At 36.4% G+C, this 138,498-nt stretch overlaps 3 protein-coding genes across 3 annotated transcripts; 2 read left to right on the top strand and 1 right to left on the bottom strand.

Moving 5' to 3' along the window:
• Positions 1-25,543: 25,543 nt before the first annotated feature.
• On the top strand, positions 25,544-30,267 carry LOC129267128 (uncharacterized). Its single transcript, XM_064104130.1, has 3 exons — positions 25,544-25,775; positions 26,762-26,837; positions 27,853-30,267. The coding sequence occupies exons 1-3, from the start codon at positions 25,544-25,546 to the stop codon at positions 28,556-28,558; spliced, it is 1,014 nt and encodes a 337-aa protein (XP_063960200.1). The 3' UTR covers positions 28,559-30,267.
• An 8,255-nt stretch (positions 30,268-38,522) lies between these two features.
• On the top strand, positions 38,523-74,578 carry LOC129266289 (uncharacterized). Its single transcript, XM_064104129.1, has 15 exons — positions 38,523-38,645; positions 39,475-39,604; positions 45,713-45,817; positions 46,459-46,629; positions 48,404-48,709; positions 49,229-49,345; positions 51,819-51,932; positions 55,116-55,256; positions 56,496-56,624; positions 60,925-61,023; positions 61,557-61,586; positions 62,191-62,226; positions 70,113-70,175; positions 70,488-70,569; positions 71,046-74,578. Exons 1-15 carry the CDS (start codon positions 38,523-38,525, stop codon positions 71,776-71,778), a joined length of 2,379 nt encoding a protein of 792 aa, XP_063960199.1. The 3' UTR covers positions 71,779-74,578.
• Positions 74,579-77,507: 2,929 nt separating this feature from the next.
• Positions 77,508-124,666, bottom strand: LOC129267129 (roundabout homolog 1-like). The gene is made up of 30 exons (XM_064104128.1): positions 124,496-124,666; positions 120,953-121,139; positions 108,400-108,590; positions 105,207-105,297; positions 104,687-104,825; positions 103,617-103,744; positions 100,807-100,931; positions 98,723-98,885; positions 97,975-97,998; positions 95,563-95,722; positions 94,977-95,107; positions 94,264-94,449; positions 93,450-93,599; positions 92,698-92,819; positions 92,051-92,267; positions 91,263-91,384; positions 90,548-90,773; positions 89,770-90,075; positions 89,204-89,368; positions 88,480-88,510; positions 87,888-88,156; positions 84,621-84,696; positions 84,033-84,222; positions 83,204-83,372; positions 82,379-82,441; positions 81,399-82,001; positions 80,657-80,731; positions 80,038-80,226; positions 79,599-79,682; positions 77,508-79,163 (listed from the first exon to the last, which is right to left on the bottom strand). Exons 1-30 carry the CDS (start codon positions 124,664-124,666, stop codon positions 78,856-78,858), a joined length of 5,061 nt encoding a protein of 1,686 aa, XP_063960198.1. The 3' UTR covers positions 77,508-78,855.
• Between the last annotated feature and the right edge of the window lie 13,832 nt (positions 124,667-138,498).

The following is a 138,498-nucleotide window of genomic DNA, read 5'->3' as shown; positions in this document are numbered from 1 at the left end:
TAATTAACTCACTTAATGTTAATGCTTTACATGATAAATTGTCAAAGAAACCTTTTTGAATACACATGATAAAACTACAATTTATCTTGTATATAGGAACTCATTTAAAGGAGAAGTCTTACCTCACTTTCTTGTTTATTGAGATAAAAAAATTCTATATTTTTATACAATTTTTATCCTTTAGCTATTTACAGAGAACCTTCCCGGGCGATTATGGTATTTCACCAAAAGACAAAATTGAGTCCAATATTGGGGAAGTTTTTACAAAAGTCCATCCAAGAATAAGAGAGCTAACATGGGTTTAATTTGTGATGTCATATGTGAGCAGCTGCACCATAGGGCATGTGATATAAAATAAAACAAAAATTTAACTTTTTTAAATGTTTTATGACTGAAAATATTTTAGTTCTATTAGGAAGTATGAAAATGAATGGACTGATGTTTATAATGCATGTACACATGAAATTTATGTCGCTTGTTATAATACAGTGTATTGATAGGCCTACAATATAATGAACTATCAACCAAATATTCCACATTCAACTCATATATTGATCATTATATAAATGTAATTGTACTTATCTCATAAAGCTGCATAAAACTACCAATAATATATATCTGAGAATAAATATGTTTATTTCATACTGTGTATGACTGCCCCATAGTGCATGTGATATAAAAGCCCTAAATTCAACTTTTTAAATGTTTTAAGACTGAAAATATTTTAGTTCTAGTAGGAAGTATGAAAATGAATAGCCTGATGATATAATGCATGCACACGTGAAATTATTTTAGATTTTCTCAGGAAATTGCATGTTTTGTCACTTAAAGGTCAAGTCCATCTCCGGAAAATGCTGATTTGTATCAAAAGAGAAAAATCAGACAAGCATAATGCTGAAAATTTCATCAAAGTCGGATGTAAAATAAGAAAGTTATGACGTTTTGATATTTCACTTATTTTTCACAACATAGTTATATGTTCAATTTAGTCACATGCACATGAGAGAATCGATGATGTCCCTCACTTACTACTTCTTTTGTATTTTATTATTTGAATTTATTTCAATTTTTACAAATTTGACAATAAGGACCAACTTGACTGAACCACAAAATGTTAAACAATGGTAATTCCACATGTTCAGGGAGAAATAAAACTTTGTTTCACAGGACAATGGGGAGAAAATGTGAATATTTTACATAATAAAATACAAAAGAAATGGTGATTGAGTGATGTCATCAATTCCCTCATTTGCATACGAACTGGTATGTGCATGTTACTGCTTTGTGAAATTAAGCAAAACTTAAAATGTCATAACTTTCTTATTTCACATCCGATTTTGATGAAATTTTCAGCATTATGCTTGTTGGATTTTTTTCTTTTTATTCAAATCAACTTTTTGTTGAGGTGGACTTGTCCTTTACTATTGATATATTAATAATATACAATATACTATAACATGATATACGATACAATATGATAAACTATCAACCAAATATTCCACATTCAACTCATATATTGATCATTATATAAATGTAATTGTACTTATCTCATAAAGCTGCATGAAACTACCAATAATATATATCCGAGAATAATTGTTTATTTCATACTGTATATTGGTGTATATGTACATGTGTGAGACGCTAAGTGCATTATTTTTATCGTCATTGTTATTAAAGGGGAATGAAACCTTTGGAACAAGTGGGCTTGTGTGGAAAGAGAAAAATCAAAGAATAATATCAAAGAAAGTTTGAGAAAAATCGGACATATAATGAGAAAGTCATGAGCATTTGAATATTGCAATCACTAATGCTCTGGAGATCCTCCTGTTGGCAATGCGACAAAGATGTGTGATGTCACATGTGAGCAACTTTCCCTGTAAGGGACTATAAAATACCCCTCAAATGTCCCTTTTTGCTCTTATAGTGATACAAACTCTTTATCCATAATGTATTCTTTAAAAATCCATATTACACGCCCTCTTATTAAAAGAATACATGATCTACTGATAGATGTGATAAAAGAGGCAGTTTAAGTGAAATATATAGAAAAATAATGGGAAAGTTCTTCACAAGTGACATCACACATCTTTGTCGCATTGCCAACTGGAGGATCTACATTATGATAATGATCTAAACTGCAAATGCTCATAACTTTCTTATTATTCATTCAATTTTTCTCAAACTTTTGTTGATCTGTTTCTTTGATTCTTCTGTTTTAACACAGGCTATCGTGTTTCACAGGTTTCATTTTCCTTTAATATTAATTTTCATCAACCACAAATTCATCATTTAATGGTATTTTAATCCTATGAAAATTCAAGAGGTCTAAATAATTTTTATTGTGTATGTATGCCACAAATCTATATCTTTGTAATGAATAAAAGTCACTTTTTAACTTTAACAAGAATTGCCTTTTTGTTTATCTTTGTAGTGATTTGTGTTTTGTTGATACCAAAGATTCTTACGAAATGTCCTTGTGTGAGTGTGTGCCTGTGTGTGAGAGGGTGGATCCGAATGTGTGTGCCAATAAAAAAAATACTTTTCAATACATCATTTGGTCAAATCTGTAGAATATTTAGGCCTAAGTGAATGCTTAAGTTCGGCCCGTAAGTGGGACCTTATTGAAATGACCCGACTCTATTTTATAGTTTATATGATACTAGTAAGGTTGTACACTACTTCTAAATTATTATCGCTGAGATTGAATGAAGACAGAATGTAGATAATTGAGACAGATGCATCCAGTCTATCGCCCCCCCCCCCCCCATGAACATATCGATTTCCTCCCTCCACTAATTTTGGCATCTCGAAAATTTATATCATGCAATGTAAATGGGTCATTCCGTGCCGTATCACCCCCCCCCCAAAAAAAAAAAAAAAAAAAAAAAAAAAAAAAAGATATAATGATAATAAATGAAATAAATAAATAAAATAAAAGTTACATCGTGCCGACTTCAATATGCTCATATTTGGTTAATGGGTAATTGACAAAATCTGTTAAAAATTAGATTATTCTTTTAAGAAGATCAATGTTTTCTGGCTCGCTTTGCTCTCTCGCAGCTTTTTTCTATCAAGAAATGCTGCTCGATCATGCCTGTACTCCCTTTCTGGCCCCATCAAAATTTGTGGTTCATTACATTATTGCGCCGTAGGCCTATACATATCAGAAGGGTTGTCTAGATTATCTTAAAATATGAAAGTTTGAAACTTCATTTATGAACGAGATAGAAATATTTTTTTCTAAATTTAAATTTTCAGCAAATTGGTAGTCTCTGAAGTCTCATTGGCCCGTAGGTCTTGTTATTACAGCAGTGAAAAGATATATTATGATATAATTTTTAGGCGGATATATTTCATGAATATTATGGACAAATATAAATATTTTGCATCACTGATATTTCAGGGTAAGGAATTAAAAGTTAAATTTTTTCTTACAATTTAAGCGTAACGAATCTGCTTCTATTCCATTATAGCGTGTGTGTGTGTGTTTTTAGATAAGACAAATTGATTCTATAATTTATTTCTGTATTTTTTTCAAAAACATAAATGATCATATCACACATTGAATTGGATGGGGGATGTTGTCTTTAGGTAGAGATAAGCATAAATCACGAAATGCTAGAAAATGTTATGGAAGACCGAGACCAATATATGCATGTTATTTGATGAAAATAAGCCAAGATGTCGGATGAATCGATGTTCATTATGGTTCATAAAACGCTAAGAGTGGAAGGCAAACACTAACGCTTCACAATTTCCTCATTTTTGACAGCTTACATTTCCAGTTTCCAATTAAACAGAATGCGGATTAGTTTGAATGAGATATTGTTTGTCAAAAAGAAGACTAATTATGGGTGATTCGTAGATCGCAATATTCTTCGCCTAGTTCTCTGGGTGATACATTGAGGCTAACATGTGATATTTCGGCGATTCTTCATATTTTTGTTCGTTTGAATCTGGTTAGATTTTGGACCATTTTAGACCATTCTCCGAAAGTAAAGGATATCATCAGATGAATAAATACATCATGCCTTTCCCATGCAGAATGAGCACTGCCATCTTATTTCTTTTGTCTGTTTCTGGAAGTAAGTATTTTAGATGATTATCCATTCTTGATTGGACATTTCTGCATAATAATGCTCTACGTAAGTTCAGGGATTGGTTTTATCGATAATATTATAATCCCGGTTGATCATTCTCAACAAGAAAGTAACTCAATTTTCTAGTGTGCTTTTAATTGTTACTTTATTCAACAATAATAATTTATGACTAATTGGATATTGTTGCATTATATTCCACGATGGGCTTTCAAGTAGGCCTACGTTATCGAAAGCTCGTCATTTCATAAAGTGTATTTCGTCATCTTTAGACAGCCACCACGCCCCCCCCCAAAAAAAAAAAATAATAATAATAATAATAATAAAAATAAATTGAGGGAATAATCAATAAAATGAATGCAATGTCATGTTGTAGGTTGTACTATACCCCTTGACGTAAACCCTTTGAGAATGTGGTGTTCCTTCATCGTAAAAAAAAAACAATTCAGTATGTATTTTATTTCTTATTCATTCCAGTTTCTCATCCAAGAATGATTTTTTTTTAATGAATACTGATAAAATTCGTGAGATAAAGATAATAATAGCTGGATTTATGAAGCGCGTTTTGCCTGATGATACAAAGTGCTTGCTATTATTACCCCGGTTTTAGCTCGAGCTACCATCACCGGCGCTCAGTGCATGCAAGGAATTAATCCTGCCGGGTACCCATTCACCTCACCTGCGTCGAGTGCAGTACAGTGTGGATAAATTTCTTGCTGAAGGAAAACACGCCATGGCTAGGATTCGAACCCACGACCCTCTGTTTGAAAGGCGAGGGGCACATGTATGAAAATATTAAATGATTATTACTTCATGTAATAGCATAAATGAGGAACGTGGAGACATGACGTCATCAGCCCACCTACTGAATATTTATGACTGCTATATCTGTTTTCACAAAAGTATTGCGAAACTTTAAAATTTAATAACTTCGTTATTTTTTCATCAGATTTTGATAGGATTTTCAGCGTTTTGATCGGTGAGTTCTACTCTATATTTTTAATTTCATCATTTTTAGGCTAGAGTTTTGCTATTATCTCATACGGCATGATGAAAAACCCTAACCCCGATTTCTTTCATACCTAATAGATACTGTAGAATCAGGAATTTGTTCCATTATAGGAACATTGGTGGTAGAGGTAAAATATGTCTTTACAATCCAAGGCGTCTATAAACCAGCCTGCGAGCCGATAATCGGTGGTAAGATTTATGTTACATAATGGCCTTGGCAGATAATCATAGTATTTTCTTCCAAATGAAGATTCGCCTTGATATTTTTCTCTAGCAAGGGCCGCGGAAACGGGGGGGGGGTTGGTGTTCTTCAGCCCCCCCCCCCAACTTTTTTTCCAAAACCGTATACATAAACGTACAAATGACCATCTGATTGTGATTTTTTTACATGGTTAGCCCCCCCCACACACACACACACACACACACGCACACACACTTTAAAACTGTTCCGCGGCCCCTGTCTAGGATATAATTCATCTTATAAACATCAAAATGCAAACACAACGAAAGAAATAAGTAGAGTGGATGATGTTGGTGGATTCCCTCATTCGCATACCAACTTCGATTTGTGTGTGGGTGTGTGTGAGAGGGTGTAATGGTGTGTGTTGTGTGTGTGTGAAATTGAGAGAGAATCTAAAATGTCACAATTTTCCAATTCTCATCCGACTCTGATGAAATTTTCTGCATCAAGCTTCTTTCAAAATTAGTTTTCCCTTTCTAGTTATATCGTGTTTTGATAGATTTGAGTCATAAACAAATATCAATGATAATGTTGTTTTAATTGTCTGCTAAAGTTTTGGGGTTCTAAAAAAGGAATTCTTCATCCATATATGCTTCAGAGGAGCTAAACGTGCATTGATTTTTTTTTTAATAAGATGCAAAAAAATATCTAATTTTGTTTTTGCGTCATTTCACAGACCTGTGTTTCCAATCTTACCACATCAATTACTCAAGTATCATGGAAGGCCTCTGCCGTGATGGTAATCTCAACAATATTTGCTTTTAATTTTGAATCGTCTCGTGTTCCCGGTAGGCCTATTTGGTTTTGATGCATGTTTGTGCGTATATTACTTATCTCCTTTTTTGGACATTGATTTTTGCTTTCACCGCCTTTATGTCATTAATATTATTATAATTCTCATTATCTATCGTCATTATTCTCATCATTATCCTTATTGCGTCACAATTTATTATATTATTATACCTTGGTCACATTTGCTCTACGGCGGCCGTACGGCGAGTCGAAAACAGCCGTTTTATTGATTTTAATTCAAACCACCTATATGAAGTTGGACAAAAAATGTTAAAACGGCTGTTTTCGACTCGCCGTACGGCCGCCGTAGAGCAAATGTGACCAAGGTATTAGCAGTACCCTGGCCGTAGGCATGATTTTTTTTTCGGGAGGGGGGGGGGGCAAGACTCACAACAATGAGACGCTTTTGCATTTTATAAAGTGAAAATAAAAGATCCGTGCAGCTTTGGGTGCATTTTGTGAAAATGTTCAGTAATCAATTAAAGTTATCAGTTTTTTTTCGGGGGATAGGCGGAGTAAGAGTATATGCTCATCACGATCGTCAACAATAAAATTAGACATTTGAATGCTGAGTTGAATATCACTATTACATTAATCTCTATCTCCCCCTCTCTCTCGCTTCTCTCACTCTTTCTCTCTGAAGTCACACAAAACATGACGAACATCAACCTTAAACCAGATATGTTTCTCTACATCTCTTGGAACATAACGTTTAGCGAGCCGGTAGCACCCTTTTTTCGCTCCTGCAATATTTCCCTTCCTCAGCATACTTGGGAGCTGAAAGGTAAGGCATATTATACGAATTATGATCAAACAAAAATTATAGAATAATTATTGTTCCGTTTATCCTATTAGATTGTCTCCTATGCATGCAGAGGGAAGTTTCTCCAAAATAAGAAAGATAGACCTTCTCTGTAAAATTATTCTTATCCTTGGAGTCAGATATGGCCAGAGCTTAAAGACCAATGCTGGTGTCCAATGATAGTTTTATACACTTTGTTCACAGGGAACCCTTGCATAGTTTGTGCCAATTTCTCCCAAAAATATTAGCGAATGATGCAAAATATAAGCGTTGGAAATGCAAGTATTCCAATAAAAATTCGTTATTCGTTAATCATTTTTCCTTGATTGAAGTATTATATCAAAGAAGAGAATGATGTAGATTTTTTGCTTGTCGTTCTCATTTATTAGTAGGCGTTTTTGTATCTTTTCTTCAATGGTACGCACCGGGGTACCGTACGCACCATATAATGTGAGCTTTGAATTTATGTGTCATTTTGCAATTATATTTGTAACAGGGGCGGTGGAACTTTGAAAAAGTACGTTTCGCGGTCCCTGAATAAACTTCTGATAATTATTTCATACATCTAAAATTCTCAGTTTCATGTTTTCTTGGGTGAAGTGCATTATTGTTTGTCACTGACCAATTTGCCTCATAAAGAAGACAATAGGTTTGGTGGTATATACACCCATTTTCATAATAAGCCAGTTCGTAGTTCCTTTCTGCGCATGATCAGAGGAAGGTCATTGGTACAAAGGTGACATGGTGGTTTAAAATTTAATGAGACAAGCACCAACTTTGATGTCTTGATTATTCATATATTCTTTTGAATTGTGTTTTTCATTTACATCCACACAAAAAAACAATGCGTCCACGAACGACTGGTATTTCATGCTCTATTATGCATTCGAAGTAGAAATGCAACAAATACTTTCATAAAGTGTTAATTGAAGTGCTATTCTTGTCACCAGGGGAGCGTTTCATCAATATTTTCATCCGACAAGTCGTCAGATCTTACATCTTTCCATGATTTTGATTGGCTGAGAGGCACTGTTCCTATGGTAACTGTCGGATAAAATGGGACTTGTCGGATAAAACGTCCGACAAGTCCTTTCATGAAACGCTCCCCTGGTCTATTCAATTTCTTCATCCTGCTATGTAAGGCATGCTTACGTAATATCTTGCTTTGAAATCTGCCTATCATAATGAAAGAAATGAAAGGTCATTTGACCAAAATTGTCCTTGAAGTAACTACGAATACGAACTGGTCTAATGAAAAAAGGGAAAACAAGCACACATACTTATAACAAGACATATATTTAATCCTGATACCAATACAGATATATGTGGTTTTGATACCGAAGTGACCGCGAATTTAAGCCTACTGGAGTCGAATAGCCAATGTTCCATATACTTCAAGGAGCAGTATTGCACAGAAGGTACGTCGTCATTTTTGCTCTCTTTCCATCATTTTGTGTTTTGAATAAGTTTTGTTTGGTATGCAGGTGAAGAGGCAGAATTTGAACAGTAGCGTTTTGCAAGATCTATGTGCTGAGCCCTGACTCTTGCAAGATCGAATATAGCTGCGACGTGATATTCAAGATTAAAATGAGCTGTGGCATGTGCAAGATCATACTGAGCCATGACGTGTCCAAGATCAAACTGAGCCATGACGTGTGCAAGATCAAACTGAACCATGACGTGTCCAAGATCAAACTGAGCCATGACGTGTGCAAGGTCAAACTGAGTCGTAACGTGTGCAAAATCAAATAGAGCTGTGACTTGTTCAAGATTATATTGAGCCGTGACGTGTGCAAGATCAAACTGAGCCGTGACGTGTGCAAGATCAAACTGAACCATGACGTGTGCAAATTCAAACTGAGCCATGACGTGTGCAAGATCAAACTGAGCCATGACGTGTGCAAGATCAAACTGAGCCATGACGTGTGCAAGATCAAAACGAGCCATGACGTGTGCAAGATCAAACTGAGCCATGACGTGTGCAAGATCAAACTGAACCATGACGTGTGCAAGATCAAACTGAGACATGACGTGTGCAAGATCAAACTGAGCCATGACGTGTGCAAGATCAAACTGAACTATGACGTGTACAAGATCAAATTGAGCCATGAGGTGTACGTGTGCAAGATCGAACCATATACGTACAAGATCAAACGGAGCCGAGACGTGTACAAGATCAATCATCTAACCCGATTCGTGCCGTGTACAAGATCAATTAGATTTAAAAAGGAATTCGGGCTTGTTAGAAACGATCCTTTAAAATCATGACAACGAGCTCAACTGAAAACGGAAACTGGATTACACTATACAGAATAATGTAAACAAGTCTAGGAAGAAAATTAGAACATGTATTTTTTCTAATGTTATTTCACTTGGAATTACAAGATGTTGCGTACATTGTCATTTAAACTATAGGTTAAATATTTCATTAGATTTGGAATGATATTGAAGGATCTGTTTGCAAGAAGTAGTTATTTGCATCTAGATCAAATAAAATTTAAGTTTCATCCCATTAATGTTAATAAATTACGTTACGATGTCGATGAACTACAATTCATTTTGAGAAAGGTTTGAAAAGGAGACAATGAAGTGCAAGTGTAACCTTGGTAACTGTCTATTGTTCGAATAATCTGGGATTATATTATTTGGGTTACTCTGATTCCTCTCACTCAATGAGTTTTCGGACGCACGTATCATATGTACAAAATCATTATTTGTAACATGTACAAACAACAATTAACAAAACTTCGTTATGATGAGCCTTATAAATCTATTTAATCTAGGCCTATGCCTATGTAATTTCAATATCTTGATAATGAAGTCATATATTTTTTATTCATTTCTCTAAATTTTTATGAAATTATTATATTATTATCATTATTATTACAATTTTTATTATTATCATCATCATTATCATTTTATCAATGTAATTATTGTTTCTTTTATTTATTCATTATATATCATTACTTATCTATATATATCTCTTTGATTTGGTGTCTTAATGACAGCTCGTTCCACGCTAAAACTGTACCTTCTTTAATTCTCTTACAGCCAATCAATCGATCAGTCCACAAGCATGCTACAGTGCACCTTGTCAAAATGGAGGTATCTGCTCATCGGTCGACACAAATACTGCCATGTGTGCTTGTCCGACTGGTTACTACGGACCATACTGCGGTGAGCATAATTTCCCTCATTTACATTTGCTACGATCATTCAAGATCATCATAGATTGATTGGTATACGATCTTTCTGGTGGAGCCGTCGGTGGCTACGGGCTAAATTTTTTAAAGAAAATATGTGTGACTCCGCGCTTGATAAAATCGTAGAGTCGTAGGTCCTACGATGATCATAAATCTTTACGAAAATCGTATCAATGAATCAAATAAATCGTATCACTCTTAGGAGATCAAACCATTCACACATTACGATACGATACTCCTTACTACCGCCCTTTGTTGATCGAAGACCGAATCAATGTAAACTGGGCAACTGTTGTGTGTCCACCTTACAACCGGGGGTAGGGAGTGCAACCCCGGCTGCCTCAGACCAAAAGGCGTTGAAAGATGGAAGTTGCTGTGGTAAATTGCCAGTTCATCAACTGCCAACTCGTCAACTCATCATATGGTCTGCCATCATTTAGTCCAATGCCATTCCGTCCATTGACATTTCGTCTAACAACCATTGGGTCCAATCATCACTTAAATCGTCTTATCACCAGCTCGTCTACGACCATTCTCATAACCAGTTTGTCTAATATCCGATGTATTTTCATTCATTTTGCTCTATTAACACTTCGTCTAATTAGACCAAAATAATGGTACATGGACTAAATGGCTATCGGACCAACTGGTTATTAGACGAAATTGTGAGTGGACGAAATGGCAATTAGACCATGTGGATATTGGACGAACTGATGGTAGATCAAATGACAGTAGACGATATGGCATTAGACCAAATGAAAATAAATCGTTGCTGTTACCCCGTTTGGTATTTATGGATTTAAGGAAGAGAGCAACGCCGATTCGGTACTACTCAGTGACTGCCGGGCCCACAATCAGTAGGTCAAAATGAATTTTCGGAGGATTTCTATTACGAAGTATAAAACATTGATTCGGGTTATTTATTGATGAAAATAATAATATGCATAATAATTATTGCTACCATAACGGATGTACGGAGTGCTCCATTGTTGATGCCATTTTTTATGTACCGTTGCTCATGTAAGCAAGTCTCTATTTAATTTAAAGCCAATTCTTTTTTATGTTAATGCAAATTCGCTATGTACATTTCAACCTGCCTTGAACCAGTATAGGTTCATGGACCTGGTTTTGCTTGTTACTTTTTCATTGTTTCACTTTGTTCATTTGTATACTGCTTTTGATTACAATCAAAATTTCAGTTTTCTTTTACCAGGATAACCTCTTCAGTTACGTAAACAGATTTACAAGAGGGCTCTGGAAATGATTAACGACATTAAAACATACATATATACTTATCAATGTTAAAAGTAAAAACTAAAATAGTTTTGTCACATACTGAATATATTGAAAGGAGAAGGAAGGAGAGTAGAGAGAAAGCAGATGACTAAAAAATTGAAAAGTTTTATTGGCAGCATTGGCAGATACGCTCAATTGTTTTGGTGCAAAGATGCGCTCATGCATATCTTTCACTGTGATTTTGCAAGGTCAAAAGAATGAACAAATTCGAGTGTCATTGCAAATTTTAATTAACATATTACAATAATTATGGGGATATATTACCTTTGTTTCAATTATGCCTTCACTCCATAATCCATACACTCTTTATTTGCTTAGCTTGGTATTAAATTATACACTACGATACTCATTTCGAGTTTGCATTCACGTTTAACACCTAACATTGGGGAGTTTTCAAACTATTGCGTAGACGCTTTCTAGAATGTTCAGGATCTATTGTCTTGGCAAACGAAATATTTCCAATGTTTCGTCAGCTCCGAAGACGATGTGCTGTCCGGGCTCATCACTTTTCGACAATGACCTCCAATCTGTTCATTGTGGTTTGAAGGGCATTTTATATAGATTTTCATCGTGCCAAAATGAGCCTGCGTAGTGGTTGCGAAAGCTTGCCAATTTTAAAGGCTGACGAAAATATAGATTATAACTAACAATTTATATCCGTGTCCCGATTTTCTCCGTTAAAATGTAGAAATCACCGTTGCAACAAGTGGAATTTCACGTCGCACAACTACTCAGCAACCATTAACTACATCTTGGCCAGATATCATCGTGTCTTCAGCTGTAACGTCGACTTTAAAGTCAGTCAAGACGTCAGCAGGTTCGTAGCATCAATATTTAAAGGGATGGTCCGGGCTGAAAGTATTTATAGCTTAAAGTATTTATATCTTAATAAATAGAGTAGAATTCACTGAGCAAAAATGCCGAAAATTTCATCAAAATCGGATAACAAATAACAAAGATATTGAATTTTTAAATTTAGCAATATTTTGTGAAAACAGTCGTCATGAATATTCATTAGGTGGGCTGATGATGTCACATCCCCACTTGCTCTTTTGTATTTTCTTATATGAAAGTAGGTTTATTCAAATTTTTCCTCCAAGAACTAGAAAAATTGGATTGACAACTGATTTAGTGCATTAGATATTTATTGCTGCAACTTATTTCATTATAAGAGAGACATATTATTCAGACAAGTATGAAATAATGAAAAAAATATGATTTTATGTAATAACATAAGAAAACGATAAGGGGAGATGTGACATCATCAGCCCACCTAATGAATATTCATGACGACTGTTTTCACAAAATATTGCTAAACTTTAAACTCCAATAACTTTGTTATTTGTTATCCGATTTTGATGAAATTTTCGGCATTTTGCTTAGTGAATTCTACTCTATGTATTAAGATATAAATATTTTCAGCCCGGACCATCCCTTTAAAACAAAATGGATAGAGCTCGTTGTATTCTGTCACATACACGACCTTGAAGCTACAAGAAATCTAGGACCTACTCCATGACACAATTAACAGTATATTGGACAATACCTACGAAATAACACGCATGCATGCAAGAGGAAAAAAAGTGTGGAACTTTGTGCGCGCTTGACCATTTGGAATACATTTGGAATTCAGTGTTTCGATGTCCTCAAAGGAGCACGTAGTTGCTTTATCCATTTTTTATGGTTCGTAAGCCATTATTTTCAAATCTGATAACAAAAATCATTGGAGTGGTACTACTTTTTAATCTCGGAAATGTCTGCTTGCGATAAATTAATTTATTTTAATAACCATTCAAGATCTGAAATACATGCCTTTGACTTTTTGATAAAAAAAATAAGGAAGTTGTTTTTCTTCTGTCAGTAATTTGAATGTATTGTTGTGCAATGAAGATTACTTTTAGTTTTCACTCATTTCGGCCACTTCTGGGCAAAATTCTTGGATATAAATTACACACAAGAGGGGTCCATGCATATATTAAAGGAGAATGAAACCCTTGAAACCAGCTGAATCCATATCAACGAGAAAAATCTAAGAAACATATTGTTGAAAGTTTGAGGAAGATTGAATGAATAATAAGAAAGTAATGAGCATTTGAATATTGAGATCACTAATGCCATGTAGATCCTCCAATAGTCAATGCGACCAAGATCTGTGATGTCACACACGTACAACTCCCTCATTGCTTTAGTACTTATTTCACTTATATTCTCACTTTTATAGAATCTATCACAAGGTGAGGTGTTCTCTTTATGAGAGGACAAGTACAGAGGTTTCACAACATTATATCATTGATGAATCGTTTGTCATATGATTAGAATGAGCAAAAAGAGATGTTTTGGGGTATATTTTCAGTGTCCAAAAGGGGAGAGTTGTTCATCTGTGATATCATAGATCTTGGTTGCGTTGCCAATGGGAGGATCTCCATAGCATTAGTGATCTCGACATTCAAATGCTCATAACTCTTCTATTGCTAGTCCTATTTTACTCAAACTTTTGTTGATCTTATTCTTTGATTTTTCTGCTTTCACAAAAGCTAACTTGCTCCAAGAGTTTCATTCTCCTTTAAGCAACAATATCCCACATTTAACTTAATTTAGCCGTGAAGAGATGGGCGTTGGTCTTTCTTAAATTCATTTGCAATCAAGCTGTATACATTCTACGACAGAAACAGACGAATTAGCATTAAGCATCAAATGTTTTTCCATGTTTCCAACTAAGCTGTAGACATTGTCAACCAGACATGGGGAATACTAACTCAAACTGAGACGACTGAGCAAGCATTATCCACGCATGGCCAAGATACCGAATCGTCTTCAATTGCAATGTCGACAATAGAATCTACAGTGGTGTCAACTGAAATACAAGGTATGTAGATAAAAAGATATCCCCCTTATTTCGGCCTCAAGTATGACGTTTTTATGATCGTGGACTAGAACACTCAGAAACTGACGTGAAATATCATAGAAATACTAACAGCCTAGTATAAAATTGATAAAACAAATGAACAGCACCTTCTACATGACAACGCATAAAAGTCGTATTTGTATTACATAATTATTATGTATAAAAATGACACGAAGGCACCAATATGTTAATAAATTTTATCAATATCATAAGATTGCAATTCACTCAGATACAATCGCTTTACATTAGGGGATTTGTGATCGATATAACTGCCCTTTCACACGGTAAAAAAAATCGTAATTTGAATGATGATTCCAGTGAAAAATAAGGCTAATGACGAATTTTTAGCACATGTGAAACCAAACCAGACTCGCGAACGCTAATCACAATCACGAATTCAAATTCTACTCCAGATGTGAATTCCAGTTAAGTTTCACTCAAATTACGGTACGAATTTTCCGTGTGAAAGATCCGATGATTCTAAAGACGAATTGCAATCATCAGTACAATGATGATTCAAGATTCACGTGTGAAAAAGGCCCTAAGGAATGATGTCATCATTTATGCATCGTTTTCATTTGCTGTAATCACCGAATAATGGATTAGTCTACGATGTTTGGTGCTGGCGTCGTAGGGATCGAGCTGTAGGATACGATTTTTATACTCACATATTTACGGCCATCTTACGATTTATTCCAAGATTTATTCATACAGAGGCCGTATTGAGATAGTGTAAGATGTCCCTGCGCTGATGCCTTTTTTATGAATGGCTACACCACACCCTTGCGCAAATGGTACAATGTCCATTCTGTTGTACAATGTCTCTGCGTCGATTGTACGATGGCGCTGCGATGATCGTACGATGACCCTACGATGTATTTCTGGGCTACTTTTTACGAATTCGAAAAGTGTGTATAACTCCACTTTTTATCAAAATCATCGTCGATATGACCCTACTGGAAAGATCAGTAAACCACAGTGAGTGCCACGGTGTGTTCACAGTGTGGAACACAATGTGAAATCACCGTCACACTGTTAGATTTTAGCATTTCAACAGTGTGAATTACATATTCGCATATTTGACCATGTGAACACGCTGTGAACAGTCACACTGTCGAGGTGTTCACAGTGTGGAAATATCCTCACACTATTTATTGAATTTGATTGAATATGAGTATTTTAGCAGTGTGAATGGTAATTAATATCACTGGCGGATCCAGGGGGCACAGCTGGCCCCGTGCCCCCCCCCCCCTTGAGAGGCACAATTTTTTTCCTTGGGAAAATGTGCCCCCCCCCCCCTTTGGAAAATCCTGCATGGATCCGCCCGTGTTTATTATAGTCTACTATGTGAACACACTGTGATCACACTGAGTGACACTGTGTTCTTTCCAACAGGAGATGATCGTGTATTCGAACTAAAATTGTACTATTGTCGTACGGAACCCTAAAGAGATCGTACGTACGATTACCAGGATACAAATCACCCCCACAGACATCCTACGATGATCGTATAGTTATAAACGTGGCAATAATTATCGTTTAATTCCACGTTCTTGTATTTTTGCTCAAAATAATCATTCAGATTTTAATGAGATGAATGCCATCACTTCAGCTCCAGATAACACAACTTCGGAAGACCTTTCCAGTCAATGCGAACGTACGTATCGTCTTACTGAATATATCTTGCATTTTCTAATCTTGGTAATAGGTTTGTGAAATAAAAATAAATGAAAATGGAAAACGATATCCTCCTCAGCATGACAACAATACTAGTAATGCTAGTTAGTTTGAAGAGCATTAAATTGATGCTGTACTTGTAACTCTTACGCTCATGAATCAACGAATAATGATGTTGAAGACAACAGGGGAGCGCTCCCACACATAATTGCCCTCGTGCTGGTTCAAATTTTACCCAAAATTTTTTTTTTATAGTGTACGCACTAAATATGATAAGACAGGGTGTCGATTCATAAAGTTATCCGTATCGTAAGTTAGGAATGACTTTACGCACGACCGGTGACACCCTTTTTGTGTTAAATGTGTATCCGGGGGGGGGGGCACTTACATTGACGCGTTGATACCATGTGCGACCAAAAAACACGTAAAAATGATGTCTTTTTCAAGATAGGGCACGTGACGTACGTAACGTAATGGTGTCAAAAACACAAATAAAAATTTTGCTAGGAAAGCTACGTGTTTAGGGCCAAATTTGCGAGGGTTCCAAATTTTTTTTTTATAAAGGATATACTTTTTGTCCCAGCAGTCGACACTACGCGTGTTCAGAGTACGATTTGTGCGAGGTGTGAGAGATGGGGCCGTACTAAACCCCCAATGACGTAGGTAAAGGTAAAAACCGACAACCGACGTCCGTGAGATAACAATCAAAATATCGCTGTACTTGTTTAGGGGTTCAATTCAGGGAATACTTGCCAGGAGTATCGTTTTGTTTCCAATACTTGTTAAAGGTAGGGTTTCACACGCCAATACTTGTAAAGGGGTGCATTTTCTTTTCAGAAGATGGAAAATACTTGTTTAGGGTGCTTTTCGAGACCCCATGGTCGCGCATTGTATCCACTCGTCAATGGAAGTGCCCCCCCCCCCCGGATGTGTATATTCCTATGTAGCTGCTAGTAGGGGAGAGAGATAGGGTTCCCATGCACCCGAATGATATATTTTTTTAACCTACATTTTTGTAATCCGTAAGATGTGTAGTGAATGAATTTTGATGTTCCCAAAACGAAATATTGTCCCATGGGGTTCAAATTCAAGATGGCGTCCAAAATGGCCGCCATATTCATGGGATTTGGTTTTTCGTACATAGATTCCGACGCAAACATTCATTTGCCACAAAATTTGTGTCATATGAAAGATAAATAAATTTTCTACAAGTTGATACTATTCATGGGTGATGAAAAGCTAATTCGGCTGAGATTTTGATAAGAAAAGTGCAATTTTGAGAATTTTTTCCAAAAAATTGAAAATTTGCGAAATACATGATCTACCATAAAGCTAAAGAAAATAAAGGAATCGCCTCAAAAATTTCTAGAAAACTTTCCTAATATACAACTATTAAGTGGACGAAATTCCAAATTGATATCGTTTTTAGTCGCAAACTTATAATGTCTCAAACTTGAAAATTCAATTTTCAGAAATTTAGCTTTTTTACTGCATATCGGAGACTTGGATACACTAATGTATATTGTCACATTTTCAACCCAGAAAATGGAGATAGGCCTTAATAAAATGCAAAATTATCTATTATTTTGTTGGTAGAATTAACCACAATCCCTTTATTCTTCGATTTAGAGTCGGTTGATATAGTTTTTGAAAGAATTAAGACTTTTGGCCAAAATTTGTATGTTTTTGGTAAAAAAAATGCACATGCACTGTTATTGATCAGATTTATCATGAATGTTAGTAATAAATTCACAATCTCAACATTCGATATGAAAGAGGATGTATCAACGAGAATATTGGCAGGCTTCATGCCACCATAAGTATCTTTATTTGCTTCAGATAAAAGGAAAATATGCTGTATGTATTAAGCGATTTTGCGCTAAAGTGATGCCAAAAAGCAACCTCAGTGTGGCAGTCACACCCATGAAAACGATTGCAAAGTGATGAATGGTATGTCATTCAAATAATACAATAGCTTGGATCAGCCTCTCGCATCGATTGTGTTGGTATGACTAACACACCGTAATGTACAGTATGTAATGTGAATGGTAATAGAAATGTGATTCAGAAGGATCATGTAAAGGCAAAAAAGGTGTTTAGGCAAAAAAGGTGTTTCTGTTACATTATATATAAATTTATTTAATGAAGTCTCTCGGAAACAGTTATAGGATACACTTGCACTGCAGGTAATAGAGATGAAGTTCTTACACATCAATACACAACTCAAAGGAATATGTCGAAGCTACCCCCACTTTATCTGTATTTTGAATCTATGGCCTGTATTCCTAAATCAGGTTTATCTTCGAACACAAAATTAGTGTATATGAAAGATGAATAAATTTTCTACAAGTTGATATTATTCATAGGTGATGAAAAGGTAATTCGGCTGAGATCTTAATAAGAAAAGTGCATTTTGAAATTGTTTCCCCCAAAAATGAAAATGTGCAAAATACTTGATTTACATAATTATATCTAAGGAAAATAAAGGAATTGTCTTGAAACTTTCTAGAAAACTTTCCTATATAATAATATACAATTATTAAGAAATTGAGTTGTTTTTTTTACTGAATTTTACAGACTTAAATGTACTATATTGTCATTATCTTGACCACCATTTTCAACATATTGATTAGTTTTTCTAACCTACACCTTTTCAATCCTGGAGTCGTATACTGAATGAATTTATTTTGATCTTCTGAAAACTTGAATATTGTCCCTTGGCCGCCACCTTGACGGCTATCTTGGATTCTGACAAAAAACTCTTAACAGAACTTTTCAATTCGACGTCATAGGAAAACAAATTACAAATGTTTTGAGGGTATTCTGATTATGATAAATTAATTGAGTGGGTTATCTTTGTTCTTTACGATTTGAATTAAACATTTCTGGTACATTAAAGTGCCAAAAATGACAAAAACCTCTGTTGACCAATGCAAAGAAGGGGAAGGTCTTTTTGGAACATTGAGATGTGTATGGTTGTGTTATTAATCTATTTAATATTTTCAAAAGTAGAAAATGTGGTGACGAATCAGTACCACGGAAAAGGCCTCCTGTAAATTGCATTTTACAACTTGCAACAATTAACTTATATCATGTCAAAATGTAAGCTTTATGGTTCTTAGGGAGGACTTTGACAGACAGGCAGTCAATCTTAGAAGTCATTGGCAGGCTCATGTGCTAGATTTGGGCGATCTTTTTTAACTAAAACTTTGTGCCAATGTGATCTTGGAAGATATATTCCTGATCCAGAAGTTGTAAACTTTGGACTGGAAAAGCAATTTTGCTTGCTGCAAAATTCAAGAGATTTTTATTCTCTTTGAGGAAAAAAACCACGGAATTTTCTTGGTTGCCATCCGGACAACCATGATGGCAGTTTTTGTTGCCAACGTCACCCCGGCAACCGCTAATTTCGAGCCCTGCTTTGGAGTGGGGATGGTGGATGGAATTTCCCTCACGTGTGATCTGTTCCTTCTCAAGATTCGTAAGACCTGGGTTCCTCACAGACTTTGGATGCTTTAGCTGGTATCCAAGTGTGTTATCTTGGATGTATAACTCTCACTGGCTGTCCTGCATGCAGAGGTAGTAGATTAGAACTTGCATGTCGATAATGCACTTCCTTCACCTTGTCTTGCCTATTCAAGAGAAAATCAGTGGTAGTAGAATCTCTCGAGAAATAGTGACTTGTTAATGTGGTTCTGATGGGTCTACCAAATAACATTTCTGCTGGTGATCTCAAGTTACTTTCGACTGGTGTTGCTCTCAGGTTCATCATTGCTAGTTGACTGTCTTGGCCAGTCTGAGAACATTTTGTCAAATGATTCTTGACTGTACGAATCATCCTCTGAGCTAATCCGTTTGATCTTGGATAGTGTGGAGAAGAAGTAATGTGCTTGATATTCCACTTCTTTTCTTCTGCTGCCTTGCTTGATGTTTCTGGCATGTTTCACTCTGCTTTATCAACTGGTCGAAGTCCTCGTTGATGTTTGACAAGAACTCTGTCTCACGAGCAAGTCGTCTGGTACTTTCGATTCCCATGTGTCATAGGTGAAGCTGTCCAAGGATATCATTCATCAGTGACTTCGGTACGATGACTTGACTTCCCGTGAAGAGTACTCCATGTGATAATCCGATGTTATCTCTATACGACCAATACTGCCTAAGGGATTTCAATAAATCTTGGATTGTTTCAGGCCAACTCAGGCCAAATCTGCCATAATGATCTGGGAATTGGATCACTAGCCGTTTCTCTCTGAAGTTCTGTCCTCTTGTGTTTTCCGAAGAGTAATAACTCGATCGCATATGCGAATATTTTTCCTCAGAGCAGATGGATTTAACTCTGACACCTGACGGTACATCGCATGCTTCCTTGGGATTAGGAAGTCGACTCAACGAATCGGAAAGAATCACGTCGTTTCCAGGTCGGTAATTGATTTGACACCTGTTTCCTTGGACTTTGATTATAAGCGATCGCTGTAGATGCGGCGTTGCACTTGTAAGAGTTTTTTCCATATAATTTCCAGTGGTCTGTGATTGATTATGACTGTGAATTCTTTCGCGAACAGATATTATAGCAGCGTTTGATACCAAACATTAGGACTAAGATTTCCCTCTATGTTTGAGTAGTTGGAATGTGCAGTGGAAAGACTTTGGATGCAAACGCAACAGGTTACCTTCCTGAAGCAGGCATGCTCCTAGATCTTTCATTGATGTATCTATCTCGACAGTTCTCTCTCTCTCTGGGTCATAGAACTGTAGACATGCACCTGATGATACTGCACATTTCAGGCTGTTCAAGGAATGTTCATGATCATTGTCCCAGATAAACGGTACTTCCTTGTGGAGAAGTTATCGAAGTGGTGCTGACTTTTCCCACAAATTAGGAACATATGCTGCTAGGTATTTGAACAATACTAGGCATTTCTGAACATCCTCTTTGTCCTTGGGTAATAGTACTTGGGTATAATGTGTTGGCTTCTACCTTGCTAGGATCTGGGTAGATATCTGATCTAGTACACTTGGAGCCAAAGAAGTTGATAGCTTCTTTCTTGATTGTGCACTTGGAGCTGTTGAACACCGAGTCTTCTTGCTTTGCCGTCTCCATGAAAAAGTACATATTCTTGTTGTGTTCCACGTTGATCTTGATCTTGTCCTTCAATTAGTGTGCTGCACTTGCGTGTTGCGTCTATGGTAGGTTTAGCGATGTCCTTGACATGAAGCATCGCTTTTCCTTTGAAACTACCAATAGCATCGAAGTGCTCTGGAAATGCTTGTTCGAGATCCTTATTACTCGTGATAGGTGTTTGTTTAGGTTTAGGGTTAGGTGTAGGTGTGTCATAATTGTACATTGAGTGAATTGTGATAATTACAAGGTCAGTGCAACCTAACAACCCAAGGATAGCTGAAACCTTGACATCTGGTACATAGAATGTCTGTGTTGACCATTTCGGACTGTAAAATTTTATGTCAAGTGTACCTTTACATTTAATTGGAATCTCACCATAAGCTTCAAGTTTTACTGGTGTTTGTTTCACTAATGATTCCCACTTTGAACTTTATATTTCCCTGGCGTACGTACTATGATAGTCTTAGTACTTGCACGTGAGTCAACTCTTAGGTAGAGCTTATGTTGACCGACTCTGTGGGCATATGTAAATGTTAGCAAATGCTACTGTACCTTCTGAATTTACAACTGTGTGTGGCCCATTGGTGTGTATTGTGTCAATTTATGCAAAGTTGGATAGACTGTCTTTAGACTGATAATGATCATGATCTGTGATAGTGTCGTGTGCTGTGTCCATTACGCTGATTGGTTAGTTCTTTCGACATTTTGATTTTGATCGTGATTTCTTTTGTTTTGGTAAACGATCATCAGATATCATGTCAGATCTTCGGTCATCTGAACTAAGTTATGGTTTTCTAATTATGATCACTTTTTGACTGGCGACAGAATTACCCCCAATGACTTTTACTGACGTGGAGAGCCAATTTCATTAATATTGACCCCCAAACGGTTCATAGTTGTCTGAGAATGATAATTGAGGTTTTTTCCTTCATTATGAAAGCAAACGGAACAGAGTTGTAAACATAAGAGATATAAAATAAACATAATTTCGGCTCTTCATAAATTTAGAAAAGAGTTAGAACGTGTTGGAAAATAAACCTGATTTTGGAATACTGGCCATAAATTCAAAATACAGATAAGGTGGAGGTAGCTTTGACATGTTCCTTTCAGTTGTGTATTGATGTGTCAGAACTTCACCTTTATTACCTGCAGTGCAAGTGTATCTTATAACTGTTTCCAAGAGACTTCATTAAATAAATATATATATAATGTAACAGAAACACCTTTTTTTGCCTTTACATCCTTCTGAATCACATTTCTATTACCATTCACATTACATACTGTACATTACGGTGTGTTAGTCATACCAACACAATCGATGCGAGAGGCTGATCCAAGCTATTGTATTATTTGAATGACATACCATTCATCACTTTGCAATCGTTTTCATGGGTGTGACTGCCACACCGAGGTTGCTTTTTGGCCTCACTTTAGCGCAAAATCTCTTAATACATTCAGCATATTTTCCTTCTTTCTAAAGCAAATGAAGATACTCATGGTGGCATGAAGCCTGCCAATATTCTCGTTGATACATCCTCTTTCATATCGAATGTTGAGATTGTGCATTTATTACTGATATTCATAATAAATCTGATTGATAACAGTATACATGTGCATTTTTTTACCAAAAACATACAAATTTTGGTCAAAAGTCTTAATTCTTTCAAAAACTAAATCAACCGACTTTATATTGTAGAATAAAGGGATTGTAGTAAATTCTAACAACAAAATAATAGATAATTTTGCATTTTATTAAGGCCTATCTCCATTTTCCGGGTTGAAAATATGACAATATACATTAGTGTATCCAAGTCTCCGATATGCAGTAAAAAAGCTAAATTTCTGAAAATTGAATTTTCAAGTTTGAGACATTATAAGTTTGTGACTAAAAACGATATCGATTTGGAATTTTGTCCACTTAATAGTTGTATATTAGGAAAGTTTTCTAGAAATTTTTGAGGCGATTCCTTTATTTTCTTTAGCTTTATGGTAAATCATGTATTTCGCAAATTTTCAATTTTTTGGAAAAAATTCTCAAAATTGCACTTTTCTTATCAAAATCTCAGCCGAATTAGCTTTTCATCACCCATGAATAGTATCAACTTGTAGAAAATTTATTTATCTTTCATATGACACAAATTTTGTGGCAAATGAATGTTTGTGTCAGAATCTATGTACGAAAAACCAAATCCCATGAATATGGCGGCCATTTTGGACGCCATCTTGAATTTGAACCCCATGGGACAATATTTCGTTTTGGGAACATCAACATTCATTCACTGCACATCTTACGGATTACAAAAATGTAGGTTAAAAAAATATATCATTCGGGTGCATGGGAACCCTATCCCCCTACCAGACTATGCCTTGCACCTAAGAGAAGTTCCAGTCGTGCGTAAAGTCATGCGTAACTTGACGAACAGTTTTATGAACACCCACCAGGTGCGCAATATAGAGGCATGTATGTGACGTCATAATCTCATAGTGCCCTCCCTCAGAGGCTCTGCATGCGTAAACGGACATGTCAGAGATGCAATAGCTGCACATACCAACGCACGCAAAGCAATGGAACTGACCTCTAAGATGGCGGTGCGATGACGTCAACGCGTAAGGGTTTCTTACATACAATTTAATAATTACCTGCATGAATCGTGTGCATTGTTGTCTTTTACCTTACCTTACCGCTGTTCCTTCTCTTTGAAGATGTTGGATGTCATGGTTTTCCATCTGTCTCTACCCAGTGCTATCTTGCAGCATTCGTTTATCTTTCTGCCTGTTGTCTTTATCAGCCATTAAAGCCACGTCATGCCATTACAATCGATGTCGCACTGAGCAGGATGGAAGAGTCGACTGTAAAATAAACAGCAACTCGACATTCAATTGCACATGTAAACCTGGGTACATCGGTGTCAACTGCTCTTGCGGTATGTATAATGTGCTTCTTGTTGACATAGGTTCAAGTACTTTGATTAATTAAACATAATTACCGGAATACGTTTAATATGACTCCATAGAGTTTAAACTGAACTCTTCATAATATCTAAGCAGTTGGCCTATTAGGCAATGATTATTTTATGTGTGTAATAAACGTCTACAAAGACGTGAAATGACATAAAACTGTGATTTTATTCTTGCTCAGCCCCCCCCCCCCCCGTCCACACTTTCCAAAATCGTTCCACAGCCTCTGTGATATGAATTTGATGTTCTTGTGTATAATAATCTTGTATAAACTGATTCAATGTTGCTGTCATGCTAAAGTAGAGATGTGATCAAAATCAATCGATTAATCAATAACTTAACCTTTGTTTTTCAGTCTATTTTTCTGTCAGGAGAAAGCAAATAAGAATCTAACCTTCATTAACACCCTCGATTTAGTACCAATACCACGACTCTTTCCCTAATTCCTTTAACAGAAATTGACGAATGTGCGAGCAGCCCTTGTGGGGAAGGGCAGATCTGTATTGACATAGAGAATGCCTACTACTGCGGTATCAACCTGAACTAATGTGGTCTTTTCGCAATCGCATCAGGGACAGATTCTAGAACATAGAAAATCTATTGAAAATGCCCGTCATATCACAATGGAGAGCTGAGAGGTTTTTGTCAAACATTGGTGAACCAGGACAAGAGATCTTCCTAAGATTCAAAGCTGACAAAAATCCAAAAACATGTCCAGATCCAGTCACGGACGTAACTGCTGTTTTGATTAATCGATTTTCGACAAAGACGATTTTGCCAGGGCTTTTGACAATAGATTCTCTACGTTCCAGAAAGCGTCTATGTAGTGGTTGCGAATACTCTATTTTCATATATTGATATAATTATGCTTTAATTGTAAACGTCTACGTCAACTTAAACTTGTTATTCTGGGAACAGCTCGTTTAGTTCAAGTAAGAAAGTAACTTTATTGCGGTGTTGACAGAAGAGTCTTTCGACACGAACCAAACTGATGCCCTGTTTCGTAGCTCTGTTGACTATAATTCCCGAGTTGAACATACGCTTTGTTATATTTAATATATTATATGTAGGTACTTGCTGTAAATATTTTTATTTTGTTTAAATGTGTTACCCAGCTAAATTTTTATGAGCTCTTCTCTTTATTAGACAAGCGATTTCAAACTGAAATTCCCTCACAAAATGTCTTAATTCCCTAACAAAAACAATAAAGGGGCAGTGAAGAATGCCTTTTTTAAACAAAGATTTGTGGATAATTTGTACTCCCTCACCTTCTCTTCCCCTCAAACTTTCTTCTCTCCCATATCTATCTTTCTTTCTCTCTCCCTCTCTCTCTCTCTCTTCCCCCTCTCCCCGTCCCTCTCCTCTTTTCCTCTGTCTCTCCCTCTCTCTCCATCGGACTCTCTTGCTATGCCTATCCACTCTTCGCTTTATATATGATAATGATTTCCCGGCCATCTCCTACAGCTGCATCCGGTACAGCCAACCAATCATCAGCATCTGCTTCCGTCACAACACAACGCTCGTCTCCTACACCTACTGCTTCTGGTACAGCCACATCTGCTTCTCCTAGTAGAGCCATTCAGTCATCTTCTCCATCAGCTGCTGATGGTACAAGCCCACTTTATCCCCACTCTCCACCTCCAGAATCAGGACATGTAATGAGAGATATATGTAAGCTTACAAAACTTTACTCACCCAAAATCACACTCCATCCTGCCAGGGCCTAGGGCTTGTCGGTAGGATTTAAAGGCGTCTTGCCTCCGTGAAAGATCGAGAATTCATCGAGGTTGATGTTTACATCAACGGGACAGACGTATCTCATACTCCGATACGGGCCTAAGATTGGAGCTATAATTTTCCTTATTCCTTTCTCTATTGATCACCTCCCTGCTAAAGTTTCGAGGTATATGTCCCGCAAAATCCCTGGATTATTGAGAAATAGAGCTTCATATTGACTTTAAACCCAAGTACCGTAATTTAAGAAAAAGAAATGGAAGAGGAAAATTTATTTTTACAAGAAAACAACAAAATTGCAGACCATTTATGATGGCGAAAATAACAAAATTAACTTGTTTCCAAATAATAATAACAATAATAATAATAAGAAGAAAACAACCCCCACCCCTATAACTTGCCTTTAAAGCAGCGCTGATCAATTTATGCATCAAATTTTATAATCACAAAATAAGAGAAATTAATCACAGGCGTAAAATATTCATATCTGAATGGTACACGCCTTAAAACCCAAGATAACAACAGCAACATGATTAGGCAGGGTTTCACAAAAAACTATCAAATATTGTTATTGCCTTTAATCATGAGTATCAGTAAGTAATAACCGGGCAAGGTGGCTCAGTGGTAGAGGGTCTACCTCATGAACGGGAGGTCATGGGTTCAATCCTCGACTGAGTCATACCAAAGACTTACAAAAATGGGACCTTCTGCCTTCTTGCTAGGCGCTCAGCATTTAGATTGGAGAAGGATAATAATAACATTATGTTATGCAGGGCCCGATGGTAAAGCAGTTTCCTAACTGAAGTTGCTACCCTGGATAAATAAAACGCTACTATTATTATTTCATTATTATCAATCATTCACGTTGGGAGTGTGACCATGGCGATCTAGTTAGTCCCTTTCATTTGTTTGTTTTATTGCAGTGATCGCCATTGGAGTCATTCTGTTTGCAGCCTGTATCCCATTGGCTCTTGTTCTTCGTAGGTACTACAAAGCAAAGTAAGAACAACTGTGTCTTCCATTGACAACATTACTTACAAGCTCAAGTTCAGGGTCCCGTAACACGAAGGTTGGCGATTAATCGGTATTTTGAAAGAGCAATTCTGATTGGTTCCAATTCAGTCGACTGAGCAAATTGCGCATGCAACGATGATCTTGATAGGCTATTTCATTCAGCTATTAATCGCTAACTTTGTGTTACGGGGCCCTGGTGTTATTTCAAACATCGCATGCGACATAATTAGGGATTCCCCTCTTTTAAAAACGGAAATATCGTAAAGAAGCACCTCACAGCATTTGTACTTTTCCCAAAAAATAAAAATAAGTTAATTTCTGCTTGACATTTCATTATTTAAAAAGGGGAATTAATATTGGGAACAGAGGTCCACAAAAGGTTGCAGAGGAAAGCTGTTTTTTTTTTCAGAGCAGTTGGTATTGCACTTGCAAGTTTAGTCAGTGAGGACTCCGCCGTGATAATTCGGTTTGCACTGCAAAAACTCCGGTGTTGATTAAACACCAGCCCGGAATCTATATACGTCCACACCAGAGAAGTGTTGAAACAACACCAGTTTGGAATCAAACCGATGCTGTTTTGATACTAATTGGTGTTGTATAATCACCTATCTGGTGTTAGACCAAAACGAAACTGGTGTTGTTTAACACTTCTCTGGTGTGGACATATCTAGATTCCGGGCTGGTGTTAAATCAACACCAGAGATTTTGCAGTGTGCATTTGAAATAAGTCTGAAACGGAAAGAACAATGAGCAAGGTAAACACACAAGAAAAGACAAAAGGATAAGACAGGAAAGGCAGAAAATAATAAGGACAAGGAAGTGAAGAGATTATTAACCAATATGCCAAGGATAACTTCAAGGATTGACTTCTTATCATAACTTATGATAAGAAGTTTATGTTCACATTGGCAAAATGGCGCAAGATATTTCTTCTTCTTCGTTTTGGATTATTGTATGAATATAATCATACTCCTATATTCCCTTTCTTTCATTTGTCAAGGAACAAGTTACGAGCATCAAGACGCGCTTACCAAACTGAACACGAGCTCGTGGAGAGAATGTCTTCGGCGCATTTTACGAACCCAGCTTCCAGATCTGAGAAAGGAGTACCTGTGAAACTCCACGGTGGAGGAACTGCCCCTCCCCCTATCAGCCCGCGTCCTATCATATCATTACCCACTGGAACTGGACCTGAAAACGATATCTATGCAGAATATGTCTATATAGATGGTCCTAGAGCAAACCGCCCATCTGTCGGTAACCGTCCTGCTGCTGGCAAGGGAACAACCGGAAGTACCGATTACGGAGAATACATTTACGTTGTAGATGCATTCGGCAACGGCGGAAATGGAATCGGCGGCGGTCCACCTGTACCGATGGCAGTTGGTCCGCTTCCATCTGCCCCACCACCAACCGCAGGGGAATACATCTACTTTGACCAATCCTTGTCCGCTGGGGTTACAGTGAACCCTGGTCAGTACGTGGAACAACCAACGAAGCCGGTGCCACCTGTAGCAAGCGTTCGGCCGCTTCCTCTCGAGCCACCGTCTTCGCATCTTGATACCATCGACAAGGAGAATGAAAATGTGTATGAAGAATTACCAGAAGGTGGCCAAGGTGATCTTTCAAAGCCAAAGTTGGTTAATGACACTGATATCGAACTCGACAATGACTTGTACTTGAAACCTCAAAACACTGTTTATTAATTTACAGCTAATCCTAAATATTTAAATAAGAACTCTATTTTTTCTTCATTTACTAGATTTTAATATGTCATATACGATCCACCCAATTAGGAAATCTAAATATTCTTCGTTTTCTGGAAACACATACAGATGTAATTTATTACATCTTTATTGACGGCCCGTCTTTGATATTACGACATCTTAATGCTCATCGTTATAAATAATTACTAGAAACACATAAAAATGTAATTTATTATATTTTAATTGACGACCCATCCTTGATAATAGGAGACCTTAATTTTTTTCGTCATAATTGCTTACTAGAATCACGTAGAGACAAATGTAATTCAATGAAATCTAAATTCTGATCTGTCCTAGACAATAGGAAATCTGAATTCTCTTGACTAGATACACATACAAACTTGTGATTTAAGGCCATCCTCGTTAAAGGAGAATGAAACCTTTGGAACAAGAAAGCTTGTGTGAAAAGAGATAAATCAAAGAAACAGATCAACGAAAGTTTGAGCAAAATCGGAAAAATAATGAGAAAATTATGAGCATTTGAATACTGCGATCACTAATGTTATGGATATCCTCACATTGGCAATGCGACAAAGATGTGTGATGTCACTTGTTAACAACTCTCCCCATTACTTTAGTATATATTTCACTTAAACTGCCTCTTTTATCACATCTATCAGTAGATCATGCGTTCTTTTTATAGGAGAGCATGAAAAACAGATTTTTAAAGAATACATCATGGATAAAGAGTTTGTATCACCATAAGAAAAAGCAAAAAGTTACATTTTGGGGGTATTTTATAGTCCATCAAAGGGAAAGTTGTTCACCTGTGACATCACACATCCTTGTCGCATTACCAATGGGAGGATCTCCATGGCATTAGTGATTGCAATATTCAAATGCTCATAACTTTCTTACTATTTGTCCGATTTTTCTCAAACTTTCTTTGTTCTTATTCTTTGATTTTTCTGTTTTGACACAAGCCTACTTGTTCCAAAGGTTTCATTCCCCTTTAATAAGAAATGTAAATTTTCTTCGCTATAATTACTTACTAGAAGTACATACAAATGTAATTTAATTTGACATGTTTGATGTAATGTACGGCCGCTTCAATGTATTAGGAACTCGTCAAAATTAGGTGTTTTTTTTCGTTGTAAATACTTACTACAAGTACAAACAAATGTTATTTATTGTAAATGTAATATGATAATGAATCTAAATTTTCATCGTAATCATTACTTTCTAACTTTCTAGAAACATATATGTATAAATCTAGTCACAATCACATGTGATTCAAGAGTATATGAAATAATTATCTTTGTTAGGTGAACTTGAATATTCTGAACCAACTGTAGGTTATTTTAACAACACAAACAACAAATATAATCAACTTTTAATCGGACGTCAGTATAAACACTTTCGATAATTAAAATGAAACAGTTTAGCTTCATTAGTTTTAAACGTTTAAGCATAAATCATTTCTTTAGATTACATGAGCAGAAACCATGGCAAAGGAGATGAAAATATATTTCCATGTTTTATTTTACTGTCAATTATCAAATGCTTTCTCTTGTTGAGTATATATAATATCTTATCTATTCTGTTTATATTCTAAGGATTTAAACTGATAACACATATTAGTTATTTATAATATTAATAATGTTATATTAGTAGTAGTATCATCTTGTTTGCTCAATATACGATTTACAAAGCGAATGTTTTTTTATACTTATTTATCGCCTAAAGATCATTCTTTGGTCACATTTCTGTAATTTGTTCTGTAGATATTTTGGAAAATGTTGAATACGTCATAACTAAAAGATACTGAAGCCTTAAAAGGAACAGTATTCAAACATTGTGAAGAATATTGAATAAGTCGACATGGTTGTATTACTGACAATGAATATGAATTCATTTAGTTATGTCAAGTGTGTACATAAGTTGTTTTCAGTAATTACATTTCTTGTCCGCGCTGGCGGTATAATAATGTAATATACCTTCCGCATGGGAATGTTGCAAAATTGCAAATTAAACGATTATGAAAATGAATTTGTTTCTTATTCACATGTGTACATGCGAGGTTTAGTAATAAATATAATTCTTTTTTAATACATATAAATAAATATATATATATATATATATATATATATACATATATTTACTAAACCTTTTGTGATTATATATATACATATATATATTAAATATCAGTTTCAATATTGCAATAAGCAAAGCAAAGCTAAAAGAAAGAAAAAATAACAACAGTCATCTTTATCCTTTTTTAGATATAATTCAGCATGCAAATAGTTAAAGGAAGCAAACATTGAAAGGGATCTCAAAAAGGAGGATACCCAACCCCCCCCCCCCCTTAATTTGCTAGTTTCAGCCCCCCCCCAAAAAAAAAAAAAAAAAAAAAAAAAAAAAGGGAATATACAATTATAAATGATGAACTGTTAAAAAAATATTTTTACGAGTACGATAAGAATTGTATTAAATTGAAAAAAATTAATATTCAGCCAAAAAGCTGAATTGTGTACAATTTACAGGTTAACATCCATAGTGTATCCTTTTTTAAAACATCAAACATGAAATAATAACAGTAATATATTGCGACTCAACATGCTCAATATAGAGAGTGAGCATGCGTACTAAAAGGAAAATGTAAAGTAAACGGGGGAAAAATAATTAAATTGAAAAGTGGTGGTGGTAGCTAGCCTGGTAGGATTGTAGTGCTTCTTCACTTATCATTTTCCCTGAAACATTAACTTCCAGTGTGAACATGCCTGGGTTCACCTGAATGCACCTATTATAATGTGTATAATCCAACCCAGTGTTACAGCATGTATATAGTCATCGCTTAGCAGTGTGAATGACCCTCAGCCCATGAAAAGGTATTGTTGTTGCTATGTCACGTTAACTACATTCCTCAGGTGCAATGCCTGAGTGAACGCCCATTAAGCATATCAGCTAGGGAATAGTTGAGAGTTGTACTTTGCCTGAAGAGGACCGATCAAAATTAGTTGTCTCTATGGCTTGGGAGCGCCAACAGGACTGTTCGAGATTACTCCCGCTGTCTGAGACCCATGCCCGCATACCAGCCCTCTCCCTCCTTCACCTGATAGGATGCACCCTTCGAGATCTACTAGCCAAGGTCTTCTGTGAATAAGGCAGCATCACTGCAGCAGTAGTTCCACAGGAAACCTCCTACCTGTCCTCGTGGAAGGCATGTAGTTACGTAAGGTAGAACCGTTCGTCTTTAGTCACCCCCTTTCCTTTTCCAGTAATAGTAGTTAGTCTGTAAGTTACTATCCCCTCAGTTTAATTCCCTGACCTCACTAACCGCCCTTTCACACGGTCCCAAAATCGTAATTTGAATTATGATTCCAGTGAAAAATGATTCTAATAAATTTTCAGCACGTGTGAAACCAAACAAGAATCACGAACGCTAATCACAATCACGAATTCAAATACTACTCCGGAGGTGAATTCCAGTTACGTTTCACTCAAATTACGGTACGAATTTTACGTCTGAAAGGGTTGACCTCCGAAACATCTTTTGAGGTGCGGAGCTTACGTGACATTTCAAGCACTCCGGTAGATAATACAATTGTCATGCACTCATCGTAGTTTCGTTTTTGCGATGCAGTGCTTTGATTGGGTTTGATTGACAAGTCACCAAGGACACAATACCACCTTCGCTCAGGAATTCGAATTCAAATCACAGTTTTCGAGTGAAAGTGTGAATGGTACAATGATTCTAAAGACGAATCGCAATCATCACAATGATTATTTAAGATGCTCGTGTGAAAAGGCCCTAAGCCACCTAAAGAGTGAAAACATTTAAAGGGGAATCCAGCCTTGGCCATATAATGTTGTGTTGGGAAGGAGAAAAATAAATTAAACAGAATGGTGAAAGTTTGAAAGAAATCGGACAAGCAATAAGAAAGTTATAGCTGCTTTAAAATTGAGATACTAATAGTATGTAGATTTCAAATTTAATGTACAGCTCCAGTCAGGGATCATCGAACCCACCACCAAACCATTTGAACAGAACAATGGCATTGATTATTCAAATCCACTGCTCTCGCAGAACAAAGAATAGGCAGGATCGGTTAACAACGACTGAAACTATGCATTAGGCCTATTTAGGCCAATGAACAACCACTTTCACACTCACTAACATTCATACCACACCCCTCATACATGAACACTCATGCTTTATGCTTGGGCAATGGACCCTGAAAATGCATGCATTTAAATAACTTACTTAAACCCTTTCATTCAGCAGCCTCAGGGGAGCGTTTCATGAAAGGACTTGTCAGACGTTTTATCCGACAAGTCTCATTTTATCCGACAGTTACCATAGTAACAGTGCTTCTTAGCCAATCAATATCAAGGAAGATTGTCAGACCTGACAACTTGTCGAACAAAAATGTTGATGAAACACTCCCCCGATCTTGAAATTCTCCCACCTTTATCCCGTAGCAAAATATATATTTATATTCATTTATATCATGTGTGTTTAGGGGTGCCCTTGCATAATTGTGTGTGTGTATAAAAGAACAATGGAAAAACTCAATAGTGCCCCCCCCCCCCTTTGAGGAGAGATTTCAGCCCATGTCAGCACCCCCACTGGAAAAAAAATCGTTCCCAGGGCACTGGCATGCACGAATAATGATATATGAAAAGAAGTTTTATTAAGCCAAAAGGTATGATTCGATTCATTGAATTGTTATTTACTTAGTGCCATCACATATTGAAAAATTAGACCGAGACATAGCACGAGAGAGCACCTAGAACCCTGAAGCTTCCAGGGCCATTAAGCGGGCCCTGGGCCCCAGCCACAAGGGACTACGCGCTTTGCGCACATCAAGTTGGAGTCTCCATATGACAGTCACTTCTTAGCTTTATTCTTATAAAAGAACAGACATTAAATAGTGCGCGCGAGAAGCGCGAGCTAAAATTTTTGAAAATTGAACATTTTGAGCAATGTTTGTGATCCTGAACAATTATGCGTATGTAACAAACAATATTTTTAATATACGTTCTGGCCTGATCGAAAAGAGACCTGTTATAAGGACTGTTTCCAGTTACCCATTAAGACGATACATATTTCCATAATCAAATAATGCGAGCGCGATCTGAAAATATTGACATTCCGACCTAAAAAACTGGACATTCTAAACTCTTTTTGAAATCATTATCAGGATAGGTATATAACTATGCAATTGATGCGAGCCCGAAGCGCGAGTGGAAACAAAATTGAGATTTCAGACCTGAAAACGGGACATTATAACCACTTTTCTAATCATAAATAGGATAGGTATATAACTATACGATTGATGCGAGCGGAAGCAAAATTGAGATTTTAGACCTAAAAATGGGACATTCTAAGCACTTTTCTAATCATGAACAGGATAGGTGGCCTATATAACTATACTGATGCGAGCGCGAAGCGCGAGCGGAAACAAAATTGAGATTTCATACCTGAATACTGGACATTATAACCACTTTTCTAATCATAAACACGATATGTATATAACTATACGATTGGTGCGAGCGGAAACAAAATTGAGATTTCATACCTGAAAACGGGACATTATAACCACTTTTCTAATCATAAACACGATATGTATATAACTATACGATTGATGCGAGCGGAAGCAAAATTGAGATTTCATACCTGAAAACGGGACATTATAACCACTTTTCTAATCATAAACACGATATGTATATAACTATACGATTGGTGCGAGCGGAAACAAAATTGAGATTTCAGACCTGAAAACGGGACATTATAACCACTTTTCTAATCATAAACACGATATGTATATAACTATACGATTGGTGCGAGCGGAAACAAAATTGAGATTTCATACCTGAAAACGGGACATTATAACCACTTTTCTAATCATAAACACGATATGTATATAACTATACGATTGGTGCGAGCGGAAACAAAATTGAGATTTCAGACCTGAAAACGGGACATTATAACCACTTTTCTAATCATAAACACGATAGGTATATAACTATACGATTGGTGCGAGCGGAAGCAAAATTGAGATTTCATACCTGAAAACGGGACATTATAACCACTTTTCTAATCATAAACACGATAGGTATATAACTATACGATTGGTGCGAGCGGAAGCAAAATTGAGATTTCATACCTGAAAACGGGACATTATAACCACTTTTCTAATCATAAACACGATAGGTATATAACTATACGCCGGTGCGAGCGGAAGCAAAATTGAGATTTCATACCTGAAAACGGGACATTATAACCACTTTTCTAATCATAAACACGATAGGTATATAACTATACGATTGGTGCGAGCGGAAACAAAATTGAGATTTCATACCTGAAAACGGGACATTATAACCACTTTTCTAATCATAAACACGATAGGTATATAACTATACGATTGGTGCGAGCGGAAGCAAAATTGAGATTTCATACCTGAAAACGGGACATTATAACCACTTTTCTAATCATAAACATGATAGGTATATAACTATACGATTGGTGCGAGCGGAAACAAAATTGAGATTTCATACCTGAAAACGGGACATTATAACCACTTTTCTAATCATAAACACGATAGGTATATAACTATACGATTGGTGCGAGCGGAAGCAAAATTGAGATTTCATACCTGAAAACGGGACATTATAACCACTTTTCTAATCATAAATAGGATAGGTATATAACTATACGATTGATGCGAGCGGAAGCAAAATTGAGATTTCAGACCTAAAAATGGGACATTCTAAGCACATTTCATATAATGAACAGGATAGGTAGCCTATATAACTATACTGATGCGAGCGGGAAAAAATTGAGATTTCAGACCTAAAACGGGACACTCTATTCATGTTTTGTAAATCAAGAATAGGATTGGTAATTGGGTATCTTCTTACATTAATAATGTGAGCGCGAAGCGGGAGCACAAAATTTTTGATATTCTGATCTGAAACATTGTAATTAGAGCACTATTTCAAGTACTGTGCATGAACATTCTGAAGTCGGGGGGGGGGGTTCCTATGTACAAAAAGTCGTTCATTTTCATTACATTTCTGTCATTCGTCATATACCTACCAGATTTTCAGGGGTGCTGCCTATGCCAATCACACACGCAGCACCCCCAATGAAAATTTTGGGGGTGCTTCAGCACCCCCGCTTCCCAGGGCCATGGTGCATGCATATGAAATTGATAAGCATCTACGAAACCATCATACTTTCTTTCTACCTCCATGGTATCAACGAGCTAATACATATTAAATACTACCTCACCAAGTTAAAATTGACATTCCCATATCCATCTTGTCTCATCTGTTACTTGATGATAATCTCTGTAGTAGGATGCTCCAAGTTGGTTATCAGAAATTTAACTGCTTTCTCATATTATTTTACATAATTATTCACAGAAAGTACAAAATAACGAAATTTCCTCATTTTGATTTATAGTAGTTATCATTTAAATTCAATCATAAAATGCAACAGTGTCGTGTGTAGTCTCTTTATCGTGCACGCTTTACATGTCCTTCTCCTCGTTTTCTTCAAAAGCAGTATTAGTCTGGTAGGGAGGTAGGGTTCCCATGCACCCGAATGATATATTTTTTTAACCTACATTTTTGTAATCCTTAAGATGTTTATTGATTGAATTTTGATGTTCCCAAAACGAAATATTGTCCCATGGGGTTCAAATTCAAGATGGCGTCCAAAATGGCCGCCATATTCATGGGATTTGGATTTTCGTACATAGATTCCGACACAAACATTCATTTGCCACAAAATTTGTGTTATATGAAAGATAAATAAATTTTCTACAAGTTGATACTATTCATGGGTGATGAAATGGTAATTCGACTTAGATTTTAATAAGAAAAGTACAATTTTGAGAATTTTTTCCAAAAAATTGAAAATTTGTGAAATACATGATTTACCATAAATCTAAGGAAAATAAAGAAATCGCCTCGAAAATTTCTAGAAAACTTTCCTAATATACAATTATTAGGTGGACGAAATTCCAAATTGATATCAATATTAGTCACAAACTTATTATGTCTCAAACTTGAAAATTCAATTTTCAGAAATTTAGCTTTTTTTTACTGCATATCGGAGACTTCGGATATATTAGTGTATATTGTTACATTTTCAACCCAGAAAATGGAAAAAGGCCTTCATAAAATGCGAAATTATCGATTATTTTGTTGGTAGAATTTACTACAATCCCTTTATTCTTCGATTTCAAGTCGGTTGATATAGTTTTTAAAAGAATTAAGACTTTTGGCCAAAATTTGTATGTTTTTGGTAAAAAAAATTGCACATGCACTGTTATTGATCAGATTTATTATGAATATCAGTAATAAATGCACAATCTCAACATTCGATATGAAAGATGATGTATCAACGAGAATATTGGCAGGCTTCATGCCACCATGAGTATCTTCATTTGCTTCAGATAGAAGGAAAATATGCTGAATGTATTAAGCGATTTTGCGCTAAAGTGAGGCCAAAAAGCAACGTCGGTGTGGCAGTCACACCTATGAAAACGATTGCAAAGTGATGAATGGTATGCCATTCAAATAATACAATAGCTCTGATCAGCCTTTCGCTTCGATTGTGTTGGTATGACTAACACACCGTAATGTACAGTATAGAATGTGCATGGTAATAGAAATGTATCTGATTCAGAAGGATGTAAAGGACAAAAAGGTGTTTCTGTTACATCATAAAGAAATTTATTTATTGAAGTCGTTTGGAAACATTTATAAGATACACTAGCACTGCAGGTAATAGAGATGAAGTTCTGACATATCAATACATAACTGAAAGGAACATGTCAAAGCTACCCCAACCTTATCTGTATTTTGAATCTGTGCCCTGTATTCCAAAATCAGGTTTATTTTCCAACACGTTCTAACTCTTTTCTAAATTTATGAAGAGCCAATATTCTGTTTATTGTATATCTCTTATGTTTACAACTCTGTTCCGTTTGCTTTCATAATGAAGGAAAAAACCTCAATTATCAATCTCAGACAACTATGAACCATTTGGGGGTCAATATTAATGGAATTTGCTCTCCACAGTAAAAATCATTGGGGGTAATTCTGTCGTCAGTCAAAAAGTGATCATAGTTAAAAACCATAACGTAGTTCAGATGACCGAAGATCTGACATGGTATGTGATGGTCGTTTACCAAAACAAAAGAAATCACGATCAAAATCAAAACGTCGAAAGAACTAACCAATCAGCGAAATGGACACAGCACACGATACTATCACAGATCCTGATCATTATCAGTCTAAAGGCAGTCTATCCAACTTTGCATAATTTGACATAATACATACCAATGGACCATACACAGTTGTAAATTCAGAAGGCACAGTAGCATTTGCTAACATTTACATATGCCCACAGAGCCGGTCAACATAAGCTCTACCTAAGAGTTGACTCAAGTGCAAGTACTAACACTATCATAGTCCGTACGCCGATGAAATATAGAGTTCAAAGTGGGAATCATTAGTGAAACAAACACCAGTAAAACTTGAAGCTTATGGTGAGATTCCAATCAAATGTAAAGGTACACTAATTTGACATAAAATGTTACAGTCCAAAATGTTCAACATAGACATTCTATGTACCAGATGTCAAGGTTTCAGCTATCCTTGGGTTGTTAGGTTGCACTGACCTTGGAATTATCACAATTTACTCAATGTACAATTATGACACACCAACACCTAACCCTAAACCTGAACAAATACTTATCACAAGTGATGAGGATCTCGAACAAGCATTTCCAGAGCAGTTCGATGCTATTGGTAGTTTTAAAGGAAAAAACGATGTTTCATGTCAAGGACATCGCTAAACCTACCATAGACGCACCACGCAAGTGCAGCACATTAATTGTAGGACAAGATCAACGTGGAGGAACACGACAAGAATCGGTACTTGTTCATGGAGACGGCAAAGCAAGAAGGCTCAGTGTTCAACAGCTCCAAGTGCACAATCAAGAAAGAAGCTATCAACTTCTTTGGCTCCAAGTGCACTAGATCAGATATCTACTCAGATCCTAGCAAGGTAGAAGCCAACACATTACCCAAGTACTATTACCCAAGGACGAAGAGGATGATGTTCAGAAATGCCTAATATTGTTCAAATACCTAGCAGCATATATTCCTAATTTGTGGGAAAAGTCAGCACCACTTCGATAACTTCTCCACAAGGAAGTACCGTTCATCTGGGAAGATGATCATGAGCATTCCTTGAACAGCCTGAAATGTGCAGTATCATCAGGTGCATGCCTACAGTTCTATGACCCAGAGAGAGAGGCCTGTCGAGATGGATACATCAATGAAAGATCTAGGAGCATGCCTTGCTTCAGGATGGTAACCTGCTGCGTTTGCATCCAAAGTCTTTCCACTGCACAGTCCAACTACTCAAACATAGAGGGAAATCTTAGTCCTAATGTTTGGTACCAAACGCTTCTATAATATCAGTTCGAGAAGGAATTCACAGTCATAATCAATCACAGACCACTGGAAATTATATGGGGAAAAATTCTTACAAGTGCACTGCCGCATCTACAGCGATCGCTTATAATCAAAGTCCAAGGAAACAGGTTTCAAGTCAATTACCGACCTGGAAACAACATGATTCTTTCCGATTCATTGAGTTGACTTTGTAATCCCAAGGAAGCATGCGATGTACCGTTAGGTGTCAGAGTTAAATCCGTCTGCTCTTAGGAAAAAGATTCGCATATGCGATCGACTTATTACTCTTCAGAAATCACAAGAGAACAGAACTTCAGAGAGAAACAGCTAATGATCCAATACCTAGATCGTTATGGCAGATAGTTACTAAGAGTTGGCCTGAAACAATCCAAGAGTTATTGAAATCCCTTATGCAGTATTGGTCGTATAGAGATAACATCGGATTATCACATGGAATACTCTTCACGGGAAGTCAAGTCATCGTACCGAAGTCACTGAGGAATGATATTCTTGGACAGCTTCACCTAGGACACATGGGAATCGAAAGTACCAGCTGACTTGCTCGCGAGACGGTGTTCTTGTCAAACATCAACGAGGACATCGACCAGTTAATAAAGTAGAGTGAAACATGCCAGAAACATCAAGCAAGGCAGCAGAAAAAAAGAAGTGGAATATCAAGCACATTACTTCTTCTCCACACTATCCAAGATCAAACGGATTAGCTCAGAGGATGGTTCGTACAGTCAAGAATCTGTTGACAAAATGTTCTCAGACTGGCCAAGACAGTCAACTAGCAATGATGAACCTGAGAGCAACAGCAGAAATGTTATTTGGTAGACCCATCAGAACCACATTATCAAGTCACTATTTCTCGAGAGATTCTACTGCCACTGATTTTCTCTTGAATAGGCAAGGCAAGGTGAAGGAAGGGCATTATCGACATGCAAGTTCTGATCTACCACCTCTACATGTAGGACAGCCAGTGAGAGTTATACATCCAAGATAACACACTTGGATACCAGCTAAAGCATCCAAAGTCTGTGAGGAACCCAGGTCTTACGAAGTATCAAAGCCAAACGGAGGAATCTTGAAAAGGAACGGATCACACGTGAGGGAAATTCCATCCACCATCCCCACTCCAAAGCAGGAATCGAAATTAGCGGTCGCCCGGGTGACGTTGGCAACCAAAACTGCCATCATGGTTGCCCGGATGGCAACCAAGAAAATTCCATGTTTTTTTTCTCAAAGAGAATGAAATTCTCTTGAATTTTGCAGCAAGCAAAATTGCTTTTCCAGTCCAAAGTTTACAACTTCTGGATCAGGAATATATCTTTCAAGATCACATTGGCACAAAGTTTTAGCTAAAAAAGATCGCCCAAATGTAGCACATGAGCCTGCCAATGACTTCTAAGATTGACTGCCTGTTTGTCAAAGTCCTCCCTAAGAACCATAAAGCTTGCATTTTGACATGATATAAGTTAATTGTTGGAAGTTGTAAAATGCAATTTACAGGAGGCCTTTTTCCGTGGTACTGATTCGTCACCACATTTTCTACTTTTGAAAATATTAAATAGATTAATAACACAGCCATACACATCTCAATGTTCCAAAAATGCCTTCCCCTTCTTTACATTGGTCAACAGAAAGAGGTTTTTGTCATTTTTGGCACTTTAATGTATCAGAATTGTTTGATTTAAATTGTAAAGAATAAAGATAACCCACTCAATTAATTTCTCATACTCAGAATACCCTCAAAATATTTGTAAGAGTTCTTTTGTCAGAATCCAAGATGGCCGTCAAAGTGGCGGCCAAGGGACAATATTCAAGTTTTCAGAACATCAAAATAAATTCATTCAGTATACGACTCCAGGATTGAAAAGGTGAAGGTTAGAAAAACTTATCAATGTGGTGAAAAGGGGTGGTAAAGATAATGACAATATAGTAATTTAAGTCTGTAAAATGCAGTAAAATAATCAATTTCTTAATAATTGTATATTAGGAAAGTTTTCTAGAAAGTTTCAAGGCAATTCCTTTATTTTTCTTAGATATATGGTAAATCAAGTATTTTGCAAATTTTCATTTTTGGGGAAAACAATTTCAAAATGCACTTATCTTATTAAGATCAGCCGAATTACCTTTTCATCACCTATGATTAATACCAACTTGTAGATAATTTATTCATATTTCATATGACACTAATTTTGTGTTCGAAGATAAACCTGATTTAGGAATACAGGCCATAGATTCAAAATACAGATAAAGTGGGGGTAGCTTCGACATATTCCTTTGAGCTGTGTATTGATGTGTAAGAACTTCATCTCTTTTACCTGCAGTGCTAGTGTATCTTATAACTGTTTCCAATAGACAATATTTAATAAATTTCTTTATAATGTAACAGAAACACCTTTTTTTGTCTTTGCATCCTTCTGAATCAGATACATTTCTTTTACCATGCACATTACATACTGGACATTACGATGTGTTAGTCATACCTACACAATCGATGCGAGAGGCTGATCCAAGCTATTGTATTATTTGAATGACATACCATTCATCCCTTTGCAATCGTTTTCATGGATGTGACTGCCACACTAAGGTTGCTTTTTGGCCTCACTTTAGCGCAAAATCGCTCAATGCATTCAGCATATTTTCCTTCTATTTGAAGCAAATGAAGTTACTTATGGTGGCATGAAGCCTGCCAATATTCTCGTTGATACATCATCTGTCATATCGAATGTTGAGATTGTGCATTTAATACTGATATTCATAATAAATCTGATCAATAACAGTGCATGTGCAATTTTTTTTTACAAAAAACACACAAATTTTTGCCAAATTCTTTTAAAAACTATATCAACCGACTTGAAATCGAAGAATAAAGGGATTGTAGTAAATTCTACCAACAAAATAATAGATAATTTCGCATTTTATGAAGGCCTATTTCCATTTTCTGGGTTGAAAATGTGACAATATACATTAATATATCCAAGTCTCCGATATGCAGTAAAAAAAGCTAAATTTCTGAAAATTGAATTTTCAAGTTTGAGACATAATAAGTTTGTGACTAATATTGATATCAATTTGGAATTTCGTCCACTTAATAATTGTATATAAGGAAAGTTTTCTAGAAATTTTCGAGGCGATTTCTTTATTTTCTTTAGATTTATGGTAAATCATGTATTTTGCAATTTTTCAATTTTTGGAAAAAAAATCTCAAAATTGCACTTTTCGTACTAAAATCTCAGCCGAATTACCATTTTATCACCCATGAATAGTATCAACTTGTAGAAAATTTATTTATCTTTCATATGACACTAATTTTGTGGCAAATAAATGTTTGTGTCGGAATCTATGTACGAAAATCCAAATCCCATGAATATGGCGGCCATTTTGGACGCCATCTTGAATTTGAACCCCATGGGACAATATTTCGTTTTGGGAACATCAAAATTCATTCACTACACATCTTACAGATTACAAAAATGTAGGTTAAAAAAATATATCATTCGGGTGCATGGGAACCCTATCTCTCTCCCCTACTATATGTTCTGTGCGTTTTATTACCAAAGTAGCTCGCAGCGCGCGCTGTCTTTGATATGCAAGGTAGGAGGGGTGATTTACTAGACCGAATATATTATAACGTCTTTGGGTGATGCTATCTATCCTAGCATGCTCGCGCCCGTTAAATTTGCGAGGTCGCATGCAGCGTTGACGCTCTACCTTACTTGAATATCGACTTGCGGGATATGGAAATTTAATTCAAGTTTTTTTTTTTTAAAGTGTTTGGGCGGGAGAAATATCAAGTAAGCGGGAGAAAATACATTTTACACTGGAGACACAGGGCCTATGCTAGTCTGCTGGGCAAACCCTTCACTCAAGTTAAGGGTCTGAATGTGCAGCCTACTCATGCCTTGTGTACTGAAGGCTCTCTCGCCTGTATTGGAACAGCAAGTTTTGTATGTGCTAGTCTTTGCGTAGAGGCACACTTATTGATCAAAGTTCCAATCAGGGTCTGTGCCCGCAGACTAGCCTAGGCGGGAAATATTAATCTCCAGCGGGAGAACGGAATATTTTGCGAAAATACGCTTTCGGCGGGAGAGTTGGAGTCTCTGCCTTTCACACATTAAAATAGGGATTCAAATGGGATGGGGTGAATACTCGCGGTGACGAAATTTGCTCCGGCGACAATTGCTCTGGACTTAATTTCGTATAGAAGTAGGGTTCGGGTTGCAATATGGTTTTAGGTTTAGGGTAGGGTATAGTGTTAAACCCTTTGTTGAAGTCGGTCATTTGATTAGTGCGTGGAATTTAGAAATTTTGCCCCTTACGCCATGTCTGACCCCCCCCCCTCAATTTTTTTGACTCATTACACTACTGACTGCATTATTATAGAGCCCACGAAACAAATGAATCTCACATTATTTTGATAATTCCCCCAGCGTTATCTGTTATCGTCTTTCATTTTTTTTCTTATTCTTCGATCATCTCTTTTTTTTTAAATAACTTCAGTGTCATTATCGACAGATATGTGCGCTATATAAATCTTAAATATAATTGTTATATATTTTTTTGTTTTACTTCGGCCGATAAAAGACCATCACTAAAATTGAGAGTGAAGAGGCGTATTGTCGCCCCCCCCCCCCCGTCCAATTGATATACAAATACTTCTGTATCGAACACTATGATTTGAAATAAACTTGATTAAGTAGAACATTATTTTGAAAGAGTAAGAGTTTTACTTAATATTTGTCGAGGCAGGCCTGCCAAAAGTGACAGGAAATGAAATACGAAATTAGCTCGTCTCATTGATCAATTACCATCGAAAGATTATTGCATATCTAATGACATGAGTGTAATGTTAACAGAGAGTCGATATAGAATATGCAATTTAAGGAAGAACAAACAATGATCACGATCACCATGCCAATTAAAGATATTATTCTCGACCATCATACTGATTACACAGATTTCGACAAGAGAAAATAATACGCACCTTAATTGTAATTAAGAAACGATTTTCAAATGTTTGCCAATAATAAACCAAAACTGATGACAAGTACTATGATTGCATGACCATTAATAGAAAGAAAATGACAAGCTAAGAGAGAAGACCACTTCGCGACTGAAGTGCGATTATTTTTATATAATGTTCATAACGGCCTGCCTCAGAGTTTAGGATTTCATTCATCCTCGATCTGTCATCAGAGTTTGTGCTCCTCGGAGATTTGTCTCCTCCGTTATCAATAATGAAGTACATAGCACTTGCTTTCTTTGTCCTTGCGTTCCAAACGGGCAACACATTTGCAGGCGTGCAGGGTGAGTGTAATCTACACGACAAAATATGGTGTTGATTGGTGTACATAAAGGACCGCATCAGTAATTTTACTTCGGTGTTAAGTTAATTGTGTTATTATAACACCCATGAGTGTTATTACGACATCTTTGGTCGTTGTACTCTCTTTGGTCTTATATTCTGTCTCTATATAGGGTGTAATTCTAAACACCTCAGGATGTGGTCCTCTAGGTACACCAACATGGTGTCAGGTTGAACACCCGGTCTTTACAATATACACATTTTAGCACAATGCTTCATTTCCTCTTTCTATTTCGTGCGCATCATTATTCCAATTCTTACTCTTCCTATTTCGTGCGCATCATTATTCCAATTCTTACTCTTTTCCTCAGATGCATTATTTCAATCAATTGCCATCTTGCTTCTTATTATCATAATTTCTTGAGACTTCACTGTAGTGTAAATACTGGGGTGTTAATAATGACACCCGCTGTTTCCCTGTTGGACCCGGGGGGGGGGGGGGCAGTCAAATATATTGCTGCACACATACGTGACAAAAAAAAACGCGTTTAAAGGGGTGTTTTTCTCAGTTTTGGGCGCGGGCCGCGCGTGCACTCGTAAAGGGTATCAAAAACACCGATTTTCAAAAAAAAAAGAGTTGGTTTTGAAAGACTGGTCAATGGTCAATCGCGGGGTAAAACGTATTCAGTGTATTCTTTTCCAAAGCTTTTTATTATTAAGACTAGCCAAGCGTGTTTAGGGTATGTTTTTTCCCCAAAGCTTTCTCCCCGGGGCCTTTTCCTCCTCGTTTCTGAAAAGTGTTCGGGTTATTCCCAATTGTAAGCAACGGCCCTTGGAACGGGCCCCGGATTTAAACTTATTCTCGTTAGCAAATAGACAAAACTTGTTTAGGGGTCATATTCTGGCGACAACTTGGGGCCAAAATGTGTAAATGAAGCCTGCGAAAAAAACTTGTTTAGGGGGTTATTTTGCACACAGAGAAAAACTCGTTTAGGGGGTGTTTGGAAATAATTTGGTCAAGCATGTGTACAGCCCCCCACCCCTGGGTTGGTGGACCACACCTTAAGGTGTTAAACTGCACCTTAGAGTTTGAACATTACACCAATGGTGGTTACTTTAGCAAGCACAATTGTTGTAATAACCTCATGGTGTGTGAATAAACACCAATTTAGCACCGGTGTGAACTGACAGGTGTGGTCATCTTTGCACACCGGTCAACACAACGGGTCTTTTATTAGGGGGGGGGGCTGAATCACTTGCTTTCCGAGCCCTTTTGAAGCATATCGCATATTAATCTATATAGTATATCCTTTTTGTTTTCGTTCGAATTTCTTATCTAGTTTATCTATGTGATAGCAACCCTTGTCGCAACGGAGCAACCTGTAAGGAGGAACGTAGTGGCTTTACTTGCCAATGCCCTTTTGGATTTACAGGTGTTATTTGTGGTAAGGGAAATTCAAATTTTCCTTCAGTATGTATACTTTCAATTATCTCAAAGGCAAAATTCTATTTTCACATGAAAATATATTTGAAGCGTGTCCAACTGCGATAAATTTTTACAATAAATAACGATAGATAACAGACTGAGGTACGGAGAAAAAAAATCGGAATCCAGTGATCTGTAGCTGGTTTTCATCTACTGTATTACAAGCATGTATATATTTGGGCAATCAAAATAATAAACATTTTTGGACATCCGACCCCCTTTTTCTCAAGTTTTACTTCACTTCATAAACTGACCAAGTCATGACCACTTAAGAGCAATTCAGACTGTTCAAAGAATCGGAAATAATCAGAGATAGAAAATGTCATGAAGGTCCCACATACATGGGGTCGGACGTACATATTTTCATATTTTATAAAATCGCCCCCATATACAGGATATATATATATATATATATATATTAATGAGGCAAAGTGGTAATGCATTGTACTTTGTTCCAACAGTTTATTTTGAATTCCAAATTTTCGACGTTAAACATACGTATATATATATATACATGCATACATTCATACATAAAACATTTTTTTTTTCATTGAAGGGTAGAGAACATTGCCTAACTCCGAATTTGTCTTCATTACACAGAAGGAAGAGTACCCATCGCTCCCCCTGCTGCTCCTACCACTAATACCACATCTACCACTACTCTTGTCACTTCTCCTTATAACTCGGCTACCACTTATAGTGAAAATCAGAGTGACTCAAGTGAAGACACGACACGAGTGAGCTCTACAAGCAAATTACGTACAAGAATGGGTAAAGTTTTATGCTATCTGACAAGCCGATAATAGTTGTATATCGCGCAATGTTATACACTCTAAATTACAAGGATTTAATATAAATCTATCGCGTCGATGAAGAGTGACCAGTCGATGTTGCGATTTAAGATTAATCCATGAAGATTTAAGTGCTAAAAAATTTGGAGTTAAAAATCAATTTTTAAGATTTACATTTTAATCTCTTAAGGACTGATTTCAAATCATAATATCGACTATTCATCAGTATTCACAGCCGTAATGGATTTATTTTAAATCCCTGTCTTTTTTGTGTACAACTGTTCTATAAGATTGAGAATTCATTCAGTACCGTTCTAATTGAAAAAGAGGAAAGGTCATTGGAAAGTTAAATCCGAAATTGTGTATTAAAAAATGTCTTGTGTCGTCATTACACATAACATAAATCAATTTTTGCTGTAGATCATACAGCTATAAGCCTGTTCACGGTTGTAAACTGCGCACGAGCAGAAAAAGGTCATTGGAGACAACCATGAAGGTGGCTTTCAAATTCACTGACATAGGCATTTGTGATTTGATGATTATTCATGTATTCCTTTCAAAATATTTATCACATCGAAGCTGAAGAGTAATAAATAGAGCCTTCATAATCACTGGTATTTTACAGTAGCCTAGACAATAGTCAAATGTGCCAAGGGCAGACAATAAAACAGATTTCCAAACTCTATCCCTGATGTACTATTCTAGTCACCTGGTCTATACAATGCCTTTTGTTCTTAGAATTTGAATACTCTACCGGTAAAGCTTACGCAACATCTACATTTGAAAATGATAGTGCTTATCCTAATGAAAAATCACATAGGTCATTTGAGAAAAGTTGATCATGAGCTAACCGTGAACTGGCTTATTGGTCCTACTGCTGCTGCTGCTGCTGCTGCTGCTGCTGCTACTATTAGTACCAATAACTATATTTAGTGCGGTTGTAAATATATACTGTATATATGACGGCACCAAAAAGGTGTTGTTACAACCGTTGTTTGGTCATGATAAAAAACAGGCGATTTTCTTTTTCATTGAAGGATAGAGAATACTCTCAACTTTGATATCGTCTTAATCAAACAAATCATAGAGTACCTTCTTATGTGGATCATGCTGCCATTGTCATTCCTGCTGCTACAATACTACACAGTAAAAACGCTGTTTAAGATTTTATACAACGCTGTATACTATATGAACCTTACAGTATTTGTTTAACCGCTTAAACAATCATGTTTAATTTATTGACAATTAGATATTGAAAATTAAACTTTGTTGCTTAAGATTTAAACAGTTGTTTAAACTGTTTAAACAATTACTGTAAGGTTCATATAGTAAACAGCGTTGTATAATTTTATTTTACTGTGTACGTCTACTACATCTACCACTACTCTTGTCACTTCTCCTTTTACCTCAACTACCATTGTTAATGATAATGACGATCAGAATGACAAAAGGGAAAGGACAACACTAATAACTTCTACGTCCAAACCACTACACGAAAGGATAAAGTATTATGATATCTGACGGGCTAATTAGTGCTGGACATCGGAGAATGCCATACCAGACAAGCCTATAATTCTAACATTTTCTTTCTAAAATTTACTGAGTATATATTTAATTGAAAAAGAGAGGTCGTTAACACAAAAAAGTTGTAAAGAGTTAATTTGAAATTGTGATCAAAATAGAACAGTATTTATCTTCCTTGCACTATTAGAGAACATTTCTTCATTTCTAAAGTTTTTGTCTCCATTACACAGAACATAATTCAACTTTTGCTGGAGAACATACAGCTATTACTCCTACTGCTGCTACTAATAACACCACAACAACTACTTCCACTGGTGTCACCTCTCCTAATACCTCGGCTCCAATTGTTAGTGATAATGATGATCAGAGTGATGTAAGGGAGGACACAACTTTAATGAGCTCTACAGCGAACATGGGTGGTTTGTATTTGGAATGGAACGTCTCTGTAATGACTCCATCAGCAGTCCAGTTTGAATGCGTGTGCACAGCTAATTACTCGAGACAAGATGGAAGCAACTATCCAAACTTTGTTCGAGGTGAGTGAGGAAAAAAAAAATGAAATAACAATGAGATATTATTCGTTTCTACAAAGGATCTTGACCTAATGAACCAGCAAATATCAGTCGCTGAAGTATTATAATCACGCTTCCGTGTTAAATTTACAAGGCATTGACTTTTGTGCTTTTATTATAGTTGTACTTTTCTTCATGTCCCATTAATATTGTCCAAAATGAAATAAAATTACCAAATCTTACACATCTACCAGAATTCCAGGAGGTGCTGCCTATGGAAAATAATACACGCAGCACCCCCCCCCCCCGCTTCCCAGGGTCATTGGTTGAGTCTTCATCCCACCCTAGTGACCCCATCCCCTCCACACACACATTCTTTTCAGTAAAGGTGCACAAAACATGAACATAACTCGGAAATTGCGATTTTTCAATGCATGTTACCGCCCCCTCCTCATCTCCACACGCACACTTTCAAAATTGCTTTGCGGTCCTTGTCTATTGCATTCATTACTATTTCAATCTACCTTTGAATAATTATTGCAGATGTACATCTATGTTCGGGAGACCAAATCAACTTTGGATCCGCTTTCGACTCTTTGATCCTTCAATCTGGATGTGTGTGTCCTGATGCATTGTTTATAGAATCACACTGCGACCCAGGTATTCCAATTACTCAATTAAATTAATGCTAACAATGGCCGTTACTGGATAGTTTTGAGGCAAAGAATAGTTTGCTGTCCCATTTTTAACAGGAATTTATAATGGTAGGAACAATCACAGCGTACACGGCGTAACCAGTAACGGTAGACCCAGTAATTTTTATCGTACTAAACGGTAGGTTTGGAGGTTTGCACGACAGGCGGCCCGGGTTATCATCAAAACATGCTTTATGGAACATGAATTCCCTGTAGGTCTATCCTCAGATAAAAGATAAACACTTGATGAAAAAAGTAAAATATGACATCATGTGTATTTCTCACTGAAGCCTTGTTAATTTTACCCCTTATCAATCTGAATTGAACTAATTTTAAATGTGTTCTTAATTTTTCTTAAATGAGAAGTCCAACCTAAAAAAAATTGGTTTAAATAGAGCTGAAAAAATGAAATAAGAATATTTAGTGGAGGGTTGACGAATGTTATGATTTTGTCTTTTTCTTTGCCGCCTTATGTGAGCAGCCGCCCAATATGTCTGGTAATATTAGTCCCATAATTTCATTTTCATTTCGAAAGGTTAATGAATACTTTCAAAAAAGTGTTCATGAGAAGTGTATGTGAAATAATGTATGGAGATGTATACAGAGCTTAATTTCATATATGTTATGATACATGTTATTCAGTAATACTATAGATTCGTTGCCTCTTGATATTTGTATTGAAGATATTCAGCTGGAAAGTGTCTCGTCAATCAAATTCTTGGGTGTCCATGTAGATAACAAACTCTCCTGGAAATGTCACATTGATAATATTTGCAAAACCATCTCTCGTAATATAGGCATAATAAATAAGTTAAAAACATTTATTCCTGTTACCTCTCTCCTAACTCTATATTCTTCTCTTATACTACCATATCTCAACTATGGAATCCTGGTTTGGGGTAATACACACCAAAATTTACTAAACAGAATATTACTACTACAAAAGAAAGTCCTTCGTATTATTTCATTTTCACATCCCTGTTCTCACACTGATCCGCTATTCCTCGAATATAATTTGTTTAAAATCCAAGACTTGTACTTATTCCAACTAGGACAGTTTATGTACAACTATAAAAACGACATGGTTCCCTCCGCATTCCACGATATGTTTCCTCAAAATAATATCCTACCAGACATGGCGATCACTTTCATCTGCCAATGCCAAGAACTATTTTTGCTCAAAGTACTTTCAAGCCCCCAAATTTTGGAACTCTCTCCACAAAGATATTCAACAGGCCCCCTCCATCAACTCCTTCAAGAGAAAATTAAAAGTATTTTTGTTACTATCTTACCAACGAAATTGATTTGTTTGTAGGTCCTGAATATCTTGTATCTCACACTAAATTTTCCATATCACCCGGGTATCAATCCCACATCTGTGCTTTCATGACCATTTATGTAGCGCTCTCGTTGATCCATGTTAGTACGAACTTTGTTCCCTCTCGCTCTCTCTCTCTCTCTCTCCATCTCCCCACTCTGGTTGTCCCCCTCCCTCTCTCCCTATGTGTGTCTGCCTGTTCATCTATCTCTATCTGTCTGCCTCCCTCCCAGTCACACACTCTCTCTCCCTCGATCTCTATCGGTCAGCCTATTTCTTCACTCTCTCCTCCATCCTCTAATATGTCACTGTATTTTTTTTTTCTTTTTTTTTTCTTTCTTTGTTTCGTGTGTGTGTGTGTCCTTGATAATGCATGTCGTCCCGTACTTCTGTCACCTTATTTCCATTTTTTGCTATCATTTTTTCCTATTATATTTATCACATTTTACTTTCCCATTTTATAATATTGTATATTTGTACATTTGTACAATCGAATGAATTTCCACATTTATTCAACTGTTATTACTTTGCCTTTTCTCAATTGCTTAATATAAATTATTTCTTCAACTCGCTATAAGGGATCCACGCTCTACAAGCAATGCTTTTTAGTGGATCCCCTAATTTCCATACTAATTTTAACAAGCTTTTGTTATATAATTATGCTAAGGTAAAATTGATCTTGTACTCGTACTTTGAATTGTATCTGTATTTGATTTATATTTGTCATGGAAATGAAATAAACTTCTTGAATCTTGAAAAAAAAAATATGCACAGTAATGCAATTTTATGAAAGGTTATGTATATCCTTTGACATCATTCAAGTTTTTGTAATTTTCAGATTATTCAACCCCGTCCCCCTAAGAAATATTTACGTTTGTGTCCAATTGCTGTTTATTATTTAATGACGTCATTAGAGATTTAACAAAATGTACTACAATTCGAATTATATCAGTGATAGTTACAGAAGTTTCAGCTCGGACAGCAACGTTGTCATGGCGACAGGTCGAAGAGGAGAGATTGGGGTATATGATATATTACACTGGTTCAGATGGTACGGAAATGACCAAATATATTCATGATAGTTTGGCTACTTCTACCTATCTTGACTATCTTGAACCAGCTTCTGCATACCAGATAAAAGTGAAGGCAATCACCACAGATCATCATTTTATACTAGTCGGTACGACTAACTTCACCACCATGGATACTGATGAAATGATGACACTCACAGAAGGTAATCATCATCGCCACTGCCATTATAGTTCCTTTGTTAGCATAAATATCATCATTATCATTATCATTTTATGGTGTACGTCCTATAGAACACAGGCCTGGGTTCCGTAAGACAAAGCTTAGCAATGAATATATAGAACATATGGAAGAACACTTCTGATTGGTTCCTGGTCAGTATTTTGAACTAAATGTGCATGTAACATTGAACTTGATTGGTCAGTCCATTTAGCTGTTGATCTCAGATCTTTGTGTATTAAGGAGCCCTGGTTTTAGCGGGACCAACACAGCAGAGTCGATACAGTAATCACTAAAGATCAATTCCATCCAAATTAAAAGCTGATTTTAATATAAAGATAAAAATCAAACGGGTCAGCGAACCTCATGTTAAGCGGGGCGATCTATCGTATCGACCCCCATCGAATTGCATGTTTTACTGCAGTGATGATCATATAACATTAAAAGAAATAGTATCCCCACTAGTGGTTTTTACCGGATGAATAAAACAGTTATACAATTTCTTTTCTTTGTTTGATTAATTTTAAATGCAATTCAATTTTACCTTCCTACTTTTGACTTTCTCCATTCATTCTTTTCAACATAAAAAACAATAAATTTGAACAAGATCCTACAAAGGATATACGGTATATAACATTTCATGCATATTGTGTTATTCATTCAATTGAAATGACACATTATTGAGAGGGTGGACACGGGGGAAGTCGCAAGCTATGGACATCATATTCATCCCTTATATTGCCTTATTTAAATTATGGAATTTTAGCGTGGGGTAATACACAACAAACACTCTTAGACAAATGACTCCTATTACAAAAGAAATCTCTACGTATTATATGTCACACGGCATATTTGTCTCATACTGACCCATTATTTTTTTGAAAATAAAATATTGAAAATTAAAGACTTATATTTGTTTAATCTCGGTCAGTTTATGTATAAATATAACAACAACAACCTCCCAAATGTATTTAATTCAATTTTTCAAAAAAATCAATCCATTCACAACTATCCAACAAGGCGATTGGGTGAATTTCATTTACCACTTTTAAGAACTTTGCGGGCTCAGAACACATTTATATATGATGGACCGAAGTTATGGAACTCACTTCATAATGATATAACAAATGCAACATCTTTGAACTCTTTTAAGACTAAATTCAAATTATCTCTATTAAAACCTTATAATGTACTCCCAAATTAAGTTTAATTCATCATCTCTGTCAAGTCATCATTATTACTTTAAAGACTACAATTAAAACATAAAATAATTATTATCCTTTAAAAAAAAAAAAAAAATCTGACACAAGTCCTTCTCCGATGTGCTCATTATTGAACCTCATACATTATTGTGTCTATCCTCTCCTCTATTTTCTCCTCTCCTGTCCGCTTATCCGCCTTCCTACCGGTTATTTGTTTACGGCATCAATCACATTTTTCGTGCATTATATTCTTTCCAGGTTATTTTATATACTTTTTCTCCTTTTATACACATCATTGAATCCAGTTTGCTTGAGTCCACGACGGCATGTGTTCTATCTACATACAACAACACCCATCCATCTTCTCAGGGCATTCTCCCCTTTTTTTTTTTTTTTTTTTTTTTTTTTTTTTTTTTTTTTTTTTTTTCCTTCTCTTTTTCTGGGGGGGGGGGTGGGGTGGGGAAGGGTGGATATTTTTAGGACGGGTTGTTTTGTCCTTTATCTAACTGTATATTTTTGATAACTTTGTATTTATTTTGTGAGTATTTCCCTCTCAGTTATTGATTTTTTTCTCATTTGATTATCTGTATTTATACTTTGCTATTTTGTTATTTGTTATCTATTTTTTGAGGGGCCCACATTGTACAAGCATTGCTTTTTAGTGGGTCCCTCCATTTCCATCTTAATTTAATTTCTATTGAAAAATAGTATACTTATTTAAAACCTACAATGTGTTGCCCAAATTGTCTAAGTGTTTTTTTTTTTGTTTTTTTTTCACAACATATGTATCATTATTTTCTTTTTTGCAACGTATACAAATATTTATGTTTATATATGGTATACAATTCATGTATGTACAATTGATGGAAGTGAAATAAATAAATTTGAATTTGAAATTTGAATCATACGAAGAGTTTACTTGCAAAAGGGGTTAGGTCCACTTTGGACCATTTCGAGAAAAACCATGTTTTTTATTCTCACTTATTGCAATATTCTTATGAGAAACTAAATTGTCATGATGTACTACCTTATCATGTGAACATAAAATTGGGTATTAAAGAAATCTACCTGTCTTCAATTTTTTTCTATATATTAAAAAAAATATATATCATTGTGGACCTAACACCTTTTGCAAATAAATAAATGAATCCAATCTCTTTTGATTAAATAAGTGTTTTTTCTTTGCCACTTTCATTCACGTTTTCATTTGAATTTCAAATTGTCTCTGGTATCATCAGAGTGACTAAAAACCTAGAGGTTTAGAGACAGAAAACAATAAAATTTATGAAAAATGGACCTAACCCCTTTTGACAAATGAGTTCTTCAGAAGAGTTTAGTTGCAAAAGGGGTTAGGTCCACTCCAAGAAAATCATTTTTTAATTCTCCCATATTGCAATATTCTTATGCGAAACTGAATTTTCATGATACCCTATATACCATGAGAACATAAAATTGGGTATAAGAGAAATCTACCTGTCTTCATATTTTTTAAGATATTCTTTTCCAAAAAAAAATTCTGTGTGGACCTAACCCCTTTTGCAACTAAACTGAAATGGACCTAACCTCTTTTGAAAAAAAAAAGTGATTTTTCTTTGCCATTTTAGTTCACTTTTTAATAGGATTTTTCAACTTTTCTTTAGTATCATCTTATAGAGCTACTAACAATCTATACATCAAGACATAAAATTCAAATTTGATGAAAAATGGACCTAACCCCTTTTGCAAGTGAGCTCTTCAATTACGCAGATGAGGAAAATGAATTCGACAAAAGTGTGTTGAAAAATAATCCTCTTGAGAGAAAAAATAAATCATGCCGAAGGCCGATATAGTAAAGTATACAAACATTAATCATTCTAATTCTAGAATACGGGAAGTTTTTTTTCTTTAGATCGTTACAATTAAACTATGAAGATTACCATGGTGATCATATAATTTTAGTCCAAAATGTTTTATTTTATAATTTCTAGGTACACACGCTCATGATGGACAAGGCGACCTTTGTGTAATGAATGTTTCATCGAGTATAAAAGTGATTACAAGCAATAATATATCTGAATGTGAATGCCGTCAAGTCACTCATCAATACTCATGTGGAAATATAATACAAAGTAAGCATTTGTAATGTCTAAGATCTTAAAAATCGATATCGGATTATATAAATGCAGTGGACATTTAAAGGAGGTGGGGGGGGGGGGTTATCCGTCAGAATTTAAATTTGCAGCTAGCGCCCCCTCTCAGTGATGTTTTTTATGTATTAAGATATATCCCCGTGAGCATTTAGGCCTAATTTTTCTTTCTCTCTCATATAATTCAATATCACATAGACGTGTGTGCCGAGAGTCTTCACTATGATCATGAATATTAAAATATCCGAATATTACAAACTTCCAGTGGTCATTGGATGTTTGTGTCGGGCATTAATATTCAAATTTTGTATGTAGCGCCCTCTCTCGGTAACATTTTTTTAAAATTATTGATAGGCGCAGCTATTAGCACTAATTTCGTTCTCACTCGTATCATTCAATTTTATTATAGACGATCAAGCGCATTCCAATATCAGAATATTACAAAAGTGTAGTGGTCATTGGATATTAATTTAAACGTTAGAATAAAGAAATTTGCATCTAGCGCTCTCACTCGATAATACATACTTTATTATATCTGCCATTTTTATGTACAAATTCTCAACCAATGCTATACCTACATCCTTTTAAAACATTTTTTACTTACAAAAATGACATTCATTCATATCCTACACGTCACTCCTTAGACTTTCATTTGACAAACCCGAAAATAATTTTAGCACATATAACAATTAGACACCACGGCCTAGATATATGGAACGACATACCAAATCTTATCAAACTTTGTCTTTTCATTAAAAGTTTCATTGAAAAATACCTTTTATCCAGATATTCATAAATCTCTCACCTGCTCTTGCACCCACTAACACACACTTCATTTATCAATTTCTACTTTTTCCCTTTCTTTGATGATTCGTGACATTAATTTTTTCTTACAGACACAATTAATTGTATAGGTTTCCATGTAGCCCTTCCCTTTTTTGGCTGCTATGATTCAATCATATATTTGATTATATAGTTTGCCTCTGCATTTCCCCATTAAGTTTTTTTTCTATAATGTATTTATGGCTTTCTCCAGTCACTACATATGAGATTGTCACTTGGTTATATGTACTTTATGCCATACTATGATTATGTCTCACGCATTGTAAATTTGTTTTGTATGATATTCCAATAAATGCAGAAAATCCTGCAAAAAATATATCTGTATAATATTCCTTTGACCGCTTACTTTTTCTTTCTCTTAATATCATTCAATTATAGACGTGTGCGCAGATGGTCCTCAAAATGGTTATCATGTTGAAAGTATTCGGTCCGAAACTACCTACCTCTTGAATCATATCGTGTGTGAATGCAGGTCTCCGATCGTAGAATACTGCAACGTGCTAGAAGGTATCAATAACAATACACCATATTATCTATGTTTAACACTACACTCTAAAAATTGGGTGTTAAATCTGACACCAGTAACAGGGGCGGATCCAGCCTTCGCCAATAGGGGGGGGGGCGGATTTTTTTCCAGCCATATTTTCCCCGATCGGCCACTCGAAGATGATTTTGGGTTTCTTTGAAGGGGAAGTCCGAATAGTCACTTCTTAGCTTTATTCTTATGAATAAACATTAATATATAATATCATAATATTCTTATCTATATAATGCGAGCGCGAAGCGCGAGCTAAATTTTTTTGGAAATCTTATGTATTTTTTCCAAAATTTTTGAACATTCTGGGCAATGTTTGTTATCCTGAAAAAAAATGCAAATGAATAACAACTACGAACGTGAAGCGCGAGCAGAAATGAGCTGATGGAAAAGGTACATGTTAAAGACTGCTTGCAGTTAGCCATGAAGACGTTACATATTTCAAAAATCCAATAATGCGAGCGCGAAGCGCGAGCTGAAATTTTTTGACATTTTTACATAAGGAATGGAAATTCTAAGCACTTTGTAACTCAAACAGGATAGGTATATAACTAAACAATTGATAAGAGCGGAAAATTTCGAGATTTAGACCTAACTAACGAGACACTCTATTCAAGTTTTGTAAATCATGAAAAGGATGAGTAAGTGGGGATCTTCCTTACATTAATAATGTGAGCGCAGAGCGCGAGCAGAAAGTTTTTATATACGTTTTGAACTCATTATCGAAAAGGTACCTGTTAAGGACTGCTATTGCACTTAGTCATGAAGACGTTACATATTTCAACAATCAATAATGCGAGCGCAAACCGCGAGCTGAAAAATTTTCACATTTCTACATAAATGTAAAATTTTAATCAATTTTTGTAATCGTGAACAGGATAGGTATATTACTAAACAATTTATTGATGCGAGTGCGAAGCGCGAGCGGAAAAAAAATCGAGATTTAGACCTAAAAACGGGACACTATATTCATGTTTTGTAAATCATGAAAAGGAAGAGTAATTGGAAATCTTCCTACATTAATATTGCGAGCGCAAAGCGCAAGCTAAAAATTTTGACATTTCTACCTGAAGAATGGAAATTCTAAGCACTTTTTGTAATAGTAAAAAGGATAAGTATGTAACTAAACAATTGATGCGAGCGCGAAGCGCGAGTGGAAAAAATTCTAGATTTACACCTAAAAATGGGACACTATTCATTTTTTGTAAATCATGAAAAGGATGAGTAATTGGAAATCTTCCTACATTAATATTGCGAGCGCAAAGCGCGAGCAGAAAATTTTTGATATTTTGAAATGAAACTGAATAATGATTTAAACAGAGAACAAGCTGCATATCTGAATAAACATGCGCGCGCGTGATTCAGATTTAGACCCAAAAAAAATCTGAGTGGGCATTCTAAATACCTTTTTTTTATCATGAAAATCGATGAAGTGAGCTTAAGATAATTGATATTCCGATCTGAAAAGGGTCAATTTAAGCTCTGTATTTCAAGCACCTTGTAGGAAAATTGTGAGGTGGATTTGGATCACATTTAAAAAAAAGAGCTTATATGTTTTGTTGTTATTACTTTGAGTTTTGACATAGGACCATTCTAAGAACATTATGTCATCATATGAAAATGATGACTATATCTTATTTCTCTTCCTAAGCGCGAGATAAGCTTGTCGATATTCCATTTTGAAAAAAGGGACAATATGATTCTTAAATTAATATCTTATTCATTAATCTAATAAGCCTAATGTGCGAGCGCGAAATCTGTTAATATTATGACCTGAAAACTGGACATTTAAAGCACTTTTGTATTAATGAATAAGATGCATGATTGATATATTTTCAACAATCAATGCGAGCGCAAATCGCGAGCCGAAATTTTAATATTCGAACCATAAAACAAAGTTTTACAGAGCACTTTTTAAGAATCAATTTGTAAATCAAACAAATTAATGAAAGTTCGATTTCCGAGCTGAAACATTTTTTCTATGTTGACTTCAAATTTTGATATTTCAAGCTCCATATTGATATGTAAATCACCTAACAGGCAATGCGAGCGCGAAGCGCGAACGAAATTTTTTATAGTGACATGAAAGATTTTAAAAATTATTTTCCTAGTCTTCCACTCATCTTATTTCATTCACTCGTCTTCCTCTTGTTTCCCTTTTTTTTTCCTCCTCTCTTTTCCCTTTTGTTTTCTTTCTTTCCCCCCTTTTTCTTTTTTTTGCTCCGCCAATATGGGGGCTCGGGCCCCTCGGGCCCCCCTGGATCCGCCTATGAGTAATACTAACTGTTGTTATCAGTGGCGTACCTAGGATTTTCCACAGGGGGGGCAAAATCGGCCGCCAAAAAAATTGACAAGCAAAAAAAAAATAATAATAAAGAAAATAAAAAAATAAAAGGTCTTCAATAAAAAAATAAAGGTTATTGTACCAGAAAAAAAATTGACAAGCAAAAAAAAAAAAAAAAAAAAAAAAAAAAAAAGGTCTTCAAGCTCGTCAGGGGGGCAATAAAGGTCTTCAAGCTCGTCAGGGGGGCATAAAAGGTCTTTCAAGCTCGTCAGGGGGGGCAGTGATATGTATTTTGTATGGGTTGTGGCTCGTCAGGGGGGGCAGAGTGCCCCCCCTGTCCCCCCCGTAGGTACGCTAGTGGTTGTTATCCCTATGGGACCACCCCATGAGAGCTTAGAATTAATGTTGAATTTCTGACAATAGTTCAGTTCAATCGTTTTTATTTTACCAAGTGTCAAATGCACAGTTAAAATAAAAGGTTACAATATAACATTTTTTAAAAGTAATTAAGGATCGAGACAAATTTGCTTTACCCAATAGATTCAAAATAAATGGCTTGATTACACATGGTGTAGAAAGCACTAGAAATAAGGCACTGAAAAGAAGCAGACCTTATAGAAAATTTAGTACTTCTTTGAGTAAATACCTCTTTTTAACTTAGATCGTCCAAATAAGATTGTATCATTGGTCATTATACAGTTTCGTAGAAAAAAAAGGACATCAATTTAAAAAGGAGGTCACTTCTGTTAAGAAACAGGTTAAATTGTAGTGTGCATTACCAGAAGAATGGTCTAGTCATATATCATGAACGAGTGGTGATATTCGAATGATTCAATTGAATAAAATTATTCATTCTCCTGATGTAGGCCCTTGCTGCTGCACTTTCCTCTCAAATTTATCTATACTTGTAACATATCAAATGGATTTCGTGCTTTGTGGGATTGATAAGAAAATATGGCGTTGGGACCCATTTTGGTGTAGCCACGCTCTAAGAGGAGAAACGGTGAGAAGGGTTAAAACTCCACTTTACAGGGCAGAGTGGTACTGCTTAAAAAAAAAAGGTGGAAAACGCTATCATTCTTTCGCCTTTTACTACCCCTTTTTACCCCTTCCGCCCTTCGTGCTCTAGTCATTGTTAGAAGAAAGCTACCTTTCCCAAATAGAATGGCTCCCAAATTCTCCAAAGCCAGTGCCGATCCTCCTAACCAATTATCAAACAATTTACACTTAATGATTACCAGTTATCTGTTATTTTCTTGCTATTTCATTTGATTTGTTGTTTATAGGATTGACATTAACTACCTCTAAAAATTGTACACTTATATTCATACTTTGTTTCTATTTAGATTAATTATATTGTACTTGTTGTACGTTCTGTTTAAATTGTAAAGCGCTTAGAAACTGTATTGTATTAAGCGCTATATAAAAGCTCCATATTATTATTATTATTATTACAATGATCACAACATTTTTTGTCAAAATAGGTAATCAAAGACATCACATAATCATTTGTATTATTTTCATTATAACATGTAAATTTAAAGTTTATTTAATGACCTTGTTATATTGTTATGACATGCACTTGTTATGTTTGTATTTACTTGGTTTATGTTTTGTTGAAAATGAAAAAAAAAATGAAATCAAATCAAATGAAATAAAAAGAATTGCCCCGGTTGGGACGTGAGCTGAGAGAATAAGCATTAGGTTAGGAAATTTGGGATTCAGACACTCTACGTTTGATTTGGGAAGGGTAACTCAGAGGGGAAGTTACAAATTAATGCAGAGGTTCGAAGTTCAAGCCCTGGCCACGTCTTTCGGATGATGGCGTCGGTCTCAGACATATAATCATATCCGATTGATATAAACACGTCTGTAAAAAAAAAAACTTAATCTATCTCTCTCTCTCACACACACACACACGCACACGTTCGTTCATCAATGTCCGAACTGGATTATGCATCAATGTGATTTCTTTCTGTTCTTTTCAGACATGGCTGAAGATCCGTGCAAGAGAAACCCTTGTCTAAATGGAGGCTCTTGCTCGGATATCAATTGGTGTAAATGCTATGGAGACGACTGCAACGTTAGTAAGTGAAATGTTATCAATTTATAGTTTGTTTTATAGAGCTTATATACTTTGAACTCATCGCACCGCCATCTTAGAGGATGAGGCCATTGCTTTTCATGCGTTGGTGATCTGCAGGTGGCACATCTGACAACTCTGTTCACGCGTCTTCCTTTATCCTCTGAGCGAGGGCGCTATGCGATTATGACATCATAATGATTAAGGTATATTTTCCATTGTATAATTTTCCCTCCATCCTTATTCTTCTTATATCATCAAGGATTGGGGTCGAACCCGAGGTTTCCAAGTCAGAGACCACTGGAGAAAGCTGTCTCATTAGGCTTTGTACACGTGACTCAACCCAAGGCCACGGTTGACAGTATGCGGACTTGAGGCCGGCATATACTACAATCCAAATATTTATCACGCACTCTGATCAATATCATATTCGTGCGTCTGATCGTAGTTTGTCTACAGAAAATTATGATATCATAGGATCAGTGCACAGGAGATAAAAGTTGTTAATTTTTTTTTCTTTTGTTCTTATTTCTTAAGATCCAACCGGCCAATCAACAATAACAAAAGGTATGGAGAGATGTTGATAATTTAACATTCCAGATAATGTATTTTCATTTGAACATATTGCAATGGTTATTCATATATTTCCGTCACAAGACAAGGCGAACGATCCGATAGAGGACCGTGCAGACTGTCTCGAACACATATCAATATCAAGTCTTTACTAAATAACAGAAGGACGCGGACACATACGCGGACATATACACTCCCATGCAGCTTCTTCTTCTGCCCATGCCGGTTTATCAGAATATCTTTTATAGCATGCCACCGAGATCCTTGTTAAAAATGGAATAGTAAAAGTTTTATATGATTCGGAATAGATCGATGTTAAGAATGATACATAGAGGGTTGCAATAAACAAAAAAATCAAATCCTATCATGTGAAACAATAATTGTATTTTCATGCAAGAAATTGTAATTACAAACCATTAACTTAGCAGGTTTTTTCTGTTCAATGCGTTTTTTTTTTATTATGTTACAGCGTGCCCAAGCTAACTTACAGTGTCATATCGAATAAACTTATTCAAGTTATTGTATAAATCATCCAATAACATATTCCTCCACTTTCATGAAGCTTATTAATTGGTCATGTTACGTCTTTCAATTTCAGCTATGTCTGGGAATCTCACCAATACTACAGCTATAGGTAAAGAGAATATATACATAAGGTTTACATTTTATACCAATTCATCAAAAAAAAAAATTTTGCCTTGTATAGCTCATGCAAAACTCAAAAGTTTAGAGGTGGTTAAGCAAAGCGTTCACAGTGAGAAACTTCCATGTTGTTGCCCTTATCTCTCCCCTTACAAAGCAACTTTATAGCCCTTTTGAAAAAAAAATGAGAAAATGGAAAATTGTGTCGATTTTTTACAGCTTTGCTCACTGTTGTAGCAATGCGGTCTACTTCCCCCGTACCTTTCCACTTCGTGTATTCAATAAAGTTAAAAAATATCCCTTTTCAGGTATGATTAAACGTATCAGCTAGCGCTGTGCGCTCGCATTTTGATTGAGTTATGTGTATACCTCCATATTAATTCTAGAACAGACTTCTTAAAAATCCCCTTTTCATGACAGTTTATCGATGAAAAAATTCTGCTCATGATTTGCGCTCACATAAAGCTGTGGTGACTCTTAGTACTACTCCTTCTAAAAAAACATACAAAAATCAATTTTGCGCGGTTGAAAGGAGAAAATATGGGTGAAAAAAATCTAAGCCCCCTGTTGCACCCACTAATGTAATAACGCCCACAAATGTAATAACGCCCACAAATGTAATAACACTTTACCCACAAATGTAATAACGCCCACAAATGTAATAACACTTTACCCACAAATGTAATAATTTCACCCACAAATGTAATAATGCACTTTACCCACAAATGTAATAATTTTGGATCGCCCACAAATGTAATAATGACTTTACCCACAAATGTAATAAATTTGAAGGGATTTTTGGCGAATCCGTTCTAAACTAAGATCCTATGGTAATGCGTTTATATAGCCATGGACCTATTGTAATAGGTCCATGATATAGCACAAAAGTGCAAAGTTTTTTTTCCAGACCCATTTAATTTGAAAATTATAATATAAGTCCAAAGTCTTTTTTCCAGACCCGGTTGTTAAAAAAATATGAAATACGTCCAAAGTCTTTTTTTCCAGACCCGGTTATTTCAAAAATTATAATATAATTCCAAAGTCTTTTTTTCCAGACCCGGTTATTAAAAAAATTATAATATAAGTCCAAACTAAGATACGATAATGATATTCCAGTGGAATAAAAATGAGAATCAAGCTTAGTCTTTGCTCCAGACCCAGTTGATTAAAACTTGTGGAATTAATGTCTTGTTTTTTTAACTTATACGGCGCGTATTGTGAATATATGCGCTAAGAGTAAATTGAGAATCAAGTGTAGTCTTTTCTCCAGACCCAGTTACTTAAAATTAAAAACTAAAACCCTGTAGTAATGCGTTCATTTAGCACAAAAGTGCAGTCTTTTTTCCAGACCCGGTTATTAAAAAAATTATATCATAAGTCCAAAGTCTTTTTTCCAGACCCAATTGTTTCAAAAATTATAATATAAGTCCATAGTTTTTTTCCAGACCCGGTTATTTCAAAAATCATAATATAAGTCCAAACCCAAACTAAGATACGATAATGATATTCCAGTGGAATGAAAATGAGAATTGAGCTTAGTCTTTTTTCCAGACCCACTTAATTAAAGCTGGTGGACTAAATGTCTTTGTTGTTGTTTCAAGTTATATGGCGCGTATTGTGAATATATGCGCTAAGAGTAAATTCAGAACCAAGCGTAGTCTCCTCCAGACCCGTTTACTTAAAACTAAAAACTAAAACCCTATAGTAATGCATTCATATAGCACAAAAGTGCAAAGTCTTTTTTCCAGACCTGGTTAATTCAAAAATCATAATATAAGTCAAAGTCTTTTTTCCAGACCCGGTTGATAAAAAAAAAAATATAAGTCCAAGGCCTTTTTTCCAGACCCGGTTGTTAAAAAAATTATAATATAAGTCCAAAGTCTTTTTCCAGACCTGGTTGTTTCAAAAATTATAATATAAGTTCAAAGTCTTTTTTCCAGACCCGGTTATTTATAAAAATAAAATATAAGTCCAAACTAAGATACCATAATGATATTCCAGTGGAATAAAAATGAAAATCGAGCTTAGTCTCTTCTCCAAACCCTGTTATTCCAAAATTATAAATAACAATACAACAACAAAAACAGTATAAAGACCCCATTATCTTATTAATGCTGGATAACAAGGACATAAAGCGTAGTCTTTCAGCCAGACCCAGTTATTTTTTTCCAAATAACGCAAATAGTAATAATAAAAAACTAAAAATCTAAGACCAAGCAATCCTTCAACCTCAGGCGCCGCGGAACTGGGGGGGGGGGGGGCTGGGGGGACTTCAGCCCCCCCCCCCACTTTTTTCCAAAAACGTAAAAATGACCATAAGATTGTGATTTTTAGCATGGTCAGCCCCCCACTTTTGGCTCAGCCCCCCCCCCCACTTTGAAAACCGTTCCGCGGCCCCTGAACCTAAGAACCTGTTTTAAAAAGAGGTTAAGAGCGTTGTCTTTATTCCAGACCTAATCAGTAAAAAATCACAGAAAAAAATATTTTTAACGTAAGACCCTATCATATTCTCATTCTTGTGGAATAACACGAATTTTAAAACGTACTCTTTCCACTAGACCCGGTTATTTAAAAAATGAAATCTTCAAAAGTTACACCCAGTAAAAAAATATGTCTTTACCCCACACCCAGTTTTTTTTTTTTTTTAATACTAAGACCCCTACAAAACATTGTAATAATGCATGGGTAAATCAAACATCTTTTCTCCAGACTTGGTTATTATTTGAAAAAAATAAAATAGTTTTTACAAATATTCCAAAACGAATACCCAATAATCTAATTACTGTGGGTAACACGAAGATCGATTGTAGACTTTCCTCCAGACATAGTTATTTCAAGAATAAAAAAGCAATAAACCCAACCCCAACAACGAATCTAAGAACCAACAATCCTCCAAATTGAGACCATTTAGAAAAGCACATGTTTAGAGCCTTGTCTTTATTTCAAACAGTCATTTAAAAAAATTATTTCAACAATCTTAAAAACATAAAACTTTGTCATATTCTTATTCCTGTGGAATAACACGAGTATTATGCTTAGTCTTTCGTCTAGACCCGGTTATTTAAAAGATAAACAAATATTGAAAAAAAATCAAGGCTAAGACCAATCTTCAAAATTAAACCCAGTTAAAATGCTTGGGTTTTGAGTGTTGTCTATACCCCACACCCAGTTCTCTTAAAAATACAAATTAAGGGAAACATTAATCTTAAAACTTAGACCCCAACATCTTCCAAACTATAAAAACCATGTGATAACGCATACCACAAAGACAACAAATTAATCATAGGCGTAAATATTCATATGATACGCGCCTTATAATCCAAGATAACAACAACAACAACAACAACGTTATTCTACATCAGTGATATTGTGGGGTCTTTGCTGATACTGTTTGTTTTTATTGTTTCTTATATTTTCCTATTTTGAAATAACTGGGTCTGGAGCAAAGACTACACCATATTTCCATGCTATTCAATGGTGATAAGATTGCAGGGCCTTTGTTTTGTTGTTGCTGTGTTTTTTATAATTGGGTCTGGAGAAAAGACCACGCTATATTTCCATGTTATTCAACATGAATAGGATCGTGGGTTTTTGTTCTTTTAATTATTATTAATTTATTATCATTATTCATCATTTGTTATTTGAAAGATCTGGGTCTGGATGAAAGACTACACTATATTTCCATGTTATTTTTTTACATTAATAAGATAGTGGGGGTCTTTGTTTCTTGTTGACTCTTTAAAAAATGATATGTAATTTTGAAATAAGTGGGTCTGGAGGAAAGACTACGCTATATTTCCTTGTTAGGATTTAAAGGCGTCTTGTCTCCGGGAAAGGTCGAGACTTCACTGACGTTGATGTTCACATCAACGGGACAGACGTATCCCCATACGTACGGGTGTAGGATTGGAGCTGTGATTTTCCTAATTTCTTTCTCTGTCATCTCCATCCTAGGTTTTACTTGCATACTTAGTAGGTCCATATAACATATTTTCAGTAAAAGCCCTGATTTTAAATTGAGAGACACACCTACTCGACTTTAAATCCTAGTAGATATCCTATAAAAAAAGACATAGAAAAGAAAAAAAAGAAAGGAAAATAAATAAATATTTGAATTTTACTTTACTCATGTATTTTTTATTTCTTCAAAGAAAACAAACGTTAATAATATAATATTTATGATGGCAAAAATAGTCAAATTTGACTGGTTGCCAAATAAAAATAAGAACCCCCCCCCCCCCCGTTATTCAACATCAATAAGACTGTGGGGCCTTTGTTTTATTATTATTATATATCTTTTCTATGATTTGTTATTTTAAAATAACTGGGTCTTGAAGAAAGACTACGCTATATTTTCAGGTTATTCAGCATCAATGAGATAGTTGGGTCTTTGTTAATATTGTTCTTTATGATATGCTATTTTGAAATAACCGCGGCTGGAACAAAGACTTCACCATATGTCGATGCTAACTGGGCGTTGTGGCATGCGCCAGTAATCCAAGCTATGTGGGGAAGATACAAATTGATGCAGAGGTTCGAGGTTCGAGCCTTGGTCACGTCTTTCGGATGGTGACGTTAAAGGTTGGTCCCAGACATGAATAATCATATCTGATTGATACTCGTCTGACAAAACTCAAATACACACACACATACGCTATTCAATGTTGAAAAGATTGCGGGTCTGTTTTTGGTTGTTGTTGTTTTATTTTTGAATGATTTTTTTTATAACTGTGTCTGGAGGAAAGACTTTGTTATATTTACATCTTGTTCAACATTGATAACATCGTGGGGTCTTTGTTTTTTTTATATTATTATTTATTATTTGCTATTTGAAATATTTGGGTCTGGAGGAAAGACTACGCTAAACTTCTATGTTATTCAACATTAAGAAGAATTAATTTTGGGATCTTTATATGGAAGATTGTTTAAATGTTTTATATAACCGGGTCTGGAGAAAAAAGACTGAGACTTTGCGCTATATGAACGCATTACTATAGGGTTTTAGTTTAGAACAGAATCGCCAAAAATCTCTTCAAATTTATAACATTTGTGAATAAAGTCATTATAACATTTGTGGGCGATCTAAAATTATTAAATATGTGGGTAAAGTGCATTATTACATTCATGGGTGAAATTATTGCATTTGTGGGTAAAGGGTTTTAGTTTTTAGTTTTTAGTAACCGGGTCTGGAGAAAAGACTACGCTTGATTCTCAATTTACTCTTAGCGCATATATTCGCAATAGGTGCCGTATAAGTTAAAACAACAACAACAAAGACATTTATTCCACCAGTCTTAATTAACTGGGTCTGGAGAAAAAACTTAGCTCGATTCTTATTTTTATTTGCGCAAATATTCACCGCTGAATGATACGTGCCGTATAAGCTAAAACAACAACATTTTATTCCACTGGAATATCATTATCGTATCTTCGTTTGGACTTATATTATAATTTTTGAATTAACCGGGTCTGGAAAAAAAACTTTGCACTTTGTGCTATATTAACGCATTACTATATGGTTTTAGTTTTTAGTTAACGGGTCTGGAGAAAAGACTATGCTTGATTCTCAATTTACTCTTAGCATATATATTCACAATATGTGCCTTATAAGTTAACACAACAACAAACACATTAATTCCACCAGTTTTAATTAATTAATCTCATTTCCATTCTACTGGAATATCATTATCGTATCTTAGTTTGGACTTATATTATAATTATTAAAACGACCGGGTCTGGAAAAAATACTTTGGACTTATATTGTAATTTTTGAAACGACTGGGTCTGGAAAAAAGACTTTGGACTTATATTGTAATTTTTTAAAGAACCGGGTCTTGAAAAAAGACTTTGGACTTGTATTATTATTTTTTAAACAACCAGGTCTGGAGAAAAGACTTTGGACTTGTATTATTATTTTTTAAACAACCAGGTCTGGAAAAAAGACTTTGGACTTGTATTATTTTTTTTTAAACAACCGGGTCTGGAAAAAAGACTTTGGACTTATATTATAATTTTTGAAACAACTGGGTCTGGAAAAAGACTTTGGACTTATATTATAATTTTTGAAACAACTGGGTCTGGAAAAAAGACTTTGGACTTATATTATAATTTTTGAAACAACTGGGTCTGGATAAAAGACTTTGGACTTTTATAATAATTTTCGAATTAACCGGGTCTGGAAAAAAGACTTTGCACTTTTGTGCTATATCATGGACCTATTACAATAGGTCCATGGATATATGAACGCATTACTATAGGATTTTAGTTGAGAACGGATCCGCCAAAAATTCCTTCAAATTTATTACATTTGTGGGTAAAGTCATTATTACATTTGTGGGCGATCCAAAATTATTACATTTGTGGGTAAAGTGCATTATTACATTTGTGGGTGAAATTATTACATTTGTGGGTAAAGTGTTATTACATTTGTGGGCGTTATTACATTTGTGGGTAAAGTGTTATTACATTTGTGGGCGTTATTACATTTGTGGGCGATTATTACATTTGTGGGTGTAACACCCCCCCCCCCCCCCCCCCCATTGGCGAAAGCTGGATCTGCCCCTGGGCAAAGAAGTGTGACGCACATGTGAACAACTTTCCCATTACTCTTGTACATATTTATCTAAAACTCCCCTTTTTTATCACATCTCTCAGTAGATCATGTTTTCTTCCTATAGGATTTCATATGTAATACAGATTTTCAAAGAATACATCGTGGATAAACAGTTTGTATCACCATACGAAAGAGCGAAAAGAGACATTTTAGGGTATTTTATAGTCCATCACAGGGAAAGTTGTTCACATGTGACATCACATATCTTTGTCGCATTGCCAATGAGAGGATATCTCAATAGCATTAGTGATCGCAATATGCAAATGCTCATAACTGTCTCATTATCTGTCCGATTTTTCTCAAACTTTCTTAGATTTGTCTCTTTCCACAAAAGCCGACTTGTTCACAAGGTTTCGTTCTCCTTTAATATACACAGTGAAAACACTGTTTTAAATTTTGTATGAACTTTGCAGGAGTTGACTAACAGTTTTAAAACAACCATGCTTAATTTATTGAAAATTAAATATTAAAAATCAAACGCTGTTTAAGTTTTTAAAGGTCAAGTCCACCCCAGGAAAATGCTGACTTAAATAAATAGAGAAAAATCAAACTAGCATAGTGCTGAAAATTTCATCAAAATCGGATGTAAAATAAGAAAGTTATGACATTTTAAAGTTTTGCTTATTTTTCACAAAACAGTGATATGCACAACTAGGTGAGTCAGTCGATGATGTCCATCACTCACTATTTCTTTTGTTTTTTATTGTTTGAGTTATACAATATTTCATTTTTTTTTATAGATTTGACAATAAGGAACAACTTGACTGAACCATATAGTGTTAGACAATGCTAATTCCACATGTTCAGGGAGGAATTAATCGTTGTTTCACTTGACAATGAGGAGAAAATAAGAATATTTCATATTTTACATAATAAAATACAAAAGAAATAGTGAGTGGATGACATCATCAGTCTCCTCATTTGCATACCGACCAGAACGTGCATATAACTGTTTTGTGGAATTAAGCGAAACTTTAAAATGTAACTTTCTTATTTTACATCCGATTTTGATGAAATTTTCAGTGTTATGCTTGTTGGATTTTTCTCTTTTTATTCAAATCAACTTTTTGTTGGGGTGGACTTGTCCTTTAAATAATTGTTTAAACCGATTAAATATCTACTGTAAGGCTGATGTAGTAAATAGCGTTGTGTAAAGATTTTAAACAGCGTTTTTAATGTGTGTCGGAGGGGAGGGGAGGAAAAGAGAATTTCGAGAATGGGAATTTTAATTTATTTAATTGCACATTTCTTCTCTTTTTCTTTAGACACTACCAAGGCATATGTGCATCTTGCCCCTACATCTTCTTCAAACAATGCAGTAAACATGGGTGAGAAGAACTAATACTTGGTTTTTACCTGTTCTTTCGATAAATAAAAAAAAAATGCTCAAATCGTGTGTCATAGAGACGTGGTTTGTTTGTAGAGGTGTAATGACTTTTAATACCATGGTAGAATGATTCGGAAATGCACTTTTTAAAGAATATAAACTACTTAAACCATTAACTGTTAATAAAAATGATAGGAATTTAAATTTGTTTAACAAGGAATTGAAGGATAACATACATTACTTTAAATTAATTCAAGATTAAATTCAAAATCTGTTTAATGTCTATCATTTTCCCTATTCTCTTCACTGGCAGCAATCATTAGCAGTGCGACTGGATCGCTTTCGATAATGTGTGGAATCTTAGTCCTTTGTCTCCACTTGTACTTCAAAAGAAGGTATGCGCTTTAAACATGCTAATTTATTCTTATGTGTATATGATAAATAATATATTACATATTTGTCATTGTTGATTATAATCTCCTTTTGTTTTCATTGGAATTTATTGTCTTGATTAATAGGACCTTATATGTGCAATAAACACAGATACACCGAGTGCATTTATTTTATGTAAATACATGAGAGTAATAAGAATATGGAGAGGGCCCATGCAAAGTTGATTCGTAATAGGTCCATGGTTGAAACCAGTCTTCAAGCATTCGGGCGCATGCCCTTCATCACGATCTCAACCAATACATACAATCGTAACCATGGCAACTGAGTTTTTCTCTGGGAAATATTCTTCATTTTATCTCATGTCCTGGTATTACCTTTATGGATAGAGTAAAACTCATACTAAGCAAACATGGCAAAGGTGTGGTGATACATAAAAAAAAAAAAACGCTTTCCTGTGATCTCCATTGTTTATCTTCAGGCGTAGGCAAGACGATAGACGTGCTGAAAATAAGATCATCGAAAGAATGTCTTCAGCTCACTTCGAAAACCCAGCTTACCAAATCGACAAGGCGGCAGGAGACATCGTGCCTCCTCCCATACGCCCGCGTCCAATTACATCTCTGCCCGTTGGCAGTGGAGATTTAGACAGTATATACACGGAGTATATCTATGTCGATCAGGCCACTCCATCACCATCCGAAAGGGGTTCGACTGCAAAGGATCTACTCGGTAACGGAGAATACATTTATGTCGTGGAACCGTTTGCCCAAACGCATTGTGGCTCGGATGAAGGACCGCTCTGGCCGCTTCCAACTGCCCCGCCGCCACCCGCAGGAGAGTATATCTACTTTGACCAGTGTACTTCTCCCAAGACGAGATCTGGGACCGGAAATCGCTACGTGCTTGACCCAACGGATAAGAATTGTCCTGGAAAGGGCGAAGCACCGAGCGCTCCTTCCAAGCTTGGCTCTCAGATGGAGCCGGAGCTGCCTCGCCCAAACATCCAACCTTCCCCTCTGAAAGCATCAGCAGAATTATCTAACATGTCTGCGGGATCTGATGATGTTGACAGTGGAAATGAATGCATATACGAAGAGTTGCCAGAAATGAGTGAAGATGAGATTGTAGTTATTAGGACATGCCCTTCTATGTCGGTTGGTTCAGTTAATGCTGATGTCGATGGTGACTTGTACTTGCTGCCATGTGTTTGAGAAAGAACAGTCACACAGCAAAAACGTGATGTTCACTGGTGTAGATAAAGTTCTAAGAAGAGACATGTCTGAACCTCCCCCCCCCCCCGGCAGCCACTTTGGTTAGACCTACCTGTACAGAAGTGTATCCTCTTTAAAATCATTTACATCATTACATTTAAAAGCATCCAAGGAAAGTCCCCTGCAAACATCGCGAGAATGATCAACCCCTAAAAACATTTTCGGTCATCCCACAAGAATATTTTAGTCATACCCAAAGCAACCTCTCTTACACATGGTGAAAGGGCCTTCTCTTAGGGTTTCATGACATTTGCTCCGGCGACAATTGCTCACATTAATCAAATGACCAACTTCGACCCTGGATTTAACACTTTACCCTATCCTAAACCGAACATAAAACCCTGTTGTAACCCTAAACCAAACCCTATATCTTAGACGAAATAAAGCCCGGAGCAATTGTCGCCAGAGCGAATGTTGTGTCCCCTTTTCAGTTGTGGTTCATACACTCTAGAACTCACTTCCCCTTGGCTTAAAGATCCCATTCCTCAGTTCATTTTAAGTAGCACTTAAGACATACATGTATCTCTTGCATCAGTAAGCAATGAAATCATTTTCCCATTTAATTGGTCTGTAGTTTCGTTGTTAACAATGTTATCTAAGGTAGTTGAAGGTCAAATCCACCTCACAAAAATGTTGATTTGAATAGAGAAAAATCAAACTAGCATGACGCTTAAAATTTCTTCAAAATCGGATGTAAAATAAGAAAGTTGTGGCATTAAAGTTTCGCTTATTTTTCACAAAACAATTATATGCACAACTCAATGACATGCAAATGAGTCAGTCGATGAAGTCCATCACTCACTTTTTCTTGTGTTTTTTATTGTTTGAATAGTACAATAATATCTCTTTTTAAACATATTTGACAATAAGGGCCCGCAGTCGACTGAACCATATACTATTAAAGTAATTCTAATTCCACATGTTCAGAGATGAGTTAATCTTTGTTTCGTTTGACAATGAGGAGAAAATCAGAATATTTCATATTTCATTTAATGAAATACAAAAGAAATAGGGAGTAAAAATGACGTCATCAGTCTCCCATTTGCATACCGACCAGGATGTGCATATAACTGTTTTGTGAAATTGAGCATAACTTTAAAATGTCAAATTTTTTTCTTACATCCGATTTTGATGAAATCTTCAGTGTTAACGCTTGTTGGATTTTTCACTTTTTTATTCATCAGAACTTTTCGTTGGGATGGACTTGTCCTTTAAGTTAAAATTATTGAGTTGAGTTTAGTACATGTAGTTAGGTTGTGTTATGTTAAGTTCTAAGAGAAACTTAAATGTGCACTATATAAATACTGAATTATTGATATATATAATACCACCTTGGATTATCTAACACTCTTTGATGTAATGTTCAAAGTCGATAGTGTAATTTTAGCACCTTGAGGGTTATATTCTCGTGACGCCATCTGGGGCCTGTTGCATAAAACTTTTTCCCTGAGAAAACTCCGGTAAAAACTGAAAACTAAGGTTAGTCTGATTTCTGCCATTGACTTTAATACAGGGCAAAAACTCTAGTAAAAAATACCTGAGTTTTCTCAGGTAAAAGTTTTATGCAACAGGCCCCTGGTGTCAGTTTTAACAGCCAAGTATCATTCATACCCCCCCCCCCTTAGGGTTAATTTCCTTTACTTACAATACTAATCTCCCATTCCCTTCTCTTCCCCACTTCCTTCTCCATTTCCTTTCTATCCTCCTCCCTTTCCGTTCTTTCTTACATGTACATCATTTCCTCATTCTTTCCTCTCTTTTGCATTCTTCAGATCTTTCTCTCTTTTCCCCTTTTTTCTGTTCCCTTGTTCTTACCCCTCCTCCTGTTTTGGCCAAGGCCCTCTCTGCTCTCCAAGCCTGTCATCGGGCTCTCCTTTACCTACCCTGATAGCCCCGCCCCAGGGGCATAATGAGCCAACATCTTGAGGTCATGGTACAAAATGGCTTTTTAGGCAAACATTCAATTATGTTGCAAGCGAGCTAGTGAAAATTCTGACCTTTTTAAATGAGGATCTATTTTTTTAACAGATTCAGTGATAACATTCAGAAACGCATTTATTTCACCTTTTCTTTTTTGTGATAACTATTTAGGATCAAGTGCCCTACAACCCCCTTCAACCCTCATCTTTGCGTAATACCTTTATCTCTCTCTCTCACTTCTTTTTCTCCCTCTCTCTTTCAATTACAAAACTCCTGTAGATCAAGCACAAAACACAATCTTATTATTTTGCCAAGGCATTCAAAAGCTTTAATTTATATGGCACAAAAATAGGAAATAAATGTTTGAAATCAAGGAAAATTAGACAACAGATGAAAAACATTAAAAAGATCATTGATAAATTTCTCCTATTCCACAAAATGGGGATGTTTAGCAGACATGACTTTATTGCAGTTCTACAACATGGAACTTTGAACCTCGATATGCAAAAACACATAAATAGACACAAATACTAATATGTATAATTATGACTGCATCTCTAATATTCCACCTACATGTACATACAGCTGGAGTAAAACGTTAACATACACCCAGGCAATTCACACAACCCCATTTCCTTACCAAAATGGTAAAATCTTGAGAAACATTGTTTACGGCTATTTTGATTGATAGCAATTTTGTTATAATACAATAAATATTGTTGATATAAAAAATTTGGCTAATGGACAATTTGTATGGAATTGCCTAGGTGTATGTAAAATTTTCAGCTGTATTGGTCACTCAGTGAACCAACCAAAAAAAAAGTCGTTGAGTTGCAAGTCCATAACTTTGACTCATACCTGATTTCTAGCAGCTTTCATGAAGCTTGTCAACGCTGACGATAGTCGGAGACCTGCGCTTCTTAACTAATCAAAACCTTGCCTATGATCTAGGCAGAGGTTGCATCTAAATCTTTGCTGTTACACTTAACGTCAGCGATGCATCTGATGTGGTGAGATTACAGACGGCTAGCATGAAGCATCCACTGCCTCACATTCTGTGTTTTCTTTTTATCTACTAAGATTTAAAGCAGATTTTTCCAACAAAAGCCTGCCACCAAAAATCGTAGTTAAATAAAGAAAATGATTAAAGCAAGACGGAAGAGGTGTAGGTGCACAACACCATCAGTCTGGTTACAGCAAAGACAACAGATGCAGACCCCTACCTAGGTTAATCAAAACCAAGTACTTCACTGAAATTGTCTCAGTTAACATTTAGTTTATTAGACATTTAGACATAAGGGACTATAAAAAAAACCTTGGTAACCACTGGTAGTATTTAAAACGTTTGGTGATAAAAACTTTTTCATTCAAAATTTTAATCATCTTACACGAGTGGAAATTGTCAGTTGAAATTATCAGGTCTTGCATCAAAAAGATCCTTGGTAAATACAGTTGCTATCTCAAACGTTTGGTGACAAAAATCTTCATTCAAAATTGGTATTGTGTCTTATATAAATGAAGCTCGCAGCTGAAATTAATCAGGGCTGGTATCTTCTGTGTGGGATGTAAAAAAATGCAATACATGAATAGGAGCATGTGGGACTGTGTTTGAATGTGAAGTGAAGTTTGCTGCATTCATTTATCACACACATTAAGCAGTGAATTTGGAAGACCTATCACTTGATTCAGGGGTGTTGAATAAAATAAAACTTACCGTGCTAATCAACTAACATTTTTTTTGCATCCCTCTGCCAAATGGCTGTGTATAAATAACATGAAAATCTGTCATTACTAAGTCAACGAATAATCCCACCCTACATTATTTTATTCTTCCACATGTACTATAAAAATAAACATTGTATTAGGTGTAAGACTTTTCATGTCTCCAGAAATAATAAAATTTATTTCAAAAATCATCCCTACAAGCAATTACACATCAGGGCCCCGTCTTACAAAGAGTTACGGTACCTCCATGGAGATCCATCAGTGTCATAATTTTTTCTACAGGAAATTTGCAAAATGTCCTTTGTAAACTAAGGGGAAAACTCCAAATTGTCGAGAAAACAATGAATTTATGAATACACATTATATCTAGAAAATATTTGGAACAAACATGCATTTCTAAGATGCTGATGTTGCTGGCTTTCCATAGTTACGATTGATCGGATCAATCGTAACTCTTTGTAAGACGGGGCCCAGGTATGTTTTGATTCATATTATTTTCAAAATTTGTCTGGTAACTGGCTTGTGACTCAGACCCACTTCAAAAGTTCGATCAGTGAATTGCTGCTAAGGCTTAGGTATTTTTCGTTGTTTTTCCGTTACTTTTAAGATCATATTACAATCAAAATAAACCTAAAGATAAAAAATTAACACGTTTCCATGGTAACAAAGCTTGGGATAATGAATGTACTACCCCTAATAATACCACCTTTGAAAAGGTGACAAGACGCATTAATATTAGGAAAATATACGCTCTGCTTATTAAACAAAATCAGTACTAATCTCTTAATGAAACGATCCGTTAACACAAATACAGAGTACAATCTCAATCTTCTCTCAACACAGATAAACGTTGGAAAAGCACAAGAAAATACAGGCGATAGTAATATATTCATATATATTTAAAGATGTTTGTATACATATATATTTATATTTTTATATATATATATACATATACATATAATCCTCCTTTATAAGGTTTTACAAAGGGAAATTTACATTAACCGTTAACAAATATTTACACATTGATCACATATTCCCCACATGACACGGAGGTGAGCCTGGCATATTTGAAGAGAATTACTTACAATACACAACTGTACACAGGCAACCTCATTGAATTTGGCAGCTTTTACATGCTATGAGTATTTTATCGTTGTTCAAAGGCCACCGCACACCTTATGATTGGTCTGCAACCCGATTTTGGAATAAAACGTAGTAAATTCTACTGCAAATAGATGGAACATCTGTGTAAATTTCTAAATCATCATACAAATACTTATATTCAAATCTGTGACTATGCTACCATTCTTATTAGAATAAACAAAATTGAATATCTAGTCGTAATGACATCAGGGCAATTGTACGATTGCCTTGGCTACGACTTGAAACTAATTTGGCCTTGCAATCGTCCAAAATTAACATATTAGTATTCTAACAGTAAACTTGAACCTCAAATAAAAAGATACTTTTCATTTCCATTTTCAGAAAATGAGCAAAATGCAATTTGTTCCAAAATTGGATTGTCCAGACCAGTCTTGAGGTGTGCGAAGGCCTTAAAACAACATTTTTTTTTTACAGCTTTTGATTTCCAAATGGCATATATCGATGAGTCGTTATGTCTAATATTGGCTCTAGATTATGCCAACAGTACTGTGGTCTGTTTCATGGTTCATTAATGTAGCATAATTAACCCTTAAAAGACAAGACTACTTTGATTCTTAAAAGGGGGATGGGGATGGCATGGAGGGGTGGCCGGGGGGCTGAGTTTAGGCTCCAAAAGATATCCGCACTTAAAACCTAAAAAAAAACTTGTGCCTCGATTATTTATGAGATAATTGGATTTCTAAAATTACTTTGCATTGGGCATACAAAGGTCATTGACCTCTGCTGGTGACATCTGATCTTGTGACTTTCAACATCCTTTTATCTGTCTTTCTTGTTGACAGTTGCAAACGGGCTAAATGCAAAATAAGTTGCAACTTGTTAAATTTAAGAACTTCATGAACTTGATTCTTCATGAAAGTTTGATTTGGGCCAAAAATTGAATTTTGAGAGATCTTTCGGCAATGTTCCTCCCTTTCTACACAAACATCCTTAAAAAATTAATTGATTATCAGAAAGCTATATCCTGATGTTTTGGTACATACCATGCTTGATGAGTGGGTTTCATCCACCAGAGCACTTTAAAAACTAAAAACACTTTGAGTGCGAATTTAACCTACTGTATAAGAATAAGATTTTAAATCGCATCTTTCAAACGTGTGTTCATTTCTCTGACAACGCGGTCCTACTTTGAAAACAAGTATTATCCGGATTAACAAAAGTTAGAACAGGCTGTGAATACCAATTACAATCTTACTTTGGTTATCTCCAAGAACCACTCAAGGTGTGAAACTTTTCAAATAATAATACAAAATGGATATCGAAATGTAAGACCATTAAATTTTACAAATCAATATTATTTCCTCTTTTAAACAAAGAACTACAATGAAAACAAAATCCTACATAAATGAATCCTTATGCCAATGCTTACGAGGCTCACTTGAGCTGTATTAAAAACATTAATAAAAAAATTACTGAACAGCATAGGGACTAAACTTAATGGGCAAGCAATAGGATATTGATGTCTATTTCATATACAGATGTTTATCTCTCTAGCATCTTCTTAATGTTTTAATAGTTTAATAAAAAAGAATAGCTTGTAGTACCCAGCAAGAGAGGGTTTCGTTCCAATGGAAGATTAGTGACTGTTCCTAGTCTTCAAGATCAATGACAGTTCTTCGGCTTCCATTCCATGATGTCTCGAAGATGATCCTTAAGATATCATTCTTCTGGCAGTTTAGTCTCCTTGGCAAGTTGCCGAGACTCCAATTTCAACTAGATCAGTGACTGTTCCTAGGTATCCGTTCCAGTAGAAGATTGGTGACAGTTCTTCGGCTTCCATACCATGATGTCTTCAAAAGGATCCTTAAGATTCAATTCTTCTGGCAGTTTTGTCTCCTTGGCAAGTTGCCAAGTCTCCATTTCAACAAGAAGATTAGTGACTGTTCCTAGGTGTTCATTCCAGCAGGAAAATTCTTAGGCTTTCATTGCATGGTGTCTTCAAAAGGATTATCAACTTTTATTTCTCCTGGCAAGTTGCTGAGATTCCAGTTTCATCAAGAAGAAATGCTCGACAATAAAGCTTATACAGTGAAAGATCTCATTAACAGCATCAGCAATTTTTAAGTCATTAAAATATATAAATCTGCATCTTTTTATCTCTTCAAACACATTTCAGTTTTTAAAGCATGAGTCTTCTTAAGTGTGTTGCTAAAAAGCACAACTTCCAAACAGTGGCCGATAGTCTTTTATAGGGTTCACGAGGGTAGGCTACGACGGAAAGCCCTCCTCCTCTTCGTGCGCAAACGCCATGGGATTCGCAGTAACCGTTAAGCCAAGGTCGTTTGTGTCGCGAAGAAAGAGGTCGTGTTGCGGCGGCCTTCTCTTGTTCTTGTTGACGGAATCCTGTTGCTGGCCGTCACTGCTGGCAGGTGGGGGTGGTAGGCTTCGTTGTGAAGGGGCTTGGGGCTGGGTTTGTTGCTGGTGGTAGTTGTTGTAGGACTCTGATGTAGGTACCCTGGCTAGTTGTTGTTGGTGGTGCGTTGGCTGAGGGAATAGTGAGGTGGGGACGGTAGGACCTGAAATTAATCAAATGTCATTTTTGTTTTCATTTCATTTGTTTTCAAACATTGTAATCACAGATTTCATTCATTAACACAATAATATAAAGGTATTATTAAGAAAGATTCTGACTGCTTGCAGCCACAAAATTATGCCTCCACCTTAGTTTGCCAGAACAGAAATGTACTGCATCCTTCACATCTTGTATTGTCTAGAGTTCATTAGCTCGTTAGATCATCACATATGCATTCATGAACCAAGTATCATGACCTCTACTATCTTTGACTGTGATAGATTACTGAGCCCATTGTCACTCCTATTGGCATATTTGGACCAAGTTTGAAGTTGATCTGTCAAACAGTTCTTTCGTTCTTGCCTTAACGAAGACAGGACAGAAGAACCTACAACTCAAAGATGAACTCGTAAATATGATCGACAGAAAGACTACCCACCTTTTCTACTGTTTGGCGTTGTTCTTCTTGCTAATTTGGCCGAGCCATTTCCTATGTGCTCTCCTCCATCCAAATCTCTACCAACTAAAATAATAGAAATTAAAAAAAAGGAGATTATTCTTGGTCTTTATGCGGAGAATACAAATTCAAGCTTACCCATTTTGACAAGTTATATATCATTTTACAGCTTAGGATGTGGTGCCATTTCATGCTCAATAAAATTTCTCAAAAGTTCATTATGGGCGACTCATTGTTGGTTTGGGAATGGCAGCTCACAATTACAAAATTCAGAAGTCAAAAATTCAATACACGTCTTGCTCACCCTTTTTCTCTACAATTTTCTCTTTCTTACCATATTCAAATTGTATTAGCTAGTATCTAATAAATAACTGTGAAAGGGATTCCTCTACGGGTTTAAAAAGTAAAATATTCTACTTACCTTTCTTGCTTTCTGCTGGTGGAGAACCTACTACTGGAATGCCTGCATTCTGTGCGGCAGCCGTTACTGCTGCAGCGAAATCGGTTTCAGCACAAAACGAGCCGTCTGAGCTACAGCTTGATGCGCTGTTACGATTGCTTCCAGCAGTGCTGCTACCGTTCATTGATGCCCATGAAGCCATCATTGACCCTGTAAAACAAAATTAAATCATGAAGACGTGATAGCTCAGTCGATAGAGCCGGGGTTTTAACATTCAGGTGACCCGGGTTGATTCCAATTTGGTGCAGTGCTATCCCAGTCCACCTCAAGGTAAAATGAGTTAGTTACACATGGGGAATTGTTGCCAACACATGAACCCTTCTTATGTGTAATTCATGTTACAGAATTCATCCAGGAGTTCTCAAAATAAGTAAACAATTACCAAAGTAATCTAATTTTTCATGATATACATGAAATTAACTGTCCCAGACTTGCGTCATAGTATTATGAATATATTATGAATATTCTTTAAGATTTATGACCAAAGTTTGAAGTAGATCCTTCAATATTTTCATTCGTCATCAAAAGAAAGTTATTTTCATATTTCATTAATTTCTACTTTTAATTTTAACTAGCTTACCTGTACAATTACTAGACGTTTCTAAATCTGTTTCTAAATCGTCTGGTATTAATTTTGAAGACTGGTCTGCTAAACCTGGCAAGCAAAGAGATAAAATATCATACTATCAAAATATTGCAATAAGAAACAAACTCCTGTACCCAAAACCAGTAATGATTGCTTTTGACTTATACTGGTAACAAATTACATGTTTATGAATACTTTCTACAATAGATCTTGATCATGGCAGATTGTCAGACTTGCAAGCTGTTTTCACTTATAAAACTCATCATGAGGTTTAACGTAACTAAGGATTATTTATCAACTTCAAACCACAAGTTGTTGATATCAACAATTTTCAAGGAAACTTCAGAAATACTCAAGAACTATGGCTGTACCAGCTTTGTACCTTGTCACCCCGTACCAACTGCAAGTCGCTATATATGAACTTATGAACTAATATTTTTATTGAGATTAAAATTGCACATCCCAAACTATAACAGGATGTGTGATTTGCTCAAATTGATCAACAATAACACATACAAGTACATGTACTAGATGGAATGTAGAAGAAAATAAGATCTACAGAAAATTAAGGAGAAAACATTCATTTTATGGGATTAACTTGAGCAGGAGATGTAGTGTACATACAATGTCATTTCAATGAAAGTTCCAAAGGAGTCTGTAAAAAGGTGGTTTAATATTTTATTTAAATGAGCAAATGTTGCTAGAGTTGGTGATTGAACGGGGGTTGATGACGCACCTGTATCTGGAGCTATTCTTGGTAGCATTGGTAAAGCTTCCTCGTTATCCGACATCGCTTCACTCTGCGACATCAGATCGTCGTTGAACTCTAGCAGTTCTCTCCCAAGCTGCTCGTGCCTCGGATCGTCGAACACCTGGTGAGGGGCGAGTGGTTGCCCCCCTGCGGACATGCCGCCCGTCGGCATCGGGTACATCTGTCCGTTGACCAGCCCCATCGGTCGATGGATAGGAAGGGTGGTGGTCTGTTGTTCGTCCCCCCTGGAGATCACAGGGAGGGTATGTGGAAGCCCGTTGGACTGCGGATGGGGGTGCGTGTAAGGGTACACCGGGTACTGCGGGTGCTGTCTCATGGGTAACGCGGGGGCGTGGTGTGGATGGTGCCCCCCTATCATCGCTGGTTGGATGGGTACGAACGTCGGATGGGTGTGGATCGGAGGATGCGAAGCCTGGCTGTTACAAGGGGGCGGCGACTTGATCTTGCCTACCGGGTCCTGCGATCCCATCGGAGGCTCCTCGGGAGGGGGCGGGAGGAACTCCGTCCAATTGCATGCTGGGTATTTGCTACCCGCTCCCGGACGTGTTTTGACCTTTCTTCTGCTCCCTGTATGGGAATGATGATAAATAATATCATAATTATGTCCATACTAACAATTGAAAATATGCATGAAACAGTTTCATAATCGCAATAACAAGCCATTATCATGTAATGACATCCGTGACTTTTGACCTTTATACCCCTAAACTTATCAGACCAATGTCATTTGGACCAAGTTTGAAGTTGATCCCCCAGTTGCTTTATTCACTGCAAAAACAGTATATATTGACCCCTGTGATCTTTATAAACCTTTATACCCAAAACTTATCATACCAATGTCACTTCCCAAATTATGCAATGTTTGGTACTGTACGTGCGTGTCCGACCCAAAATTTAAATACATTAAAAGATACATTAAAAGAAAAATACAATAATTTACAAACCTTGTGAACTAGCTCCAGAATCGCTCAAACCACTTTGACATTCAACACAGAGGTGTGAGCCATCTGCAAATGAACAGAAAGAATGAGAATAGTTGACCTTACGAGGGAAACATCCCTCACTTCTTCAAGAGAAACACCACAAATCTCCATTGGGATTATCAGAATTGACTGCAGATCTCAAATTCTTTGCTATCACAAGAACAATATATTTTCCTGGGGTATAATGCCCTCTATTGACCTTTGATCCTTAAATCTAATCAGACCATTGTCCCTCCTGCCTGTATATGCATTCTTGGATGGTGACCTTTGACCTTCTGGCAACCTTCAAAAACATCTAAATGACTAAATATTTACGATCAATTTTCCACCAACTTTGATTAAAACCTTGGAGCATTCTGGTGGGTGTTTCATAAAGCTGTTCGTAAGGTAAGAGCAATTTTAAGAACGACTGGTGAACCTTTCTTATGCGCTAAATAATCACCAATGAACATTGAATGGTGAATATCACTTACCGCAAGAAAGGATCATCACTTTTAACTTATGAACAGCTTTATGAAATGGGCCCCCCCCCCCCAGAGACAGTAGTGGACGGATGGCCAGGCGCAAAACTGATCCCCTGGATTGGCGATCTTCAAATCACCTCAATTTATAAAAATATAGTATTCACATTCGATTTATATTGTGGAGCATCAAGCACAGATTTATGAATGATTTTTGTTTATAATAAGTGTAGTGGATGGACAGATGGATAGGTGCAAAAATTATTCCTTAGAATGCATCAACCATTTCTATACCTCCAATAAATAATTGTAAAACTTATCTTACCTCTTTGTGGGGGCAAAGGAGGTCCACCGTCATCCCCTGGTCTGCCCTTCTTGCCTGATTTCTTTCTACCTTTATGTTGACTAGCTGGCAAGGGATAAGTGATGGATCCGGATGCTGACCCCGAGCTGGTATCGCTGCAGTTCTGCCTTTGGGCTATGTATTCTCTGATCTGTGAGTCAATAAAGGATACAGAGTAATGAGAAAATAAAATTGACATTTCCTGTTCAGGAGACAATACTCCACTGTGATCAATTATGTTACTCTGAATTTGTTTCTTTATTATATCAATCATGGTAGTGGCGGTGGTGATGGTGGTGGAGGGGTGATGGTGGTGGTGATGGTGGGGGTGGTGTTGGCAGTGGGTGGCAGTGGTGAACCAATAATTCAGTAAACTGTCATGTCCTAAAAACCCTATCCAGTCGTTGATACATGCAGTTACTCCAGTGGCTCTGTTTCGTAAAAAATGACAACTATTACAACTCTGCTACTATGGCAACTTTCATGGTAACAGGGCTCATCAGCCAATTACAATCAAGGTTTCCACAGTAGTTACAATAGTTGTAAGTTCTTATGCAATTGGAACCTGGTAGGTGTTTCATAAAGCTGTTTGTAAGTTACAAGCGACTTTACCAACGTCTGGTGATCCTCTCTTAGGCGCTGAATCAACATCAATGAAAATTTGGTGAATATCATCTACCGCAAGAAATGATTACCAGTCGTTTGTAAATTTGATCGTAACTTAATAACAGTGCTATGAAACAGCCACTTGGAATGAGATAATGAGAATAACACGACTCATAATGCAAGGATATGAAGAGAGACGACTTACATTTGGAGGTAATACAAGCGTAGTTGACGCATACGGTTCTGTCATATGAGGTGGTAGCGACTGGCAGTGTTCCGTTAGCATATGATTGCATTGATTTAGAGGGAGGGTGTGGGCCATGTGCGGGCAGGAAGGACTCTCGTCATCGTCGTCGGATTCATTGTCGACAACCGCATAAACAGGAACGTTGTTGCTGCACAAAAATAAGGAATGAAATGTGCAACATAAGTCACTCATGAAATATAATGAAATCATAGACACATACATGTACAGGTGATTCTGCAGAAGTTGAATCTCTTGGGGCCAATGAAATATGTTCCACATTCTGGGTCCCGCAACACGAAGGTCTGCGATCCATTGCTAAACTGAACGGCCTATCAAGACCATCGTTGCATGCGTACTTTGCTCAGTAGGCTGACAAGGAAATAATCAGACTTGTTCTTTTAAATTAGCTATTAAACGCCATCACCTAATTGGAATATGCAAATTTTTCACCCCCAAAATTTGAATTAAGAAAAATACGGTGAAAATAACGAATATGAAAACAAAATATAAATAACCAATTGAGATGATAAGACCTAAGTGAATTACCTGTTGTAATGGTTGCTTTTATGTGTACCGATATCTCCTTTTTCTCCCTTGATTGCTTGCATTTGCTCTTTTGATTCTGTACGGGAAAAACAAACAAAAATAATCCACATAACATAAAAAAATCATCTCAATAGATACCAAGAAAAAATTCATAGAGAAAAACTGTAGAATTTGAAATTCCTCTATTCAGTGAATCAATAGCCCCACACTGTCAAGTTTCTGTTCTAAGAAAATAAATGCCATTGATATTAGAGTCTTCTACTTTGGCAATGCCATAACCAAGAAAATCATTGTTTAAAAATGTTAATTTACAATTTTCAGTAAATCTACTAATCTATAAATAAATTTGACTCATATAATATCTATATTTTATGTTTTTCAAAGTATCGAAAAAATGAATGTTGCCAATTTGAGGGACTTAAGATGGCTAATTTGACTCATGTAAGCTGTGTTATCTCTTTGTGTTCATTTATGGCTGCAATTCTAATACAACTTAGGCCAAAAAAAAATCATTACTGAATAGTTGGAGTAGCCTTTAATTTTGGCTAAACATTAAACTGCACAATAAATGGAAGAGGGGTTATTGTATATAATAGATAAATATTTTGCTTAGATTCAATGCATGGGGGTGTTTAAGCAGTAGAAGTGAGCATATTAGTGATGCCAATATTTACTTAGTTGAGCAAGCCAAATTCAGTTGCATTTTGTTATTAGTAACAGAGTAAATATGCAGTCAATTGTGCTTCTAATTTTAAGGACATGCTTTTGAACAGAACTATTGTAAGATATGAGAGTATTTTGTTTAGGTAATAAATATGGTATGTAATATATCATATGTAATACTACATGTACATGGTATGTAATACATGATATGTTTATAAATGCTCTGTAATACATGATACATACATCGGGTGATATTCTGATTATTAAACCTAGGTTTAACCCTAGTCTACACTAGCATTTTAAACCACACTTTTTATTATGGAATGCTGGACTTTATAATATTCATTCAATTTTGAGGCAATTATAATGTACCAATTAATTCATTATTTTTTTATACATTTTTTTATTTTTCCTATTCTTCCCATTTCACGACTCAAATATATTTTCTTCAATTTCTTGCAGGATAAGAATAATTTCTAATTAGTGAATGGGTTGACAAGTGGCACTCCATAAAGGTGTAGTCTGAGTTAACCTAAGTTTAACTAAACTATGGCTATCATAATACCATCCACTGCGTGTAATACCACATGGTATGTATGATGTATAATAAAACAAATATTATACAAGATTTGTAATACATAGTAAGTAATGTACATGTACATACATGTAGTGTAATGTATGTTATAGATATGAAATGTAATGCGAAAAGAGAGATTTGACATTGTGGGAAGGGTGACTTTAAGATATATGATGACAGTACAAAAGGAAAGACTAATTTTGCATCAGTGAAATCTGATGTTTATGAAGAGGAATGAATCTAATCTTGCTTTTAAGGTCTTTCATGTTTCGGAAGAGAATCACCAATGAATTTATCATGAAATAAAGGATGTTGTGAATAAATCTAACTGAACAGAATTTAAAGTATGTTTACATTCCAACATAGAGCACAGTTAAGGAGCTGTATGGTATTCAAAGACATTCATTTTTACGATCTCCTTTGAATCACAAATTAGAATAGATTAAAAGTGCTTGTAATACTTGATGAAATGCTTTATCACAAAGTGCAAAGAAGGAAGCCAGATCCTCTAGTACTAAGGAGCTGGCTTGCTTCCTTTTTTTTCCATTTTTTTTGTTTTTGTTTTGTGGCTTGTGATGTTTGATTTGAGAGCATGATAAATCATTTTACAAAATAGAACATGACTCATAATATTAATTATAAAATATCAATTACACGCACATTCTCCATGCTTGTTACAAACATCAATCCATCCCATATTAGAAATCCAACATACTACACATAACATTTTTAAATTTGCCACACACTATTTTTCGCATCTGCTATTATTGACTACTTTTGAGGGCATTAGTAAAACTATTGCCCCCCATGATCTTAACACTAAAGGCCTACTGTTTTCATAGAGGAAAATAGTAGACCTATAGTTTTAAGATCAATCAGGGGTAATATTTGTTACTACTGCCCGAATAAAAGAGTAGTCAATATTTGTTATAAATACTGATTATATCTAGCAGGGCAACAGTAAAAACTATTGCCCTGCTCAAATGACATCGTTTTGTATATCAAGATTACGAACATACAACAAAGATAATCATGCATAAATCTATTGTTGAATACAGGGGATCAATATTATCTTGTTGAAATTTTTTAGTTATATTTGTGTTTAACTTTTATTTATAGGGCTCTCTATGAGAAAGTGTGAAAGACATGGACTCACTCCAATTCTAACAACAAAAGGATTTTTTTTTCTAATAATGATTATGAAAGAGTCAATTTTTTTTTCTTTGGTAACAACTTCAGCAATACACATGATGATTTGGGAATTTAGCAATAATAATTTGACTTTTTCTTGGGAAAGGATGGCAAAATGAAATAGGATAAGGAGTGAAGATTAATACAGTCTTGTCATTATCAGACAAAACCCTTCTATATGAAATACAGGTGGCTCTGCATAAGTCAAATCTCTTGGGATCACATAAATCTGTTTGACTTAGATGTAATTGTTTAACCTGTGGACTACCAAATTTGGTAATACCTATTGACTTTGCACAGGGATGACTCAGTTCCAGTGGGCAATGGGTTAACATGTTTTGCATATTCTGGAGGTGTTTCATTAAGAGTCAAGTGCGATTTAGAATCGCACCTAAATTTAAAGTTGCATGCTGTATATAACGCATCACCGCATTGGTTGGATCATGCGCACAGGACGCGCACTACCACATATACGTCAACCATATTACGCGTTATAAAGTAACATCTGCACGTTGGCCTTTGAGCATGACTTGAAGTCATACTGAACTCTTCGTGAAATACCCATCAGGGGGGTGTTTCACAAAGATTTAAGTATGACTTAAGTCGCACTTAAATGCCAACGCGTACACGATATGAAACTTGCGATCTTATTGATCAATACGCAGTAGTGCGCGTCCTCTTCACATGATCTGACCAATGCGGTCATGCCTTTTATACCGAACGCAAATAGACATTTAAGTGCGACTCTAACACTCCCCAAGGTCTAGAAATAATGCTTCGAGTTGACTTATACAGAGCCTACGTGGGGATGAATGTTAGTAAGAGTGTTAGCGCACCGTAAGCCTCTAAGAGCCAGTAAGCTGGGCTAGTGGTAGCCCCGCTATGGTGGGGCTGAAGATATTGGTTCTTTCCCAGCACACTGCGCAAGGAGCCGTTAGGGTGCTGAGGGGCAAAGGTGGTCACTGCAGCGGTGGCGGAACCGTTACCATGGAGACTCGACGATTGGCACTCCGAGGAGTTGTTGCTGCGCCAGGTCTGGTCTGGAGGCCAGCTCGGATGACCATTGCTGGTGGGTTGACCATCGTATTGACTGGTCAGAGTTGTCCTGAGTAGGAAGATCAAGATATTGATGATCATAATTGCCATTATTACTATTATTATTACCATCATCATTATAATTATCATTATTATTATTGTTATTATTATTAGAATTATTATCATTGTTATCATTATTGTTATCATTATCATTACTATTATTATTATAATCAACATCATCGTCATCAATCATCATATTTTATTTATTGATATACTGTAAATCATAAACAAGATATTATATCATGAATCTACAAACATGTCATTTAGTCATACTTATATCATAAGTGCATGCCTAATACTATAAAAAAAAATTGTAAGAATTAATTTACTTACATGTGAGTTGCACCTTCAATCCCAAGAGGATCTACATAGTAAAAATAAAGAAACAAAAATAATCAATAAAATTATGCATCAAAATATAATATACATGCAGTGTCAATACCGTATTATACGTGCACATCATAGTAACAATCTTAGCTCATCCATGAGTGCACTACAAATTCTTTAGAAAAAATGAACATTACAAATATGGATAAGGTAAGCCTTTAGTGTAACTGTGGATGTAATGACATCATTTTATTATGATCCCTTACTGCAAGTGAACTTCATATTTTTCAACATACGTGATATATACATGTAATTACATGTACATGTATATACATGTAATTACATGTACATGTATATACTGTAAATTATCAATATATATGTTAAGCACACTGAAATGAGCAAATATCACATTGGTGTATTTCATCCAAGCAATACCTTGGCTTTTCACATGTACACCATTTTCAACCACTTAATCATCATCAGCTTTTACTTTAATATATTTTAGGGAATTTTTTTACTCTACTGTTTTCTATGTTTTTAAATAAAATATTGTACATATATGATCTATTGATTTGTGACTGTTTTATCATGTTTTGAATCGATTTGGAAATACAGATTATTTAACTATTATCTAAATTATTTTTACACTTTGTCTTTCTCACTATTGTTGGATATCATCATTACCAAAACAAATTCAACAGGGTAAACGCTTACTTTTCCATCTACTTACTTTTTGTGAGGTTGGCAGCATGTTTCATTCTCCTTCGCCTAAGAATGAAAGCGATGAGTACGAGAGCGATGATGAAGACGATGGTGGCAATGATTGCATACACCCACGGCTTGGTTGTTTCCCCGTCCATGGTCTCGGGGTCACCTGGACCGGGTACGGCATCAACTGCAAATTAGCAATAATCAGTATAATGTCAGCAAATTGGCAACAGTCAACAGCTCAATAATGTTGATATTACCGTCAGAATCTTTCATCAAACCAGAATGCAGAAGAAAACTAATTCAGTAATTATTCCCAGATAGTTATGAATGATATCTTAAATCAAACCTTTACTGTTAAGTAATTTGAATCACAATTGGCTATCCCTAGTTAAACTACACATTAGACCAGAATTTAAGTTCTCAAATAGTTGTGAATGACCCGAGTCATGAAAGTGATCATAAATCAAACCTTTACTGTTAAGTACTTTGTATCACAATTGGCTATCCACAATTAAACCATAACATCAGTCCAGAATTTTAATATTAAACCCGAGTTCGGAATATGCGCCAACGAGCTGTACTCACTGGGGGCTGGTGTGGCTACAGTGACGAGGACAACCGGACTCGATGGACCAGCTCCTGCTGCGGTGAACGCTGCAACCTGAATCTTATAGACCTTTCCTGCTTGAAGACCCCCGACCCGTCCTACCAAGGTCGTGTTGCCTTGGATGGTCCTGTTCCTGGCCTGAGATGACTGGTTGCCCCTGCACGATATATAGTAGCCTTCGATGTAGCCCTGGACTAGGTCCCGAGCAGGGGCCTGCCATCGGACCAGGACCGCAGTGGTCCCGTTGCTTTGAGCTTTCACGTTCCTCGGTGGTCCTCTTGGTCCTGTTTGGAAGGAAAATGAGATCCGAAGCATTTCGATGAAACTCATGCAAAATTATTTAGAGATGTCAAGCTGTGATAGCCAGGATACCTTTTTTTTTGTAAGGCCAACCTCGATTCTTAAATTTCATAACAAAACTCATTTTTTCCCCTTCATAAAATGAGAGAATTCATTCAGTGCACTTTTAAACAGGGATTCTGTTGTTTTCATGTGTTGCCAACCTTTAGTGAGTAATGATTGGTTGAAGTCAAACATGTTTTATTCCGGAATGGTACCACATACCATTCAGGGAATAGTATCAAATTTTTAAAGTACATATTTCTATTTCTAACCATATTCTATTTGTATATTACTTGCATTCAGGAAAATGAGACATGGCACAGGTGTCTCTTAATAAATGAGACACTGTAAGGATGTGGCCCTTTGGAAATTTCCCGCAGATAATAAACTATGTTTACAAGTAAATGCACTCACTATCAGCGGCAGTCCAGCTCTTTATTTGATGTCCTTCTGCGCCACAGTAAAGCCCGCTGAAAGGCTGCACACTGATGGAATATTCTTTCCACGAGGATAAACCGTTGAGTACAAACGTTCTACCCGGACCAGTGATCGTCTCCACCGAGTAGTTTGTCGATGAAGAACTAGAGGAGCGATATTTGATGTGAAACCCTTCGACGTACGCCACTGCATTCCGTGCCATCTGTCAAACAACAAGAAATGGGTTATATTAATTCTCTCTTAATTTTAATGATAGTGATTATCTGGTTATTTATAAAGAGCTTAAGATACAAAATGGATGTTGTATTATATTGCCCTGGTCATCAGATTCAATCAGACATTATGATCAATATCAATATCCTTCAGCCATAATACACTGTGAGGTAACATGGCCGAGTGGTCTAAGGCGCCATGACAGTCCAGGATTCGATTCATGGCACAGCTCTTGACCAAGACAGTCTTTTTAATACAGATATGAATATCATGCACATTAATGAAAAAAAAGTTTTATTTATCATAATTAAATGACACTGCACCAAAAAGAAGATATTTTATGATACTGCACAAAAAAGTAGATATTTAAGTCCACTTAAGACCCCTTTCCTACTTATCTCCCATAAGTTATGGTCTAAATTCAATTTCGAAGCTGTATGTGAAAACGTTTGCTGAAATTGATACCAAAACGACTTACTTCCCACTTGACTTGTATGGCATTTGATCCAACTGTCTCAGTTCCAACAATATGAACGTTGCTTCCGTCGAGTTTGTTCTGTAAGATTTGATTGTCACCGTGGATACAAAGCGGACCAGAACCTATGCAGAAGAAAAATTATAAGAATAATAATCATTCCTGCTTGCATAGTGCTTATCACTTTGTTTATCAGAAGTCTCGAAGCACTCTGCAATGACGCAGCAAGAACAGACAAATATTTTACACTTTAATAAATAATACCACATCTAGAGTGAAGACATATCAAATAAGTAGCAGCCACAGTATTAGTCTCCCTTATTCAGACTCTGCATTGTGCACTATGTGAACACCAAAGATCTGCCCAAGTGCATGTTTTATATGACCACCTTGTGGTGGGGTACTCTTTAATATTTATGCAACAATTTGTAAATTGCTCCTTACTGATGGCATGAGATCAGTTACCTAATAAGCTGGGTTCATTTAGGAGGTGCGATAGCTCAGTCGGTAGACCGTGGGTCTCGGTTTCTGGTCACCCGGGTTCGATTCCCACTTGGTGCGCAAGTGCCCTTTGGTAATTAGGAATTAATCCTCATTACCCGGTCCCTTGGAGAGGACCTTAAGCTGTCGGTCCTCTGGTTGCTTGCTTACAAGCATTCATGCTTTCTTAGCCATCAGGTTAAAAATCACCACCATTTACCAATTATGTAACTATTTTGATTGAAATGTACTGGTGGCAGCGGTGGGATACAACCCAAGCCATCAGAATGACTGGCAACTCACAGTCTTACCTTCACTCATCGTCCTCGCAGCGACAGAGGGCGACTCCTGTCCCTTGCTATTACATATCTGCGGTCTTACAGACACAGTGTAGTCGACGTTTGGATCCAGTCCTGTAAGGATGGTTGACATCATCCCAACTACCGTCTGAAAGTGAGTCCGGCTGGCTCCGTCAGACAGGAGGTACCGGACTTGATATCCGTCTATCAGGTCGTCATTTGTTGGGGCCTAATCATGTATTAACAAAAAGGACAATTGAACGATAGCAATTAGAACAAAATCAACCCATCCGTGTTTTTTTTTTTGGGGGGGGGCATTATTGTTATTTTACATTTCATATAATAAGGAGGATTTTTATTCAGGATGCAGATGAATTAAATGTTAACTTTTTTCATTATCATCAGTTGAAACTTTTAATCTTAAAAAAAAATACATTCATATATGAAAGACACAAAAATGTGTATAGCTCATAATAAATTTATAATATCCAAATATACATCCTACAAGAAACAACTTTCTAAAATTTGAAGAAAATGCCAGCTAGACAACAATGATATTCTTGAACGATGAAAGGGAAGCAAATTCTACAACTACTTTTTAAAAATGCAAGCAAGACAATGATGATTTTGTTTTAAAAGGATTTTTCTTGTATACTTACATGGACTTCCCACGAGACTTTGATGGCGGTTGAACTTAGAGCAATAATTGTAGTGATCTCCACAGAGATAGAAGATTTATCAACCAGGCATTCCCTAGAAGGTCCGGGATTTGATGTCTCATCTGAAATTTCAGAGAGATTTAATGATAGAAACAAATAATAATAATAACAATGATACGATGGCAATTATGATTATAACAAATTATAATGGTGACCTGTCACCACTAGCGTACCTACGGGGGGCATAGGGGGCAGTCTGCCCCCCCCCCTGACGAGCCACAACCCATGCAAAGGACGTATCCATGCCCCCCCTGACGAGCTTGAAGACCTTTATTGCCCCCCCTGACGAGTTTGAAGACCTTTTTTTTTTTTTTTTTTTTGCTTGTCAAATTTTTTTCTGGTATGAAAACCTTCATTTGTGATTGAAGACTTTTTTTTTTTTTGGGGGGGGGGGGGCTTGTCAAATTTTTTGGCGGACGGTTTTGCCCCCCCTGTGAAAAATCCCAGGTACGCCACTGCCTGTCACCCCTAGCCAACAGTAAGTCACCCGAAATGAATTTTGAAATTTTGAAAAGCACATCATAAGCTGTAAACTGTTATATATAAAGTCAAATTGATCAACAATAACCAACACAAGTAAATGATTAAATGCAGAAGAAATCCATATTATGACTGCAAAAAAATAGAAATATTACAACTTCAACACCGGATCAATGAATCATATCCCTGAACGGGAGATAATGATTACATACCGGTAGTTGCGATGGTCTCCGACACTGGACTAGGTGGACCTATACCATTAGAATTGATGGCTCGTACAATCACCAGGTAAGAGGATGAAGGGACAAGATGGTGGAGGTTGTACGTCTGTCCTTGGATGCCTGTTCCGGCTACCACCCAACCTGTAAAAAAAAAATCATAACAAATTTCCAATAATTATTTGAGAACTTCCGTTTCCCCACTACAGCTAACAACTTTCTCCACCACTAACCAAAACAACATTTGCTCCCTTCTTAAAAAAATAGAAGAATATGTGTCACGTAAACGCTATTCATGATATTGCGAAAAATCTTGGCATTATCATTTCATATAAACAAGTAAAACATCAGCCACATACATGTATAGAAGTTCCAAGAATCTCTGTTATTTGAATAAATCTATATAATTTTGCAATTCAAATATGCATCATCACAACAACCAAAGTGCTTGTGTTTCCTATAATATGAACTTATGAATTATTATGCCAATATTTGCTTACCGCCCCTTGGGAACTAAATGACGCTTCGCTACGGTCTACTGACTTCGATGCAAGGTCACTTCGAAAGACGTGATTGGTGTTCACTCGCCAACAATGGTTGGTGAAACATCACGACTCGTAAGTTTTTTCATATTTTTGAGTTTACTGGATGAATCATAATATTCATGGATTTATTTATCAAGTAAACAATATGGCTTCTACAGAGGTATGGTACATTTAGCAAAAACCTACTACTTCTCATTATCTACACACTTGTGATACTTATATTGAATGAGATCAAATAAATCTTTCCCATTTCACTCTCTCACCTATCGTCTGCTCAGGGCTGAAGTACTCCACTTGATATCCGGTCACAGAGGGCGCCCTGCTAGCCGCGGGAGCAGTCCATTGTACCTGTATGGACGATCTGGTAACATTGACCCGTAGAGGCTGCGAGGGGGCGCCAGGAAACTCATTGGTACTGGGGGCAGTTCTTTCGGACGTCCCAGGGGTGTCTGGAAATTCCAGGAATGAAAAGGGATCAAAATGATTGAATAATTTTACAGAATAATAATTGTTGCACGAATGAACGATGATACTGTGCAAGCGGTTATTTTTATGTTCCATTATGTTGTGGGGGGATGGCAGGGGTCGCAATGTTTTCGCAAGTTGTTGAATTTGCAATTGTGGGACAAAATGGATAGTTCCCCAGCAAAGAGAGGAAAACTCATATAGAAGAGAAGAGATTATGTTTCAAAAAGTGATGTGTATATAAACACACCTCAAGAAGTGGAGGTGGTGGATTCGAAGTCCGGCTGAGTCATACCAAAGACTTTAAAATGGGACCTTCGGCCATCTTGTCAGGAGCTCGACAATCATAGTGGAATGCGGAAGGGTAATAATTACATTATGTTATGCCGGGCCCGCTGGGGGAACAGTTCATAAGAGTTGAAGTGCCTCCCATTGGTAAATAAAGATTATTAAAATCATTATCATCATCATTATGATATTAAAATGGAACCTTTGGCCGACAGATACATACCAACGACGACGAGGTTGGCTGATAAACTGGTCTCTCCACTGTTACTTGTAGCAATACACGTATACAATCCACTATCATCTATTTGAACACCGGTGATCTCCAGCGTGCTATCAGGATACATCACATTAAACCTACAAACAAAGTCAAAGTAACATTGTAATCATCCATTTCGTGCATTTCATGATACATGCATGCATGTTGTGCGATTATTGAGATGTCATGCATTTGTTTAACTCCCACTGTGTACTTAACAACATGCATTAGTCGGTGTTCCTCTATCAAAATTATTATAGGAAATTTTCTTGTGAATAACTCTGACTATAACACAGTTGTAATGTTAAACATACTGTATACGTTCACTACGTTTCGTGAATTTCGCAACTCAAAGTGAACGCAAAAGTTTTCACATCCTGATATTTCTGTACAGAGTAAATACAAATGCACAAATCCAAAATATTCATGAAAATATAATTTGCACATTTTACATCTTGTAGCAGGAATGCAAAAAAATATGGATGCGAAATATATGGCGTGGGCCCTATAGAGTATTTGAAGGTAAGATTCCTAGAAATGAAGATACATGTACCTTGGATTGGTAGTGCTGAGTGTTAATCCATCTTTAGTCCAATCAATGTGAGGGGATGGGTTTCCATTGCTATGACATCGGAACGTAGCTGTCGATCCTATTAACAAGGTCTGATTGGCCGGACCGTATTGGATGATTGGGGGCGGAGCTAATGACTCATCTGAGGTGGTTGATTGGTGAAAACGAGAGGTAGGCACAGAGAGAGAAAGAGAAAGAAAGGAGAGTAAGAGAGAAAGAAAGAAGGAAAGAAAGATAAAAAAGGAAAGATAGAAAAGGAAGGAAGGAAGGAAGGAAAGAAAAAAAAATGGGAAGAGAATAGGGAAATCAAGATGGACACGGAATAGACAGGAAGGGGAAGAAGGAAACAAGAAAATACAGAAAGAAAATGGGATAAGGAAAAAGGGAAATAGAGAGTAGGAAAGAGAATGGAAGAAGAGGCAGAAAAATGAGAAGGAAAAAATGTTGCATATTACTCATAATACACACACTTTCAATGTAAAAATACATAAAAATGCAGATGAATAAATTATTACTCATTTTACTGCTAGCTATTTCCTCATAGTGCCATTTGTTGCATTTTCCACGATGAAAAGGATTAGCAACAAATAAGAAACAAGCAAATGAAGATTTCCAAAACAAAATAAAAAAGGAAGTGTTCATGATTTCAAAAAGAAAGGAAATTTCTTAAACCTCCATGTAAAATGACCAAATGACCCTACTACTGTAAATCTTGAAAATTTATTAGGTATTCTAAGTGAAAAACCAAATTCAATTATCATCTCATTCCTATAATGGTAAGATTGAATTAGAGCAAACCATAAATAATAAATTTACTGGCATCCTGCCAAACTAGGGAGAATATTTTCAACGAAGGGAGGTAATATACCCCGGTTTATCAAAATTAGGAAATCTTTTACAATTATACTTTACAAAGAAAAACGTGAACAGTTTAAATGTTCAGACGATGGTAAAATCATCATGAAAGCCAATCTCAGCGAGGCAAATAATTATAATGCAATATGTATTGATGTTAAATATTAATTGTGTGCACATGAGGGGGGGGGGCTAAATCATACAATCTCTGGTTTTCAGTTGGCCCTCCCTCTCTTTCAATATAAACTTTGTCTTGATAAATGATTATTGTACTGTCTATGTTGATCTTTATACATGTTCTTGAAAATGTGATTAAATTATACTTTATGAACTATGTATCATTATTGCAAATATGACAAATTGAAAGTGGAAAAATAAAACAATTGAACTGAATCAAATAGATTAAGGATGGTATGTGAAATTGAAATGTATACCTTACAAGTATACCTTGCATAATACCTATCGCAAACAATGGAATATATGATTTAAATAAAAACCCAGGATCATGATGTAGTTCAATCAAATCATTTTTGTGTCAGTCCAATTAGAATTTAGATCATTGTTTTCATATATTTTCAGGCACTTCTAGGTGGAATTTCAAGAGAGAAATGGGCATATGTATGTCTAACCCAGGGAAAAAAATACACAGAGGCTAAGGGTGATTTAGCCCCCAAAATGCTAAAAAAAAAAAGAGGAAAATCCTCATTCTCTGCGATGATTTATTCAGTAGATTGTGAAAAGTAGCCCCAGAAAATAAAAATTATTTTACCCTGATCCAACCATTTCGAATATTAAACTAAATTTAGCCAAGAAATTGGGCTTACATGTACATATTCATATACTCCCTTTGATTGTTCATGATTCCCATCAACAACTATCTTACTAGAAAGTACATGTAGGAATGACCCATTTCTTCTTAAATTGATGCCAACTGTTGGATGTTTCAAATATGATTTATTGGTTTTCCTGATTCTCTTTCTGGTTTCCTGCATGCTTAGGGATATCAATTCAACATGGGATAAAGTTCTTCCATTTCACTTGCTTCAGGAGGGTCAAATCAAAACATCCATTCAATTCTGCATTTTATTTATTTTGTTGGACTGGAAACAAAGTCCAAAGCACTAATGCTTATTAATTTTATTGACATTATTTGACACCTATAATCAATATCTTTTAAAAAGTATGGTATTTTCAAAGACAATGTGTTTCCACTGAAGCTTTGAGTTTCTATAATGACCATACATGACATGATATATTGATAAAAATACTAATAGTGATCATAATAATGATAATGATAATAATAATAATATATTATTAACAATTAATACTACTACTAATAATCATCATCATCACAATAATATTGATATAAAAAGAAGAGGAAGAAGAAAAAGAAGAAGAGGAAATTGAAGTAAAATGCAATAATAATGAAGATAATAACAATGATCATAAAAATAATAATCATAAAAATGATATGATAATTATATTGTAACAAGTGAGATTTCTGATGCCATTTCTTGTCTTTTCATTTTCTTTCCTCACCTTCGTCTCCACCTGTTTCACTCCCTAAAGCCCCGGAGGACCAGAGAGATGATGGGGGTTAGGGTTATCATTGGTAGCAGTTGGTAGCGATAGCATCCCGTTCCCATAGCAACCAATGTGATGGGACAACCAAAGGGTGTGTGGTGGAGGAGAGTGTAACGGACATCATCCCATCGTTAGGATTGATGGCGTAACCATAGCAACCATGCAGAAAGATGGTGGTGGTGGTGGTGAAGATGAGGATGAATGAGAAATGATGATAAAATATGTTGCATGCCAGTAGGAAGAAAGAACCAAGGATGAAAATCAGGAATAAGAGAAGAAAAAATAAAACAAATAATGTTCAGTAAGAGTAAAGCAAGATTAGTATAATCGAGTATGCAAGTCAAAGAATGTGAGTTAAAGGATACCAATATATCAAAGTTGATATTAAGAAATGAAAGGAATGAATCAGGGAATTTGGGCAATTTTTTAATCAACTTAGTAAAAATAGTGTTCAAATTTTTTTTCCAGTTTCTACTGAAGAAACATTTTTCGAAGACCAAAAACGACTTTTCTTTTCACATCTTCTTGAGAAAGAGAGAATATACTTCCAAATAATAATACCTAAATGAATATTAAGAGTTAAATGAAATTATATTGGATAGGCTGTTTTGAAGTTAGTGAGTCATGCAGATAATATATTGCAAGCATATAAGTACGGAAAAGATAGAGAAAAGGAGAAGGAAAAGAAGGTATAAGGGTTTACCTAGAACACGCAGGACGGCTTTCGCTTCCGCGACTCCTGTTCCACCAGTAGCATAGCAGATATAAGTTCCAGCATCTTCCATATGAACTGGATTGATCTGAAGCTCACCGGATGACGACACCTCAAAGCGCCCTCTTTGTTGGTTTATGAACAGTAGGTTATCCTATGACATGGGATTTAATGAAAATGAAAATTACAAACTCAAAGTAAATGGTATAAGGAGATTTTGATCTTGATCCTTGAAGAAAAATTCTTCACTTCAGGGACCTGTCTTACAAAGAGTTGCGATCAATCTGATCGGGCACAACTATGGAAAATCAGCAACACCTACATGTACATCTAAAATGCATGTTCGTTCAAAGCGTTTCCCTGGGCCCCGTCTTTCACAGAATTACGACTGATCAGATCAATCGTAACTCTATGGAAATCCATCAGTGTCATAGTTTTTTCTAAGAAAAATTTGCACAATGTCCTTTGTATGCAAAGAGAAGCGCAGTGAAATTTCAAGAAAACAATGTATGCATGAATATACATCATAGCTAGAAAATATTTTGAACAAACATGCAAGCATAATAGATGTTGACGTTGCTGGCAGTCCATAGTTGCAATTGATCGGATCAATCTTAACTCTTTGTAAGACGGGGCCCAGACATGATGTATACTCATACAATCATCTTTGCCTTGACAATTCACTGTTCTTCCTATTTGTTTACCAAGGACATTGTGCAAATTTCCTGTATGCAAAATTATGACATTGATGGATTTCCATAGTTACGATTGATCTGATCAATCGTAACTCTTAGTAAGATGGGACCCTAGATACGGGAATAGAGCAGTAAAACACATCAACTGAAGCATCATATACCAGTAGGCCCTATGTAAATATGCAACACAGAAGTCTCTGATTTAAACACATTTTTTTTCACAAAATTGTCACAAAGTAGTTGTTTTCAAGAACAAAGAATGCATATAGCAAGTTTTCACTTAATAACATAGAAATGTTTTGAGTACCGTAAGTAACGGTGTATTAACCGCACCTTTTTCACGGCGGGATATAAGCAAAAGTCGGGGCACGTGCGGTTTATCCACGGTGACGGGTCTGAGCCCGCCCGCGTAACCCCTCCCGAACATGTAAGAAGTCTGCCAGTTCACAACACATCGAGTGGCCGGGCGTAGCCGCCCAGGGCAATGTCGTTTAGAGGGGTATGAGCCGCGGGTAATGCCAATGGGAAGCGATTATTACGATCTTAATCAAATAGTGTCCATAACAAATGCACCTACCTTCATGACACTAATTTCGACTTTATTCTCGATTCAAAGCAGCGAAGTTCCCTGGCTAAGTTCAAAGAGACGCCAAGCATTCTCGGTAATAATTTGTCACAGTTGAGCAAGAGCCGAGAGCTAGCTTGCGTTGTATTGTGGTTTTAGTGCGACTTAAGCTGGCGCTATTCATTTTAACCCCTCAAAGTCCTGTTTCGCGCCAGCTTATTTTTTTCTTTCCTGTTTGCTTTTCATAAGATACCATGTACACCGTGCACCACGCATGAGAGAGACGGCACGGAGCCGTAAAACAAGTGGAAAAAATGCCAATTTTTTTTTGTTTCTTGAACCTTCCTGTAATCCCGTATCCAAAATTCATGCTAAGCCATCGAATGCTAGACAAATGCTGAAAGTGATTGTGAGGTTGTGATGCAAGATGTACTGGTAGTGGTACCGTATCGAAGTTTGCAATGTACATGTACAAGAACGGCAGTGCTGTGTGTGTGTACACTGTGACTGTGAGGTGAGTGAGTGTGTAAGTGGCCAATATTGTCGGGACCTTTCTTTCTTGCTAACATTTGTAGATGAATTGATCAAGAACAGCAGATTTCCGCATACCGGTAATCTCTTTGAATACTTTGAAATCTTTAACTTAGTTTTTGTTTCTTCGTACCTCAAATATGCATGTAAATGTGAGAAGGATTTTTTAGTCCAAAGTTGAGGGTGCGGTTAATACACGGGTGCGGTTAATACACCGTTACTTACGGTAACTCTTTAGAGATATGTAATAATAATGCAACGAAAGATATAAAGTGAAGACTCACCTCTGTTCCTGCTTTCTGCCAATGGATGGATGGGGGCGGGCTTCCGACCGCTTCACATTGAAAGCGAACCATTTCATTAACATGGATAGTTTTATCACGAGGAGCACGGATGAAATCAGGCACAGCTAAAAAAAATACAAAAAAATTTGTGATTTTAAATTATCGATTGTCTAAAGGATACAATTAGTGGATGAATTATATTGAAAAATATTGATAACTTTCAAATCTTTAAACTCAATATCCCATATCCTTGAATCCATTTTAATTCTACGCTAAACTTACGGGAAGCTGAAAATGTCACAATTTTGTTTACATTGTATGTTTCGCTTATGCCTGCTTTAACCTACCCTCATGCTTTGATTGTGAAGAAAACAATTTTAATTATCATTTCCTGACAGTTATGAATAATCATGTGTCAAAATAGCAGATAAATTTACTTAACTTATTCTGTTCAGAGATTTGTGTCACAACTTGTTTTCCATAGTTTAACAACTTTCGACCAGGGCCCCCATTGCATAAAAGTTACTATTATAGTAACTTTGGCATTTAATGGTAACTACCATGGCGACGATGCTCAATAGCTCAATTGCTCAATAGCAATTGCATGGCAAAGTTACCATAATGGCAACTCTTATGCAATGGGGCACTGGTCTAAAGTTGTTAAACTATGGAAAGCCAGTCGTGACAAAAGTAATAGAGTTAAAATTAAACCAAGTTCAGAAGTCAGGCCAACGACTTTACCATCAGTTAATTAATAGTATGCATGAATTTTCATTTCAACAGCCATTTAATATTACTGTACTAAATTCATCTTCATTTTATGCTAATTCATGCAAAAAAACAGTCTCACTTACAACAACCATTTAACATTACCCTACAACTTCATCTTCAAAGCTCGAATTCATGTTAAAAAAAATCATATGAAATAATCTTGGCCTGTCTTTCACATACTGTCACCGATCTAATGCACAATTTTGTTTTATTATTATGAAAGGAAGAGATCCTATCTATGATTCACCTAATAACATGGCCATATGTGTCCTATCCATCTATCTTCATCGTGTATATCATGTTCATAAAGAGTTATTGACTGAATCATGTAACAGATACAAGGTTGGTTTCACACTCCTGAGGGTGGTTCACACGGAAACTTCTCGGTCTTTCTCCCCCATATGGGTGTGTACACACTGCCTTTTCCAAAAACAGAATGTGCGTTCTGAAACGCTCCTTGCAAACGCACCTACGGAAGTACTTTTTTGTGCTTCTTTTCTTTTTAATGTGCATGCTACACTGATCTGGTAAGAGAGGTCAAGTTGAGCATGTGCTCATTGAAAAGGGTATTGCATTTTGAATGACTGAGTATTTCCCTGCATCTTTCTATCTTGGATTATATTAAGAAAACAAAAAAGGATAACTACTTGGAAACCAAGAAGCATTGCCTATATCTATTTCCCTACAAACTAAAAAGAATTAGTATTATTGATTTTCATCATACAAAATAGACCAACCCTTCATGAGTGAAATCAATGCAAGCAATGGACATATCACAAGTATTTACAACCATGTTATAGGATTGTATTGAAATGCATTGGTTTCCGGCAATTAAAACAACGATAATATATATTTACATTTACATGTACAAATAAAGATTTGGTAAAAAGACACAGGAATTGCCCTACTCATCGTTGATAACACGACGCTGCCAAACAGAAATGGGGACCATTTTCAGCCTCAGTTTCGGATGAGGATGGAAAATGTTGGAGGCAATCCTATCCGTAGCAAACCTAAATTGAATTAATCCCGACATGCTATATGCATTATGACGGGGGGTGTAGGTAACAGAACAGAATTACGCCGGCCCAAACTCAATTACGACGCGTCAAGTTGACGCATGTACAACAAATTAATCTCTGCCTTGTCTGAGGGGGGAAAGGTATATATATGAGAAGGGGGGAAGAATCTTCGTACAATGATGGATAACTTCACAAGATGGTTTTAATTTGAAAATACCTTCACATGAAACTGGGGTGTTGTGTAACTTAGGCTCCTGGTATATTAATCTCTATCTGTTCCCTTGGTGAAATCTTCCAGGTATATAATCTATAATCCAGTATATTTCATCACATGTTCTTTGAAACTCAATATTGTACAACCTATCACTTTATACCTACAGCCATCAATAATGAATACCACAACATACTGTCAGTGTCCCTTTTTAAAAAAAGATAACAAGTTTGCCATCAGCCAATCAAATTGGGTGATTTCAGTAGCATTAAACTGCTATTGCAAAGTTAATATCATAGCAGGTCTCATGAAACAGGCCCCGAATCTATATTCTTTTACAATTCATGGAAAGCTTTACAATGATTGTATCTTTTAATATCTATCCTTTTATTTATTATTACCCAAGAGGAGACTGAGACCATGAGGGCTGAGGTCTATGGAAAATACATTTTACAGCAAAATTCATGTCATATTTTTAAAGAAAAATAAAACAACCTATCGAAAAAACATATAGTGTTCCAAAATTTAAACTTTTGATCCTAATGCAAATGAAATTTGGCAAAAATTATTGACCTCCAAATTTTCAACTGCACGCTTCGGCCTTCTTCAGGGATATGACACTTTTGGTCTTTGCCGGAAGTGATGTAGCATTGATTTCCCAAATTTTCATCAATGCAGTTTAACTTTCATTCGATATAATTATGTAGATGTATAGGGTTTTTGGCATTCACGATAATTCCATTTTTGTCTGTGTTCTGACATTGTTACCCTTTTAAATACTACATTGTAGTATACCACACACTTACCACTAACTCGGAGTCTAGCCTTTGCATCACTTGTACCCCAGATGTTCTCGGCAGTGCAGATATACACGCCGTCATCCAGCTCTTCCGTGTGACGAATCCGTAAAGAATTATCAGCAAGCTGCTGGCTTCTGCAATAAAAATTCAAAATTGAAATAGAAATATTTTATGAATGACCAAGATGCCAGCCACATAAAAACGTTCTGAGGTGAAAAATAATAGTGTTATTGGTGGAAAATTAGTGTTTACCGATGTACCCACAGAGAGATAACCTAACCACACTGTAGAACCTCAAAAAGAAAATTAACTCCTCTCTTTTTATGGGAGGTCCATCCTAACTTGAACTTGCTTTGCAAGAAGGTAGACAAATTATAGGAACATATTAATGAAGATTCAACAACAATCCATCAAAGAAGAATGGTTGTGATTTTGTTACTTTTTCTTCTGTGACATTTCTTAATGTATTGGTCAACATCACAAATCAAGCTCAGGATGGGTTTTAATCCATTTGAACTAAATTCATTACACTTCATTCACATTTAGAATCATCATCACAAAGAAAATGACCTCGGACTTGAATTCTTTTATCTTTAAAATCATAAACCTAATACAGTTTGGGCACAATAATGGGTGATATCATCTACCACATCTCATCAATATAATAGGCATTTACGCTCAAGGAAGCATGAAAATATTGTGACAGGCAAATCCATCTTCATTTTGAGAATCATGCCACCGTACATACCACCTCATATCTCTCTAAACTATAATAATAATAATAATAATAACAATGATAACAATAATAATGTTAACATTGATATTAACAATAATATTAATAATACTAATAATGATAATATTAATAATAATACTAAATGCACTTTTAAGCTATATTTTCTTGAATACATCTTTATCAATCATCCAAGACTAGCTCCTGAAATAGATTAGATTGAATAAATTTAGTTTAATATGTCAAATTGAAAATCACATAGAAATTAGGCATTAATGCATTACCTGTAGGTATTAATTATTATGCGCATAATACACGTTTAAGTATTATCATAATATCTGCATACCTATCTTGCGGTAGATCCCCAATCTCTCGACTCCAAGACACCGTAGGGGGCGGGTCTCCTTCCACCTCGCATCTGAGAACGGCAGCTTCACCTGGCGCTGTGATCGTATCTTGAGGCGGATTGATAAACGATGGCTTCACTGTATTTGAAAAAAAAAATAATGAATTGAGTATTATTTGGTGACGGAGTAAATTAATGTTAATGGTAAACCAAAGAAAAATCAAAATGAAGAGGATGTGGGGGATCAATAAAGGCCAAAGAACTGTCAATTTCTACATTTTGACAAACAATACAATAATGGAAATATGACATTAAAAAAATAAAATAAAACAAGAATAATAGAGAACTTAGTGGAAAGAATTATTTGTTAATGTTATATCTTTAATGTGAGGGTATTTGAAAGCAATCCTATGCTGTGAAACATCATTCCATGCTATTCATAAATCATAAATATCATGGAAAAAATCTGAACGTTGGTTTGTCTTTGAATATTTATGCAAAGATGAAACGAATGACATACCTTGGACAGTGAGATAAGCTTCTTTGCTGATCATTTCCCCAGCCATGTTTTGAGCCTTGCACTTGTACTCTCCCTCATCGTCTTTCCTCAGCTAAAAAAAAAAAAAGAAAATAAATAAAAACCAAATTAATAATCATCTTGCTTGAATTATTCAGAAAAGTGATTAAAAAATGAATTCATATAGCACACCCAGTAAATAAATCACAATGTGGCCTCATTTATAAGAAATGTTTCGATTTTTCTTCTAAAAAGCTTTTTACCACTTTTCTTATAAACTTAGTGATTGGCTACCAGAAAACTATAGACAAAGATTATATCCTGACATTTCCAGCCCATTTTATGTTTTTGTTATAGGTTTTATATAAAAAAGAAATGAAAGGCATATTTTAATTAGGAGCCTGATCAAAATGAATTTTAATTTTAATAACAAAATTCATCCTGGACAACAATTTTCAATTTTTTTTAACAAGGTCATAATTTTAATGTCATACACATTGATATATTCTAATGATGAATTGGAATAGTGATATGGACTTCCAAGGGGATTTACCAACACCCAAGTCACACCAATTGAGGTTGTATTCAACTTTTTTAAAGGTTGATTAGGTATTTAAGAAGATAACAAAATATGAATGCATGATTAAAGATGTTTTAACACAAGTCTTTAAAGAATGTCAATCACTGTAATCTTTCATATCTCCGGACATTTCTCTGGTTCAGAGCTTTTTCTTGGAGATGTTTTTCTCTCTCCTTCATTCACTCATCGACCTCCAATCTTTGTAATAGGTCCTTCATGGCACCAAAGTGCATTAGTGCTTTGGATTGAATTCTATCTACTACAAGCAGCATTAGAAATACATGTGGCTGATGGGTGATACCACCCTTATCACAGCCCAAATGGCCCCTAAAAGTGCCAAATAGATATGCATTGGGGCATCAATCTTTCCTAGAGCCCCCCCCCCCAAAAAAAAAAAAACACAACAACAACAACAAACAAACAAATAGGATCTGCCACAAACAATATAATATTAAATATGTAGAAAATGAATATTGTAAATATATGGCACAATACAGAAGGGCAACAAGCAATATCACCCCCAAAATTGCCAAATTGTATACTTTGGGACAACCCATATTTAACAGACTTGCCCTAAATAGTCACTATTAAATATTTAGAAAATCAATATTGAACATATGACACAACGATGATATTTGGATTTACTGCTTGTTGCTCAAAATATAGCCTTTCAAAAATTATGGGCTACTTTGTCTTCATATGTATACTCTATAAAAAGATTGGTCAAAATGACCATTCTCATTCTCCAATAGACAAAAAAATTGTCAAAATCAACTAAAACAATGGTTAAAATCTACAAGAAATGTGGTTGATTTTCACAAATTTTATTGATTGTACATGTGCACATATTAACCAAGAAAATGGTATAATTTTGACCAATCCTTTTTAGAGTGTTTATAAGCTGACTGCATTGTATGTCAACATCCTACATGAGAAGTTTTAGCTCATTACTTCACGCTCAGACCGCGACATAAACACCAAACGCTCTATGCATCCTCCATGCGTAACAAATATCGATGTCAGCTGCGGGGAGGACATACATGTTAAGCGTTTGTCATCTATATGTCTATCTCCACATCCTCATTTAGGTGTACACTTGTTTCATCTTGTATTTCACACCGCCAAAACCCACGTAGGGGGACCTTAGTCGAGGGTCACCCCATCTGTTGGGCTACACAGTAAAAACCGCTGTTTGAAATGTTATACAACGCTGCAGTGTTTACCATAGGAACCCTACAGCAGTTGCTTAACAGTTTAAACAGCCATGCTTAATCTATTGAGAAGTATTAAAAATCAAACTGTATTGTTTAAGATTTTACTCACTTGTTTCAACTGTTTAAACAACTATTGTAGGGTTAATATAGTGCACAGCGTTATAGAATTTTAAACAGCATTTTTTTTTTACTGTGTAAAACTGTGTCAAACTAGGGCACCACATCTGTTATGTTACAGGTATCGTTAAAGCTATTTCCGTGGAGGTGAATAAGATTTCACACTGCCAAAACCTGTATCTACAGGATTATAGACCACTGTCGCCCCCATTGTATAAGATAGAGCAGAAAATAGTTGAGAGTTACTTCAAAGTTGCTTTTCGCCAAGCTATCCTTTCCCAATAACTTAATATTGAAACTCCCAAGTTCCACCCACATCATGAGAAGAATCATGCTTTCATTTTCATTCTATTCTAAATTACAAAATATGCATATGTGATCTACCACCCTCAAACCAAAAATCAGTTGCCAAAAATGATATCTGAGATATGACAAGCACATCCTAAGTTTTAAATGTATCCTCCATGGTATATAACTTGTCAAACTTGATCAACAGTACCCACACAAGAACTTGCGTCAATGTAGAAGAAATTTAGTGAGAGGCGTGCTTCAAGGAGAAAACAAGGTTTGAAATGTTGGGTTCCCTCGAGCACTAAAACAGTGCACACTGTGCAATCTCAGTAAAACCTTAAAAGAAGTCCAGAAGAAGGTGATTTCAAATTCAAAGAAACTCTTGCATCTTGTCCGTTACGTAATCTACAACTTCACATTCTGTCAGTATGAAGGAAAATAAATATTCTTTAAGATAAGCTAATCTAATAAGTCTAACTTTTTTATTACCAAATTTAATACTATTTTTTGTATTTAGAGAACCTTCCCCAGCGAGGTATTGTTGGTTTTTGGGTGGCTTGTCACATATTGCTATACTGTAAATCATTATCATTTATCATTATTATTAAAATGTGTAATAATAATAATTGCCAATTTTTGTATAGCGCTTTTCCCAGAATGGCTCAAAGCGCATTACAGCATATTATTACCCCGGTCATTGGATTCATTTCAATCCCGCACCAAAAGTGCACAATTTCCACTCCCTGGGGAGCATTTCGTGCATTCACTGCAGCCTCATTATGGCGCTGGCAAATTCAAACATACAATAACTTTCGCATCCTACCAGGTACCCATTTAGCACCTGGGTCGAGAGTGGCAAAGTGTGGATTAACGCCTTGCCAAAGGACGCTAGACCGCGGTGGGATTCGAACACACAACCCTCTGTTTACAAGGCGATAGTCAGAACCACTACACCACGGCTCTTCCACAGGACTTTGATCAAATAGATGCTTACCTCTTTGAGCAGTAGATTCCCGTCCTCAACGATCTTGACTCTATTATTATCCAGTATGATTGGTTCGTCATCCTTTAGCCATGTGACCTCAGGGGCGGGGTAACCCCTGGGAGGGGTGCACTCAAGGACTGCCGAGTCTCCCGAGATCAGCTGATCACTTACTGGCTCTTCCCGAAACTCCGCTTTCAGATCTAATAAAAGATTCAATAAAAATCAAGAAAGAAATTTAGATAAAACTTGAAATAATTCATGGCAAAACCCTACTGGAAAGAACAGTATCCCAATGTGTGTGCCACAGTGTGTTCACAGTGTGAAATCACCTTCACACTGTTAAATTTGAGCATTTCAACGTGTGAATCACATATTTACATAGTCGAACACATGAACACGCTGTGAACAGTCACACTGTCCAGGTGTCCACAGTGTTAAAATGTGTCCACAATGTTGAATTTGAGCATTTTAACAGTGTGAATAATATTTCACATAGTCCACTATGTGAACACACTGTGATCACACTGTGACACTGTGTTCATTCCAACAGGGAAAATATGGTGTTGATTGGTGTACAAAGAGAACCACATCAGTCATCATACACTGGTGTTGAATTTTGGTGTCAGTTTGACACCTATGGGTGCTGTTAAAACAGTTTTGGTAGTGACTTCTACACTCTTGGTGTTATGTTTAATCTCTGGAGTTTAATTTCAACACCTTAGGCTGTGGTGCTCTAGGGACACCAACTAGTGTTAGTTCTAACACCCCTGTGTTACAGAGTAGACCTAATCTTTGTTTTGTAGTGCATATTCTTGCTTGAACACCAGTAACTTTCATTCAAACTTCAAGGACACGGACAAATAACTTTCACGGTTCGAGAATACCAAGGAGGTGTTTCACAAAGATTTAAACGTGACTTAGATTTCGCACTGAAATTTCCAGTTGGGTGTGAGTTCAGATTATTGGGTATTTTGAGGTATACAAAGTTGTAGTAAATGTATGGGTATTTTGGTGATCGAGTCGGCTCGAAAGCACCTTGGGAGCAATTCTCGAAGTTTCAGAGCAAGCGAGTGGAGTAATTTTCTCGTTTTATATTCCATTCCATCGTGCTCACGTAGGCCTTAACCAACTGATTTACAGAGCTATAAATGCCTTGGGTCTTTGGCATGACTAATAATGGTACTGGGGCAATTATTTCAGACAGGTATTTACGGGCGATAATGGTCAGGACTCGGCACAGAACGTCTCCAGATTGATGATGTATTTAGTCTATGACAACTGCCTGCCCTATCCCCCGGAATAAATGAAAAGCCAGAGCTTTGTTTATAAGAAAACAAGAATTCACTGAATGGGTCTTGGTAGTGGTGTCATCTAGATTTATGAAGAAAATAAACATATGGAGAGGAGTGTGATGGGGTGTGTGAAACCAAGATTTCAATAAAACAATGATTTATAATAAACATTGTGGTATCACCCCATAAACATGAACACACTATAAAGAGGGTCAATATCAACAATGAAGGAATGATGAGTCAAGGAATGAGGGGAGGATGGAATGAAAAGGCAGGGAGAAGAGAAAGATTAATAGAAAGAGAGATAGAATGAATGAAAGTTGTCATCGATGTAAGTTCATTGGTGTGATCACGGCATAACTCATGTGAGATCGTGGGTAGGCCTAGGCAGTGGTGTAATGCCTGAGCCAAAAACCTTCGAGGGGGCCAGACATACACATATAAATGGCAACAAAAATGTTGACATTTTTAATACAAAAAATCTAATTTTTGACATAATATTCAGAAAATGGTATATTCCACACTTGTTTCCTTTCTGTTTCTCTTTTTTATATTTAAGTGCAATATTCAGTCACTCTAAAATGCTTGTGAACCGACCCCCAGGTATCTGATAGCTACATCTATGATAGAAAAAAAAACAATTTGATGGACGTTCCATCAATCTTTGAATGACTACATCATCCATCCCTCACCAAGACCAAGGATTGCCGATGATCTAGGATCTTTATATAAACACCCTCTCTCTTTACAGCCCTTTTTCATAAATTGCTACATTGATACATGTATTAGGGGCTGACCTTCTCAATCAGACCCATTTGATGCTTAAACTTCCAAGTACAGAAGATAATTTGGGTCTTATCGGACACTTCTTGTCACCTAACACAACATCTAAGACTTTTTAAAATCTACTACATTGGGTGATTTCAAGTCCGGTGTTAGCGTTGGGATTGGAAGCACAATGTGGATTGCTTCCCCTAACTCCAAAACCTATTCTGATTTTGTAAAACTGATCCAGATCATATTATTGACACCTCAACAACTAGTGAGTGACTTTTCAGGACCATTTTCATTTTATGTTTGGTGTTATACTCATGTAAAGAATCACCCAACACCAAAACCAGAAGGTCAACACTGAACTTGAAATCACCCGCTGTAAAAACTGGGTGTTGAAACTGACACCAGTTGGCGTCCAAAGAGGACCACACTAAGAGGTGTTCTAATTACACCATAGAGATTGAACAGAACACCAAAGAGTGTAAAGGTAACCAAGAAGTTGGGAAACCACCTTAAAACCGGAGTAAAATGACTTGTACAAGGTTGGCCGGATGAAGTGTGAGAATTTGAAATGAAAGGCTGCTTGCAGGATTTCTGCATGAAAGACGCTGCCTCCCCGACTCTTGACAAGGTACCTTAAAGGTCTTTGGGCCGAGACTAGCCATCACTCTCCACGGGACAGGTGTGCGGGCGATACTCCACTAGACCCGATTGCCTGAGGATTTCACAAGGTGAGTCAGGTACAACATCCCAGGTGAGGTTTGAATAAATATCAGTTAAAGAGACCAAGATCCACAAGTGATTAAGAGAAAACATGGTGGATAGTTGTGACCCGTGATGGGGTGGTGATGACATACAAGATACTGTGGTACAGTTCTTAAGAGACGGACGAGGAAAGTATGTCAGATGCTAAACTTTCTCATGACAACCAATGTTTGGTGAACTTTGTATCTTCCACATCTAAGTAAAAATCAAGGTCGGTGGTCTTTACCATGATTGATTAGAACACAATCCTCACTCCTTCAATTTTCAAATGATCAGATACTAAATTTATACCAACATTACAAGATTCACATTCTAATAGCTTTAAGCCTATATCTACACCCAGTTCTGGAAATTTACCCTGATCTACCCCGTTAAAAAAATACCAAGTTGGGCCTATTTTTTCCAGTATGAAAGCAAATTACTAATTATATTCCTGACAAAAAATACCAGCTCAAGAGGCCAGGCCTACATGCACTTGTTAAAATTACAAGATCTTTTACAGACTTTCTGAAGGTTGCAGGAATTCTCGCAGTGGAAAGCAAATAAAGAGAGCTTCTCCGTCCCTGCCCCTGCCAGGATGCTGGATGCGGATGAGGGTTTCTGGGTTTAAGAAGAGAGGGAGATGAGTGAAGATGAAGGTGGATAGATCCATGAGAGCAAATGGTGAGGCTGTCTGGTGCTTCTCTGGAGAGAAAGAATTCCAGATCATCGTCGATTGACAAGTTCAAATCCTTTGACAGGTTTGGACAACCATTTCTTCTGATTGACTCGGACATGTTCACATCTAAAGTAGAAAGCACTGCAGCAAAAACTAACAAAACATGGTGAATAAGTACTTGACCATTCTCTCAACTTCAATTAATTAATTTTCACCCAAAACAGCAAATAATTGTAAGGTATCATGGGTTGTGGAACAATGTACAATTATCAATGCTTTGTGACTACTTTTCAGCATCACGATCCAAACGGTATATTTAGGTTTTGAATTGATCTTCTATGTAACTTCCATAGTAAGCTGGATTAAAATACAAAGTTTGACACTGAATTTTCATTGTTTTGAGCATTTCTTTCAAAATTGTATTATGCGATTCTTTTTAATAACAAACTAATAAGCATTAAGCAACTAGTTTTTAAATATATATTTTGAACTAAGTTGACATGTTCCTTTGAGTGATATGATAATAAAACTTTCCTGCACTTCATACTTGGTACATTATGTCCCCGGCCATAGCTGAGCCGCCATTTTGCAGTTAAAGTGTTGAAGGAATAAATCCTAACAGGTACCCGTTCACCAAGTCCACCTGGGTTGAGTGCAGCCAATGTGGATTGTATTTTCTTGCTGAAGGAAATCAATACCTGAAGCAAGATTCAAACCGATGACTCTCTGATTGAAATGCAAGAGTCAGAACCACTACACCATAGCACTTCTACATCAGCACGTAGTCTGCTGTACAAACCCTTTACTTCTGTAGTGAAGGCCCTCTCGCTAAAATATATAGAAACAGCAAGTTTTACATGTGCTAGTCTTTGTGTGAAGGCTCACTTGTTGATCAAAGTTTCTACCCGAGTCTGTGCCTGCAGACTAACCTGCATCTAGAATTTCGCAACTCTACCCACACTCCGTGCGTCGTCTATCATATCAATCCAAATCACAGATCTGCATCTATAACCCTCTCACCACGAAAAGGCACCAATAAAAACCCCACCTCAGCCTCCATCAGGTAATGCATCCGTTGATAGCCAGGATCATCCCCGGTGGCATCAATACCACTCCAGGAAATATGGTAGGATTGGCGGAATATGAGCAAAATATGTCAGGATGGTTTTCCTGCTTGCTGCTCAGCCGTTGTCAGAATCAATCCCATGTTTGCAGAGGCAGGAAACCACCGGGACGGATTACCGAGATATCTCGGTGGCATTTCACGAAGCATATTGCCAGTAATTTTTTGTGTGAAATACCCTCTTAGCCAATCAGATGCAACGGTTTCTATGAGTTGTTTGTAACAATTGCATGCTTGTGAAATGCTATCCATTGAAAGGAAGAAGGATGGGTAGTGGAAGATACATTCTCGTTTATGAAATTACGAGACAGGGGTGATATTAATTTATAACAGAGAAAGGAAATGGGCTTAGGCAGATATGGGAGAGATATATTAGACAAGGCATAGATCTTAAGACAGGGGGTGAGAAGGAAGGAGAGAGAAAGAGAGTGAACAAGAGAAACAGATATGTGAAGACATACTTTTGAAATATGAATATAACAGTTATAGATAGGAACAGATAAGAGCGACAAGGGGAGTGTCTTTGCAGATAGACTTTGATCTTAAGGGATGGAGCCTACTGTCTTAAAGAGAAGGAGATACAGATAAAAGGTAGACAATGGTAAATCTATGACATGTTTCAGGATGAGAGGAAATCACATGAACATGTTATGAAACTGAATAAAAAGAAAGCAAATGTGGAAGAGTGCTTGAAATATCCACCAATTGATTTAGAAAGGTGGAGCAAATGAATAGAGTGTTCCATAGGCACCCATTTATTACCCGCTCATCGGTCCGGAGGACATTTTGCATGAGCGGGAAAAACAACCGTGTTAAAACGATCTGTGAAGCAGAGGACTGGGAAGCGTATTACAAAAATTACAATAGATTTAGATCGAACTCACACTGCGACAGACATGAATTCATGTGGCTAAGAGATAGGAGTCCTAGATCAATCGCAATTTGCGTTTGGTTTGAAGCTATCGAAAATCTTTGTAACACAACCCCTGATCTATCTGTGTTGAAATGTCACAAAGTACGAGCAGATTTGAAGATACTGCCATTCCTGAAGAGTATTTGATTTAAGCAACAAATAAAATGAGATGGGTGGTACGCAGCATCCATCTGACAGAGATATTGGAAATGCAGAAGCATTTAGAAGCAGATGGAATGGAGCACCAACACACATGCATCAAATGGCATTTATATAGCCCCATCTATCTAGAAATTTATTCTTTTCAGAGGTGCACAAGAGAAAAGAAAGAATTAGAGAGTTTGGATGAGTGTCTAATAGTGCCAAGAACCGATACTGTTAAACAAGATGAAAGTTCAGTTTAGATTTGTAAGTCTCTTTAGATAGTACACTTCATAAATTCAATGGTAAGTTATTCCGAAGAGAAGGTGCTGTGGAATTGAAACCCTGTCCAACATGGGCTACTGTTTTGGAGATCTTGGGAAGATGCTAGGGTGAGACTGAGCATCTCAGGGTATGAGCTGGTGAATAAAGGCATGACAAGGTCTTGTAAATGATTTGGCGCCAAAACCATTTCAAACTTGAATGTAAGAAGTATGAATCTACACTCCACATGCATGCAAATATATAGAGTTTCTTCTCCTGTACCAAATGCATATAGAAGCTTTTACACCTCATCTGATCACGGAAGTATGAGTGAACTACTAGCAATTTCGGGTCTCAAAACACCCAGAAATTATATTACTAGATCAGACCCTGCCTCAACTGAGTGAAAACCTTGTTGTTCTGAGCTGGCTATAACAAGGATCTCACATCCCTTTACACTCTCGGAAATTTGTTTAACCAACCCAAAAGTTGATTAAAATAGGAACAGACCAAGTTTTGAATGCAATTTCACTTCACCAACTTGGTTGTTGAAGATCTTAAACACTTGCTTAAACTGTTAAACAAGTGTTGTAAAGTTAGATGATAAACAGCGTTGTATGATAATTTTTAAACAGCTTTGAAACAACTTTTTTACCGTGTGGGGTGTGAATGGTGTGAGTGTGCAACCTATGTGACAGTACACTGGCACAGAGGGATCAAACCTGTCACTTTACGCACACGCCTGATCCTAAAGACCTACATACCAAGTAGGTATCAAACGATTTAAAGTACAGTGTGACTTAGTCTAGCTCTAGACCCCATTTTATTTATTTCTTTATCCGCCAACTGTTCGCCAAGCCGAGTGGGCGTGCGAACCCCAAAACCTGTACTCCCGGGATTTTTTTTTTCTCAGAAAGTACAGATTTTGGGGGATGCGCGCTCATTCGGCTTGCTGTACAATCGGGGAGTAAAGAATTCATAATAGGAGTCTAGAACAAGACTAAGTAAGCTTAAGACTGGCTACAATGAACTTCACTGTGATCAAACAAGAAATTGATGTGGGTTGTATAACAACGATGAATTTGTGCATTTCTTTGCAATGAGTGTCTACAACAATCACATGTTTTAGAAGTGCGTAAACCTAAAACTTGATTTGAAAGAAAAAAGAATAAATAGATATTTCACCATCACTAACTTGAACTGTGATCAATTGACAAAAAAAATCTGTTGTATTTAACTTATGCATTTTTTTTTTCAGAGGACTGGCTCTGCTAACTTAACAGTGATCAAACAAAAAATGACATTGTAAAACAACAATGAACTTGTCATTTATTTGCAATGAGTGTCTACACGAAACACATGTTTTAGGCATGTGTAAACCTAAAACTTGATTTAAAAAAAAAATAGTTCTCCATCAGAGCGAGTTTGCTAAGTCTCTAGATAGTAGCTCAATTTGAACTCATGGACACCAATCAAAAACACCCCCCATTAGCCGAAGTCGGATTAAATAAATGCACGATAAAAACATATACTCTTGCTAAATAACCAATTTTTTTTAGCTCAATTAGTAGTACATATAATAGTGTTGTTATTTTTTCTTGGTATCAAGTAATATTCAAACATTTTGTTCCTTGCTTCAAATGGCAGAGAGCTGGCTTGAAGTTTCACAGAATAAGTACAGTCCTGGAGCACAAAACAATATTGTCTCATCATAAACCTGAACTAGTTTAGCTTGATATATATTTTCTTTCTAAAAAATCAAAACACGGCAAAGAAAATTATAGCCCTTGGCCACCCATTAATTTAAGAAAAGTAGAAAAACAGTTAACGGAGATAACAAAATGACAAGTTATCTCCCGAGACACTTTTTCTTCTTGCTTTCTTGTTGGCAATAAAAACGCCCCAAAAGATGCAATCTCACTCCAATTATAGTTCACCTGAATGGGCACAAATTATACAACTCAATTTTTAATAAAGAGCCCCCGATACATTGGCTGTTTAAAAAAAAAAAACTTGGGCAAAAATAAGTTCAAGCGTTTGGACATAAAAATATGATAGAAGTGGGTGAGGCATAGCCTCAAACCCAGAAGAAAGTAATTACCAAAACCGCTGCGAGAGTCCTGCACGGCCCAGAATTTTTGATGAGTTCTTTTATTAGTTTTTACAGCATGCAATTAAGAAATGCCCTGAACTTAAATGATTTTTCACCCTTTTGGTAATTGATTGGCCTGTTGGCATTGGAAGGGGAATGGTATAGGGAGTTTAAAGTCTTGTTGTGGGTGGATGATTATGGAGAACTCAGGCAGAACAGAATAAGAACATGAGAAAAATGAAGACAAAAGGAAGAAAAAACATCAAGAGGGTTGACTTTTGTTCACTCACTTCGACCTTGCTTTCCTCAACCAAGGCACACATAGTCTTACGCCATCTGTTAAACAACACAATTGATTTTTCTTCTTGAAGTATACCGTAATTCGTTATTTCCATTTACCTGGATCCTGAAACTTTCAATATTTCATGTTTGAGTGTTTTGAAATGTTATTGTGAGGGAGTTAGGCACTTAGGCTTGAGGTCTATTATGTTATGTGGTGCCATTGATGTCGTGTCTTGCATTGCCACCCCAAGTTATGCAATTCATTATTTTACACCCTATTCACCTACAATATGTATCTTTCTTTGTCAAAATATTGTTTTTACCTCAATAGATCATTTTCAAATTGATTGAATTGAAATATATGTTTGTAAAAATATCCGATTCTTTCAAACATTCACTGTTCTGTTTTTCCTTTATTTCTAATTTCACCCAAATCACATTATTTTCAAGATTGGATTCACCAATTTTTACTGCAAACTCATCGATTTCGTTTATGCTTTCTTCATGTGGAATGATTCAAAGTCAACCTCAAGCCTTCTTCTCTATCTAATCTTTTCTCCACCGAGTTGACTCCCTTCCTACCTATTATGGTCACTGCTAACTCTCAATGCATAGCAGTGATCTCCTCTCGAGTTCAATTGCATTTTCATAGCTTTATTTCACTCCTTTCCTGTCCGCCCCATGTTTTTCTTACTTTACCATCACCGTGACGACACGACGTAGCCTGATCTACCGTCTTTGCTTACGCAGGAATAAGACAGGCCTTGGAATGGGCTTCCTCCGCCGGTCTTCGCTTACACGGCCGTGGTGTACACTGGGGCTCTTATGGGGGTTTTAACTTCAAGGAGTTTGGTCTACAGTTGACGAGTTTCAGAGAGTTATTAAGCCGTCAATTAGCATTCAATGGAAAACATTATTGAGCTCCAGGGCAAGAAAATACCGAAAGGGCCCATGCCAGCGTGGACTAAAAGCATACTACAAGAATAAAAGAATTGGAAAGGGTAAAGGGGGAAGATACATTGAGATAGAGAGAGGGAAGAGAGAGTGAGAGAGAGAGAAAGAGAGGGGTGGAAAACGGAAAAACAGGCAGGACGACAACAAAACTAATTCAAATTCAGGCTACATAGTTCGATGAAATCAAACTCAAAATTCAAAACAGAATGGAAGTGGGCATCATTTGAATATCTGTATCAAGCCCCCCCCCCTTAAAAAAGAAAGGAAATATAACATGAAGAATGAGGTTTGTGTACGTCATGTTAAAAAGAAATCCTATTCAGGCCACATAGTTTGATAAAATTAAACTCAAAACAGAATGAATATGAGCATCATTAGTATTTTTTCGCCCCCCCAAAAAAAAATACATACTTTATAATATGAAGTAAAGAAGCATGTTTCTAACTTTCAATTCATGTTAAAATGTCAGTGCTCCATGTAGATGGTGCAGGCTTCCAAGTTTGAAAATGAAAATTTGCTTGCCGCGATACACAAGAGGTGAGGGCAAAGAGCACTCGACTCGAAAAGGTCAGATACTCGACTTGAAAGAAGAAGCGAGATTGATGCTTCTCCAAAAAAAAAAAATCTATGAGAACAAGGAGAACGGTCAAAAAAGTTTTGAGCATTTTCCACTTTGGCTACCACGGAAGATGGTAAATATATGCAGGTCACAGAGCCTGTGACTTGTTGACCATATGCAAGGTTGAATATTTTTTCCCCTAACTCAATTTTGAAATGTATGATATTGTTTTGTTCTTAACTTTAGCTCTATTTGTTGCACAACCCTCTTGTGCGTGTCTGAATGGGTTTGTTTATGGGAGTTCTGTCTGTCATCTGCTCCCCATCCAAGACCCAATCATCTATCTATCTATTGATCTATCCACCTATCTATCTATCCATCCATTTATCTATCCAATATCTATTATCCAATTTCTCTAGATTCCTCTTTTGATCAATGTCTTAAAGATCTAATATGTTTTGCTAAAATCATATATCTGTAAATCCATTTATTTATTATCTAAATGTATATATTTTACCCTACCCTATCTATCTTTCTTTCCATCCATCCATCCATCCATCCATCCATCCATCCATCCATCCATCCATCCATCCATCCATCCATCCATCCATCCATCCATCCATCCATCCATCCATCCATCCATCCATCCATCCATCCATCCATCCATCCATCCATCCATCCATCCATCCATCCATCCATCCATCCATCCATCCATCCATCCATCCATCCATCCATCCATCCATCTTTCTATCTATCTATCTTTCTATCTATCTATCTATCTATCTATCTATCTATCTATCTATCTATCTATCTATCTATCTATCTATATATCTATCTATCTATATATCTTTCTATCTATCTATCTATCTATCTATCTATCTATCTATCTATCTATCTATCTATATATCTTTCTATATATATATCTATCTATATATCTTTCTATCTATATATCTATCTATATATATAGCTATCTATCTATCTATATATCTATATATCTATCTATATATTTATCTATCTATCTACCTATATATCCATCCATCTATCTATCTATCCAATATCTATAATCCAATATCTCTTTATTCCTGATCAATGTCTTAAAGATCTAATATGTTTTGCTAAAATCATATATCTGTAAATCCATTTATTTATTATCTAAATGTATATATTTTACCCTACCCTATCTATCTATCTATCTATCTATCTTTCTATCTATCTATCTATATATATATCTTTCTATCTATCTATCTATCTACCTATCTACCTACCTACCTAGCAAGCTATATTTCCATCCAACCACTCTTTATCAAATCATACTACACGGCATAGATGACAATTTCACATTTCAGGGAGGAATCAGACTTTGTTTATAATTATCATATTGAGGAGAAAATTCATAATTCATATTTCTCACAATAAAATACTCAAGAAATAATGAGTGGTTGACATCATCAGTTCCCTCATTTGCATACTGACCAGGATGTGCTTATATCAAACTGTTTTGTGACATGAAGAAATCTTGTAAAATGTCATAACTTTCTTATTTTAAATCTGATTTTGATGAAATTTTCAGTGTTCATTTTGTTGGTTTTACTTTTTTACCATTCACATAATCTTTTTATAAAGGTGGATTTGCCATTTATATCTAACCAACAAACCTTGATAAAAATGCCAGTTCCCCTCCCTTATTTGTCCGCTCTTCCTTCCTCCTCCTCCTTCCCAGCATTCCTCCTTCTCTTACCCGTGTCCGTTCATATTTCTCCTCCTCACACACTTTCAAGAGTACCTTCTACGAAGCTACTTGTCATACCTATTGATCCGTCTCACTCACTCCACTTAACTTCTACTCAAACACAAGGTCTTTCCCACTCAGCACACCTCCAATGCCATTTACAGTCAGGAACCACTCCCTATTTTTTATCACCCTCATCTCAGAAATAATGGAGGAAACAAATTAAATATTAAAAAAAGAATAAATAGCAATCGAGTCAATATCATCCATTGTCCAATACCTTTATCAAAGATTTACCTTCAAATAGACTTGATTGTATGCAGCTCAGTATAATATTGTGTTCAGAAATAAATAGTCTGCATTTTTTTTACAAGGGTAAGATCCAATGAGCACGAAGAATGTGTGTGAATTAATATTACAGAGAATAAATAAGTAAAATCAAAGGTTTGAAGAAGATTTTGAAAGTCTCAATGTCGATACAACTTTTGATGTCTTCAGGTAGGCTATTCCACAATGTGGGAAATGCATGCAAAGGATCTTCTTACCCAAAGTAAAAAAAATAAAAAACTTTTTGCACCCCCTTAAATAATGGGCTTGTTTTTTGTTTTCTATACACATTTTTTTAACAAGCTGCAATTAATTGTCGTATGATAATTGGCTTTTGACAGTCACCATCCACACGGATGTGACCTGGCAGGATTAAACCCATAGAACATGAAATCACTTCTAACTCATAAATGCTGCTGTGAAACACACAGAACAAACACTGTGGTGTTAACCAGTGTACAGAAAACCACACCAGTCATTTTACTTTGGTGTTAAATCTAGTGTTAGTTCAACACCCATGGGTGTTATTACAACACCTTTGGTTTTAATTTTACACCTTTTGGTGTTATGCTAAATATCTATTGTGTAATGTTAACACCTCAGGTCTGGACCTCTGGGGACACCTACTGGTGTCAGCTTTGACACCCAAGTTTGTTTTAAGGTGTAAAGAATGCAAGGTGTAGACTTACATGCTATTTCCAGGGTGGCATTAGCACTGTAAGCCGTTCCCAAAGAGTTTTCAGCGACGCACTGGTAGACACCTCCGTCCTGCCCGCCTTGTCGGTTACCGACGACTTGAAGAAAGAAGAGAGAGCCGGAATCGAGGATGTTGTGACGGGAATCTCGGATAACCAACGGCTGGCCATTTTTCAACCACTGGAAATGAATAGAGATATCAAGAGAGAGTGCACATTAATTATCAGGTGTTAATAATTTCATTCCATTCAATTTCAACTTCTATTTATGTCCACAGTTCAATAGAAATAGAGAAAAACATTAATTTATTTAAAATAAATCGTGTATTAAGTTTTTATCCATTTTTATAATGTTCTATTTTACAAAATTAGAATCAGATAAAAGCCAAAATTCTAGTGTAATTTTGGCTTATCTTATCTCACATTCCTGCCTCATCATTCTGTAAAATGTTTTTTCCCCAAAAATAATGTTTTTAACTAATTGCAAAATTTGCATTTTCCATTAAATTTTGGGTTTCCGTTTACTTCTATATAATAAGACTGAACTTTTCTAATTTGCAACATCGTGAAGTTATCATTGACTAAAAATACCTTTAAAACTCGCGTCTTCAACGAAAAACATACGCTGTGTTTACCAAAAAAAAAAGAAATTCATGCGAATTGGTATGTGCTCTGCTAGCTTGCAATAATACTGTAGCTGTTGTGTTTGTCTGCAAAATATTAGGACCCCTGCCACCATAATCAATAACTGTCGAGAGTTTATCTAGCCAGCCGATAAGCTTGGCAACTTCAAATTACATTCTCATCGCCTAGGCCCTGCCATATTGTGTCACTGACACCAAAGAACAGGGAAAAGAGAGGAAACCTTTGATTTTTCTAGGGCGAACCCTAAACTGATTTGGAGGGGAAGAAAAAGATACTGAGCCAAGCTGCACCATGCAGCTCATTCCATGCATAGAGTAATAATCAAACAAATGGATGCGAAATACTGTCATTTTGTTTGTATTATTGTGAGTTCGGTAATGTTATTTGGGAGTCAAAGAGCGTGCATTTTATCGGCGTATAGTGGTAGACTTTTGTTCTAATCAATTTACATTCCCCTTGATAGGGAGCTATGTATTTCTTTAATATTTGTGAGGGTTCTACCTAGAATCGATGGGAAATAAAAGAGGAAGGTTTATAGAGGTTAAGTGGCTCTCTGCGCTCCTCTTGGAATGGGAGATAGGAGATGGATATAGGAATGGAGGGAGGTGGGTAAGAGAGTGAGAGGGAGAGTGATGGAGTGGGAGAGGGGAAAGAAGAGGTGAAAGGGGTGGATAGAAGGAAGGGAGGGAGGGAAAAAATGAGAGAGGAGGAGGGAAGGAGTAAGGGAAAGAGGAGGAAGGGAAAAAGAGGGAGAAAGAGCGAGGGAGTAAGTCAGATGGGAACGAGAGGATGAGGGAAGGAAGGAAGGAGGAGGGGTGGACAGGAGGACGGAAGGAAGACATTGGGATGCATAGAGGGAGGAAAGAAAGGGGATGAGGGGGTGGGAGGTGGGGAAGGAGGAAGGAAGAGATGGAGGGAGGGGTGAGAAGGGATGGAGTAAGATGGGGAGGTGGTAACGTGAGGATGAGGGAGGGAGGGAAGGAAGGAAGGAGGACGGAAGGCAGGAAGACTTTGAGATGCATGGAGGGAGGAAAGAAAGGGGAGGGGGAGGGAGGCAGGAATAGATGGAGGGAGGGTAAGAAAGGGATGGAGTAAGATGGGGAGGTGGTAACAAGAGGATGAGAGAGGAGGATGGAGAGGGGAAAGGGGCGCGGGTGGGTAAAAGGAGGGCAGTTGGTAGACATGGGGATACATGGAGGGAGGGAAGGGGGCGCAAGGGATGAGGAAGGGAGGGAGATGGGAAAGGAGAGGGGCAAGAGGAGGAATGGAAGGTGAGGGAGGCGGGGGAGGTACGGAGAGGAGGGTTGGAGCCAGGAGGGAGCAAGGGAAGGGAAGGGAAGGAACGGAGGAGGTAGGAAGGGAGGTGGAGGGAGGGATAGAGCGATGGAGGGAGGGATAATGATGCATGCTTTGATTTATAATAAGTGGAATACAGGTGGAAAATGTAAAAAGTATAAACCCAGATATAACAAACAGAGAAAGTATGGCAGTCATACTGAGATAGAAGGAAGAGTCTGTTTTATATCTCAAGGTGTCATTTCCTTCCAGGGAGCAAATTCCTTTCTCAGCATCCCACCAAGGCCCTAACTTTCACTATCCAAATCTTAATATTGAATCGTTCATATCATTTTATTCCAGTAGAACCTATATCTCAATTGAGTATCTTTTCCTGATATTACATATACCAACCCAATATTGAATAAAATGGCATAACTGTATCAGTTGTATTTTTTTACTATGGTGATGCTTTGTAAGTTGCCCTGTAATATCAGAAAGGTCACACAATCATCAAAAGTATTAAAAATGAGAATAAATAGATGAAAGTTGAAAAAACCATTAATTTTATTAATATATCATTTGTATAAAGGGCTCCCTGAAAAACAATACTGATTTAATAGTGATTACTGACAGGTCCACCCTGTTTAAATACAATAAAACAAAATAGATTAATATATGAATAAATAAGTCAATTAATATATAAATGAATGAATAGATGAATAAACAAATGCTGTGAACGTTTTCTATGAATTGCCATATATTTTATTCAAAATAAAGGAATACATTTATATTTTAATCAAGTATTTATGAAATACTATGTTGCTTTATTACTTCAGTACAGAGGTATTTTTGTTTTATTGTGATACAGCAATTCCTCTCAAACACTATTTTCAATCAATTACAAGTTTGTTGTGTTATCATTTCTCTGCACAGGCCGATATTGTTTGTTTTGCATTGCTTAAATCTGCGTCAGGGGGGGAATCCAGGTTCCTTGATAAAACGAATGCCCGGAGGCAAGATTTCGTTTCCTATTCCCTTCAATACTGACCAAGCCAAGCAGAATCCATTTTTAACAGAATTTTGGACATGGGCTTTCCGTTATTCCATAGATACAAACTGACCAGTTGTCATTCTTCAGTTTGATTTCATCTTGGCTTTTTAAAAGTTCTACCAAATTTTATTCGAAATGGATCAGCGAGGTATCATCATTAATTCAAACTTTTAACAATTCATTCATTTTATTCTTATTTTTAATGTTGAAAAGTATTGAAGATAGACCACACCTTCCTAAACTTATGTATTTTTCACAGAACAGTCAGATATATGGAAGATCATTTACAAATTTCATTTGGTTAATGTACAAGATCATCCTACTTCAAATAATGATAAAAGAGAAAATAATAATATGCTAATACAATGTTTATACTTGCTGCATACTTTCACCCCAACTTCAGCAAAGCTACTCTGATCGGGGGGGGGGGGGGGGTTTCCAGCATTCAAGGGATTCCTTACGACCGGGTACCCATCTACTACACCTGGGTGGAGAGTGGCAAATAATATCCTGCATTCCCACATGTATATATCTGTGTATGGCATGAGGTGAGTGATACTCACTGAAATCGTAGGTTCCGGTCTTCCCTCGGCTTTGCAGTTAAATGACGCCGGGTCGCCTCTTATCACGATCAGACTCTTTGGTTGTTCCGTAATCGTAGGGGCGGATTCTTCCGTACGTCTACCGGGTGACACAACTGTAAATAGGGGAAATATATAAAAATCAGAAACCATCATTTAAGACAAACACATCAGACAAATGATAATATTCATACCCGTACACTTCAGAGGTAATTGGAAGAATATGGGAAAGTGATTGTAGCTTGTCCAGTAATGTGTGCACCTCAATGGTGACTAGCTGGAATACTCCCCAGGGAGTGGAGGTTGTGGTAACACAAATATAATACAGGAAATTTTATTTGATAACTAGAGTATTAATGCAATAAAATTGGTGTCCAACTAGTTTGTATCTCCTTTTTAAAATCTAATTTTCAATATTCTTACCTTACTATATATATGTAAAATGGGACATACTATTTTGCAATGTATTAACTTTACGTTATAAATGAACCCAATATTATTATTTAAAAGGAATAATAGAAAATACATAAAATATATAAGATAAAAAAGTCAGAACTATTATACTATGCAAGTGGTCAATAGTTTTGTTAATGATATTTCATTGTATGTGGATTATAATTCCCCCTCATATAATCTGCCTACTAAAACAAGAGCAGACGGGCAAGCTCGATGTATTCATTATGAATACACATGATTTATGAGTAGCCAATTCAATTCACAAAGATTCAGGCTTTCTCTGCGTCTTAAGGTTGCCAATTTGACAATGATGGGGGGTAAGGATTTCAGAAATCAATAAGGATGGATAGGTAAGAGCCGAGGATGAGCCAGCCATCTGTCCGCAGCACACATCCTCATCATGCACGCTCAACACACATAAATCAACCTTTTGTTATAATCATTAAAGGTTTTATTATTTGAAAACATCACGGCAAGATATAAACCAGGCGGGCATTCATCTTGCATGATTCAAGTACAGAGCTTTGCAATTCAAAAGTTAATCCCCAAGAAATAAAGATATTATACAAAATAAATGAATGCCACACAGCTCCATAATCTCTTAATGTATTTAGTTACCAAATGCTCTTGCATCTAAATAAACATGCATTCAAAGTATGCCTTCTAATCTCTTCAAAATATTTTTAAAATATGTTACTTGCGTATTGATTTTAGAGGTTATTTGGTGCTATTTCTCTTGTTGTTCATAGTTGTCTGTAATCGACATATTGCAGAATTGATTCTTGCAAGAACTTTTCTTGATTCACAATTTTGTATGTCTTGTCAAGGTGAATAACTATTTTGCAAGCCATAGGAGTTCATTGTAATCCCCCTGCTACATTTTTGTATATAATTGCTTTGTATTTGATCAAATGAACTAAATGAATTGCCTTGAGCCAAATGCTTTATAGAGTAAATAGTTACATTAATGCATGTGTGGATAAATCGATCAATAAACAATTTTGCAAAATGATAAAGAAGCTTTGTGTTCTTAATAATCTCAATATTCCCCAGATTGTAAAATGAGACAAATATCATCGTTAGAGAATTTCAAATCAAAATCAAAAACTCATTTGTTAGTTTAGAATATCACAGCAGCTGAGAGCTCCTGCAGTGCTAGAGAAAATACCGATATAATTATTGCGCTGTATGGATTATCATAATTACAATGTTCCCACTGGAAATATCAATGTAAAGCAGAAAAATAATTTAAACATCCAGAAAAAAAGTTGATGCTGGAAGAGCCATAAAATTCAAGGAGAAAAAGAGAGATAGATATCGATAATGTTCTCATTCTGGGAAAGTAGTTACATTAAGAATGCATGAGGAGGAGATGCCTCGACTTTGACGTAAATCAAATGTGCTGGCTACGTGGCCTGAAATTAATTAATTGGTATACCTGCCTTGTTTTAAGATCATGGGGACGATTTAACGAACCCATGTACCAGATGGCATTATGACAACACAAATGCCATTCCAACGTGGGGAACAATTATTTACTCCTCTACTTATTACTTATAGACAGTGTGTGAAAACTCACTCATTCCTGTTCTTGCCTTGCCTTTAGGTAACTACAGTAAATACATAATGTAGGCCTATAAATGCAATCGTGGAACAACAAGCATTTTTTTCACAGAATATTTCTAATGTCATGGAGCTAAGTAGGTTAATATAATCTTTGCCTTGTACCTGTAGTTTTCTGGCATCTACTAAGTTAATTTGTAAAATAAGTAGGCCTATGAAAAGAGCATTTTTATACAAAAAAAATAAAACATCGCCAAGGGAAGGCACTAGATATATCTAAATTTGAATGTTTGAAACTTTCATGGTGAATAGGTTGACAGAATATAAACACCAACTCCACTTATCGATCTGCATTTTAGACGATACTTGATTATACTTGAGATTACTGAGTACTGACCCTTTACCGTAACTTCAGCTTTTTGATACATGTAACGTTTGGGTGAAGATGCTGTATCATGTTATAGTTTTGAGTTTTCACTGCATTTCTTTATAAATGTTGACACCTGAAATGCTATTGACTATAAAGATTTAAACCTTAATGAAGGTTAACAATAAAACAAATAATGTCCAGGTTTTGTCTATGCTATTCCTTACCACAACCGGAAAAGAGTACATTTGTCTGTTGCCTCCACATTGTTTTCATTTAAAACTTGGTTACTTCTCGGTAGAGTTATTTTGGACACCATTCAGCTGTGGCCTTGCCTAATTGGCAGATAATTACCCCAACAGATCACCCGACAGAGCGCTGCCAAGACATCACCAGGCTATCAAACGACATATCCAATCACGCGCAGCCATACATGCATGGTGGAACATCACCGATGAAGGTTACCCAGTCATGGTGCTCGTTCCATGCATATCAGGTGTTAAGCCACATTTACAAAATAATGCAGTGAAAACACAAACTAAATGATCTTCACCTATCTTCACCTAAATATTACATGTCAGCCAAACGTTTGCAGAATTGAAACATTTTCTCTCCTTTTTTTTATTTAATACCATCAGATTAAAACTAAGGGACATTTGAAATTGACAAATAATCATTATTTTTACTGATTTACAACAATTCGATAGTGCAAATTATCGAAGGTTCATCTCAGCTTGCTTAGTTAGAGGCATTCACACTAATTAAGGAATAAATTAATCAATTAATCAAGTTTTTGATAGTGCTTGAATTCCATTTCCTTTATAGACTCTTGGGATTTTAATAATTTGAATTATTCCTGTATACCACGTTCCTGCTCATTTTACAGTTACTATTTTATCACCCCCCCCAAAAAAAAAGTGTTGTACTTGTACTACAAATGTAGTAAAAGTTGTTCAGTGTCTATTCAAGATATACAATAAATATCATCAACTACATTGTAATGTGTCTCGTTCTTGCAGCCCTATAGTCACCTCCTCACACCCGCCCTTCCTGACCACTTTACCATGTTGCCACACTCACATTTCACTTACCGATTAAAATCTTTGACCTATAAACAGTGCAAGGCTCTTAAACATTCCTAGGAGACTAACTAAGCTCTCTCTCTCTACTCACTTAAGAAATTAGCCTTAAGAGGGCCATGGGTATACATAGCTCCATTTCGATAAATTCATAAAAGTGATTTTTTGGGTCTATTTTGTACCCATTTTCCATAAAGAGGAAATTGGCTAGTCAAAAGACCATTTAGGTTGGCCACAATTCTCCTTATGCTAGTCTCTCAAAGTAACTGCAAAAAAATTCAGTAAAATTCCAGAAAATTGACAACCGCCCACCCCCCCCCCCAAAAAAAAAAATCCAGTAAAATATGCTTTTATTTCACATCACATACCCACCTCCTAACAGTTTTAGGACAAACACTTTTTATTTTTAATAAAGTAATCGACCTACAATGAAATAGTAACCAACACTTTTTTTTGGGGGGGGGGGGTGGGGGGACACCAAAAGATAAATAGAGGTTCAGTAACAGTAACTAAAGATAAAGAGGGGTTTAGTAAAAGTAACTAACAACTTTCTTATTGGGGGGGTACTTACAGATAAAAGGGAGGGGGGTGATGTCCAAAAGAAGAAACAATACAGAAACACAGGGCTGCCATCAGAAGAAAAAGAGAGAAAATGGAAACTGCTTGAAGTACTTGGCCTTGAGGTTAAATCTTGAAGAATAGGGGTGGGAAGTCAAGATTACCTAGACCCTAACCATCCTAAGTGAATGTCCGCAGCCAAAGATTAACCTACGACCTCACTGGATCAGCCAATCAGATGCAAAGGATTTAGATGGTAAGGAGAGAAGAGCAAGATATTGACAAGGTCTCGGCAGCATGTTAACTCCATCAATCCTGCCAACAGTGGTATGATGTGTATAAAGCCTGTTATACAGAACCTTCATGGCATTGGACACAAAAAAGGCCGATATTATAGCATCCAGGGACATTGTTTGAGCTGTAACAAGTTCAGGAGACTTTTGATAAGTTTCCATAGAGACGATGCTATGCTTGAGAGAGTGTCTTGGATCTGGGGAGAGTTTTTTTTAAGGAGTTGTTTTATACAACAAGTCTGTATTACCGTACAATTATCATAGGAACTGTGCCTCTAAGCCAATCAAAATCAAGAAAAGTTGTCAGATCTGACAACTATGTCAGACGGAAAACGTTAACAAAATGGTCCCCTGATCTTTCTGAAACAAAGTCATCATCTTTCATACACATGTTCGAATACAATAGATAAATACATCTAAATGTGCAATGAATAGGCCTATGTATTGGGCCTAACAACGAGGGGATAGCCAAAATGTCATTCTCAAGCACAACTCCTCCATTTTTATTTAAGTGGAATTCCCTTTATTTTAAATACTCTTTCTCCTCAAAATCCAATCTCTGCTGGGTTAGAGTGAAACATCAACAAGAGTGACTTTCCCATGATGGAATATAAATACCTTCTGCCATTCCAGAGTAAGTACATGTAGGTATTTGGACAGTAGCGTTGGCTTTACAGGAAATATGTGTCTCCATTTTGAAGTTCAAAACTGTGATGGACTTTGGGAAAAGTTTGGATGATGGTCGAAACTTAGCAGTGATGGTTTTTTCATTCATTCCTCATATTAGAGGTGAAAAATTCTCATGTTGAAGATCAGCAACACCTCTGCCTGAATTTGTTAACTGCCATAATGTAGATTGGAGTCCAGGCTACAACGCCCAGTTGTGGAAGATTGCAGAAGCTTCTTATATTATTTTCTTCGGTTCTACCCTTAAACTCGACCTGTATTCTGCACCAAGGATGAAATATGCGTTTGGCCTAAACCAAATAAACAACTTCCTAAATGCATGTAAACACAGCATGCACAGACTGACCTGCCAGTGCTCAGTTTATGATCCAGCGTTTGATCAGTGTTTTCATGGTTTGTCAAAGCATCAAAGCCTCTATTGTCTTTGAACAAGAAGCATCCTAACAGGGCCCCCATCTTAATACCTTGGTCACATTTGTTCTACGACGGCTGTACAGCGAGTCGAAAACAGTTGTTTTATTCATTTTTATTCAAACCAATTATGTAGATGGTACACACAAAAATGTTAAAACGGCTGTTTTCGACTCGCCGTAGAACAAATGTGACCAAGGTATAAGCAATGTCAATGTCTAAGATGCATGTTTGTTCAAAATATTCTCTAGAAATAATGTAAGCCTATATTCATTATTCATACATCAGGGCCCTGTCTTACAAAGAGTTACGATCGATCCAATCAATTGTAACTCATGGAAATCCATCAGTGTCATAATTTCTTCTACAGGAAATTTGTAAAACGTCCTTTGTAAGCAAAGGAGAACACACCAAATTGTCAAGAAATCAATGAATTTATGGATAAACATTCATTCAAACAAGCATTTTACATGTTGAAATTGCTGGCCGTCCATAGTTGTGATTGATCGGATCAATCGCAACTATTTGTAAGACAGGGGGCCCAAATGTTTTCTTGACAATTCAGTATACTCCTCTTCATTAACAAAAGGACATTGGGCAAATTTCCTGGAGAGAAAATTATGACATTGATGGATTTCCATATGACAGGATCAATCATAGATCTTTGTAAGACCGGACCCAGATCAACTCAGGAAAGAGAAGAAACTCCTTTCAGATTGGGATGGGGGAGACAGAAGAGGAAGATGGGAGGATTAATAAACAAAAAAGCCGGGGCACCGACATGGGGTTTGGAGGTAATAACCAGCAGACAGAAATGACGCCATGTTTTGACCGAATATTGTCGTCTGGGATTGAGCAAGCCTAAAGCACTTTGGCCGATACTGAACTTGACAATTGCTACAACCTTCACTGGAGATCCATAGAATGGGGGTGATATAGGGATAAGTAGAGAAAAAAGGCACAAGAAAGAGAGAGAGAGAGGGGAAGAGACAGGGAGGGAGGGGGAGCCAGCGGGGGAGGGGAGAGCTGAGGGATTGGAGGTGGAGAGGGGGGAGAAGAGGGGAGAGAGGAGGAGCAAGGAGCTTTCAACAGTTGAAAGCTCCTTGGGAGGAGACAGAGGGGAGAGAGAGAGGGAAAAGAAAGGGGGGCAGGGAGGGAGAGGGAGAGGGAGAGGAGGGGAGAGGAAAATGAGACAAAAGGGAGTAGAGAAAATAGGCAAAAAAGAGAAAGAGAGAGAGGGAGGGAGGGGAGATAAGGATACAGATAGGGGAAACCAAGGGAGAAAGAAAGGGGGAGGGGAAGGGGGGAGAGAGTGAGAGAGAGCGGGGGGGGGGGGGGGCAAGAGGGAAAGGGGCGAGACATAGTGGCGGACCCTTGCAGAAGTTTGACTTCAAAAATGACCTGATATTTCAAGTTCATGGTTTGTTTGCCTACCAATGATCATTTATCAGGAGTTCTGTTTACTATAGTTTGTCAGACTAATGTCTGCACTGCAGTTTATTTTGCTTTCAAGGGTTTGTTTGGGCTGTAAACCTTCACCATATCAGTTGGTGGACTAGGGCATTTAACAAGTTTCCAGAAATGAAGTCATAATATAAAACCACACGAAGTTCAACGTTGAAGAGATGAAGAGATAGGAAACTTGATAAAAAAAGAGGGCCATTGATCTTGCACCAAAGATGACCAAACATGCGCTTCCAGCCAATGACCTTTCTATCAACACACTCAACTTGAATATAGCAAGGTAACAAATGAAAAGCTTCCATCAACATTACTCCTTACCAATTAGCAATTTCGTGATTACAATTTGCACATGAGCAAGAAAAGGTCATTGGTCGTAAACCAATAGAGTGCTTTTTAAATTACTGAGAGATGAGCACAATTATTCAGATTTTATTTTAAAATATGCTTGTTATCCCATTTAAAGAATAACAAAAGCGTTCAGTCTTGTTTCATATTACGCAATGGGCCACTATATCCTATAAGTTTAAAGCTGAAAATGTAATACAAGCTTTCCAAATTGTGAATTGATGTAACCTATAAGTCATGTCAAGTGGTATGTAGAGGTACTGTAATTTTGTTCGAGTTTAATATTGCAGACTGCATGTACCAGTCAAGCTTAAATAGCATCTTCTATAAAAAAAAAGGCTAGCGATTATTTGATAACCAATCCTATTGAAATAAGGGATAGGATATTTGCGAAAAGTTGCTTGGGAATTAATTACGAAATGCAATATATATGCGTGGTCTTCCCAATCAGAGATTACAAGAAGATAGTTTTGAAACAGGGCAACATGTATTAATCACACAGGTTCTTAAAATAGACAGGGAAAAACCTCTTTCGTCACATTAAACAAAAGGATGACACATATTCCCCTGGGGAATCACTATAACGTCATCATAATCAGCAAATCAGCAACTCCGGGCCCCCTCCAACAAAACCCAACACCATTTAACTAAACATGCTAGCGAACAGTCAAGCAGCTAGTAACATACTCCTGACAAATTGAGTTACAAAACCACTTTCTTTCCCCCGAGAAGTTGTTCCTATCCGCCTGGCATCTCTCGGCCGGCCGATCCACGACGGGAACTCCTTCCACCAACGTCCCAATATTATATTACCCCCTCTTAAAACTCAACGAGACATAAACATATCTCTTTTCATAAATACTTGAGTCATTTTTATTAGGTCTCCTTCGAGATCACTTGGACATTCTATCAGGCTCTCCGGCAAACCGACTTCCCTCGGTAACGATACCTATAAAACTGACATGAACCTTACCCTGCCTTGACTTTGAAGTCAATTTATGTGGCTAATATCGGAGCTGGAGATAGATCGCAGTCTCCTTAGAGTAAACAAACAAAATCTTCAACTTGTTAAACCCCGCTTTGATGAATAATAAATAATATCTACAAACAGGATACATATAAAAAAAATCCTACCACCACCAATATTGACTGTGCTAACCTTTTCTCCTTCACCGGACAATAATAAAACCTCAATAAATATTGACTGCCAAATGTCAATGTCTTTTTGCAATAAAGCAAAGTTATCAAAGTGTTCACAGAAAATGAAAATTTGATTTTTTTTTCCCCCTTATCAACTATCTCTTGGAATCTGGATGAAAATTTAGGTTAACATTCTAAATCCAATTTTCTTTTTTTTTGTGCTCATCAATTTCAGCACTTAAATAAAGTGTGTGCGTGGTATCTCACCTCAGTTCGACCCCACCTGCTAAATTGACATTTTCACAAGACAGCATTTTCAGCTGTGGACAATTTTCATGGAAATCAATTGTGCACATGGATCAAAAGAAGGTCAATGCACTATTAGACAACATGAGATATATTTGTCAAAATCTAATTTTAATCCGAAAAAGGAGAGAAAGAACATTGACTCTACATGAAATGCGAAAGCAGAAATGACTACAAGCCGTCCATTGGGGGCATGCTTATTCGATTCAATAAGATTTGTTTCCAAATTGAATTAAGACTAACCAGGTATAGGCCTACTTCATTAATATAAAGATAATAATGATATTAATCTAAAAATAACGACCTTTCAATCTAACTAGTAGTATGGAGGAGACGGGTAGCCTCCAGTACAAAATAATACGGGAGAAACAAGTGGACATGACTTGTCACGTTGCTAACTGCCATATGTTTCATATTTTGTTTCCCATTGCTGAAGAAAAAAAGAATAAAATCCCATATTACAAAATAAAAACAGGCCTACGCAAATACTTAAACAGACGGAAAAACAACAACCAAATCAAATACCCCTGCAGTATTTCACCTGATGCAAAAAACAAAAAAATAATTACGGGCAGGAGGGAAATGTATAAATATTTTTCTTCCATAGGAAGAAGAGAGTAATGTATCCTGACATAAAGAGACTGAAACAAACAGAGCAGAGGGGGAATCCAAATAAAGTTCAACGATTGTATTGAATTATGAGAGGCGCTCCTGTGGCACTGTGTGCATAAATAATATCATATATTCTACTTTTGAGGCTCCATCAATCCGTCCCCTTCTCTCTTTTTATTATCCCTCCTGCATCCTTTATTAAAAAGAAGAAATTTCAATTCATTTCGGCCATGCGTATATATTATATATTGGCCGCTAAATGAAATGGGAGGAAATTTATGATATGGCATCCCATATTGGTAGCTGTATTTTGGGAGTGCAATACAGGAGGAAGCATGAGATAACTACCGAGAGATAACTGTATTTTTTAACAGGCAATACGTCTCATTTAGTAATAATAAAACTGGCAATCACACTGTAGAGTTGATACAATATAGGTGCATCTTGGTCTAGTGGTTCAGATTCAAGTCTTCGAAACAGTGGATCCTGGGTTTGTTTAATCCTATGTTAACTGAGCACTTTAACAAAAAATAAATACAACTTATTATTTTTAATACACGTAGGGAAAAGTGATGTGATAAATGAACTATTATAGGCTTACATATACATATCCCTAATGTATATAAAGGATGCAGTGTGCTTGTCACTGGTAATAATATGATGAATAATTATATTGCATACTGCCTACATGCAAATCTACAAATCCGACCTGGTTTAAGAAAACCAAAATCTTTACAATTTATGACTCCCATCACTATCGATGTAAAATAACTCTTTTAACATTCGATATTCTGAAGGGCATTTCTATACACCTTGAAGCCTTTCCTTATACCTGGAGCATGAATAGCTAGATTACCATGGCAACAAAAACCAGTTTCCATCGTTCACAAAGGAAGTAACCTTGCTCTTTAGAATAGCACATATTCTCTCCTTTCTAGTACCTTTCCTTATCATTCCGCTCTACCGTGATCTACATGTATGTTCCAATTGAATATATATACATATATATATATCCCCTATAGACCTACATGTACTCACACAATTTAAGAGAGCAGGGCAATACAGGGCGGTCTCAGGGAATATAATCGGATCTACGGCTTACAGTTGCGTCCATGTAAAGGCCGTGAGGATAGCTCTCGAAAACACTAATCCTCAATTTCTCCTCCTGTTTTCGGCTATTTAATGCAACACAATTACTTAAGGAGATCATGCCCTTTCAGGCTATGCATCGTTTTCGACAAGTATTCAATATTCATCAGCATCAGCATTGAATTGCTATGAATAGAATTTGATTGATTAATAAGTTTCATTTATTTAGATTTAAGAGATTAAAGAAAGAACAGAAAAGAGTATACATTTAAAAATTAACAGCCACGGTCCACATGCACAGTCTTATATTTTCAATAGTTTTGGTTTGGGTCTGCAAACTTTGATAATCAATTAAATCCTTTTTCTGACAAGACCTACATTGACATCTGGTGCTAGTATACAGAAAAACCTGCAGTTTTACTGGTGTACATAAAGTACCACACAAGACATTTTACTCCGGTGTTGAATGTGTGGTGCTACATGTAGTTCAACATTTATGGATGTTATTATTATAAACCTTTGGTTGTAAGTTTTACACCCTTTGGTGCTATGTTCAATCTCTATAATAAGTGTAATTCTAACACCTCTGGTGTGGTCCTCTAGGGACACCAACTGGTGTCAACTTTTAACACACCAGGACCCCGCCTTACAAAGAGTTCCGATTGATCCAATCAACATCAACTTTATGGACATCCAACAATGTCATAATATTTTCAACAGGAAATTTGCACAAAGTCCTTTGAGAACAAAAAGAGGAGCACCCTGAATTTCAAGAAATTGATGAACGTCTGAATAAACAGCAAACACGTATCAAGAAAATATTTTGAACATGAATTTTAGATCTTGACATTGCTGGCTTTCCATAGTTGTGGTTGATCGGATCAATCGCAACTCTCTGTAGGAGAAGGCCCATTTTTTTACAGTGTGGCACTGGTATCATGTCCACTTTGTGCCTTGTTAAAAATAAGCAACTGATACCAACATAATCTCCCATCCAATCTTCTCTCCCAATCAATCCTCTTCACATTATCCTAAGATTGACGACAACTTAAAACGTGTTTCCGCCGTTTATCTCCTTTCACGTGAAGGGTTTATCCAGTGATTAGCGTTAGATGATCTGGGTTTTATCTGGTGATAAACATTTAATAGATGGTCTGGTTTTATCTGGTGGTTAGAAGTAGGCTGAATAAAAGTTAGATGATCGTCATTGATTGTTACATGGACCTCAATGTCCTTCAAAGTCGAACAAAATTAGTATGTAATTTGAAGATCGATGATTATATTGTCAATAAGGAGATTACCAAACTGTTCCGTGGATCGGACTTTTCATTTCAGATCACTACTGTAAAAGACCTACAGAAATAGATCATCTTCACCGTCTCCCCCCCCCCCACAATAAATTCCTTGTGAATTTGGGTGTCTGAATTTTGAATAGTCACAGCTTTCTCTCTCTCTCTCAGCACTTTCGTACATCACGATTCCAGTCTAGTAGTAGAATTCACTGAAAAATTGGTTTGTTTTGATAGCTGCCATGTCGGTTTCACCACATTTCAAATACTGACAGGGATGAATTAATGAAAACAAAGGCCACGATGTCTCCAGTTATCATTCAGCCTTCTGACCCATCTTTCAAATACCCATGAGGTGGTTTCAAACCGCCTCGATCACAAGAATCCCCGTTAAATTACGAGAACATTTTTAGGCTAAAAAATACCCATTAATTATTCCTGCATTCAGACCGCCCCGAAACATACACTTCGGGATAAATTCCTGAAGTTAGGAGCATGCGCAGTATGGTCTAATAAGCAGGCAAGGCGCGAGATTCAAAACCACTAGCCCAGCAGCCACCCACGGCGCCGCACCCAACGACACGCTGGGCTAAAAGTTCCCGTAATTTGCTTTCACATCGCCAAAATACCTGCGACCTTGGAAAAATCCCCGCGAAAGTTCTCGTAATTTCGCCAAGTACCTACTATTTAGCGGGTATTTTCTTCCGGGGAAATTACGCGTAGTTTGCTTTCACATTACCAAAATACCTGGTATTTTCTGATCGGGGTAAATTTCCCGATCAGAGAATACCTGGAACTGACAAACTTCGAGGCGGTCTGAAACCACCCATGGTCTACCTTTGGAGTAGGAGCCATAGGTCACTGTCACTGGTATACAGATGAGGGCCGGGGAATTTCACGACCAATAAAATAAAGAGCAGGAAAAGAAGGAAATGGAAAGGGAAAGTAATACCCCTTTCATAAACCTATCCTCCAATTAGCCGCCTAATAGTAATGCGGATAATTCAATAAAAATTGCGTTCACAAACTCCGAAAATTATCCGCATTATTTTTACGAGCGCCCGTCCTGAAAAAGGCGGATAATCGTCATGACAACTGGACACGCCCCCTCCGATGCGGTTGTGTTGGAAAAGGGTGACCTTGTGACCGCACCATGGCAATTATCCGCATCATTTGGAAATACGTTCATAAACTCAAAATCTTGTCCCGATGCTGCTATTATGCGGATAATTGCAGCATCAAAATAATGCGGGTAACTCTGGTCCTCCTCCGATTTTACGACCAAATTATGCTGCTATTAGCCGCATAATTGGGTTTATGAAAGGGGTATGAGGTATAACATGTAGGCCTATACATTTTCTAAATGTTATATCATAATCTATCCAAAATGAGATTTTTGATTTAGAAAGGTCAATTTTGGCTCCACCTGCCATACCTGCCCCCCTCCTATATTTTTGGCTCATGATGCTACTGGGTGTGGTAATAGTATTGATCAAAACACAGGCCTAAAGGAATGCTTCTGTGTAGCGCACAATAAAGGAGCAGGCCTACACAAGCCTGAAAAATAATGATTTATAAATATATAGTGTCAAATTCAACGAGCAGAGCACTAAAAATTTCATCAAACCCTAATATAAAAATAAAGAAGCTATTGAAATTTTAAGTTCAGAAATATTTAATTTTTTGTGTATGTTGTCATGACTATGCAAAAGGAAGGCTGATGATGTCCTGTCTTTTTTTTTAATTCAATCATAGGAAGAAATCAAATGAAATTATAATAGGAAAATTACAGGAAATTCCATGAAAAGTTAGTAAAGAACTAGACTTCTTTACTAGCCTTTGGTAACACATTTAATATAATGGTGATTGGTGTCACGACTAATGGGTCCAACCCTGACTCTCCAATGAACTTTTCAGCGTGACTATCTCATCGGCTTGTGGGAAGCAATGCTATACGAGGAATCCATTCCGGATTGGAATCGTGGTACTACCATTATAAATAAAAAGAGCAAGTGATAAGTGAGGCAGCAGTGCTATGTCGACATGTGTATGATTCCTTGTAAATGCATTCAACATCCATGCTCTAACCGAAAAAAAGCTATTCAGCAGAGACGTTGGCTTCGCGTCAGTGTCACGGAATCGTCTTCAGCGCTTGTGATGAGCAAAATGAAATTCTCGGTTTGCCGAGGTGTGATGGTAATGGTGCATCATGGGCCTATTTTTAAGGCCTATGGCTGTATCAAATTTAGCGATATACCTTGTGGTGTACTCCAGGATGTTTGTGCGAGACTCATTTTGAACTTTGGAGTTTGATAATAATCAAGTG

The sequence above is a fragment of the Lytechinus pictus genome, chromosome 8 (assembly GCF_037042905.1).
Source record: "Lytechinus pictus isolate F3 Inbred chromosome 8, Lp3.0, whole genome shotgun sequence".
NCBI lineage: Eukaryota > Metazoa > Echinodermata > Echinoidea > Temnopleuroida > Toxopneustidae > Lytechinus > Lytechinus pictus.
The sequence above is the reverse complement of the archived record's forward strand: the minus strand, read 5'-3'. Positions and strand labels throughout refer to the sequence as shown.

What these genes read in the sequence shown, in the direction of transcription:
- LOC129267128 (XM_064104130.1), top strand. Translation starts at nt 25,544, where the DNA reads ATGATTTCCCGGCCATCTCCTACAGCTGCATCCGGTACAGCCAACCAA. An exon ending in ACATGTAATGAGAGATATAT is followed by an intron (nt 25,776 to 26,761) that starts GTAAGCTTACAA and finishes GTTTTATTGCAG; the next exon opens with TGATCGCCATTGGAGTCATT. An exon ending in CGTAGGTACTACAAAGCAAA is followed by an intron (nt 26,838 to 27,852) that starts GTAAGAACAACT and finishes TCATTTGTCAAG; the next exon opens with GAACAAGTTACGAGCATCAA.
- LOC129266289 (XM_064104129.1), top strand. Translation starts at nt 38,523, where the DNA reads ATGGAGACGGCAAAGCAAGAAGGCTCAGTGTTCAACAGCTCCAAGTGC. An exon ending in TCTACTCAGATCCTAGCAAG is followed by an intron (nt 38,646 to 39,474) that starts GTAGAAGCCAAC and finishes TCCCTTATGCAG; the next exon opens with TATTGGTCGTATAGAGATAA. An exon ending in ATACTGCAACGTGCTAGAAG is followed by an intron (nt 56,625 to 60,924) that starts GTATCAATAACA and finishes TGTTCTTTTCAG; the next exon opens with ACATGGCTGAAGATCCGTGC.
- LOC129267129 (XM_064104128.1), bottom strand. Translation starts at nt 124,666, where the DNA reads ATGGTTTCTGATTTTTATATATTTCCCCTATTTACAGTTGTGTCACCC. An exon ending in GGAGACCATCGCAACTACCG is followed by an intron (nt 92,820 to 93,449) that starts GTATGTAATCAT and finishes CTGAAATTTCAG; the next exon opens with ATGAGACATCAAATCCCGGA. An exon ending in CGCTTGTATTACCTCCAAAT is followed by an intron (nt 83,373 to 84,032) that starts GTAAGTCGTCTC and finishes ATTGACTCACAG; the next exon opens with ATCAGAGAATACATAGCCCA.